The 113905-nt window shown below is 44.0% G+C and overlaps 2 protein-coding genes across 8 annotated transcripts; both read right to left on the bottom strand.

The window, feature by feature from the left end:
- Positions 1-8628: 8628 nt before the first annotated feature.
- CFL2 (cofilin 2) lies at positions 8629-13104 on the bottom strand. Of its 3 annotated transcripts, none has more exons than XM_053287167.1 (4): positions 12907-13104; positions 9963-10270; positions 9800-9876; positions 8629-9575 (listed from the first exon to the last, which is right to left on the bottom strand). In XM_053287167.1, exons 1-4 carry the CDS (start codon positions 12907-12909, stop codon positions 9463-9465), a joined length of 501 nt encoding a protein of 166 aa, XP_053143142.1. In that variant the 5' UTR covers positions 12910-13104; the 3' UTR covers positions 8629-9462. The 3 variants fall into 3 exon arrangements, with proteins under 3 accessions (XP_053143142.1, XP_053143144.1, XP_053143143.1); XM_053287169.1 differs by lacking the exon at positions 12907-13104 and adding an exon at positions 12673-12774; XM_053287168.1 differs by lacking the exon at positions 12907-13104 and adding an exon at positions 12147-12248.
- Positions 13105-35539: 22435 nt separating this feature from the next.
- On the bottom strand, positions 35540-110296 carry BAZ1A (bromodomain adjacent to zinc finger domain 1A). Of its 5 annotated transcripts, XM_053287159.1 has the most exons (28): positions 110140-110296; positions 109315-109443; positions 96166-96444; positions 92306-92449; positions 91822-91923; positions 90719-90806; positions 83706-83840; positions 83126-83219; positions 81873-82027; positions 81380-81475; positions 73900-74038; positions 71996-72142; positions 68977-69072; positions 68635-68859; positions 67808-67973; positions 67241-67357; positions 64344-64465; positions 61952-62560; positions 57640-57803; positions 57307-57461; positions 42314-42462; positions 41813-41890; positions 40222-40469; positions 39903-40135; positions 38701-39179; positions 37483-37625; positions 36836-36923; positions 35540-35863 (listed from the first exon to the last, which is right to left on the bottom strand). In XM_053287159.1, the coding sequence occupies exons 2-28, from the start codon at positions 109425-109427 to the stop codon at positions 35673-35675; spliced, it is 4755 nt and encodes a 1584-aa protein (XP_053143134.1). In that variant the 5' UTR covers positions 109428-109443; positions 110140-110296; the 3' UTR covers positions 35540-35672. The 5 variants fall into 5 exon arrangements, with proteins under 5 accessions (XP_053143134.1, XP_053143135.1, XP_053143131.1 ...); XM_053287160.1 differs by lacking the exon at positions 41813-41890; XM_053287156.1 differs by lacking the exons at positions 109315-109443; positions 110140-110296 and adding an exon at positions 108929-109083.
- Positions 110297-113905: the final 3609 nt, after the last annotated feature.

Here is a 113905-nt window from a genome sequence, read left to right as displayed (position 1 = left end):
ACTTCCAAAAAGCTTTTGACAAAGTTCCTCATCAAAGACTCCTGAGGAAACTTAACGGTCATGGGATAAGGGGACAAGTACATGTGTGGATTGCTAACTGGTTGAAAGACAGGAAACAGAGGGTAGGTGTAAAGTGTAAAGTGATGCACATTGGGACGAAGAACCCCAACTTCAAGTATATGCTGATGGGATCTGAGCTGTCGGTGACTGACCAGGAGAGAGATCTTGGGTTCGTGGTGGACAGCTCATTGAAAGTGTCGACTCAATGTACGGCAGCTGTTAAAAAGGCCAATTCCATTATAGGGATCATTAGGAAGGGGATTGAAAATAAAACTGCTAATATTATAATGCCCTTATACAAAACTATGGTGCAGCCACACTTGGAAATTCTGGTCACCAAATCCAGGACATTGTAGAACTGGAAAAGGTGCAGAAGAGGGCAACCAAGATGATCAAGGGCCTAGAGCACCTTTCTTTTGAGGCTAGGCTACAACACCTGGGGCTATTTAGTTTAGAAAAACGATGACTGTGGGGAGACATGATAGAGGTCTATAAAATCATGCATGGTGTGGAGAAAATGGATAGAGAGAAATTCTTCTCCCTCTCCCATAACACTAGAACCAGGGGTCATCCCATGAAATTGATTGCCAGGAAATCTAGGACAAGCAAACGGAAGTAGTTTTTCACACAATGCATAATCAACTTGTGGAATTCTCTGCCATGAGATGTGGTGACAGCCAACAACCTGGATGGCTTTAAGAGGGGTTTGGATAACTTCATGGAGGAGAGGTCTATTGACAGCTACTAGTTGGAGGGCTGTAGGCCACCTCCAGCCTCAGAGGTGGGGTGCCTCTGGGTACCAGTTGTGGAGGACTAACAGCAGGAGAGAGGGCATGCCCTCAACTCCTGCCTGTGGCTTCCAGCAGCATCTGGTGGGCCACTGTGCGAAACGGGATGCTGGACTAGATGGGCCTTGGGCCTGATCCAGCAGGACTGTTCTTATGTTCTTAATCCTTTTAGAAAACATGGATTAGTGCATTACAAGAAATTGTCATATTCACTGCTTTGTTTAACTTTTTTCGCTAAAGCACACTTAGGTTCTTTATTCAGTCTTCAAACATTCTCTAAAGCAGGTTGGTACTCACAGAATCATATAAGGATATGAAGTTGCCTGAGGAATAAACCAGCATTAAAGTGTTGTCTCCATACAACAATACCATCAATGGCCATTTGAGTTAATTCAGTGATTTCTCCCAAGATTCATGTTTTTGGCTTCAAGGGAGCAAAATAAATTATTAAAAAATTGGGGGGGGGGAGAGTAAACTTTAATGTCAATTCACATTGCTAAATATCTCCACACTATGCACATAAACACCTGGATATAGACTGTGTGAATAGGTTGTACACACACAGTGAGCTAGCAGCTACCTCCTTGATCCATCACTGTATTTTTTCCCACCACTTTTTTCAGGCTAAACATTTGCTCCTACTACTATCTCTTTCCCCAATCCAGAATGATTTTCACCAATATATGCTTGTAAAATTATGGAACACACTAACATGACATGAGTGTAGCAGTTGGTATACTTCACCTAGAGCTAGTATTTAAATCTCAAACTTCACCTAGACTGAAATGGTGTACAGCCATGGTTTTTGTTCTTTTATATAAATTAGTGCAGACAGTAGCTTAGGAAATACTTTGTTACTGTGTAAAAACTTGCCTGGTTAAGATAGTAGATGGATTGCTGCCTATCAATGAGCTCTGCAAGCACACAGAACTAGAGTTGGATTATTTATTTATTTATATTATTATTATTATTATTATTATTATTATTATTATTATTATTATTATTACATTTATATCCTGCTCTTCCTCCAAGGAGCCCAGAGCGGTGTACTACATACTTTAGTTTCTCCTCACAACAACCCTGTGAAGTAGGTTAGGCTGAAAGAGAAGTGACTGGCCCAGAGTCACCCAGCTAGTTTCATGCATTTCTAAAGTTTAACTATACTAACAGAGGAAAGACATTCACTTTCTTCCTACTCTGAGGCATATTAAGAGATTTAAGTTTGAAGTCCCTTCATCTTCAAGAGTGGGAAACTAAGAACATGTTCACAATTGTACTTAGCACTTTAGAACAGAGGTTGGTATTAATCGTATTAGCATATTGGTCATCCAGCAAAGCGGATGAAGTAGAACCACTCTGAAAAAAACTGGGGCTATTCACACAACTGCACAGGCAGGTGGGGGGAGGATTCAACCTACCTTCCCCCAGATGACCGCTCTCAGCCCCTGCTGCGTGCAAGCCACACACCCACAACACCCGCGCTGCCCGGAGCAATGGCAGTGTGGAGCAACAGGGGCTGGGACTCATCCCGGCCTCTGAGCATCCCACAGTGTGCCGCGCACCAAGCGCAGTGCAGTGGGGGAATTCCCCAAGGAGACAGGCACTAGGTTCCTGTGTCTGAGTCAGCATGAGCTGCTTGACACACAATCCTGGCAGCCAGGTTACGGGCACATTTGCTAAGAGTCGGGCTTTGCTGCTGGGTTTGGGGCCACCGGAATCCATGTGGATCCCAGGCGTTCTCATGGGCAGCCAAGCCCGGACTTGGCTGCTCATGAGAACAGCATCACTGCCCCCCCCCCCAGTGTTTCCTGCACACTTTTGTTCTGGCATTTTATTGATATTGAGATGATATTCTCAATATTTAGGCACAAAAACAAAAATTAACACAGCAATTCTTCTATAGCAAGCTTTAAGAAATAAAGCTTATCTTGGGATTTCCCTTGGCATGCTTCACTTCTCTTGCTGCTGTTCAGAACGGTGCTGCCAAAGTCGTTCTTGGTTTCACATCCACGTCAAGTACAAACACTGGCTGACATCCTGCTGAAGTATGTTTAAGTAGGGTGTGCAGGCACGCAGCAGCACCATCCTGTGTTCAACTCTCCATGCTCCCGCTGTTGGGAAAGAGAGCCAAGCGTCCGAAGCACTTCGACAGAAAGACATTGCAGAGGGTCAGCATTGTGTTTCTAATCTTACTAGATGTTTTCAGACCATGGGGAATGTTCCGGACTCTTAGCCCTCTTGCACAACAGCATGAAGACAGGGGGGTTGTGTGTGTGTGGGGGGGGGTACTGCTGCATGTCTGCATGCCCTACTTACATGCATGCTTCATCGGGATGTCAGCCAGAGGGAGTTGTGTGAGGGGTGCTACTGTTTGCCCACACCCCCTACTTACATATGCACTTTGCTAGTCAGAAGTCAACCTTTTTGACTCCATACCTTTAAAGTTCTCCATGGTCTTGCCTCCCCCTCATCTTTCTGCTCTTATTTCAAGGTGCATCTTTGCCTTTCTGCCTGCAAGTTTCTCTCACCCACAGACTCCTTCACTCTAAAAACACTGCAGTCGCCCAGAGACTTGCCTTTTGGGTGGTATACAAATATGACAAATAAATAAATAAACAAACTGGGCAAAGATGCATCTTTTTAATATGGTGATTCTCTTTATTTAGCAGTGGGAGAGTAACTGGCCCTGTCCACCCCCAGCACAGTACTTCCAGTGACTGTTGCTGGTGTCTATGTTTCTTTTTAGATTATGAGCCCTTTGGGGACAGGGACCCAGAGTGGTGTAGTGGTTAGAGTGCTGGACTAGGACCGGGGAGACCTGAGTTCAAATCCCCATTCAGCCATGATACTAGCTGGGTGACTCTGGGCCAGTCACTTCTCTCTCAGCCTAACCGAATTCACAGGGGTTTTATGCGGAGAAACTTAAGTATGTAGTACACTGTTCTGGGCTCCTTGGAGGAGGAGTGGGATATAAAATATAAATAAATAATTTTTAAAATATATATATTATTTATCTGTGTAAACTGCTTTGGAAACTTCTGTTTGAAAAGTGGTATATAAATATTTATTGTTGTTGTCTCTTCTCCCATATTGCCTATTAAGCACAAACTCCCTTTCAGAACTCCTATGTGGTGCCACCTTTCCCCCCAAAACCCTCTTAGGGAAGAACTACACAGTACACGAAGCAGTTTGGCCCTGCATTTCGGATATTACCTAAATAGTCATAGGTGCAGGTAGGAATCAGAGCCACAGCACACACACCATATTTAACTTTCTGCTTTGCCATGGTCCTGATGAAAATTGTACCCCAAAAACCATTAGCCTCAGCAAGGAAGCTTCCCTCCTGGACTAATAGCTTGTGGGGGGCAAATGGTTTTAGAAAGCCATGGACACACAAACATACACACACACCTTTTTAAAAAATGTACTGCAGTCCCAATGTAGATAGACTCCCTGAGTCCCACATTCCCAATGTGGATAGGCTAGTAGGTGTAATTTGGCCTTCAAACTTCCACTTTTCCAAAGCCTTTTGAATAATTTCTTTGTTGTTATTCCCCAACACCCACAGTTTAAAGTACCCACAGCTGAATTTACTCACAGGCCTCCTTAGTTATCATTGCCTTGCCTTCCCATTCCTCCCCTCTATCATATTCTATCACTGCTGAAATTTAATTCTAAACTCCTTGGGACAGGAACCTGTATTTTTTATATTCCTCTGTAAAGCACCATGAAGATCGATGACACTAGTAATAATAAATGGGTAAATAAAACCACACTAGTCACTAAAAACCTAAGTTAAACTGATTCAGAGCCAGAATTCTATGGCAGCTTCAGATGTCGTGTGGAGCCTCTGTTAATGCTCAGCTCTGCATGACATCCCTGTCTTGGCAGCATGTGCTTCCCCCATCCCATCTCCACACAAGCATCTACCTCCTTTCTAGGTTAGGAAAAGCTGAGACTGATGGGTTCCGATGTCATGATCAATCTGAGCTTATTCCAACCTATTCACTCACTTCAACCTGCAAGTTGAAGTGAGTTTCAGAGCTCAGGTTTTCTGAAACCAATAGGTTAGAATTAGCCAAGATTGGTCACAACATCTGAACTCACCAATCTTTTCCTAACCTAGGAGGTAGATATTTTACAGAGGTGCACCTAGGTAATTTTGGATCTGGACCTAAAGGCTTTTGGAAGTGCCACTCCCAGTATTTAAAACAGTTTTAATGTGACCACACCACCCTGGACAGACTAAAAAGGATTTGGGGGGCCCCAGGGGGTGTGGATACCCTGGACTTCAGCCCCAAAGTCCAGGGGTAACAGCACCTCTGCATGGTTGTGTGGGGAGGGAATGCATGCTTCCAAGGCTGAGTGATGTCACACAGAGCTCTGTGTTAGCAGATGTTCCGTGCAACATCCAAAGCCACCCTATATATTGAAGAAAAAGCCAGATGTATGAACATAACAGTAACTTATAATCCTGTCACTATGTAACACAGGAAGCTGCCATATACTTAGTCAGACCATTGGTCCATCTCGCTCAGTATTGTCTACAACACAGACTGGCAGTGGCTTCTCCACAGTTGCTGGAAGAAATCTCTCTCAGCCCTGTCTTGGGAATGCCAGGGAAGGAACTTAGAATCTTCTGCTCTTCCCAGAGCGGCTCCATCCCCGAAGGGGAATATCTTACAGTGCTCACACATCAAGTCTCCCATTCAAACACAACCAGGGAGAACCCTGCTTAGCTAAGGGGACAAAGTCATGCTTGCTACAACAAGACCAGCTCTCCTCTCTGCTGTCTTAGAAACTTCACATATGAAAAATTCAAGATTAAGTATTAACAAGTTACCTTAAGAACTGGTATGCTGAGAAATTGCATTCCAAGCACTTTTATGCTAACATCTACATTATATACATCACCATAGTCCAACATTTCAGGTCTCAATAGCTAAAGCTTGGTTATTCTTAAGTTCTTATAGACAAATGTATGGAGGAAAGGACAATCAGTGGCCCCTATACTTGATGGCTATTGGCTACCTCCTGGCAAGATGCTTCTGAATACCAGTTTCAGGGGAGCAACATCAGGAAAGGGAGCATTATTTGCTTCATAACTTGCTTGTGGACTTTCCAGAAGCATCTGGAGGTCCGCTGTGGGAAACGGGATACTGGACTGGATGGGCCTTGGACTGATCCTGTAGGACTGTTCTTATGTTTGCAAAATAGATTCACCAGTGAATGTCACTACAATTTTATTGTGATCTTCTATAACCAGAATCATACCACTAGCTACTTTAATCCAGTTGCTAGATTATTAAAACTTGTTTGCTTTGGTGGGTAACTGGTAAGGGAACTACATCTGATGAAACCTGACATGAGACTTAAATTAAGGCAGCAGGCTTTTTAGACAAACTGCATCTGAAAACAACACTATTCAAGGTTAGTTACTTCTCGTCTCAATAGTACTTACTTCACTAGAATCAACTCATGTTGCATGTTTTCAGTATTTTGATAAGCTTTATCACAATGAATTTTAAAAAGTGCAGTATCTGCAAAGACTTTCCAGTACTGTCATGAAAACATTTATTTAACATTTCTTTATCAATAAGGTAACTGAAGCAGACACCCAATGTCACATCTGCGATGGGAGATACACAAGATGCTCCGTTTGTGAAATTCTCCTTCAATCTTGTAAGTCACAATGAGGCCTTCATCATTTTTCATGACAGAAAACAACAGCTGACAGCCCATTTAGAACACATGCCAGCTGTCTCTCATTTGTTTTATTGTCCGACCAGTAAGGGTTTTGTAGCAGCATTTCCAAAAGCAAGTTACAGTGTACTGGACTGGATCTCAGTCAATACTCTTTTCAGCAGTAAACAGGTTTTAAAACTTCTGGATCAAAGCTATTATGTAGTATTCTCTACTTTATCAACATTTTACGGAAATCCATGTAGGGTTTTGACTGACTACCATAACTAGACAAAAATGTATTGTCCAGTATTCTGTTCTAAAGCCTCAGACATCTGTTCAATACAATTTGCAAACACCGATGTCACTACTAACAGGATTACAGGAACTGAAAACAGTGCCTTACACGGCAGAGGGGCTAAAAATGATTCTGTACAGATTTAACATTTGTTTTAAAGCATTTGAGTTTTCTCCAATAAAGCAGTCAGCACATTATAATTTTAGAAAAGGTACACTGCAGTCCTAGATAAAGTCACTGAGCAAGAAGTAGGGATTCATAGGTATGCATGGCAGAATATGTTCAAGACAAGGGACAATATAACCACTACCCAATTAATTGTTTTTATCTCCTGTAAATCATCTTAAGCTTCTCTTTTTTTCCTCCTACAAGCTCACAACATCTAGCAAGTCAATAGTCTGCATGACTTGAATTCTGTTAGAGTTTAGTCAGATTCTAAAAGATATACATTTCACTTCTGGTAAGACAGAGACAGCTGAAAGCCTGAAATAGTTAAAGTTCTATGGGGCAACAACATGAAAATTCGTACTCATCCAGTTGACAAACATTTACTATTGTTGTCTTTCTTCCCCCACACATGAGTAAAACACCAGCAAATGGACAACAAACTTTACTTCACTGCCACCTTCTTTTAAGAAACCATAATAGTTTTCAATTTCTGTCCTTTGATGAAAGCATTCCTCCTAGTGGTATGTACAGTTCAGCAGCTATTGGCTGCCTAACAGAGTTCCTTTATGCATACCAGTAGAATCATGTCCAGTTTTGCCATTTGTGGAGAACTGATGACAAGATACAAAAGCATGTGTTTGCCATAAATAGCTCTGGCTAACGGAGGACTGCTCGCACAGAGCAGATCAAATTCTCTATAAGGAGAGCAGTGTTTGGCTTTTAGCCAAATCATGTCCCTGATGCAAGACCTAGTAGCTGCAAAAGCTTTCCAGTCCTATTAGCACAAATTTTAACCGGAGAACAGTTGCCCTGTGACTAGACAAAAGAAAATGGTATGTACAATATTACTCTAACAATTAGAACTGAAGAGTATTCAGTAACAATGTACTATGTGGCTAATAATTTCCCTTAATCAGTTCTAGATTACTGCCCTGCTTGCCCTCTAACAAGAGCCCTCTTCAGGCGTTATTTAAGACAATACTGTACATCAGTACAAGCATCCAAAGCGCACTGGAAGTCCCACCCCAGCACTGTCACTCACCATTCCCCACTGCACCACTCACGGTTACAACAGTGTTTGTCTGAAGCAAACGCCATAACTGTGATGGCAGGTGTTTCTGTGATTGGCAGCCTGGATTGCCCCAGCCTGCCAATCACAGAGGTGCCAGCGGACACCGTTACAGCATTTGCCACTTCAGACAAATGCTGCTGTAACCGTGAGTGGTGAGGGGGTAAGTGACATGCTGGACTTTGACCCACTCTCGACGCTTTACTTGTGTAGAGCAGGGATTCTCAACGTTGGGTCCCCAGATGTTTTTGGACTTCAACTCCCATAATCCTCAGTCCCAGTGGCCTTTGGTTGGGGATTATGGGAGCTGAAGTCCAAAAACATCTGGGGACCCAACGTAGAGAATCCCTGGTGTAGAGCATCATTTTATGGAACACCTGAATAGGGCTAATGGCAATATACTGAGAAGAGTAGTGGTTTGGGTTCAATCCAATCAAACAGGATGAGGAATCATCAGCAGCAGCAGCAAATGTTGAATATCTCTGAAAGGTATTGTTGAAAAAAGCAGTGCAAGTTGTTTAAACATACTTCAATCTATACTTTTCAATGAAAACAAGGCAACATTCCATAATAAGCCACAAGTTTTATTGCAACGTGGCCAATATATTTGATCTCAAAAACAGCATTCCATTTAAGGCTCTTTTTATACAGAAATTGCCATTATGACTGATGTTTTACAAAACATCTTTAGTGTTGCAAGACTTGCATGGTAAACAGATAGTTCCTTCTCCTGTTCAGTAGTGTACATTCAATGGAAAAACAAAAAGGCATTAACAGCTACTTCATTTATAAAGATATGCAGGTAACAGGAATGAAGACGTAAGATACTACAACAGTTGGATGACCATTACAGAAACTTAATTGGCATTCCTGGGGGATAGAAGGGAGAATCAGACATATTACCAAAAAAAAAAAGTGCTTTAAATGCATAGTGTTGTGTGTTGCCATGTCACAAAAAATAGGCTTGTCAAGGCAGGTGAGGTTTATGAAATGCAGAAGAGCCTCATGGAACTGCAACCAAGTGCAACTGTAAGTAATACTGAATAAAGTCTATCATCTGACCATTGGACAATACCTTAAAGGCAGTCAATTAGCTTAAACCTTTTGTTGCTTGGCTAGACTATCCACATCAACTATCACATTCATTGTACACATTTGCAAGAAATGCCCACATCATTAGTTTTGGCTAAGACTATGATATGAAGACATTCCTTGGGTTCTACATAAAACTATTGGGTTTAAAAACAGTCTAATGGTGGTCATTTGTAGGCTGCTTAATTTAATGACATCTCCTTCAGGTTTGTGGGGTCCAGGAAGGTGGGGCAAAAGGGGCTAATGCTATTCCAATTGAATGAGCTGCAGAAATGGAAGCTCCAGATGGCACTTGTCTGTCCTTTTTATAAGGGTTTTCCTTCAAGTGAAACTACCACGTTGCCTCCTAGTTTATCTCCCAATGTTGAACGATCTTTAATATCATCCAAACCGTTTACTTGCCACTCATGTTTAATACCTGAAAAATACAAATGAACATACACTTGTTCAATGTGAGTACCTAGAAGAAAACATTGTGTACTCTAAGATTTACCAAATATACACCCAACCCACTTGCCCACTTCAACAATTTAAACAAGCTACTTGTCCAAAAAGAATTGCTATACACACTGAGCAAGTGACTAAATGAATTCAGGCTTGAGGACAACTAAAGTTGTCCTGTACAGTATTTTCTTCACATACCTGTGAATTTCTTTTTAATGGCATCTTTAGAGCTTGCGTAGATCATCTTGCTTTTTAAAGGGGCACTTTCTGGAGCCCTACAGATAAGGGGGGAAAGTTGTTATTTGATCCATGGAAGTTTGGAAGCTAAATTCTGTTTCAACAATAATCCTTTTTTACACACCAGAATATAAATACCAGATCTTCTTTTTTAGATTCCTTTGTTTCATATGTTGCATCATACAAAGCATATCTGCAATCATTCAGAGGTAACAGCTTCACAAAGGATGTATAGGGGTCCTCCACTGTGTCACCAATGTCACCAACTAATATCTGCTTTGCTGCTTCTACAATTATTTGTCTTTTGTCATCACTTAAGCAGAAGAGAACTGCTTTCTTTCTTTTTTTAATCTCTTCTGGCGTTGAAGATTTCCGTACTTTCATGTCATTAAAAACCTTGATAACTTCATCATTCACTGTTACTCCAGAAGCCTAAAAAAACAAAATGAAACAGCATTCACTATAATAAGCTTATTCCACATGTAATAGGAGGTCTATTGAGGACTGAATATTATCTGTATATCAAATTTAGGAGATAAAGATTTGGTCCCCACCCAACTATTACTCTCTTATTACAGTTATAGAAAGTATTTCTATTTTAACATGAGTAATGTGACTCATTTAAGGAATTTCCCTCTGAAAATGCAGCAGCAGTAGCTCAAGTCCAGCTCTGTCATTATTCTAGTTTTGTTCAGTGATGTAAGCCTCTAGGAGCAGAAGAAATGCTTTCTGCATTGTGTCAGGTTTAATATTATTTAAAAGTCCTAGATTTTATTTAATACTGCCCTATAAATACTCTAGTGAAGTTACTACATGAGGAAAGAATCAAGGACAGAATGTACAATTCCTCCCAGCAGCCTAACAGAAGCTGAGCCTACATCCCAACTGGACAAGGGTGCTCTTTACATATTAAAACTGTGCCATGGGATCTACTTTGACTAATAACACAACACCGCTATAATATTTATAAGCCCCAAACCAAAGATGCCAATTCTGTGGGAAAGACCCATGCAATCAGCCTACCCATATTTGTGGGTCTTTAAGCATTAAAGCAGTGTCATGAGGTGAAACCATGGAAAAGCAGCTCCTTGGCACTGCTGTAATGTGTAAAAGAACACCAAAGGTTGGTTTTAATTCAAAACTGTAAATAACTATACTTGTACATGGTCTTGCTTTCAGTTAAGCAAACTCTTTGAGGGTGGGGGGTGTGTGTGTGTGTGTGTGTGTGTGTGTGTGTGTGTGTGTGTGTGAGAGAGAGAGAGAGAGAGATCATTTTAAAGCTTTTATTGCACCATCAGGGATTTCACATGCATGAACTACTGTTGAAGGAACCAACAGGCAGAAGCTGAAGGCAATGGTTGTACATTTCTGATTTGTTCTTTAAACACAACACAGAAATTTCATTTTGTATAAAATACCTTTTGCACTACTAACTAATTCTCATACAAATTCATTTTGTAAATCAGATTTTTATTCAAAAGGCTCAGAAGTTGTTCTCTTCTATATAAACCAAGTAGAACTGGCACATTTATACTGTTTATTTACAAGGGTAGGGGAAATGCTATCGCTCATTTACCCTTCCCCCCATAAAAAGGCACCCTTTTTTGTACCAATGGCTTTTTTGTACCAATGACATAGCGATGACTGTTGCCCAAATACAGCCTGGACATTCCTGCCCTTCTGCTGGATTTCCAGCAACCTATTCCTAGGATACTGGGCAGACTCCTGTCTACTGCAGCCAAAGGAACAACCTTCTCTATAGGCACGAGCAAAGATGTCCCCTCAAACGTTTGTGTAACACACATTAAATTCCGGCCATAAGCCGGACACTATCCATACACAATGAATCGCAAATGTCTCGCCGCTTCACCCTTTCCAGCTGAACAGTGCTCAGCCTACTCCTTATGATTAACGCGCTCCAACAAAGGGAAACAGCCATCTCTGCTCGGCGCTTTCCCCAGTCGTCTTGACACCGAAGGGATACAAGCCACAATGGAAGGGAGCAAATCAAACTATGCGTCATCCCCTTCCCCGCTTCCATCATAATCTCAAGAAAAGCATAAGGCCACTATAGCTTTCAGCATACAATGAGACAGCGCTATGCTTCGCCCCGAAATTAAAGGGAGGCCCCCGCCACTTCAGATCATGCACATACAACCGAGGAGCGACCCTCCCTCCTTCACAAAGGGAGAGCATGAAGGAGGCAAAGCCTGCTGCGCGCCCCTCTCCATTTCTAAGCACAGAAGCGGGGGGGGGGGGGCAAGAGAGAGCCCAAACCTTGCTCTATAATCTGAGCGCCGTCATTTACCCATAGCTGAGGAATATTGCTATTCCTCGGTTAGCAATAACTTGCCCGCCTCCTCCAAGAAAAGCGACATAAAACTGCAACCCCTCTTCCCCGCATACATGTCATGAAAAACGAGGGTCAACTGCGCTCGCTCGCTCGCTCTCTCTCACACACACACATTAAGCCATTTCCATACAAAGGAGGAGATTCTGTTACATCCCTCCCCTGACCCCAAGTCTTCTCTACAGTCAGAACAGCAGGCGAGGGAGGGAAGAGGGCGATCCAGAAGTCCGCTATCTGGCCCCTGCTTGCCAAGTGCCACATACTGGGGGAAATCAAACCCCGCCACATCCTCTTATAAAGACACGGGTCCTTCCCCACGACAGGCAGCACCCCTTCGCGCCCCCCCCCCCAGTCCTGGGGATGTAAACCATGGAAATAACAATAAGCGAAGGGGAGGAGGAAGACCCCCTCCGTCTCAGCCCTGGGCGTCAACACTTCTAGGGACATTTCCACCGTCTTCAGCCCTTCCTAGGCGGACAGTCACCTGCGCCCAGTCTCTTCGCTTCCCCAAGTTGGGGGGGGGCACTCCCACTACCCCTCCCCAAAGGGAAGCTAAAATTAGACTAAAATGGCCGCCAGAGGCCGCAGGGCCCACCGAGCCCCTCTCTCCCTGGGGCGGAGGAGGACTGCCTGGCCGGGTCTCACCGCCCTCGCATGGTCCGGCAGAAGGGAAGCCGATCCAACCCCGTTAAGCCAAGCGAGGCCGTCCCACCCTTACCATAGTGCTGGGTCCCTGTCGCTGCAGCGGCGGTGGCAGTGAGAAGGAGAAGGAGGAGGGGGCGGCGGCGGCAGCAGCGGCCGCTATTGCCTGCAGAGCTGAATCTGCCTAACGGTGCTACTACACGCACGATGAGGCACAGGCAGGCTGGACTGAGCAGAGGAGATGGGCAAGTGCTGCTGGGGCGGGGGGGGGTGGAGGAGGAGGAGGAGGAGGAGGAGGGAGGACCGCTCACGTTGGCGCCGCCTCCTGCCTCCCCTCACCACGTGCTGCGGCCCCGCCCAGCCCTGCAGAGGGAAAAAGGGGTGACTGAGTCTGAGTCTGGCGATGGAGCGCTTCTCGCGCCTAGGCTGGAAGCCTCGCTGGCGGGCAGGGTTATAGCGGAGGAGGAAGCGCCGGTACTTCTCGGCTGCTCTGCCTGCTGGGGCGGGCATGGCCACGGGGGCTGCGTGGAGAGCGCCTGCCCTTCTGCATCTGCAACCGCATCACTGCTGGCGGCGCTTCACGGGCGAAACCAGCCCACTAAACAAAGGCTTTGACGCTCGCCCGCCCGCCCGCTCTTGGCCCGGCTCGCTCTTTGGCGGTAGGTGGGGATATCAGCGGCGTGCCCTGCCTCGGTGTTCCCCGGCGGACCCAGTTCCCCTGCTGCCGGCGGAGAAGGCAAGTGAGTGGAGAGAGGGACAAGAGGCAGCTCCCTCTGTTCTCCCTCTCTCTCTGGGCGGGAAAGGTCGGGCTCGAACCTAGCGGGCTGAATCCTTCTCTGCGCGGAGCGAGGCTAAGCCAGTGGTGGAGGCGGCGACGGCAGGTGCTCCATGGAGTTGCCTCCGGTCACTTGCCCAGCCCAGCAGAGGACGGGGCAGCGGCGGCGCCGCGGCAGCTCTGAGAACCCCGCCGACACTTCCTCTCTCGGTCTCTCTCTTTCTCTCTGGGTGTGCCGAAGGCTGCCCACCCTGCGCCTTCCCGAGGCAGAGAGCAAGCGCGGAGGCGCGGCTGGGCTCCTTGCAGCTGCCCCTACAGTTTGCTCTCCAGAGTGGAAGGTGGATTGCAGGGGCGTAGCCAGCTAGGGGAGAGGGGGCCGTGTTCGCCCCTCTCCCCGCGGCCTCTAAGCGTGAATGAAGGAGATAAGGCAGAAAATAGGGAGGGGTGGAGGGAGCTGGCGGGCCAGGTTCCTTTGAGCCCTACCCCGCTGGTGGTGGTGGGTCCTAAGGCGCAGCAGCGCAGCTCTGCCTCTGTCCCTTGACCCCTGCTGAGCAGAGAGGCACCTTTTAAATTGTTGACTGTTTTAATTTAGCAGGCGAAGAGCAACTGACCCTAGCCATCCACAGCAACACAGCTTTCCTCTGGTGGTGCTGGTTGTTCTGGGGTTGGTGGGTTTTTTCAAGATTGTGAGCCCTTTTTCGACAGGGATCCATCTTATTTATTACTTCTTGTGTAAACCACTTTGGGGGCTTTTGTTGAAAAGCACTTTATCAATATTCATAGTAGTAGTGAAGCCGGCTTCTCAGGCAGCAGATTTGGGGCAGGGGATTGCCTACTTACTAGTATGTGGACTTGTTTAGTATTCTGATGAGGGATAACAAAATGAGACTGAATCCAAACAAGGAGGTACTTATTGTGCAAGGCACAGGTTGGTGGACGAAGCCAGCCGGCGGCCTGTGTTCCTCCTGCGGGCAGCCCCCCACCACATCCCCTGCGTCTGAAGTCAGATGCGGGGGGGGGCTTGGCTCCCAGTATTTGCTCTCAAACAGGGCCATGCAGCCACATCAGATGCAGGAGGTGAGGCTGGGGTGCCAGGCACGGCCACTAATTGACAGCAGCCTAGGTTCTTTGAACCCGTCCGCTCAACAGTGACTCCGCCTCTGGTGCAAGGTTGAAGAGAAAATTTTGAGCTGCTGGTTCTGGATGGAGAGATCATACTTCCCCAGAAGGAACAGGTATGCATTCTGGAGGTGCTTCTGGATCAAAGCATGAGGGATGTGCCCAAATCATTTGGCACCTCTTTGAGGCGGCACCAAAATATTTTGGCATGCTCTACCCGAAACGTTTTGGCACAGGGTGCCTTTAAAAGGAGGCAGGCAAGACCTACCTGCCCCTCATGGAAGCCTGCGATGCCCCATTGTAGTGCTGAAAACCAGCCCTGTGTAAGTGGGAGCCTATGCTGCTGTCTCCTTTAAACCGCCCACTGCGGCGACAGGATGCATTCCTTGTGTGGCGCTGGCACCATTTGCATGCCAACGCTACACGAGGGATGCTGGGGCAAGCATCCTGTCACCATGGCGGGCAGTTCAAAGGAAACAGTGGCACGGGCTGCTGCTTTCATGGGGTTGGTTTTTGGAGAACAGTGCTGCGATGGGGCGGCGCAGGATGGCAGAAGCTTCGAGGAGGGGCAGGTAGGGCTGACCTGCCACATAAGAACAGCCCTGCTGGATCCGGCCCAAGGCCCATCTAGTCCAGCATCCTGTTTCATACAGTGGCCCACCAGATGCCGCTGGAAGCTAACAGGCAGGAGTTGAGGACATGCCCTCTCTCCTGCTGTTACTCTCCCCTGCAACTGGTACTCAGAGACATCCCGACTTTGAGGCTGGAGATGGCCTATAGCACTCCAACTAGTAGCCGATGATAGACCTCTCCTCCATGAAGTTACCCAAACCCCTCTTAAAGCCATCCAGGTTGTTGGCTGTCACCACATCTTGTGGCAGAGAATTACACAAGTTGATTATGTGTTGTGTGAAAAATACTTCCATTTGCTGGTCCTAAATTTCCTGGCCATCAATTTCATGGGATGACCCTTGGTTCTAGTGTTCTGGGAGAGGGAGAAGAATTTTTCTTTATCCACTTTATCCACACCATGCATGATTTTATAGACCTCTATCATGTCTCCCCACAGTCATTATTTTTCTAAACTAAAAAGCCCCAGGTGTTGTAGCCTTGCCTCATAAAAAAGGTGCTCTAGGTCCCTGATAATCTTGGTTGCCCCCTTCTGCACCTTTTCCAGTTCTACAATGTCCTATTTTAGATGTGGTGACCAGAATTGTACACAGTACTCAAGGTGTTGTCGCACCATAGTTTTCTATAACGACATGATAATATTGGCAGTTTTATTTTCAATCCCCTTCCTAATGATCCCTAGCATGGAATTGGCCTTTTTCACAGCTGCTGCACATGGAGTTGACACTTTCAATGAGCTGTCCACAACAACGCCAAGATCCCTCTCCTGGTAAGTCACCGAGTGCTCAGATCCCATCAGCATATACGTGAAGTTGGGGGTTTTCATCCCAATGTGCACCACTTTACACTTGCCAACATTGAACCGCATTTGCCACTTTGTCGTTCACTCCCCCAGTTTGGAGAGAGCCTTTTGGAGCTCCTCACAATTCCTTTCCTTTTAAAGTAACCCCTTGCTGCCCTTGGGATTGTACCAAAGTAATCTTCCTCGTTTCTCAAGTTGAAGCAGTGGCCGGAGATGCTTTCTATCAGCTTCAGCTGATATACCAGTTGTGTCCATTTTTTAAGATACACATCCTCAGAACAGTAGTACATATGCTGGTAACCTCCAGTGTTGATGACTGCAATGCATTCTATGTGGGGCTGCCTTTGTACATAGTCCAGAAACTGCAGTTGGTAAAGAATGCAGCAGAATGTGATCATCTTGAAGAGATCCTATTACTACTATATTAAAAGAACTGCACTGGCTATCAGTAAGTTTCCAGGCAAAATACAAGGTGCTGGTTATAACCTATAAAGCCCTAGGCAGCTTAGGTTCAGGGTATTTAAGATAATGTCATCTTCACTATGATCCCCATTGCCCATTGAGAATGAGATCATCTGGAGAGGTTCATCTGCAGTTGCCACCAGCTCATCTGGTGGCTACACAAAGACAGGGCTTCTCTGTTGCCCAAGACTCTGGAATGAGCTTCCTACTGAAATAAGAGCCTCCCCATCTCTGACAACTTTGCTTTGCAGTGGTTCCGCTCCTACCTCTCAGGCAGGTTCAAGATGGTGTCCCTCGGAGACTGCTTTTCTTCAAAATCTGAACTTTTGTATGGTGTGCCTCAGGGCTCCATATTGTCTCTGAAAAACTGCTGGGAAAGATCATCAGGAAATTTGGTGCAGAGTGCTATCAGTATGCTGATGACACTGAAATCTATTTCTCCATGTCAGCATCATCAGCTGCATCCATTCCTAGAGGAGGATAACCTCAGAACAGTGGTGCACCAGCTGGTAACCTCCAGGCTTGACTTCTGTAATGTACTCTCTGTGGGGCTGCCTTTGTACGTAGTTCGGAAACTTCAGTTAGTTCAAAATGCGGCAGCAAGGCTGGTCTCCAGGGCAACCCGGAGAGACCATATTATGCCTGTTTTGAAACAGCTGCACTGGCTGCCAATATGTTTCCGAGCAAAATACAAAGTGCTAGTTATTAGCTTTAAAGCCCTAAATGGCTTAGGTCTAGGTTACCTTAGAGAGTGCCTTCTTTGGTCTGATCCCCACCGCACGCTAAGATCATCTGAGGAGGTCCGGCTCAAGTTGCCACCAGCTCGTCTGGTGGCGACCCAGAGGCGGGCCTTCTCTGTAGCCGCTCCTGGACTGTAGAATGCGCTCCCTGCAGACATCTGTAATTTGAATTCTTTATTGGAATTTAGGAGATCCCTAAAGACCTACCTGTTCGGCCTGGCCTTCCAGTGCTCTTAAATTGTTTTAAAGGGTCTTTGATGTTTGTGAACCGCCCTGAGCTATTTTGTAAGGGCAGTCTAAAAATTGAACAAATAAATATAAATAAATCAGGAGAGAGCATAACCTCTCTAAATGCCTGCCTGGAGTCAGTGATGGACTGGATGAGGGATAACAAACAGACTGAATCCAGATAAGATGGAGGTACTCATTGTGCAGGGTCAGAACTCGAGAGACCATTTTGATCTGCCTGTCCTGGATGGGGTCACACTTCCCCAGAAGGAACAGGTATGCAGTCTACGGGTGCTTCTGGATCCAAGGCTCTCACTGGTGTCCTAGGTTGAGGCAGTAGCCAGAAGTGCCTTCTATCAGCTTTGGCTGATACACCAACTGCGTCCGTTTCTTGAGATGAACGACCGCAAACATCTTCTTCGTCATGAACCCCACTGCCCACTGAGATCATCTGGAGAGGTCCATCTACTTTTGCCACCGGCTCATCTGGTGGCTATTCAGGGACGGGCCTTCTCCGCTGCTGCCTCAAGGCTTTGGAATGAGCTCCCTAGTGAAATAAGAACCTCCCCATCTCTGACAGCTTTTTAAAAGTCTTTAAAGATGCATCTGTTCACCCAGGCTTTTATTTAATATGGTTTTAATGCTGTTTTAAAATATTGTTTTAAAAATTTTAAATTGTGGTGTTTTAAACTTTTTGTTTCTGTTTTAACTGTTTTACTTTCTGTTTTTATTTTGTTGTAAACTGCCCAGAGACATAAGTTCTGGGCAGTATAAAAATATTTTAAATAAATTAAAAGTCTTTTAAAACACATTTATTCACCCAAGGTTTTAACTAGACTTGTGGTTTTAAATTGTTTTAAGGTTTTAATTCTTGTTTTAATTTTTGTTTTGTATTGACGTAAGCTGCCCAGAGATGGAAGTTTGTGGTGGTGTACAAATATAATAAAGAGGGGAGATATTTGAAAGGAGGAAGTGGGGATTATAAATTAAAATGGAGATCACCTCCATTCTTGCTGCTCTTCTTTGAGCAGAAAAATGCTTTGGGCTGGTTTTGCACACTCTTTCGTTAGTCAGTGTAGCCCAAGCTTCCCCATTATGCCACCCAGGGGTAGAAGGTGAGCAGAGGCAGTGACCCCTGCATGAAGCTGCCACCCCCTGCAACTGAGCAGCAGAGATGAGATGGTGACAACCACTGTTGCTTTAAGGCGTGCACACGTGCAAGCGCTCACAAGTTTTCTGATATTCTCTCAGTTAATTTTAGATCCCGCTCAGGTTGAATTAGGAAGGCCCCACTCTGAATGCATGTGTGCACACAGTGCCTTGATACTGCCGCCCAGAATAAAACTCATTCCACACGGAGATGAAAAAAATTAGAGGGACCACTGGTGACAACAAGTATAAGTCAAGAGTAAATCCTGATTTAAACTAAATTGCCTACTGACCCACATTTATTAAACAATGGTGCAGATCTGACCACAAAAACATGTTAATTTGAAACTCAATAGAGCAGCCATTTACTACACTGAGGAGAGCATATTTTGTGTAAGTTTTGAGCACTTGGTCTTTGTTTATTTAGGAAATAGTATAAAATACCTTATTATGCAATGGATACTTTTACCCATGTCAAGCTGCAGATGCAGTGCACTGAGAATAGTAAAAAATAATACACTCAATCAGACAAAAATTGTAGATACCATATTTACCTGAATCCAAGACTAGGTTTTTTCCTTATTTAATTGAAATTGAAGGGTCATCTTAAATTGAATCCTTTTTGGGTGAAAACTGGTTTAACCTGTTTTTTTTTTTAAAGGGGTCATCTTAAATTCTGGCATCTGCTTGGTTTTTGTATTTTATTGTATTTTATTTCACTAAATCTTAAATGTTACATATATGTCTTGTATTTGCAATTGCAGAAGTCTGCTGAGTTCCCTAGGTTGTCCTTAAAACTCCTAATTTGTTTTAGTGTTCCTTTGTACTTTGCCTCCTTTCCTATATTGTGTCTCTGTCTTGATTAAACTCCTCTGACTTGGCCCAGCCCTACCACAAACAACAATTCTACTGTCCATCCTGGATCTTTGTGTATGTAACTTTAGTCTGCTTAAAGGCATAAAGTAGAAGCCAGGAAATTTCCAAAAGCATGAACTGATCTTTATCGGGCAGCACTGAGCAGACTAGAACCATTTTAATGAGAGGAAACTAAAATGAATGCCCAAGTTTGATTGGTAGTTAATGCAATATGTGTAAGAGAGCCACTGATTCATTAAGTGTAGATGTAGCATGTTTGTGATAAGTTTTATTTTTTACGTTAGAAATTGTGCTTTATTTGAATTTTTTAAATCTTGTTGCTATCCGTTCTGGTTGCTGCTTTTTCCTCGGTATTGCTTTATGGTGCATTGGTGGGGATTGGGCTTATACAGCTTGGAGGGAAAGGGTCTTGTGCACTCAAGTGGTATAAGGAGCAGCTGCCTGAGTTTCTGATCTTTCTCTGGGCAACCCAGAAGTTAGAACTGGGCCTGCTGTGCCATCCAGAGAGACAGAGTGAGGACAGACTGTGGGTTGCTAACATTCCATTGGCTGAATAAAGGACACCAGGTGGGGTGGGGTGGGTAGGCATCCATACAAACCAAGTGCAGCAGAGAGCATTTTTTTGGGGGGGGGAAGAGGGGTTTACACCACACACCTTCTCGACCATTCACACGTGAAGTGCAGCACAGAGCATTTCCAGGGAAATAACTGCACAACCCCCAATGGATCCACACACCTTTGTGATCATTCACCTTAGCCTTTTACTGAGTCAGGCCAATGGTCCATCGAGCTCAGCAACTCTCCAAGGTTTAGGGCAGAAGACTTTTCCAGCCCTACCTAGAGATGTCAGAGATTGAACCTGGGCCCTTCTCCAGGCAGGGCAGAGGCACTGAGCTACAGCCCTGTCCGCCAAGGTCAGTTCAAAAGCATTCTGGTCACTTGCAATATACAAATACTATGGTTAAGCATGAAAGAGAAAAATCCCAAAGCATATGCAAAAGAAGCTTTAGCAGAGATTCCAGGCAGCAACTGCCTCCTAGATAGATAGCTTTATTTTGGTCATTGACCAGCAATAATAAACAAACAACAGCCAACAATAATCCGATAGTGGAGTTCCTTATGGGTTTTACAGACTACATAGCCAAACTTGGCCACATTCCAAGACACTGTGTCTTTAAAGTAGTTTAAATAGAACTCATCAGTGTGGCCAGGAAATTCTATTAAAAACGAGGAAATAAAATTGATTTGAATATCCTTGTAAAATGTGCAGCAACTGCCTCTTTACATCCCTTTCCTCGCTGCTGGCGAGCGAAGGGGCCAAGGAAGGAAAGGAAAGACACACTAACCTTCACCTTTCTGCAGGCATCAGGCTCATTAGAAACACTGAGAGGATGGTGCGGGGGGGTGGGGGGAGAGCCACCCAGCCACCTACACTTCTTTGAAGGAACTACTAGAGGAAATGTGATTCACGCCTGGCAACATCCCTTGCCACAGGAGCTGCAGGCTTCCATGCAAGCCCCACTCACCCACTGAACAGCTAATTGTTGGGTGGGTGGAGGAGCAGCTCAGCAGCAGTACTGTCACCTCCAAAGAGAGCGAGTGAGCAGGGAAAGAGCTATTGCAGTCAGAGGCATTGTGGAGCTGCTCGAAGCTCACACTGGCAGCTGCTGCCACCCGCAAATACAGGGGAAAGCGTGTCCCAGATGGGATGCCCACTTTCCCCTGGAATTGCCAGGCATCCCGACCAATTTGGAACAGTTGGCAACACTAGGCAGCCCCAAGTAATTGCCTCCACTACTAGTTCACCTGAACAGACAATTGAACAGTACAGTGGCTATAAGAAGCAGCTGCTTCCTCCCTGGGTGGTGTAGTGGTTAGGATTGGGCTCAACAGGTTGAATCAGGGGTGTAGCTATAATTGAGTGGATGGCTTCTAAGAAGCCGGGGGTCCCAGTTCCACCTCTCCCTATTTTCTTCATTATCTCCCTCACTTCAAGGGGCCGCCAGGGAGAGTGGTGACGATGAGCCCCCTCTCCCCTCGCTACGGCCCTGGGTTGAATCCTGCAGGAGTTCTATCCAGAGGAAGAGTGAAGGGAGGAAACAGCTGCCTCTTGAGGTCACATCGGCCACTTGCTTGGTTGAGCAGGTAGCCAAGTGCCAAAGGTGGCTGCATGGCGCAGGACCTAATTCTCTGTAGCACCTGGAGACAAATAGCAAACAAGTGGAGGAATGGCAACTGACCATAACTGCTCACCTACCTGCCCAAGGACCAGCTACCTCTGCTCACCTGCCTGCTTTCTCTAAGTGGCAGTGCTGGGCTCAGCCTCTACTGACACAAGAAAGGGGCAGGTGAATGAGTAGCAGTAAAGTGTCATTCACTTGCTTTGGTTAGGAGGAGGAGGAGGAAGTGTTGCTGCTGCCGCCGCCGCCGCCACCACCACCACCACCAGTAATGGTGTGGCACCAAGAAAGGGGATCCTGCCACATAAGGGGGTCCAGAGCTACCTTTCCTCTGGACCCCTTTCTGTTAGAGGGACAGATGGAAGTGGAAGCCTGCATGAATAGCCAAACTTCAAACCAAGTATCCCGTTCATAACTGGAAACCCTGCTCAGAGTAACAAATGCACAGGCACGTGCATTCCAAGAAGTCCCCAATCACTGACCACACCTTTTAATCAACTTTACTAATGGGTAACCTATTGGCTGCAAAAATTGAAACTGTCTTTTTCTGTATCACTGATTTATGTGAGGAGAGCCAAATCCACACATTTACCACAAAGTTGTATTAATCCCTGCTAACTGAACAAAGAGGCACTGCAACTCTCATGGTTAGCAGAAGGACAGCAACTATCCTGCTCCAACCCCAGCACAGCATCCTTCCCAGTGGCTGTTGCCTCCCTTGTTTCTTTTTAGACTGGGGTGCCCTTTGGACTAAGAAACCATCTTATTCCTTTTTTTCTGTGTAAATCACTAATATTTTGTTGAAAAGCATTATGTAAATATTTTTAATATTAGATCCCATCTACTCTTCAGTATCATACACACCTCTACTTCTGCGGTACTTACATCTATCAACTGCCAGTAGGTTATTTTGTGAAAGCAAAGAGTGTATGGCTCTCTGTTACAGTGCCCAATGACACGGTTACACTCCCATAATTCTGACTTTTGGCACCTTTCATAACACCTCTATTTTAACATCCAACCAGTCCTGGACTTGGGTGGAGCCACCATTGTGCGGACAAGTTCAAAGAACCCGGGGTCATGCCCCAGCCACGCCTCTGCATCTGATGTCAGACGTATTTCACTGCATCTGATGTCACATGTATTGCACTCACAAATGGGGCAGCATGGCCCTGTGTGCGAGTGAAATCAGCGCCACGTTCACAGCATGGCAGGGAGAGCCGTTCCAGCTGTGCTGCGAACACGGCGCTAGTCGGAATTTGCTCGTCAGTGGGGCCAGGCAGCCCCATTTCCGAGCTAAGCTACACCCCCTGCATCTGATATCAGACATCTCTGACGCAAGAGGCGGGGCTAGGGCTCCACCCTGAGCTGGACTCCCAGTCCATGGAGAAGACAATTAGTTTTTCTGACATGGGTACATTCCTGATGCCTCAGAACAATAGCCTCTCAGTGGATCAGGAACTAACCATTTGCAATTTTACAGCTTCCTGCAAAGCTGGCTGGTAAGACGTCGTTTCTTAGGATAGACCCATTTCCCCTACATTAGATCTGGAGTAGTTTTAAAGAGAGCACACTCTGATTTGCCAAGAATTGTTCAAAGTGTGTGCTCTTTTGATAAGAGCCCCTGACACAGCTCTGATGAATCATCCTGAGAACTACTGCACCTATTTCTCAAAGCACCCTTGCAAGACAGAAACCTGCATTGGCCCTTTGACTTTTGGGACAACTGAAAAGGGTTGAAACTTTAGCAGTTCCAAGACCCACCAAACCTTTTTGTTTAGAGCAATCAAGGACTGTTACCCCAGTTTTTGGCTATGAGAAGAACTTGGTTGCCAACACCATCTGTGCTTTCCCTCCCATTCCTTGGGCATGCTGTTCCCAAAAATCCCTTGCTTTCCCTTTTGAGGGTATCCCTTGCTTTTGCTACACATGCACATAGAGAGCCTCTCCTTCTCTTGCATGGGTAGAGTTCATTTTGCGTTTCTCCTGTTCCTCTGGCTACCCCCAGAGTACTCCTACTCAGCAGACTCTGGCAGCTGGAAGTTCCAACAGGCATGCTTAGAGGTGCAGCTAGGTAATTTTGGGCCCTGGATCTAATTAGCTTAGTCTCTGCCCCCCCCCCCATCAATAAAAAATAAGCATCCTCTCTCATACGCAGACCTTTTGGATCAAAACCGAACTTGAGAATAGTGGATTTGTTTTTTTTAAAAAAATGTTTATTCAGATGTAACAGTTCAACTTTCACTAGATGTAAATTACTTTATGGATGGAGAACTTTATAGCAGCTTTACTGCAGTGGGGAAAACATTCATTAATAATCACAGGATTGCCAAATTTCCTTGAAATAAAAATATGCAGTCCTGCCATCTTGGGCCCAGTTTCAGAACTCTAAGCCCAGCCAGTGTGGAAATGTAAAGGGTTGGGCAAAGTATGTGTGGAGCAGGGGGGAGGGGCAGGTTGCTTAAAAAGACAAAGGGCAGGTTCCTTCACATGAGGGTGAAATTATGGTCTGGGCGGGTGGCGAGGAGGCTTCAGTTTCAGGAGTTTTTGTAATTTTCTGCCATGAAACAAGCCACTAAAAAAAAAGTCCTAAAAATCAAAAAGTCATTTAAAAAAAAAAAAAAAAGGACTGCCAATCCACTTCAAAATCAGTACACAGATTCCTGCTAACCTGTGATAATTTATTATTATTATTATTATTACTACATTTATATCCTGCTCTTCCTCCAAGCAGCCCACAGCGGTGTACTACATACTTAAGTTTCTCTTTCACAACAACCCTGTGAAGTAGGCTAGACTAAGAGAAGTGACTTGCCTCACCAACCTTTTGGACTTCTTTGAGAGTGTCGAGTGTGTGGATCAAGGTGATCCAGTTGACATAGTCTACCTGGACTTCCAAAAAGCTTTTGACAAAGTTCCTCATCAAAGACTCCTGAGGAAACTTAGCAGTCATGGGATAAGGGGACAGGTACATGTGTGGATTGCTAACTGGCTGAAAGACAGGAAACAGGGGGTAGGTATAAATGGAGAGTTTTCACAATGGAGGGAAGTAAGAAATGGGGTCCCCCAAGGATCTGTACTGAGACCGGTGCTTTTTAATTTATTCATTAATTATCTAGAAGCAGGGGTAAGCAGCGAGGTGGCCAGATTTGCAGATGATACCAAACTCTTCCGGGTAGTGAAATCCAAAACGGATTGTGAGCAGCTCCAAAAGGATCTCTCCAAACTGGGGGAGTGGGCGACAAAATGGCAAATGCGGTTCAATGTTAGCAAGTGTAAAGTGATGCACATTGGGCCGAAAAACCCCAACTTCAAGTATATGCTGATGGATCCGAGCTGTCGGTGACAGACCAGGAGAGGGATCTTGGGGTTGTGGTGGACAGCTCGTTGAAAGTGTCGACTCAATGTGCGGCAGCTGTGAAAAAGGCAAATTCCATGCTAGTGATCATTAGAAAGGGGATTGAAAATAAAATGGCTAACATTATAATGCCCTTATACAAAACTATGGTGCAACCACACTTGGAGTACTGCGTACAATTCTGATCACCACATCTTAAAAAGGACATTGTTGAACTGGAGAAGGTACAGAAGAGGGCAACCAAGATGATCAAGGGCCTAGAGCACCTTGCTTATGAGGCAAGACTACAACACCTGGGGCTTTTTAGTTTAGAAAAAAAGACGACTGCGGGGAGACATGATAGAGGTCTATAAGGTCATGCATGGTGTGGAGAAAGTGGAGAGAGAGAGATTCTTTTCCCTCTCACACAACACTAGAACCAGGGGTCACTCCATGAAATGGATTGCCAGGAGGTCTAGGACCAACAGACGGAAGTACTTTTTCACACAATGTGTGATCCACTTGTGGAACTCTCTGCCACAGGATGTGGTGACAGCCAACAACCTGGATGGCTTTAAGAGAGGTTTGGATGACTTCATGGAGAAGAGGTCTATCAATGGCTACTAGTCAGAGGGCTGTGGGCCACCTCCAGCCTCGAGGGCAGGGTGCCTCTGAGTACCAGTTGCAGGAGAGAGGGCACGCCCTCAACTCCTGTCTGTGGCTTCCAGCGGCATCTGGTGGGCCACTGTGCGAAACAGGATGCTGGAATAGGTGGGCCTTGGGCCTGATCCAGCAGGGCTGTTCTTATTTTCTTATATACCTTTAAAATAAAGGGTATGAGGCAAACTAATTAGGAATTCAGAATAAATAGATGCATTGGCAAACAGTCCTATTAGATAAAAAAATTAGGAATTCTTAAATGGTTGCTGTTAAATCATTAGCTGGTTGAGTAACTACAGGTTGCTTACCTGTAACTTTGGTTCTTCTAGTGGTCATCTGTCCTTTTACATGAATGGGCTATGCACCTGCGCAAAGATCTCGTCGGAACCTTACAAGCTCAATTCTCCTGATTTAGGCAGGAACACCACCACCCAGCTGCGCCACTCCACATTCCCTCAGTCATGGAGTCTGCCTTCAGTAGACCCAGCGGGGAAGATGGTAGGGTGTGTAAAAGGAAAGATGACTACTAGAAGAACCAAAGTTACAGGTAAGCAACTTGTAGTTCTTTGACATGGTCTCTTGTCTTTTACACCAATGGGTGCATAACAAGTTAGCACCCTAGGAGAAGGGAACAAACAGAAACAAGGAAGCACTCTGCAAGAAGAATTTATTTCATATAAACGAGGATCATCAATTGAAAATAGACTGCAGGACAGTCCTGCCAAACCTAGCATCATTCCATGCCCTAGCATCAATGGCATAATGATGAATAAAGGAAGGGGGCAAAGCCCAAGTAGCTGCTTGACAGATAGTGTCCAAAGGGACCGCATGATTAAAGGCAACAGAGGGCCCAACTGAGTGCACCTTAATGGTCTCAGACAATTGTTTATGTGCTAAATTGTAACAAAGTTCAATAAACAATCCACCTAGACAGGGACTGAGAAGAAACTTGCAAGCCTTTGCGTGGCCCATCATACAGAACAAACAGATGAGTGTTCCTCCAACCTGCCAAACTCTGAACATAGAAGGGCAATGTCCTTTGAACATCCAAACAGTGCAACCTGCATTCTGCATCAGATGAAGGGTTTTGAAAAAATACAGGCAAGGTGAGTGCTAGGGAGGAATCAAAGGCAGAAACTACCTTTGCAAAGAATTGAACATCAGGCCAGAGCACAACCTTATCTTTATGAAACTGCAGGTATGGTAGATCAACCCTCAGGGTCTACAGTTCATTCACCCTCCTAGCAGAGGTGATCGCCACTGAGAAGGCAAACTTCCACATAAGGAGACAAGAATCAATGGAAGCTGAAGGCTCAAAAGGCGGTTGCAGCAAACCAGCCAGAACCACAGACAAATCCCAAGCCAGTGACATGACAGGGTCATCCGGCAAAATGTGATAAACCCTTCAGAAAATTCTTTATCAGCAGGTCCTTGAATCAGGAAACCTGAGAGGTGGGCAAATGCGCCACAATGGCCACCAAATGTACTCAGAGAGGAGAGCTTCAAACCAGACTCTTTGAAATATAAAAGACAGGTACAAACATTTTGAACAGATGGATTAAGAACATCAAACCCATTCTGAGTAGAAAATGTACAGAAATGAGTCAATGAGTCAACTTCCTCATTGAGGGCTTTCTAGCCACCAGCAAAATGTCCCTGAGTCTCATCGGGAAGTTGGTAGGATCTTCCAGGCAGTCAGGTGCAGGGACCGGATGTCAGGATGGAGCACCTGACCCTTCTCCTGTGACAGCAGGTAAGGTAGAGTGGGAAAGCACACACAAGTCACTGCTAGCTGCCTCAGAGCTACAAACCAAGGCCTCCTGGGCCACCAAGGGCCTGTCAGGATGGCCCTGGAGCCATCCCCCCTAAGCTTGCAAAGAACCTTTCGTTTGAAGGGAAGTGGTGGAAACAGGTAAAGAAAGGAGCCTTTCCAGGACAGGACGAAAGCATGGCCCGAGAGCCCTCCCCTTCCCCTGCCCTGGAATAACATAGGCCACACTGCGCATTGTCCTGAGATGCAAAGACATCCATATTCGGAGCACCCCATGTTGCGAATATGTCCTGAAGTACACTCCGGTCCAAGGTCCACTCGTGGGAAACAGTTTTTAGTCTGCTCAGCATCTCCACCTGGACATTCAGGTTCCCCGGGATGACATGAGGCATCACCGCATGTGCTACACATCAAAGCCACAGGTCGACTGAAAGAAACAGGAGGCTCCTGGAGATCGTGCCTCCCTGCCGATTTATGTAGGCTTTTGCTGTCGTATTGTCCGTCTGAATTGTCACCGAACAACCCACAATTACAGGTAAGAAGCCCTTTAGGGCATGGAATATGGCCAACAACTCCAAGTAGTTAATGTGCTGACCGTTCTCTGTTGACGTCCAATGGCTGCTCAGGCGATAATCGCCCAAATGAGTGCTCCAACCTAGCTCCAACAAATCGGTCGTAATCACCCAGCATGGAGGAGAGACCTGGAAGGGAGAGCCGAGGTCCAAATCACGAGGCTTCCCACACCAGTCAAGGAGGCATGCGCTCCAACTGAGCAGAGTCCCGAAGGTGGTCAAATATATCCAAGAAACACCTCTGAATGATGCACATCTGAAGGCACGCATGTGGAAGCACATACATGGTGGCAGCCATATGGCCTAACAGGCACTGCACCGAATGCATGGTCTGTGGCCCTCCGGCTAAGAAAGCAGATGCCAGCTGTACGAGTGTCTCTATGCGGGTCTCCGAGAGGAAGATTTTCTTCAAGCTGGTGTCAAAGATCAGCCCTATAAATTGTATCCTATCGACAGGATCCAGCTGGGACTTCTCAAAGTTGATTTGCAAGCCCAGGCTCTGCAGAGTATCTATGACTGCAGTGAGAGAGCTCAAAGCAGCCTGCTTCGAACCCACCGGGATGAGCCAATCGTCCAGTTATGGCAGGATTTTTATCCCTTGCTCTTGTAGAACTCCACCACAGGGGCCAGACATTTTGTAGAGACCCTCAGGGCCATTGTCAGGCTGAATGGTAAGACCTTGAACTGATAGGTGATTCCCCTTATCTGGAAACACAGGAGACAGTGATCTTGAGGGCGTATGGAGATATGATAGTATGCATCTCTCAGGTCCAAGGAGATCATCCACATGTCCCTCTCCAACAGGACCAAAATAGTCAGTACCAACAACATCCAAAAGCACTTGTAAACAATGTGTTTGTTTAGGTCTCTGAGGTCCAATATAGGGCAATGACCTGCATCTGGTTTTGGAACAACAAAATAACAGGAATAAAACCCAGGGCTCGTCACGTTGGCGACCCTCTCGATCGCATCCTTCAAGAGGCGAGCAGAGACCTCCTGATCCAATGCTGGGGTCAACGGAGTAGTCACAACCCCAGACAATGGTGATGTCTGGTGAAATCCGAGAGCATAACCCATGCGCATGACTGGGAGGACCCACTAATCCACAGTCACCTTGTCCCAATTCACTGAAAATGGAGCTAGGTGGGTCCAAAAGGCCCAATAGCCATTGCTTTTTCTGAAAGGTATGCGGACGCAGCTTCTGAAAGGAAAGTTCATTGGACTGGAACCCGGACCTGTATCTGGGTTGGAACTTGTTAACCCAAAAGGAACACTCTGATGAGGATTGTTGCTGTGAAGGGGCTTTAGGCTGTTTGTAAGGGGAACACCTGGGTTGCCTTTGCGGCTTAGGAGCAAAGGAAGAGTAAGACACAGATTTTGTCGTAATCCTCAGCTTCTGCACCTTCTGTAAGGTGTTACCAGTCTGTTCCGCAAAGAGGCTAGAACCCTTGAAGGGGAGATCCTCAATCCTAGCGCAGGCCTCGTAGGTCAGCCCAGAGGAACACAGCCAAGCATGTCTCCTGGGAGCCATGGACGTGGCCATCACCTTCGCTGTGCACTCCACAGAGTGTCTGGCTGAGTAAAGTTCTTGCTTTGCCACCTGGAGAGCCTTGCTCAGGAAGGCTTTCGCCAGATCGCGCTTATCCTGGGACAGGAGGTCCAAAAAAGGGGCTACCTTTTCTCACAAAAAATGGTTATACCTGGTGTTATAGGCCTGGTTATTGGCAACCCGCAAATTTAGAGCTGATGCTGAGTAGAATCTCCTCCCAAGGGAGTCCAACTTTCTGCCCTCATCACCCGGTGCAGAATGACTGTGAACTTTAGACTTCTGCACAGATGCCTCCACCACAATGGAATTAGGGGTAGGATGATTCTTCAAGAAGGTCATATCCTCCTGCATCTGCACCCTATAGAAGTTCTCCAAATGCCTACTGGGTTGCGAAAGAGTTGCTGGCCTTTCCCAGTGTCCACGCATGACTCCCAATAAGGCAGTTTTAAGTGGCAGAGAGGCTGGTACCTTAGCCTCAACATCAACGAGACCGAATAAAGAGTCCAATTCTGTTGCGTATTAAGCCTCACACCAAGGGCCAAGGCCATGTGGGACACATAGGCCCAGTATTGCTTCAGACCTACCGCTGGAGATACGGGCTTAGAGTCTGATTGATTGTCCAAAGGGGATGACCCCACGGAGAATACGTCCGAGTCTGGAGAGCCAGGTTCACTTGCACTTTCTGTCTCAGGAGGCACCACCGAATCTGGGGCCAAGACCAGAGAGACAGCGGGAAGCATTCTCTGGTTTCCCAATGGTTCCGGTACCCACCCATCTGCCGCCACAGACAGTACTGAGAAAGGTTGCGGCATCAAAGACCCAACTGGAACTTCTGAAGGCGATCCGTGCCCCCTAGTGCTATCCCAAAGGTCTCATCGAGAAGAGCGAGGCCTCCCTTCTGAATGCGAAGGGGCCTTATGGCAATCACAAATAGTTCTGGCTTCTCCATAAACAGAACCCTCTCGGTACCGAGATCCATACTGGGGCTTCCCATAGTTGGAACAGTCCAAACGATAGAGGGATACTGTCTATAAACAACAGTGTCCCGGCAACAATCTCCGTAGAAGGAGGGTTCGTACTCTACATACGTGGAACCTCAAGCAGAGACACGGTATCGATCAGCATACTAAAGCCCAGCCTAGCATACTATCTAGACCCATTTCAAACTGGCTTTAGAATGGGCTATGGAGTTGAGACAGCCTTGGTCGGCCTGATGGATGACCTTTACCGGGGAATCGACAGAGGGAGTGTGACTCTGCTGGTTTTTCTGGATCTCTCGGCGGCATTCGATACCATCGACCATGGTATCCTTCTGGATCGCCTGGGGGAGTTGGGGATAGGGGGCACTGCTTTGCAGTGGTTCCGTTCCTATCTCTCGGGTAGATTCCAGATGGTGGAGCTTGGTGACAGTTGCTCCTCAAAACGGGAGCTGTTATATGGAGTCCCTCAGGGCTCCATTCTGTCACCAATGCTTTTTAACATCTACATAAAACCGCTGGGTGAGGTCATCAGGAGGTTTGGTGCTGGGTGTTATCAGTATGCTGATGACACTCAAATCTACTTCTCCTTTTCATCCCCAGGAAATGGCACTCATTCTCTAAATGCCTGCCTACAGGCAGTAATGGGCTGGATGAGGGAGAACAAATTGAAGCTGAATCCAAGCAAGACGGAGGTGCTCATTGGGGGGGCTCAGAATCTGAGGGGTGAGTTAGATCTTCTTTGTGCTGGATGGGGTTACTCTCCCCCAGAAGGAGCAGGTGCGTAGCTTGGGAGTACTCCTGGACCCAGGCCTCACCCTGGTATCTCAGGTGGAGGCCATGGCCAGGAGTGCTTTCTATCAGCTCCGGCTGATTCGACAGCTGCGCCCATTCCTCGAAGAGGATGACCTCAAAACAGTGGTGCATCAGCTGGTAACCTCCCGGCTTGACTATTGCAATGCGCTCTACGTGGGGCTGCCTTTGTACGTAGTCCGGAAACTTGTTAGTTCAGAATGCGACTGTCAAGGTCTGGCCCAAGGCCAGCGAAGTACACGGCTCGGCTGCTTGCTGTGGGTGAATGACAATTGTTGAAACTCAGCAATGAGTGGGAGTCAGAGGCTCCAATTTATGGAGCCAGTCGAAAGCTCCCAGGTGTCAGGATTTACGGCTTGTCAGCCTTCGATAACAGGCGCTTGCTCCTCCGCACCGCCTCCAATTGTGACCTGCGTTTGAAACACCTGCGTTGCCGTGGCGTTGGTGGAGCTCCAATGCCTAAATCATCCCCCGATTGGTCGCTGACATTTTCTGCTGGTTCAGGCTGTTGAGTCTGTTCTGAACCGTCAGCTAATTCCACTGCAGTCGGGCTCTGCCCTTCAGACATTCCAGACTCGGCTGGAATGCCGACAGCTTCCCTTTCTTCCTCGCTGTCAGAGCTAGGGGACATGACAGCGGCAGCCAGATTATTCTCTGGGGCAACCCAGAGAGACCATATGATGCCTGTTTTAAAACAGTTACACTGGCTGCCAATATGTTTCCAGGCAAAATACAAAGTGCTGGTTATTATCTTTAAAGCCCTGAATGGCTTGGGTCCAAGATATCTTAGAGAGCGCCTTCTTTTACATGATCCCCACCGCACGTTAAGGTCATCTGGGGAGGTCCGTCTCCAGTTGTCACCGGTTCGTTTGGTGACAACTCAGAGGCGGGCGTTCTCTGTAGCTGCTCCTGGACTGTGGAATGCACTCCCGGCGGAAATTCGTAATCTTGATTCTTTACTTTCCTTCAGGAGAGCCCTTAAAACCTATCTGTTTGGCCTGGCCTTTCAGGGTTTTTAATCAGTTTTAATACCTGGTTTTCAGGGTTTTAATTGTTTTGATAGTTTGTTTTTTAAGTTGTTTTAAATTGGTATTTATATTTGTATCTCTGTTTTAATTGTTTTTAATGTTTTCTGTTTTAATTGTAAACCGCCCTGAGCCATTTTGGAAGGGTGGTATATAAATCAAATAAATAAATAAATAAATTCCCAGTCTCTCCCGTATCTGTACTTAGAAGAGCGCTCTCCTATCCCCAGGTGGGGGCTACTCCACGTGGTGAATGGGAGGCGAACAATGTCAAGGCAGCCACAACGCATTCACAGTGGGTTTGTCCAGTGAATAGGGTTCATAGTCCAACGTAGCATAGTCCTGTTCATCTGCCGCTACCCAGAGTTTCTGACCCGCAAAGGCATGGTCAGGCATCTTACTGGGAGACATCGAGGCCACCGGAGAACTAGTAGGAAGGCGAGTCTCAGTAGAACCCTGTACTGGAGGAGCCAGTGCCCCAAAGACGCCAATTTCGGCTTCTTAACCAGTGGAGCATCCAGAGAAGAGAATAGCGGGGGCTTCTTCTTTTGGGGGATAGGCGGAAGGTGTTGCCTTGCCAGCAGATGCAGAACCAGCATCAGCTTCTTCTTTTGCGGTACCGAAGGGAGGTCTGGTACTGGAGGTAAAGTTCACTTGGGCAAGTCCTCTAGTGGCAAAGAAGGGCCGAAACCACAGATAAGTCAGAGGCAGGTGTCGACGACACAGGTACCAAGGCCAGGAGTTCTGGCGCCGGAGGAGTGGAGTCCGAGCGCTCTGATTGCATCGAAGAAGCCATTTTAAACTATTGCTTCAACGACAAAGCCTCTGAAGAACTGAGGGCCAAGTCCCACAGGGCAGCACACAAGTGAAATGCCCTATTCTTTTGATCCTGCTTTGTAAACCTCTGGTAATGAATACAGGTCTCAACAATGTAGGATTCCCCCAGGCAGTGAAGACACTCAGTATGAGTATCGAGGGAAGGGACCTTAGATCCACAGCTAACACATTTCTTGGTGCCTGGCATAGAAAACTTTCAGACGGCTTTGGCGGCAGTGCCAAAGATGATGTTGGAGGTATCCTCAGTGTCGAAGCCAAAGGGCGGGATGTGCCTGGCATCGACGGGCTTAACACCTCATCATAAATTGCCGCTCTGAGGCGAAGCACCCAATTTTTTCGAGTTTGCTTGGAAAATGACTGGCATATCTTGCACGAGGTAATGTTGTGTTCCTCTCCCAAACAAATCAGGCACAAGTTGTGAAGATCTTTTGAGGGGAGCTTGGCTTTACAGCCCTCACACCTCTTAAACAACTTATTCTCACCAGACATTATCACAGAAATTAGTTAAGTCCGTTCTGGGGCCAGTTGCAATCCGTCAGCTGATCCGAGATAAGGAGAGTAGGTTGTCAGCCAGAAATGGGTCAGAACGATGTAATCAGTCCGTCCTCTTTTTTAGAAACACTAAAGAAGAACTCACAAGGGACTTTTTCCAACAAGCAGGCGGCAGACTGAGGTCCAAATGCTAAGGTGGTCGGAAAAGAACTGAGGGATGTCATGTCTTAAATAGCAAGCTCTGGGGCGGGGCTTGGACACCTCGGCAAGCTAAGGCATGGCTACCGTGGGTTTCCTGCGCAGGCGCAGAACCCATTCTTATGGCTGTTGACGGATCTTGATCCAGATCAAGTGAAGTCAAGAACAGTCCTACTCGTTGCTGAGCCAAAGATTCCACTACGTCTAAAGCGCGAATGACAAAGACTAAGGGGATGTGGAGTGGCACAGCCTTGTATAGCGGCTGGGGGTGGGGTTCCCGCCTAAATCAGGAGAATTAAGTTTGTTAGGTTCCGACAAGGTCTCTGCGCAGGCACATAGCGCATTGGCTTAAAAGACAGAGACCACGTCGAAGAAACTGTTTTGACCGTGCCTATAATGACTACAGTAATAAAGAGATGAGAATTGATAAATACTGCAGTGTGACTCTTTCATAGAAATCTCTCTTTAACCTGACAAGTTATGATCAGTCCAGCCATTCTGTGAGCCAAAATGAGTATATAAATCACTCTCAATGAGTAAGAGATCTACTGAGGTAATTGTGGGGATTTTTATTATTAAATAGAGAATTGGAAAATGGTCACTGATGATTACTGAAGTGTTACTTTTATAGGTAGCTACTATTATACCCTCTCTATTTCCCCAAGTAGTATGGGGCAGCACTTCAGAGTTTTACTGCCTCTGGATGGAAAGAGTACTGGAGATTTATTGTGTCTTTTATTATTTACAAATAGATAAGCAGAGCAGTGTAAGCAAACTCCTAGGAGCAGGCAGCAAAGGGTTGCCAGAAAGAGCCTTTGTACCCCAAGGGGCTTACCTACAACTGTACTCAAGAATGGGATATCTATCAAAACAGGGAAGCCAAATCATATGTTGAAAAACATTTCAGTTTATTTTTACACTCAAATTTTACAAATAAACTTATACAGTTCTGTAAGTTACATTTTTCCTGGAAGAACTGCCCTGTTGAGAAGGGGCAATTAATTGATCAGAGGAACAAACAAAACACACAGAAAACAGGAAGAGAAGCAACTTCTTATCCTCAAAGTAAAAATTTTATAAATACAAAAACAAATTCACAAATTATTTGAATGCTAAATAAATATCTACTTAATAAAGTCAGACTGAATCTCTCCAACCAGAACTGGCACAGTAATTTAAAGGATATAAAAATTGTTCTTATTCACGTGTAGTGTCAAAACGTTGTGCTCAAGTGACTTCAAACATTTCATTTGGCCACGGTGTTGCAGTTGATTTTATCCTAGTTTAGCCCTCACAATGCAATGCCACAGTTCCTACAAAATCTAAAGAATATGACAATATCATCTGGTGCTGAAGAAAAATATTTCTGGAAGGTATTTGGACACAAAAATGGTCTTCAAAAGTACAAAAGCTACTGTAAACCAGTACTGTATTCAATAGACATCTCTCAAAGTTACTAGATGCTGAACAAAACTGTAGCAAAGGTAATCTTTCCTACATTCTCCTGAGTGCTTAATAAATTGAGAACATAGTGCAGGCCACACTTCCAAGATGTGGCAGATGTTATTGCTTTCTATGGCTGCATGATTTAAGTATTCATTTTCCATGAAAATAGAGAGAACTACTCTCAAGTCCTTTAGAAGAAAAAAGTTAGATTCGGGATTTCTTGGCTGCTGGTGCAGTGTGGTCCATGTTACCAAATACAATAGGAAGTCCAAGCTTTTGAGCCTGAACATGGAAAAATGCTTGAAGTCTTGTTCCAGCCTTTGCTTCACTTGTATTGCGTGGATTGTACTCAAAGCAGTTTGAAAACATCAGCTCAATGTCTGCAATGAATTCCGCTAGAAGGAAAAATGTAAATAAAATGTTAAGTGCATGATGTTAAAAATATATAGCTACAGTCCAAAACGAATGCTTAGATCTCTAGATCCAACTGCAAGTAGTGCGCTGTTTATGAAATGAAGCTTTCCCACCCTCTCCTCCCCTTCACAGATAGGGATGTGCATGGCTCCGAACCTGTTCGGACGGGCATGGGGGTGGTACTTACCCCCCCCCCCCCCGCCACTCTTCCCCCTCTGGCACTGTGATTTTAGATTAAGATTCTGGGGCGGCAGCGTTCCTCCCTGCCGCCCCTGCCCCCGTCGTTAGCCTGCAAGTGCCAAAGTAAGGATCACGCATGCGCCCGTTCTGCCACGCGTGTGCTCCGCTGACGTCACAATCTTCATCTAAAATCACAGCGCCGGAGGGGGAAGAGCGGCGGCGGGGGGGTAAGTACCACCCCCCCGCCCTTAAAGCTACAACCCCCCTCCATGCCAGACCGGCTCGGATCCGGACCGGTTCGGAGGCCTCCAGCATGGCCTCCAAACCGATCCGGGCACATCCCTATTCACAGAAGGCCTATCTTGAGGTTCAGGGGGTCCCCAGGTGTGGCATGGGGGGCTAACAGTGAATTGGGGAGTAAGGAAAAATCCCATCCTTCCCTTTCACAAGCTTTCTATTCACACAAACACTAGCTGAGATTCAGCCCATTGGTTCCTAAATCTTTTGCTAAAGAAGCTACCAGTGAATTTCTGTCTGTGTTTGGAACCCAGTTGTGTGTTCACCTAAAAGGAAACTATGTTCAGTTGCATGTTGTGCAGCATTCTGAGCACCCATTGCTGATAGCCTAGCTCCAATGTTCTTGCAATGCACTGGAGATTTCTCCTCTATTGTGTGGGAGTAAGGTCTACTACTCTATAGACAGTAAGATGCCATGTGAATTAAACTATCCATAAAAGAATGAGTATATGATTATTTTAGTAAATCTTACTTACATGCTAGCTTGTATTCACATTTGTTCACTTTTTCACGGATTATGTTTAAGGCGATAGGTTTTTTAATGATATCATAGTAGTCTGGTACCTGAATTTTGGTTTTTAAAAGTACAAAATATAGTTAATCATTCCACACAACTATTGTAAAAAGGAGCACAAAAGACCATTTTATACAAATCAAGAGAAATTATCTTAATTAATTGGAGGTTTTCAAACTGGCTCAGCAGCCAACTGCTAAGGATGTTGTAGCCGTCCCTCCAAGGTCCCCTCCCCCAACCTAAAAATTCTATCCAATTTACTGAACCAATCCAATTAATTTTGAAATAAAATTTCTACTTCATTAAATAAAAATATTACAATTTGTGTGTCATTCCTCCATTATCCCTATGAAAAAGATCAGCACCTTTGTATTAGCATTAGTTACAGGTGTTCTACAACTTCTGTTTCCTAGCATCTTTTCTGAGCAGACATACTTTACACCACTGCTGTGTACAAGGCATATCCTATTATAGTAATGGGTCAAATCAACAAGCTAATGACTCCATTGTAGAGAATGAATGTCAGCTGCATTCAGCTATTCTACCCATTTGTGACTATTCTTGGGTTCAGTAAGTCCACTTTTTGCCACACTGCACCCAGCTGGTTACCTGGATTTTGGACACTAGCTTCATGAAAGGCCAGCTGTCATCATGACGCACTAGTTCCACAACAAGCTGCTCAAAAGCAGACAGTTCATGGACTCCACCCTGACGACCTGAACTCCTCCTATTCAGTGGCATTTGAGGGGACTCTGGAAAGAAAAAGAAAAAACAGGATTACAGAACTACTTAATACATGATCCTGATGTTAAACAGGATACAGGAACATACTAAAGACAGTTAATAGCTGAAGTGGCAAAGAAACTATTTTATTCCATGATCTCACTCTCTCCCCGGTACTGCAGTCAAGGATCAGAAAGGTGAGAAGAGGCTTGCTTTCTCATTCAGTGTCCCCGAGAGGAAGGCATCACCTCATAAGCCATTCATTCAGACACAATTGATTATAGAACTAGACACTTTGTGCAACGACAATGGTGGGGGCGGGGGGAAGGTGGAGGAAGAGAGAAGAAAGGCTTTCTACAAATGATTTTTTTCATTTTCAGGACAAAGAACTACTTCCTGATCAGAAAACAGAATGCGGTATTGATAGTATTAATATTATGCTATTGTGGCATAAGCAACTAATTCCTACCAAACAGTTCACCAAAGCAGATAGCAAATACAGCTCTTTCATCCAGAGAAAATGTACTTATCAGTGTACCACAGCTTCTTTAGGCATTACCACTATTTATGGCTATTCAAATCATGTATAGATCCTAGTTTCAAAGTAAGCTTCTATCCTGGTTATCCACTAAGAGTCAGGGAGAGTAGAGCTGCAAAGTAATCTCAAACTGCAATCCAACTGCACCCATCTACTCTGGTTTTCCACAAAGACTAAGTCAGTCATCTAGTATACTGGCATGGGCCATTCAGCTTTTGTTCTCCAGCTAGCTCCCTTCTCTAGAGACCCCTTAATCACTGGAGATGGGCATGAAGAAAAATGAGAAGAAAGGTTCTCCTGACTCATCACATTACAGGCTTGTCATCCAATGGGTTTTTACTATGCTGGATATTCCCAATTGTAAATATCTGAAAAGTCAGTAACACATTATATTAACAAATACTAACACTCCTTAATATTCATCATGCCATGCATTAGAGCCAACCCACTTTAACTTAAATGCAACAGCAGACACTATCTGACCTTTTCTCCAACACCTCTGGCATCCCAAAATAAGCTGAATTCATTTCTATAGTTACTTATTTTAACTGAAGGATTCAATTTACCTGCAGATTGTCGTTTCCTACCCCTCTTTTTAAGCTCAGTATCTTGTGAATTTTTTCCTATAGAAATTGAAGTGCTTTTTGATTCATTTGAGTCTGTTGCATTAACAATTCTGAAGCCAAGAAAACTGGAAGAGCTGCTCTCTGGACTATTATCTGCTGTCTTCCTTCCTCTACGCCGTCTTCGGGGACTGGTCAACTCTATAAAGGCATCCGCGTGCAACAAGCCTCGATTCTGACGAGTAGTGCGGCTGTTCAGTCTTGATTTTGTTACTGATGGAGGTGCAGACTTTGTCTTTCTTATACTTTTCCCAGTAGCTTTACATGAAGATCCAGTTTGCTTTGGGGTATTCTGCTGACTACGTGAACAGTATCTTCCAGTGGCCTGCCGCTGGTTGTACTGACCTGAGATGGTAGTGGTAAGTTTTGCTCCTCTGGTTCTTAAGGAAAGTTTTACCTGAGGTTTCCCCGATTTGGATGAGCTGAAAGGAGTTATGCAAGGATCAATGGATGTGATACAACTAACACCTTCACCCCGACCCCTTTCTTCTTCAAAGCTACCAATTCAGCACTCAATTTAATACAATATGAACATATCTGAATAAATTCAGCTAGCCCTCCTAAACATCAGCTACCATCAGACAATTGCAACAGGAGTTTCTGCAACAATCTTGTTCAGTTTATTTGGTGTATATGTAGTATTACTACTTGCTAGTTAAAGATACGTATACATGCAAAAAAGCTAAGTGAGTATAGGTGACCAGGTCACCAATTCTACCACACAAATGTGTCCCTACAAGATGAGAATGAAAAACTCTCCATAGGATAAGATGCTCCTATGCAACTCAGTAAGACTTGTTTATGAGACAGTATGCACAGAAGCAGGCTTTTTGCCTGTTTCACATTCCTATAATAGAAATGAAGTCAACATTTGGAGAAATATCAGATCACAAGTAGGTTAGGGCATCAAACACAGAATACACTTTAAATTAAGTGTGCTCAAGATTTTTTTAATGTAAGGTTGTATACCAAACTAAATGGAGTAAGTATGCATGTAGGCCGAAGCTGAAGTCTGAAGAAGCTCTATGCATGTGATAAGATGCACAGAGAGAACTGCACCCAATACTGAGGTCAATGGGGAAGCCCTTTAGGGTGTGTAATCTATACTTAGTCTCTGGATAGCATGGACTTGGTTTGTAATTTACCTTTTTTCATCATCATATTGAGAATCAGAGTCATCATCATCCTCTTCTTCCTCTTCATAATCTTCCTCCTCACTTTGTCCCACTTCCTCATAAATTGTTTCATCTTCTTCCTCTTCAATCTGTTCTTCAGCTTCTTCATCACTTTCCACAGAAGGTCTCTGTCGGGATGAGAGATGCCTAGAACGCTGCTTTGGTCGACATTCTGGACAGAACCAGTCTCCATCAGGAACAGCCTAACAAATGATAAGCATGAATTAGAAAAAAGTCTCCATTTAAGGTCAAAATTTAATTGACACATAGCATACCACATCCTAATTACCTTGAGCTTTGGTCTAATACAGTAGATATGATAGCCTCGGTCACAGCTATCACACAGCACCATGCTTTCAGCATCTCCCTTTTTTCTGCACATTTTACAGCGAGCATTTAAGATGGATTTAGACCAGATTACACTTCGCTCCAACGTTGAGAGGTGAAGGAAGATTTGGGACAGGCTACCTGAAGAAATAAGTGATTCTCTCCAGCGGTCCAAGACCGTTTTATGCAAACGACCACCATCACTGGCATCTTGCAACAAAGGAAAGAAACAAAAGAATGGTTACACTAAATACAACACAGATATCAAATTCCATTATACAGTGAAACATCTAGCATTATGTGGAAATTATACAGAAAATTATACAGAAAAACCATCTTGTGGAAAGGTATCAAATTGGCTTCTACAATGGTAATTCCTCCCTCAGCCTTTTAAAATTCTTTGAAAATGTCTCACACACACATAAATGGGGTGCTCTAGGAGACATGGTATACTTCTAAGGATTGGCACTCTCTTCTTCACATATGTTCTGGAGCCATATGAGCAGTGAGGAGACAAGTTTGTGAATGACAAATTGTCCAGGATGGTAAAAGCAAGGGGACTGACAGTGCAATCCTACGCATGTTTACTCCTGAGTAAATGTCACTGTGACCAATGGTATTTACTCCATATAAGTGTGCATAGGATTGCAGCCAGAAGAGTTTTAAAAGAACCATGCCAAACTGGGTGAATTCACTGCCACAAAACGTGGTGATCCGGCCACTAATTTAGATAGCTTTTTGTGGCTTTAGATCAGGGATTCTATCAGCAGTAAACATATGAATATCAGTTGCAAAGGTGCAACATCAGGGAAAGAGATATGAATCTCATGTTTGCGGGCTTCTCAGAGGTATCTGGTTGGCCACTGTGGGAAACAGGATGCTGGACTATTGGCCCTGATTTGATCCAGTAGGGCTGCTCTTAGATTCTTATGGCAACAAAACGGCAAATGAGGCTCAATGTAGTTAATAGTAAAGTGATTCACACTGGGTTATAAAACCCTACTTTCACATAGAGGCTGATGGGACCTGAACTGAATGAATTTCTGGAAAACAGGAACAGCAAAAATGTTCACCAAATTTGCTGCCGAAGTGAACTCTTGTGGTTGGAATATGTTGGCCCAGTTGTAATTTTAGTATTCCATTTGAATATTTTAGGGTACAATTTTGGTTTTGTTATGAGCAACCAAACTGTTTGGAACAACAAATCCCATGACCTGTTAGTAGATTTTATGTATTTTGTGACCACATACGGATTGATTTAATAAGTTTATACTATACTCCTTTACTCCGACTTGATATATACAGCCAATGTGATGTAGTACTTAAGATACTGGGGCTATGATCTTTGCTTCAATCCCTGCTCAGCCATGAAACTGACTGGGTGACCTTGGGCCGATCAATCACTCACTCAGTCTGTCTCTCTTTCTCACCTACCCTCACAGGGTTGCTGCAAGAATAAAATTTTAGAAATAAATAAAGGGAGAGGGGACATGTGCACTGCTCTGAACTCCTTGAAAGGATAAAAATGTTGATGATAATAAATAATTATTTACCATCTTTCTGACTAGACTGATCTTCTCTTGTCCTCCTTTTATTCCCTTTTTGGTCTCTTTTATTTTCTTCTGCATCACCTAGTATTGAATGTGTATAGTTATTCCAAACATGATTCTGAAATGCTGGGGAATTGCCACTAGCATGGTGACACTATTTCCCCAAAACTAAGCAGATTATAATATTTGATGAGAGAGGGAAGATAAAACAGGGTGGGGGAAGAACAGTGCCCTTGGCTTCACTCCAGCTGCATCTAAATTTCCATTCATCTTTTGGGGGGGCAGACAGATTGCTCCAATGCTCCAGGTCACCTGACCCTAGAGCAGCAATTCTAGAGGGCAGCTCAAACATGAGTATTGTCATTTCTACAGATCTCTAGCCGTGACAAATTGTTTAGTACAGTAACGAGATAATTTGCAGCATATCCTTTGGACCTGCCGTAATTTCCCCTTCCTACATCCGATTCAGTGAAGTGAATGTACAGTTCTAGCAGTAATACTTACCAAGTGGGGCTTTGAGGAATTTGCGCTCAATGCCTTGCTGTATTTGAAACAGCGCTGATGCCAAGTAACGGACCACATTATTCACAGGCTGAGGAGTGCTGGTATTAGTTGAAGCAGTACTTGCAGGTTCAGATTTTAACCCAAGCAATCTGAAAACACACACACAACACATTTTTAGAGACCTAAAATCAAATGTAGTAGATGACATCTTAATTGGACAAGTCATTATTAACTTGTCCAATTTCAATGGGGCTACTTATGAGTAATTTCATCTAGAAATGTATTGGGGGAGGGCAGGACAAGAATTCACATACTCATTCCATTCACTAAGTTACAATCTACTTGCTAAATAAGCACTTCATGAGAACAAAACCACACACAAACACCAACCAATATAAAGCTGATAAATAATACAATTTATGACCTTTCATCGACTTCTGCACTGAGCACAGAGCAATGCATTCTCCTGCATACATTTCACCAAAACAAACTACAATGTCTGCTTCAGGTAGTGATAGTTCTGCAAGGGCTATTCTCACTGCACAGTGCTCTGAGAAAGGCTTTTCAAGAATGTGCCACAGAGGTATATATTGCAAGACTAATATCTGTGCACTTGTTTCATGCAATACTGAAGCATATCTGTGTGGGAAATTAGTTTTGAGTGAAATAGCACTCAGCAGGGCAACTCAGTTCCCAGTGATAATCATCTGAAATCTAGTCTGATATGCCTTCAGCACTTACATTAACGCAAAATTTTCACAATACATCAAAGTGACAAGGTTTAACATAAAGACCCAACCTGGATGTCTAGCTGAGATAGCCGACAAGTGTGCTTTGATTGAAATATTGGACAAGCCTGCCGATTTTAGACAAGTTAGGTATAACATGACTTGTCTGACTGATGCTTTCAGAGGGTGGAACCCCTTCGAAGAAGTGTAACATCTAAAATGCTTCCAATTGCTAGCGTAGTTTTTTCTAGTGGAAGGCTTTATCTGGTTTAATAAGATGTCATCTAGTAGCCTATCCTCTAGGCTGTCAACTTCAGAGTGGCTAAGTCTGGGTGTAGCACTTGGCTGTCTTCTTGGGTTAGGAGATCTGGGAACTGAGGAAATCTTCTGCAAGTGTGTCTTGACAGTCTAAGAAGCAGTGGAAGCCAAGACAGCCTTGGCCACCACGGGGTTATCAGGATGCATCATGTTTGACAGAGCAGAAGCTTTGCCACCACCCTCCCTATGAGAGGTAGAGAAGGGTACATGTATAGAAGCTCGAGTCCAGTCTATCTGAAATGCATCTTCCAGGGACAGGTGGTTGTGACCCGGCCTTGAGCAGAACTTCTTGCACTCTGTGTTCAGCAAAGCAGCAAAAAAAAAAAAAAATCTATCTTGGGTCGGCCCCAGGCCTGGAAGATCGGGATTAGGTACTCTTTAATTCCTACTCGTGTTGACTCACCTGGGTGAATGACTGACTCAGATCGTCCGCTAGTATATTGTCCACCCCTTTGAGGTGTATGGCTTGGGGGTGGATGTGATTTTGAATGCACCAGTGCCAAATTTGGATGCTTAAGGCACAGAGAGATCTGGACACATTCCCACCCTTGCTGGTTCAGATAAGCAACCACAGTGGTGTTTTCTAGTTGGAGCTGCACTGTGGTGCCCTGGAGCATAGGTAGGAAAGCTTTCATTGCTTGTAAAAATGCTAGGAGTTCTAGGAATTTGATGTGTAGGGTCCTATGGTGAGCATTCCACTGGTCCTGGACCTTCTTCCTGTTGCAATGCTCCTTCCCGCCCCCCGGCAACCAGATATGGAAGCATCTGTCATCACTCATACTGCAGTGAGAGGAGAATGAAATGGAACCCCTTGCAGGTGGTTTTCTGGACATGTCCAATTCAGAGAGCAAATGAATGGGGGGCAGGATGAGATGCCTTTGCATAGGTTTGTCCAAGTTCAAAACGGAAGACTGAGAGCAACCATAATTGGAGTTTCCTCATCTTTAAAACGGGTGTAATGTACTGCTGCATTGCAAGATGTCATGAGACCAAGGAGATGTTGGATTTGCCTTGCAGGCTATAACAGCTGAGACACAAATAGATGGGCTGTTGGAGACAGCCTGGAATCTCTCTTGTGGCAAGTAAGCTCTGCCCGTCTCGGTGTCCAGGATCACCACATGTAGGGAATCGCTCTCACCGGCTCTAAGTGAGATTTCTTCCAGTTCACCTCTATTCCAAGGTCTTGAAGCAGTTGCAACAGATACTCTGATAAAATAATTCTCTTCTTTTTTGAAGCCAGCAGCCAATAATCTAGATATGGGTAAACTGCCATCCCTCTGGTACTGAGGTGCACCAATATCACTGCCGTGCATTTGGTGAAAACACGGGGGGGGGGCATGCACAGACCAAAGGGTAGTACTTTGTATTGGTAAATCAAGCCCCCCACCATGAATCTGAGGAACTTTCTGTGGGTCTCTCGAACGCTAATGTGAAAATAAGACAACAGCGTTGCCAGCCACTGCTCTTGATGCAAGAGAGGCAGGATGTCTTGCAACGCTGTCAGATGATACTTTTTCCACTTAAGACAAACTTGTTTATGTGTCTTAGATCCATTACTGGCCTTATTCTGCCATCCCTCGGGGATCTGGAAGTAGTGTGAGTAGAAGCCCTCCCATCTTTGTGCCCACCTTATAGGGACTATGGCCCCTTTTTCCAGCAAGTTCTTCACCTCCTCTAGAAGAGCAGGCATCGCTTTCATGTAGCGTATAGCTTTCAACATAGGTCAGGTCCTGAATTCTATGGCATATCCTACAGAAATTATCTTTAGAATCCAACGATCTCATGTTATCTGATGCCATGCTGAGGCATGACCTGCCAGTTTGATGTTGTTGGCAGTTGATTGTGTTACCGTTGAAGCTGATAAGATGGGATCAGCTGACAGCTGCCGTGTTGTGCAGGGTTAAGAACTCAGAGCCCAGGTGTTCAAGGGGCTCCACTACATTGGTAAGTAAGGTAGGCGGGCATAAGCTTCTAATATGCTGTTTTTGGCCATCCATCGGCTTCTGACGTTGTCCTTGGTTGTTCTTATTTTTGGCAGCGTAGTTACATTTGTTATAAGGCTGGTAAGGCCTTCTGTAGTCTCTGGATCTTGAGACTTGTATCTGGTTTTAGGTTTATTGAAAGGTTGGTAACTTTGACTATATGATGTAGAGGAAGCTGTGGTGAAAGTTTTGGCTGTAAATTTGGACTTCTTTAGTTTTTCCATAGTGGAATCAGTTTGCTCAGAGAAGAGACCCTTTCCATCGAATGGAAGGCCTTTGACTTTGTCTTCCATGTCCCATTGTAGGGAAGCTGATCTAAGCCAAGCATGTCATCCAAGTGTCACTGGCCCTGAATTCTGATTCAGCCAGATGTTTGGCTGTGCTTAACAGATGACGTGTCAACACTGTAGATTTTGCTAAGGTCTTTTAAAAACGTGCCTTGAGATCTGCTGGGGACATGTTGTCCCAATCCTGATCTAACTGTCCCATAAAGAATGGTTGAACTTCACCATGCATGTGCATTAGTTAGTGATTTTAACTGAAAGTCATGATATGGAGTATATTTTCCATCCTAACATGTCTAATTTTCTGCCTTCCTTGCTTGCAGGGGTCATGACGTCTTCCCAACTTGGAGGTGGTCATGCAGTCTATAACTAGTGAGTTGGGAACAAGATGCTTTAACAGGTAAGTGTTCTCCATTTCCCGGACCCTGTACAGACCCTTCCAGTCTTTTGGAGGTCAGGGTTGAAGTGTACACCACCTCCCAGGCACTCTGTGAAGCCCTCATGATGACGGGCAACATTGGAAGGGCCACTGGTTGGGACAAGAGCGACTTTGCTATGAAGTTGTAGACTGGATTGTCAGTTGTGCTCATTTGAGATTTTAAATCCAAGCCTAGGGCTTCGGCCATTTCTTTTATCTAAATGTGGTATGCCTACATCTCCTCCCCATTGGTGACACGTGTGCAGGAGTAGCCACATCTGGTGACGGGTCGTGCTCTGTCTCAGGATCAGACTCAAAATGGGATGACCTGTGGTGGCTATCAGATCTTGCAGGGGATGAATCAGGAATAGGATCATAGAGAGAAGGTGACTAAGGATGAGGAGAGGCCAGTAATAAAAGAAGTGTTTGTGTCTCCATAGAGTCAACAGAAGACTGGTTTGAGTTTGCTTTGAGCCCATTGCAGGTTTATTTACTTGTGGCTGTGGTAATGGCGGAGTTTGTGTTTCTGCGTGGCAGAAGTGGCATCACCATCGGCCAAAGTAGAAACAGACTTATCCCTGGTGTAAGTGATAGCTAACTAATTTTGCCTTTCATGAAAAGCAGGCCTCCATGGCTTTTCCTCCTGATAATTGTAGGAGAAACCTGGGGAATCTTGGCCTAACCCACTTAGCTGAATAGAAGTCACTGCATGGTGAGAGAAGCCACAGGTGTGCAAGCTGGTTGATGTAGCCAAGTGTGCAGTCGTGAAGGCATAGCAAGCCGATGTCCTCTTCTGTAGAGTAGTGACTTGAGTGATTATCCGAATTCACAGGCCGCCTGTATCTGAAAATCCCTGAAAGATAGCAGCCGAGAAGGTGCTAGAATTGGGAGACCAATATGGCTAGCTATGATTGCTCAGTAGAGAGATCCAGAGCTCTTTCACCTTCCTCTGCATCATTATCATCCACCTCAAAAGTAATTGGCTCTTGGCGTTGAGGAGTAACTCGTCTCAACTTCGATAAGACCGGGGTATTCCATGCCAAGGCATACCTGGAGCTATTGCAGTTGAAGGAGATTGAATTGGTGTAGTGGCCGGGGAAATGGAAGCAACCCTCGATGCAGAGGCTTGTGTAGGCAACACCGCAGACATATTCACTGTTGATGTCTTAGCTGACAGCACCAGTGTCTGAGCACTCTGTGTCAGGGGCTTCATGCACTCCAGGTCCAATGCCAAAGCTGAACCGGTCAATGTCAGTCTTGATGGCGATCTTGTCAGTGACCAATGGAGTTCCGTCAATGTCGAAAGAAGTCTCAACAACTACATGCATTATTGCACCAAGAGAAAAATTTGTGCCAGCGATCTCAGGGTTGGAGAATCTTGAAATATTATGGCCCTACCCATGGCAAATTAAGTAGAGATCGTGCCCATCCTGAGAGGGCAATTTCACCTTACATTTCTTACAGTGAAGATTTTTTGGTCTTTTAAGGAGAATCCATAGCTGTTGTGAAGTCAATCCGAAAAGTCGAAATACTGGATAACCAAGCAGTAAATATTCTTTTGTTTTCTACGCAGAACTCACAGGAAAAGGAACCAGATTGACGAGCCGTAGCTATCGAGCGACCAATCATTATGGAAGTTGAAAAGGAACTGGAATGCTGGCATTCTTCCCACCTTAAATAGTGACCACACAGTCTCGTGGGGTGGGGCAGAAACACTATGAGGAGCTGTGGTACTCCACACCAAAAGGCTTCTGCGCAGGCCCCGAACCCATTCTAATAGAGCTCAATGGATCACGCCCCAGATCTCCCCCATCTAACAGCTTACCTCACTCCCTCAGTCTGAGCAACCGCCACCTACCCGAAGCACCAAAGGATATCATTATCATGCTGCAGCAGGGAGGCTGGGTGGGTCGTGTGAATGCACAGGAGACCACTCAAAGAACTACTGTTACAGGCAAGAAACCTGCCTCTCTTCTTTGTGGTCCCTGTGCATCACACTTGCGATAATAGTTAGTGTCCTTACCTGGACAGCAGGTGCAGGCTTAGTGGAGAGTAGAACACATGAGAGAAACACCAAAAGGAAGTCTGAGATTTCAAATGCAAGTCCAAAGCATAGTGGCGAATAAACATGGCCTGACAGGAACATGTGGAAGCCTTGCAAATGTCTGTCAGAGAAACACCTCTGTAGAAAGCTGTAGAGGTGCCATAGCCCTTGCAGAGTGTACTCAGATAGGTGTAGGCAGAGGTTCCAAGGTAAGTTGGTAGGAGAGGGATATAATTTCCTTGACCAAAGTGACAATCCTCTGTGCCAAGATCAGCAAGCCGTTCGAAGATTCAGCATAAGAAAATGAACAAAGACTGCAATTTGTGGAAAGTCTTTGTTCTCTCCAGATAAAATGCCAATGCCCTCCTCACATCCAGGGAGTGGCAAGTATGTTCAGAATCCATGGTTGGCATGGTGGGGGGGGGGGAGAAGGTGGGCAAGGCCTGTGCCAAATGATAAACTGACAACTTTCAGTAGGAAAGGTAATAATACCACCCTTTATGAAAAACTACATAACAGGTGTCAGAACACAAGGCTCTCAATTCACTTACTCTCCTGGCAGAAGTAATTACAAGCTGAAAAACAGTTTTCAAAGACAAAAGTTTCAGATCACAAGTTACCAGGGGTTCAAATGGTGCTTTCATTAACCGTTTCAGGACTAACAATAGATGCCAAAGCAGAACACACTTAGGAACTGAAGGAAACATGTGAACTATTCCCTTAAGGAACTTTTAAATTATTTTATGGGGAAACAGATTGGGTGTTGAATGCTTGTCCACTATCGCTGCCAAGTGAACATGGAGGAAAGAAAGGGTCAGGCCACTTTCCTTCAAAGTCACAGGATATTTTCCAAAACTAATGATAAGGAAGTTGGGGGAAATCCCCTCATTTCCATATTACGGCTGAAGCGTTTCCACTTAGGATTGTACCTCTTTTACGTGGATAATTTCTTGGCAGCACTCAAAGACTGCTTGCACTTGAGCATGAAGGCAAGGTCACTCACATTCTTATCCAAGCAGTGAGATGCAGCGATGTGACTTTTGAGTGGAGGCGACTACCCTGGTCCCCCGGTCAGCAAGTGTGGGACCGGTGGTAAGTGAAGTGCACTGGGACAGTTGCAGGAGAGTTGCGAACCGGGGCCGCCTTGGCCACCATGGCACAACCAGGATGCAGTTGGCCCTGTCCATGATTCTTTTCTGTAGAGAATGCAGGATAAGAAGAATTGGCAGAAAGATGTATAGCAGCTCCAGACCCCAGCTCCGGAGGAAGGCACCACCCTCAGACTTTGGATCTGTCCCTGCTCTGCTGTAGAACCCAACATATTGAGTGTTCTTGGATGTTGAGAAGAGGTCCAGGTGAGGTGTTTCCCACTTCTGGAAGACCATTTGCAGATCCCTGGGGTCCAACTTCCATTCATAGGTGAATGAGTTCTGGTGACTCAAGTTATCCGCCAGAGTCAGTTTCCCTTTGGATGTGTGTTGTTAACAGCCAGATTCTCCACTGTAGGCACCAGGACTATAGGTGTAGTGTAAGATGAAGCAGTGATCATAAGGCTGTGCCCCTTTGGTGGTTTACATAGGTTCGAGCCATACTATTATTGTCCATAAGGAGAACAGATGTTCTGGCTATCCAATGGTGAAAGGCTTTGAGGGCCTTGAGCATTGCCAGTAATTCTAGGTAATTGATATGCCGCCTCTGTTCCTTCAGGGACCAAGTAACACCGATTTTCAAAAAGGGATCCAGGGGCGATCCGGGAAATTACAGGCCGGTCAGCCTAACGTCCGTTCCAGGCAAATTGATGGAAAGCATCCTCAAGGATAAAATTGTAAAGCACCTAGAAGAACAGGCCCTGCTGGGAGTGAGCCAGCATGGCTTCCGCAAAGGTAAATCTTGCCTCACCAACCTTTTGGACTTCTTTGAAAGTGTCAACAAGTATGTGGATAAAGGTGATCCAGTTGACATAGTCTACCTGGACTTCCAAAAAGCTTTTGACAAAGTTCCTCATCAAAGACTCCTGAGGAAACTTAGCTGTCATGGGATAAGGGGACAAGTACATGTGTGGATTGCTAACTGGTTGAAAGACAGGAAACAGAGGGTAGGTATAAATGGAGAGTTTTCACAATGGAGGGAAGTAAGAAGTGGGGTCCCCCAGGGATCTGTACTGGGACCGGTGCTTTTTAATTTATTCATTAATGATCTAGAAGCAGGGGTAAGCAGCGATGTGGCCAAATTTGCAGATGATACCAAACTCTTCCGGGTAGTGAAATCCAAAACGGATTGTGAGCAGCTCCAAAAGGATCTCTCCAAACTGGGGGAGTGGGCGACAAAATGGCAAATGCGGTTCAATGTTAGCAAGTGTAAAGTGATGCACATTGGGACGAAAACCCCCAACTTCACGTATATGCTGATGGGATCCGAGCTGTCGGTGACGGACCAGGAGAGGGATCTTGGGGTTGTGGTGGACAGCTCGTTGAAAGTGTCGACTCAATGTGCGGCAGCTGTGAAAAAGGCAAATTCCATGCTAGTGATCATTAGAAAGGGGATTGAAAATAAAACGGCTAACATTATAATGCCCTTATACAAAACTATGGTGCAACCACACTTGGAGTACTGCATACAATTCTGGTCACCACATCTTAAAAAGGACATTGTTGAACTGGAAAAGGTACAGAAGACGGCAACCAAGATGATCAGGGGCCTAGAGCACCTTTCTTATGAGGCAAGACTACAACACCTGGGGCTTTTTAGTTTAGAAAAAAGACGACTGTGGGGAGACATGATAGAGGTCTATAAAATCATGCATGGCGTGGAGAAAGTGGAGAGAGAGAGATTATTTTCCCTCTCACACAACACTAGAACCAGGGTTCACTCCATGAAATTGATTGCCAGGAGCTCTAGGACCAACAGATGGAAGTACTTTTTCACACAACGCGTGATCCACTTGTGGAACTCTCTGCCACAGGATGTGGTGACAGCCAACAACCTGGATGGCTTTAAGAGGGGTTTGGATGACTTCATGGAGGAGAGGTCTATCAATGGCTACTAGTCGGAGGGCTGTGGGCCACCTCCAGCCTCAAAGGCAGGGTGCCTCTGAGTACCAGTTGCGGGGGGAGTAATGGCAGGAGAGAGGGCACGCCCTCATCTCCTGTCTGTGGCTTCCAGCGGCATCTGGTGGGCCACTGTGCAAAACAGGATGCTGGACTAGATGGGCCTTGGGCCTGATCCAGCAGGGCTGTTCTTATGACCAGCAGGTCTCTGAAGTGTGCACACCCCACACAACCTTTGTTGGAGACATTGGTGGGGATAGATAGGCTTGGTGAGCATCTGTGAAAGGGTGTACCCTGGGAGAGGTTTGGGATTCTTGTTCACTAACATACAGCAGCCTGGATTCTGTGAGGTATTAGTAGGATCCTGTGCTGGGAGTACTTTTGGGGCTTGAAATTGTTGAGAAACCAAGGAAAGTGTGCCCTTCCTTTGGGGAATAAGATCTGTCCCGTGAACAGTGCCTGCATTTCTTGTGCCCCGATTTGTCTGTTCTGGGTAAGTGGCTGTGGCTTCTGCTGCATGATTTCCTGGAGCACATGCTCCCTGAGGAGTCCAGTGGGTCAGCACCTAAAGCAAATGAGTCTGAAGGCATGTATGAACCCTCATACAGGTTCCCTTCTGAATGCCGGGGCAAGGTTGGTGCTGGTGGTTGAAGAAGAGGTACCTCAAGGATTGCTGGCACCATGTTTCTTTTTCTTATGCTTGAGTCAGCTGGAAGACACTGCTTGGGTGCCTTAGGCTTCTTCTTCTGCTTAGATACCAAAGTCACAGGCACTGTGGATGGCCCAGTCGCTTTGAGAGATCCCTGAGAGAAGATGGCTCCATCCTCCGACTAGTGACGGGCTGAGCGAGCAAAACCATGCTGGGTATATCTGTAGCACTGGTGGAGCATTAAGGCCCGACGGCTCTAGCGGGGCTGCTGTGTCGAAGTGGAGGGCGTGTCACGTGTCACTGGGATGACATGCTGAAGCCTGTGCTGGTAGTGCTGCCAAGCCCGATGGTGTGTTGCCCATTGACTGCATTTCAGACCCAGTATGAGAGGCGTTCAGAACAGGCGTGCCGGCCACAGAGGAGCTCGCTAACAGAGCCCTCTCCCACAAGAGAGTGCGTAGGCACACTGCCAGATTATGACAGGTTTGTTCGGTGAATCCACTGCAGGAGTCGGTGCGGAGTGATTCCCCTAAGCAGGACAGGCAAAGGGGATGACCATCTGAGGAAGGTATTTTCACCAGGCACTGTTCACACTGTTTAAAAAGCACTCGTGGCCATAAGAAGCTAAAGGGGGAAGTGGGAGGGTGGGGTGAGGAGGACACGAAACAAAATCAATACACACAAAAAAAACTGTCAGAAGGAAAACATGAGAAGATAGAGAAGCTGAAGAAAGAAAGAAATAATATGAGAGGGGCTAGAAGAAAGTACTCGCTAATTAATAATGATAATTTTGTCGACAGGCAGACAGCAAAGCAGAGAAAATCACTGAGGTGCAGCTACTGCGGCGGTCAGCAAAAGACTGAGGGAGTGAGGTAAGCTGTCAGATAGGGGGAGCTTTTTCCTTACATGGCAAAGCTTTAGAATAGTCCAGGGGGTGGCTCTGCACAGGTACAAACCCAAGTGTGATGCACGGAGAACACAAAGAAGAACAAAAAGTTAAAAGTGAACAACAAAATGAATAAGAAGTTAGTTCACTGACCCAAAAGGGTCTTCAATCTAAAAAGAGACAAGGCAGAAACCAGCAACAGCCACTGGAGGAATGCTGTACTGGACTGAAAATGGCCCTCAATGTATATTTATCCAACTTACAGAGCATACCAGAATGTCTGCATAGGGCTTTTAATGGCATCCAGAGATTATATTATACATTTTGAAGAACTGTTTGGAGAGAAATAAGGTCATACTTCCCCGATGACCTACAGATACCAAATTTTGCATATACAACCCTGCCACTGAAATTAGGTGAATGCAATATGTTTTACTCCAGAATATGCTTGGTGAAAATGTAAAGAATTTGGTGTGTGTTTTTAAAAGATGAAATTCTGATCATCATACTTCCCTGTTACTTACTGATAGCAAATCTTTCAAGAGCAATCTTACCACTTAAATTAGCTGAATGCACTATTTTTTTTACACCAGATATTCTGGGGGGGAGTTTAAATTTTTTTTTTTAATGTTTTAGAAGAAATTCTTAATAAATCCTAACTGCTACTGTTCAACAGATTAACAATCAGATCAAGAATTCCAAAATGACATCATCGCCAAGAGAAGCAGAAGAGCTTTCTCAGATGCAAATTTACTATTATTCAAAGTTACCATCTATGGTAATTATTCAATAAAATTGAAAGTCTGAGGTTGAAATCATACAAATTTCAAAAACTGTTCTTTTACGTCCCTTTTACAAGCACATTAATAAGAAATTCTGTGACATACACAGGTGGCCCTCAAATAGCAGTTTTGTCCATTCGCAGGGCACCTTCCTGTATACCAATTTAGTCACAAGTGGGAGGGATAGTTTCAGTTGTTTGCTGTTTTCTACCCTGCACCCAACTAATTCGGCAGCCAGTTTAAGTAGTCACTCTCCTCAGTATACCAATTTAGTCACAAGTGGGAGGGATAGTTTCAGTTGTTTGCATTTCCTTCTCTATTTGTTTTCAGGAAGACCCTCAAAACTCACCTGTTCTCACAGGCTTTTAATTAGAATTTTAATTTGTTTTAATAGTTTTATGCTACTGTTTTAATTGCTTGTTATTATTTAATCGGAGCTGATTTTTAAATGTTTTAAATTTTGTACACCACCTGACTGATTGATTAAGTGACGTCAAGTTGGTGTCAACTCTTAGTGATCAGATAGATTCTCTCCAGGATGATCTGTCTTCAACTTGGCCTTTAAGGTCTCTCAGTGGTGCTTTCATTATTTCAAGTCCATCCACCTTACCGCTGGTTGTCCTCTTCTCTTTCCTTCAACTTTTCTCAGCATTATGGGCTTCTCAAGGGAGCTGGGTCTTCACATAATGTGTCCAAAGTATGATAGTTTGAGCCTGGTCATTTGTGCCTCAAGTGAAAATTCTGAATTGATTTGTTCTATGATCCATTTGTTTGTTTTCCTGGCTGTCCATGGTATCCTCAAAAGACTTCTCCAGCACCAAAGTTCAGAAGCGTCAATACTTTTTCCATCTTGCTTCTTCAGCTTTTTCATCCATAGAGTGTCACGGGGAAAAACACTGTCCGAACTATTCTAATCTTTGTAGGTATAGACACGTCACGGCATCCAAATATCCTTTCCAAGGCTTTCATTGCATTCAGGCAGTATAAAAAATATGATAAATAAATGGTGCAAGGGGATTGTTTAGCTAAAGCATCTAACCTCATTTTGGGGGTTAGGTCAAGCATTTTGTGTTGTATTGCTGTTTGTGCTGTTACTCCACAATTCTAGCGGGCCTCCTGGATTTCATTTCTTGAGTTTTCCTAGCAGTGTAATCTATGCAAAATTGGTCAACAATGGGCCTCACCTACTGCTATACGTAAAAGTCAGTCAAGCAAGCTATTAACACCTAAGAACAATCTTTTGGCTAAATTAGTCCTAAAAAAGCAGCTTTAGCTGCCACCCACAAACTGCTTCAGCTAGAATACTTGAATACTTCCCACCCCCGCCCCATCCACAGATTGACTCTGGAATTTTCACAAACTTAGTCTACAGTCCAGAAAACTGAGCTTGGAGTCTACTATGTAGTTTGGTTTATGGTGAAAACCTCCAAGATACACAGTACAATAGCCCCATGCTCCAGGCTTTCAAAACATGCCAAAATCATACCTGTATTTCTTAAGAGACTGGCTGATATCCAGACTCATTTTCTGCTCATTTGCTAAGGTTTTCCATTGTGTAAGGGGTGATTTTCAGCAATCCCCTTCCCTCTGCATCTGAAGGTGCCTCCTAAAACTATATCTCTGAGGGTTGGAGGACCCTCAGGGAGTTAATTTTGGGAGGCATAGGGGGCTACATTGTTACTAGTTTGATCTGGATATCAACCACTAATTTTGAATTTTTTTCCTTTATTTCCTCAATGCACTAATATAGTAGCTTAACACACTTCTATTGCAGAGTATAATTTTCAGAGATAAAAGAACTCTGCACTAGGAATTTAACAAATTCATTTAGGAAATCAAAAATCCAGATGTATCTGTGGTCTATTTGAGTGCAGCAAATTAAAAGTGCAGATGTTGCACACACTTGGTACTTGTAAGCTGCAGTCATTACTGCAGGCAAAAACATATTTATTATTTTATTGCCCTGAAGAACTGAAAACTTGAAATGGAGAACTAAGTATATATGTATTTTAATTGTTTTTATCTCATTGTTAACTGCCCAGAGACTAAAGTTTGGGTGGTCTATAAATTTGATAGATAAACAAACAAGTATTGTCCTTTGATAGCATAATTAGGAACTCTTATTCTCAACAAGGCATCATTTGCTTAGCAATATGCACAGTCCAACATCAAACTTATCATAAAGTACAACTCCAACTTCACTATTAGGGCTGCACTTCTCAAGCATCTTCAAGGCAAAAGCAGTGTGTTTGGGGGACTCTCCCCTGCCCCCGACAAGGCTGTTCACAGCCAGAACTCTCCGTTTTGGCATTGCTTTGGCACTATTCCCCCCACCCCTTGATTTTATCCTTTCTAGAGGGATTCTAGTAAACAAACCATCATGTAATGAACATGACAACATTAAGGAGCCACACAGTCAATGAGATTTAGGTGTGGATGTCAAGTGAGGCTCAAGAAAGCCAATTGCGCTGATCTCCCCTCAGTGTGTTGAGTTAACTGGGTTGACATTCCCCATTTTGCTGAGTGGAGGCAATTTCAAGCAAAACAAACCACACCTGCCTGGTTACCTTGGCAATAAATCGTGAGCAGTTGATGCCCCTTTGAGCATCACCTGCTCCAAAATCAATAGCAAAAGTGCATCTGTGCCTTTCTTGGAGGGGCACACTAATGTCTGCAAAAAAACCCACTCCTGTTTAAGCTTCAGCAATAATCAGTGGCTTACATACTGCAGAGCCACCTGCTGACGTGAGTGGCGTGTGTGCTCCTCCATCCTTCCTGAAGTTGCGTTGGCATGCCTCATGACAGCATGGGAGGCTCCATCACAACGGTGTGTTGCAACAGAGCAGCTCTGCCCGACTCACACTGGGAATGCTGGGATTTGGGCAGAGCCACTTTGTTGCAGGGCACCATTTGGATGGAGCTTCCGATGCCGTCGTGGTTTCTAGACAGATGGTGGCACACACACCACCTGCTTCCATCAGCGGTGACTGTGCAGCATATAAGCCAGTACAGTATGTGCATTACAGTGAGCAGTCTTAAAACGAGTGACAAAACCACAAACCAAACCTTCAATTAAACAAGTCAAAAGCTTTTCCAGCTATTTAGAGCAACAAATAATGTAACAGTTCTGAGTGACTATCATGTTGCAAATGAATATCAAGCTTCCTCAGAACTGATCTCATGTAAAATATGAGATCCTTTCTAAGGAAGCTTGATATTCATTTGCAATATCAGGTTCTGGGCATATTTTCATTAGATTAAATCCATTTAAAAACAAGGGCCCTTTTGCCACGCCTTCCTATAAATTATACATATTACTTCAACTGCTGATAAGAATGCTATTCTGCTAATCTATACAATGATGAATAATTGTGTATGGTGGCCAACATCCAGACTGATGTGTGCACCAGAAAACATTTCACATGCGCAAGAGGAGCAATTTTTGTCAATCTCCCCTACCCTCTACAGTCCATTGTGCCTCTTAAAAATATGACCAAGGATTACAAGACTCTCAGAGACACACATTTGTAGAAAGTACAGAAGGCTGCAGAACAAAGGAGGCTGGCAGAAAATTACGTGTGTGTGTGTGTGCGCGCGTGCATGCACTAGCTGAGTCTGGATCTCAGCTATTGTTCACTTGGTACAATGTGAAAAGGAAACCACCAATTAACTTTCCTCTATTAACACTTTCTATATGTAGTCATGACTTCCACTCTTAATAAAACTTATTTGTGTTTCTGTAAAAATATATCTAACAATTACTAACATACGGAGAAAATGTTTGTTAATAAAAAAGAAACTAGGTGCTACAATATTAGCAGGAAAATAATATGTCTTAGAAGTTGAAGATATTACTTGTCTTTTACAATAACTCTGGTTTGATCATCTGTTTCCATCTCTTCAACATCTTCAGTCACTGTTTTGATTATACCATTTTCTTTGTTTTCTTCATTTAGCAGCTCATATTGCCCATTTTCTAAGGCCGTTCTCCAAGTTTGCCTGTCTGTTACCTGAAAGCAAAATACATTTATTGATAGGTCCAATACACATAAAAACTTGAAGGCAATTTTTCATTTGCCATTTCAGGCAAAAGAAAAACATCTTGTCCAGAGATTTTGTTAAGCCAATAAGCTTAAATTCAGCAGTTTGCAGGCACCATTCCCCATAAAAATACAATTAGTAAAATACCTTAATGGAACCCAAAGTGCCTTGGTAGATTCTGTCTTCAATGTCCAAAAGGAAGTCTCTGAGTCTTAATTCAAGCTGTTTTTCTGCAGACATTAGAGCTGCATCATATGCATTTTGTGTCCTTCCTCGCCCTGAATGTGGCTTGCTGTCATTCTGAGGTTTCTCTGTAACAGGAGCCAATACTATAATAGTTTACACTTGAACATTCAGAGAGAACAGAAGATGCATCTCTTTCAAATCAAGGCAAGAAATTAAGATTGCCAAGAAATTTAGGTCCAATCAAGGGAAGTTCTTTTTCACACAATGCATAATCAACTTGTAGAATTCTCTACCACAAGATCTGGTATTGGCTACTAGTTTGGATGGCTTTAAGAGGAGTTTGGATAACTTCATGGAGGAGAGGTCTATCAACGGCTACTAGTCTGAGGGCTACAGGCCACCTCCACAGTCTGAGGCAAGATGCCTCTGAATACCAGTTGCAGGGGAGTATCAGGAGAGAGGGCATGCCCTCAGCTCCTGCCTGTAGGCTTTCAGTGGCATCTGGTGGGCCACTATGTGACACAGGATGCTGGACTAGATGGGCCTTGGGCCTGATCCAGCAGGGCTGTTCTTATGTTCTTAAGACAAGAAGTACACTTTCTAAATACATTTCCTAATCTGCATATCAATTTCAGCATTAACTGAATGGCTTTGTTCACAAGCACAGGCTTTGTTCACAAGCACAGACCTGTCAACAAGACCTAATACTCATTCCTCTTCAAAGAGAAATAGACCAATACCAGAAATATGGTATGACTATGGAGAACAGAAGTGTAAAAATTAAGCAAGTGAATTAGAAATGGTTTCTTTGAATATGGTAGCAGTTTACTTGCTATTGTAGCAAACAACATCCATAAAACACCATTATTTTATTTTCTGATTTAGTAATATAGACCAGAGTTTCTCCAATATATTTCCCCCCACAAGTATGACATCAGCAAATACTAGCTTCGTATCACTTTTGCAAGTAGCATTGTCAGAGGTAGCTGCTATGCACAAGAGTGGTCAATTTGGTGCTCAGTTGTCCCTGCAATGAGGGAGAGGTCTCTCCAGCTGCTACCGCCTCCTGATCTATCCTTCACTGTACATCCTTGTTCTCTGGCCCATGCCTCTCTTGAAGGACTGGATCACTGCATAGCCACACCTTTGTCACTGACGCAGCACTGCTCCAGCCATTTCAATTTCTACCAGGACTGGGCCAGGCAAAGCAATGCCAGGTGGTCAGCAAAGCAATGCCAGGTGGGCCAGGCAAAGCAATGCCAGGCAAAGCAATGCCAGTGGGGACAAACACTACCTGCCACCAGAGGTACTCATGCCATGGTTGAAGCAGCACAGAAAAATAAAGCTAGATTAGGATTTAATGGCAAGTGAATACTTGAAGGTAGCAATGAGGAGTAAATTCAGCAGTGCCCATTTCAATTGCTATATCAGATAAAATCTACAATTCACAAAAGGTGTTTTGTTTTCTTAAACAGCCCTATGATTTAAATGAGTCATATGAACTTATGAAGCTGCCTTCTACTTAGTCAAACCACTGGTTCACTTAGCTGAATATTATTTTCAGGAAATAAGAACTGAATCTGACAGTCCCCCAGGGCAGGAACTCACATTTGCCTTGACCATACACTGCCATAAGTTGTATACTCTTCCTCAGGAAGCAATGTAAGCTCTAGTAGATACCCCAACTGACTGGGGATACTGTTTCTTAAAAATGGGAATAGTCATCTTACTACAAACAACACCTCCATCAGACCCACAGGGTTTCAGCCCTAACCCAAAGAGCTTCAATTTGCTGGAAAGCTACAAGATGGAAGATTTGGGGATGGGGGGAAATTAATATGTTCTTAGAGATAAATGGTATAGATGCAACCCCTTTAACAGAGGGAGATAGTGCCCCAAGCTGAAAAGTTTGGAAAAGGAATTTGGTGAGGAGGTGTCACTTGACCATTCACCTTCCTCCTTTAAATGCAGAACAAGAGATCCCACTACAGACCTGAAAGAGGAGGAGGAAGGATGAGTCCTAGTGAGAGTACTGGCAGGCCCAGAAGCCCCTGCTGGCAGAACATTTGTAAGGAGATGCCTACCTGATGCAATGGGGAAAGATCTAGTGCCTCCCTTTTTAAAATCTATTTTATTTATTTAAAATATTTATACCCCACCCCTCCAGTACACTAATAGGGATGTGCATGGAACCAGTTCGGAGGCCTTTTATGGGCCTCCGAACCCGTTCGATGGCGGGGTGTGTGCAGCTGTAAGGGCCGAGGAGGATGCACTCGCTCCCCACAACCGCTGTGTTTCCCTCGCCGGCGCTCAGTTTCTGAAACATCCATCGGGGCAGCAGCGTGCCGCCCTGCCGCCCACTTCGCTACATTTTTCGGAAGTACCCGGAAGTAACAGATGTGCCTGCACACATCACACAATATGCAGGGTGCACGCAGGCTTCCGGGCACTACCGGAAAACGTAGCAAAGGGACCAGCAGGGAGCTATGCTGCCACCCTGATGGACGTTTCAGAAACCAAATGCTGGTGGGGGAAACACGGGAGGGTGGGGGGGAGTGCATCCTCCCCCACCCTTAAAAGCTGCACACACACCCTGCTGAACCAGCCCCTCCGGTTCCGTGCACATCCCTACACACTACTGCTCGGGGCAGCTCACAATAAAATAGATACAATATACAATAAAAGTAATAAGATTAACCAAATTAAATAAACAAGTTAAAAGTCAGGTTGAAAACCACAATCAGTATTCAGGTCAAATTAAAAGTTATTTTTAAAAAGCTAAAAACTAAGAATTAAAAAAAACCCCTAAAAACTAAAGAACCTACCAGATATAACCAAAGATGGAGCATTAAAAACTCTCCTTTAAAAGGTGTGTTTTTAGTTGTTGTTTTTAAAAACACTGAGGGAGGGAGCATGGCAAAGCTCTTCAGGGAGGGCATTCTAAATTTGAGGGGCTGCAACCAAAAAGGTCCCGTCCCTAGTCCTCGCCAACAGGATCTCTGTTAGTGGCAGGGCCATGAAAAGGACCTGAGACGATGAATGGAGGGCCTTGGCAGTTTCATATGAGTGAATGTGGTCCGACAGGTACCCCGGCCCCAAGCAATGTAGACCTTTAAAGGTCTAGACCAGTACCTTGCATCTAGCCCAGAAGTGGACCAGTAACCAACGGAGCAGCCGCAGGATGGGTGTAACACTCAAGAAATGACTTGCACCCATGGGCATCCTTGCAGCAGCACTCTGGACTAGCTGAAGCTTCTGAACTGTCTTCAAGGGCAGCCCCACATTGAGCACATTGCAGTAGTCCAATCTGGATGTAGAATGGAGCTAAATATTTTGTCAAATTTAGTTATTCTGGTGCCTTGAATGGTAGTGTTTGTAGCTTGTACGCTTAGAGTGTTTGGAGCACTCTCTTGCTTTTGTTCCCAAGCGATACTCCTAGAGGGTGGCGAGTTGGGGCAAGCACCCGAGCCCCATACCAATCCCCTGAGCCAGACCAGCCCTCCTTAATGACCTTCTTCATCCACTCCACAAAGTCTGGGTGAAGGAACTGCCCATCCACAATGGTGGAGTGAGGTGTGGAGGAACAGCACTTGCTTTCTGTTGAGTCTGCACAGCAGTAGAGGGCAAGACGCAGTGTTCCCTCTAAGGCGTGTGAGCCTCTAAGGCTCAAACTTTTTTTGAGGTCTTCTCAGTCAATTTTAGATCCTGCTCAGGTTGAATCAGGAAAGCCCTACTCTGAATTAACATGCGCACAGACTGCTGCCCAGAACAAACTTATTCCACACAGAGATGAAAAATAGAGAGAGAGAACACTGGCAAGGAGAATAGAGGGATGTGCTGGAGCATATGCTGTCTTAGGCCGAATCTGGAGAGGCTGGGGCTGCTGCATTGCTATTAGGAAGGCACCATCCACACTAACTCAGATCAAGTAATTTTATTATGGTCTCTGACTAGCTATATCACAGAACACTGCTCAACACACTGTAGCTAAATTCTTCCAAAAAGAACTGGGGGGAGCAGGAAGGTAGGAGCCGTTTGTGGCATGTGGAGCCTGAGAGCTAGGCTGTACTGTGGTTACTAGGCCGGACAGATCCAGTCTCTAACAGGAGCTCCTCCCTTCCTTGATTTTTGTTGCCATTGCTCAAGGTGGAAAGATCTAGCATGGCATAAGAACACAATTGTTTACTGCCTGTGCAGGAGAGAAAGTTGAGGAAGAAAACTCATGACAGACAAGGTTAACTTAAAGGCACTTAGGAATACCTAGCATATTTACCTGAAATATGGAATGTTTCTACAGGAAAACTTATCAGCTGTTCACATATTCTGTTTTTTTCCTGCAAAAGAATGTCCTTTAAGGCACTCTCCCTGTATCCTCGAGAATTGAGAGCCGCTATGAGTTGTTCCAGTTGTTCCTGAGAACTGTAAAAGCACCACCGGTTGGGCTTATGTATTGGCTGTGAGACCTGTACAGTAGCACCAGCATGCAAGTCTTGGTGAATGTTCGAGGTAGATTCTGTCTTCAAAGGTTCACCAGTTTTGGAAGCAGTCTGAGATTTATCTGCAATATGGCACTGTCCATTATTTTGGAAGGATGATGGTAAAGGCAATAACATATCTTCTGTAAGACCAGAGTAGTCTTCTTCTACAAATAATCCAGGAACAGAGGGGAAAAGCCAGTAGCGCCTGTATAGGCGGTCACGGCCTAAAGGAGCAATATTGGTACAGGCTGTGGCTTTCTGAATCTTCTCTGTAAGCTCCCTTTCTTTAATTTGCTGCTCCTGTTTTAAAGCTTCCTCCTCCTCTGGAGTAAGTGGCTCACACTTTTCATCAGCAGTCTCTACTTGCCTTGCAATGTCTTTAAAGCCATATTGTCCTCTTCTTCCTACAAGAGGCAGGGGGAGAGAGAGAGACACCCTCATAGTACCATGTTATGCAGATAGTTTTGAAGTTCATTAAAATGAACTTCCTTTGTCCAAACAGAGGTAAATATTTGGTCAGGAATACACAATATAATTTCATGCAAATAACAGTACATATCTATTAATCAATCCATCCATCCAAAATTGATCTTTATCTAGCACAGGCAATTAACTGTTTTGCATTGCAACCTGTGACTGTATTTAAGATGATCAGATGTACAGGTGAAACTCAGAAAATTAGAATATCGTGCAAAAGTCCATTAATTTCAGTAATGCAAATTAAAAGGTGAAACTGATATATGAGACAGACGCATTACATGCAAAGCGAGATAAGTCAAGCCTTAATTTGTTATAATTGTGATGATCATGGCGTACAGCTCATGAAAACCCCAAATCCACAATCTCAGAAAATTAGAATATTACATGGAACCAAGAAGACAAGGATTGAAGATTAGAACAATATCGGACCTCTGAAAAGTATACAGTGTACTGTGCTTGATTGGCCAGCAAACTCGCCTGACCTGACCCCATAGAGAATCTATGGGGCATTGCCAAGAGAAGGATGAGAGACATGAGACCAAACAATGCAGAATTGGTGAAGGCCGCTAATGAAGCATCCTGGTCTTCCATAATACCTCATCAGTGCCACAGGCTGATAGCATCCATGCCACGCTGCATTGAGGCAGTAATTGCTGCAAAAGGGGCTCAAACCAAGTACTGAATACATATGCATGCTTATACTTTTCAGAGGTCTGATATTGTTCTGTTCTTCAATCCTTGTCTTCTTGGTTCCATGTAATATTCTAATTTTCTGGGATTGTGGATTTGGGGTTTTCATGAGCTGTACGCCATGATCATCACAATTATAACAAATTAAGGCTTGACTTATCTCGCTTTGCATGTAATGCGTCTGTCTCATATATCAGTTTCACCTTTTAATTTGCATTACTGAAATTAATGGACTTCTGCACGATATTCTAATTTTCCAAGTTTCACCTGTAGATTCTTTCTTCTGCATGTTTTTGAACCAATACCAGTTTACTAGATGGTACCATCCATTTTAAATCCCAAGTAAGCCTAGTTTGTAGTCACCTGTACTTTAACTATCAGGCACTGCTGGTCAGAATAGAAGTATCCTTCCAGAAGAAAAATGCAGGGCAAGGTTCAGCTGGTCACTGACACACTGAGGATAACCAAGCCCTAGAGGTTCTTGAAATCGAATGTGAGTTCTGAGGATAGGGATAACTTCTCCTATCACTGCAACTTTGATAAACCTTCTTCTAATCACACAGTATTCCAGCTTGGTCTGAGAAACAAGATTGTCTGCCCACAGGCAATCAAGAGGAAAGAAAAACACACTAATATTGCAGGCAAATAAGCACGGACCATAAAGCTAGATTACTTCACAAACTGCTCTTTTGACACACCAAGTAATCAAAAGTGTTTACAAAAACATATGAAAGATCATAATCAATGTTTTCTGTTGTAGATACAGCCACCAGAAAGCTAACAAAAATTCATCTCCATGATGGAAAAATAATGAATGAAGCAACCCTAAGAACAGGGTCAAACTAGATCAAATTGAATTAAACCATCTGAAGCTTTTTCTCACAGGATAAAATCTTGTAGTGCAAGCAATGTTGAAGCTTCATCTCTAAAATAAGGCAAGAGTAAAGACCCTAGAAACAGGAATTTATACCAATGTCAGTCACCTTTAGCAATGAACATACATTTAAATGCATTTACCTCTTCTCTTTTTGTTTGGTCCTATGTCATCTTCATCATCTGTCACAGCATCTAGATCCTGCTCCTTAGTTTCAGCGTCTTTACTCTCTGTACTCGTATCAAGCTCTTCCCGCTCTTCTTCCCTAAAATAATACACAACAGAAAATGAGGACACAAACCCTCCATGATAAACAGGTTGCTTACTTGTAACAGATGATCTGGTAGTTGTTTCATGATATTCATAATGAGTGGGTTCTGCGCCTGCTCAGGCCAGCTTTGGATAGAATTCTATAGCTCTTCGCGACGCCTGCAACTGCTGGCTGCATGTAACTGCAGTACCCTCTAGCGGCGGTTAGGCATCCCTTTGCTCAGTTTCTTGATGGCCGACGAGCCAGACTGGCACTTGGCATAGCAAAAGTGATTTTCTATATCAAATTATTAGCTGATTCTGTTGATGTTTCAGTAGCTTGTCCCTTTATGCAGCAGGGATGGACAGGCGGGTTTTATGAATGTCATGGAACACTACCAGATCATCTGTTACGAGTAAGCAACCTGTTTATCTGGATAGTGGTTCCAGACATTCATAATGAGTGGGTAAATTACGAGCTTCCTAGTTGGTGGTGGGTGCCGCAAGCTACTGCAACACTCTTTTTAAGGACCGCCCATCCAAATTCTGCAGCCACCGCTGTGCGTAGGTCTGAGGCGTAACGTTTGATGAAATATTGATGTGATGCCCACATGGCAGCTGTGCAGATATCTTGGAGTTAAATGCCTGCCAGGTGCGCGGCTGAAGTGGCATATGTCCTAGTGGAGTGAGCTCGTATCAAGGCTGGTGGAGTGACCTGTTGTCGGTCATTCGCCATTTTTATGAGTACAACTAACCAGTAGGACAGCTTTTGCCATGTTGATGACTGTCCCTTGTGTCTACCCTTCTAACATACAAGCAGATGCTTCGTTCTCTGAATGCGTTGGGCTGCTTTGAGAACGTGGACTAGCGCCCTTCAGACATCCCGAGAATGCATTGCCCAGTTCAGCGGCGTCGATGGATTACAGAAGGTGGTAGGTAGTACACTATCTGCATTCAAATCTGAATATAATCTGAAATAACCTTTGGTCTGAAGTCTGAGTCTAAGCGCATGATGATCCGATGCAGACAGAACTTAGTGTAGGGTTCATCAATACGGAGTGCTCGGAGCTCACTGACCGGTTTTTCTGTGGTTATAGCCACCAGGAATAGCCTTTTCAGAGTTACCAGCTTTAATGTTGAAGTAGCCATGGGCTCAAATGGCCCTTTCAATAGTGCCGCGAGCACCACAGACAGATTCCACTTTTCCATAAGTGGTTTCACAGGTGGATAAAGATTATTAATACCTCTTAGGAAGTCCTTACACCTCGGGTAGGTGAAAGCCATCTTGCCATCCCACCCAGTATGGTGTGAAGATATTGCCACCATGTGTACCTTTATGGACACATTAGCTAGGCCGTCCCTCTTTAGGGAGGTGAGGTATAGGAGCACATACTTCAGGCTCGCCTCTTTGAGCTCGAACTGTCGGGTGGTAGCATACGCACAGCATCTGCGCCATTTAGCCTTATAGTTGTGCCTGGTGGATACCGTCTGAGTGTTGAGGAGGATCTTCTTTAGAAGTCTATCCTCTATGCGGAGAGATTCAGCACCAACAAGTTCAGGTGCAGTATCCACCCTTGGTCCTGAGAGACCTTTTTTTTTTTTGCCAGCGGGGCATTGGAAATACTGTCAACGGTGGTTGAGGAGCCGAATTGCCCAGTCTGTGGGGGAAACTGAAAGTAGAGTCGTAGTCATTTCTGAGGTCAGAAGACAAAAGGAGTTTCAAATATTGCCAAAACCAAAGGGAAATACAAAAAGAAGTCCAAGTCCGTGCCAGTAGTCATTTTGAATAAATCGATAAAGCAAAGATCAAGTTATCGGAGGAGCAAACTGTTTCTGAAAGTCTGATCGCTTTGGCAGTCAGCAAGAAACTGAGCAAAGGGATGCCTAAGCGCCACTAGATGGTACTGCAGTCACGTGCAGCCGGTAGTTGCAGGCGTCGCAAGGAGTTATAGAATACTATCCGAAGCTGGTCTGCGCAGGCGCAGAACCCAGTCATCATGAATGTCTGGAACCACTATCCAGATGAAAGAGTTATATGGAACACCACATTGTGACATGTTATACAGCAGGGATGGGCAGACTTCAGGCTTGGAAGATCTATTTGGTTTTTAAACAGAATCCTCTCTTCCCCAAAGGCCCATCAACCAGTACCAGGTGCAAAACAGTGGCTCAAAAGGATGGAAAATACTCATAGAATTAAGGATCTGGCACCCCTGAGCACATGGTCAGCTTAAGAATTTGTTTTCAGTATCAGAATGAAGCTCTTAGTCCTTTCATACAACAACCAATTCCCAGTTCTCCCCTGTCCCCCAGCTTCCTTGGTTTCAACAACCTGACTGGGGGTGGGTCCTTTGTTTTTAGGATTGTGCCCATCTATGCATCACTTCATCTGTTCACACAGAAATGGTGCTACTCCACAATGCTAAAACTTCAAGGGAAAGGGAGTTTTGTAATGCTGCTAAAGCTTGCATATTTACTATGGAAGTAATCAGTCTGTTTGGGCTGGTTTTAGGTCAGTTGCTGTCTAATGTGTTCTCATTTGTATGCTACAAATACATCCATGTATTATCCCATCTACAGCACATAATAAGATACACATCAGTGTGTATCTCTTAGTGCATTACCTTCCTTTCAATAAACATCGCACACAATTTATCTAAGTAATTTGAGTCAATGATCCAGCAATATAGTCAGTTTACACTGGCCCTTTGTATATTTACACCAGCATGCAAAGGCAACCAATACAACACTAGCACAACTACAGATGTGAACCTTAAGTAACAACTCATACCCAACAGAGACTTCAACTTCAGCAACTTTGTGCTCCTCTTCTTCCTTCAGTTTCTCCTGCTTCTCTTTCATCTTTTGTTCTTGCCCCTTTAACCTTTCTTCTTTTCTCTTGCGAATTCTGAAGTTAAATAGTATGATTACTCTACTGATTTCAGTATATTCAATAACCATCAGTCATTTCCTCTGATTACATCATTCTAATGGGGGTGGGGTGGGGTTTGAAGGACCCAGGGGATTCTGATGTGCATCTGAGTGCATAGAGACCTCTGAATCAGGACCATAGTACATAACCTATACCACTACAAAAAGAAAGAAGTAGCTTATTTTCAAGGGCCACCCATCAGTTCAAGGCTGCATTTTCGTATTGAAGTGATTTAAGAAACATTGTAAAAGTTTTTTGAAATAAAGTGATCAAATTAATCAAATATATGTTTGTTTTTCAAAGGTAGATTGTGATAGAAGAGTCTTGACATAATATGCTATTTCTAATAGATTACTTTTTCAACATTAGAAGCTATGCTTCTGACAAGAGTTCCAATGTAGCTATCAGATTTGGTTTTCTATTCACCTTGCTGCTGCAGCTTCTCTTTCTTTGCGATGCTGTTCTGCTTTTAACTCTCTGAATTCCTGTTTTGCCTGTCGCAATACATCAACAGAGTCCTCAATAAAGTCGCGAGTAGAAACAAGAGTGAGAAGCTTGCCACAGAGCGCATGAAGAATCTTCATCTTCTCCCCTAATAAGAGTCATGTAAAGGTTGGTGCTTCTTTAAGCAAGTCAAAGAGCTATTATTTGCATTGCCAGTCAATCTAATTTTTGAGCCACCATCACTTTCCTTGATAGGGAAGCAACATTTTGATAACTGGATTAGACAGACATTACATGCTTAGGCTAAGAGGAAACATTTTTATGTGGACTATGATGCCATTTCAGAGCTTAGCCATCTCACATTACAAACAATCTCTATGCTGTTTAACTGTGTGCAAGCAAACTTCCTATAATAGGGGTGGCAAACCTGGCCCTCCAACTACAAATTGCATGGGAGTTGTAGTCCAAAAACAGTTGGAAGACCAGGTTTGCCCATCCCTGCCTGATAAGGTACTTTCCTATCTACAATAAGGGTGGGATTCAATGAACTGTGCGAATGTTCTGCACCCCAAGAGGCGTCAGTTCTTTAAATAGCAACCAATGCCACACCACTCCTAGAGTGGAGGAGATTTACAAAACTAGTTTGAGATATGGTCTGGATGTTGCACTGTTCAAAGGTGGGTGGGGTGGGGGAGAGTCAAAGACCTCCCTGGGCATGCCCAAGCACATCTGAAGGCAAACAAGAAATGGTGCCATTTTTATTCCTCATGGAAAGAAGTTTATTACCCAGTTACCAGTTTGATTATTACCTGATGATAAGTCATACACTGAGGTACTGGAGAGTTTCTTCAACAACCCAGGATTACTTAATCTTAGCTCCATACAAGCATCATCCGTGGCATCAAATCCACCTCTCTTCTGGTAACGGTATTTGGCATTAGCTGATGTTACATCTGCACCTGATGCCAGGATATGGAGTCGAAGAATCTCAGAAAGAGTGCAGCTATCAAGATCCAGGTTTTTCAAATTGCAGCCTACAGTTAACAATAAAATGAGGTTAGATTATTTAGATAACAGTAGTATCTAGCAAACAATATGAAATGTACTTTTTGTAAAATAGAACAAAACAAAAAAGTGAAACCCACACATACCCTGATGTAACTGGGGCCATGCAGCTGCCAAAGTTGCAACTGCAGATAGTGCAGATTTTGTGGGGTCTGCATCTTCATCCAAAGCCTCTGTTAAATCTTTAAGGAAATAAAGACTTTATTCTAGTGTAAATTAACACTTGCATTTGGGAGGCAAAGCAAGCAAGCCTTTAAGCAATGCAGAGACAACATATAAGCTCAACTTAAAATTGAGACTACCTAAATGCCAGGGAAAAACATGCAACACTCACGATAAGCTTCTTGCACACAAGCCGGTTGCAAGAACACGAACACACACATGCAAAGAAGGGTAAAACCACAAATGCTCTTGTAAAAAGGTTAACACAAGCAGTCAAAACAGCATCTTTCAACAACATTTCTTCTAATTACTTCATTATGGATTATTATGTAGTGCAAGACCAACAGAAGCAAACACAGATGCCAGCAGACAATGCTGATCCACTGTCTTGCACAAGAGTTTCCATATTCTACAAATGTGATCAAAGACACAGACCAATAAGCCAGTTCCAAAGCAGCTTCAGGCAGTTTAGATGTAGCACTAGCAAGATCATCCAGCAGCAGAAAACAGTGTTTCCTCAACACACGTTTCCTTGTCTTTACCATCAGGGACAAATACTAATTACACTTGGTGCATATATACTCAACAACTAGAGCCTACAAACCTCCAAATCATTCTGGAGCATCAACAAGCAACTACAAACACTACATACACACACAGCTGTTTAACTCTAAACAAACCTTTAGTGCACTTTAACTACTGGATGTGGAGAAGAATTAAAGTGAGGGAGCAGCAAGAATAAGTCTCCTCTTCATACCCTTATTCCTGAAGTCTTTTCTCAAAAGACATTTCCAAATTGGAAGATCCACTTTTGCTCAGCCTAGAGAAAAACTACTTCATCTCTAGAAAGCAGAGCTGAACTATCCTTCTGTACCTTCATTGAGTAAAAGTCTCCTGCACAAAAGTTAATGTATTTTTTCCTTAATGGCTTCTAAGAAGTACCATGATACCTTGTGCTATGCATGTGGAGTACAGCATAACCAAACAGCAGGAGTTTAAAACTATGAGCATGCCTATGATGCAGCCATGAATTAGTTCAAAATATTGGGATTCCTAAACAGAAGATTTAAAATAAAACTGATTTTCTGATTAACTACATGAGTACTATCCCTGAACATTTACACTGGAGAATTCTTGCTTCTAAGAGAATTTTTTTTTAAAAGAATAAGCTCAAACTGGTGCAGTCATGAGGAGTATATGCTAAGAAGAATGTTACAGGTCATTAATCAAGAGTTGCCAATGACAGCCTATATTCTACTCCAATGAATACACTAGCTATGGGGTCAAGAAATCACACTTCCAATACTGACTGCAGACTGAGTGTTGGAAAAATGTGATGTCCTCCACATTTGCAAGCCAAGGGCCTACCCGCAACTGAGCAATGACTACACATTCCTTATACAATAAGAACAAGTCACATGCGAAGATTCTTTCCTTCTGGCTAAGAAATCCTGAAAGCCATAGGTGAGACCCAAAAGGTCCCTCCCATTCATGCAAGCCCCTCCCCCATTTCCAATTCCTTCCTTATGCTCCCCACTGCACACCATTCCAGAGACACTCCCAATCCTCAAGAACAGATTTTCAGGTGGCTTGCACTTCTGAATCCAACCTCATATTTCTAGGAGTGGGACACCAGATCTAACAAAATATACAAATCTGCAAAGCATTCCTGAACCACATTTGTGTGTGCGCAGGATGCTCCCACAAGCCCTTATTGCACCATACAGCCACAACTGGTTACAGAAAAGTGATATTAATTCTTTTAAAATAGGCGTGTGTGAGCATTAAGGTTACAATAAATGCTTCAAATACATTCGGGGGAAGAGGGGAGACGTTCAAGCCATTGTTGAGGGGAAACATGATTGTGAAGACAGAGGTCTCCAGTGTAGTTTTCAGAACAAATTACCCTGCCCCCGAAGCCGAAAATCATGAATAAATAGTAATGTCTTGCTCCTCCAAACTTGAGACATTTTTGGAGGGAAAGGATGAAAGAATATGACTTTTCCTGACTTAGTACTGTTACTGTGATGTAGAGTTAGCATATCCATATGCTGTTGTACATAAGAATAAAGTGGTAAAAACAGCAGGCAAGCTGGTATTACATTTTGTTCTGTGAACTTTTCCTCAAGTAAAAAATAAGAAAACTGAGCTACCACACACCTTGGAAGGAATCTGCAAATGCTATGATCTGTACTAATCTCCGACTCACATTTCATTTACCAAGATCTATATATTCTGGGAGCTAGAAGCAGTGCATTTCACAAGATCTATTAGTCTTAACTTATGCTGCATGTGAGAACACAAATATGAGGGGATACAGTGTGAAATCAACTCCTTCAAACTAAAAGCTGTCTCACAATTGCCAGCACCATCTCAAGAGTCTAATTATCAAAATATTAAAGCTGCTTCTTAGTGGATTTAACATTTTCCTAGAGGCTAGATTTTGCAGTCCTTAGGAACAATTCTAACTTTGAAGACTATGTATACAATATCTTGTACGATACAGTTTATCATTCACGTCGTAACCATATGTACTGAGATTAAGATGAATATACACTGTTCATCCTTTAACTGAAGAGCCAGAATGTGAACAACAGTAATACTTGCAACTGAAGAAAAGCAAAAGCAAAACCAAGTGCTGTTCTGACAACCGATTATTTAGCCAACGATGAAAAGCGTACACCTTCTAAATGGTTCAATAGAAGCACTTTGCAGACCTGAAGCCATTTAAAATTGCATAAATAAGACATGCCACTGTGAATATAATTGAAAGATTTGCCTTTTGTAAGACACAGGATCACCTCTGCATTTTGCACCTAATGCCCTTTCTTCTTCTATACCAGTTGTGCACACTGAAGCAAAGCAATGTTAACTGAAGACAGACTGCCATGCATGCTGGTTAGTGTGAAAGTTTTGCCTTGAGTAGCAGAGCTCAAATCTGACCTTTGGTCTCAGCATCAGTAATTTGGTCTTTGGCCACTTCTTCTTCTTCTTCAGTCATGGCTTGAAAAATGGCCGTCAGGAAGAAAAACAGCAGTTCACATAGTGGGCCTTCACTGTCATTTCCTACAAGAGCTTCTTCCAAAACTTCTGCAAATAATGATGAAAAAAGAAAGCCTATTTAATAATTGATACAAATACTGAAAGCAGCACCCCTCCCATATAATTGTCCAATTAGTGGACACCCCTTCAATATAATTGTCCAATTAGTAGACACCCCTCCCATGTAATTGTCCAAGTCATTGTATAGAGTATTTTCAAGCAGATACACAGGAGACACACTTGCCCTACTCAAACTATTTAATCCAAGAATGGAGATCCTCTATTTTCAAAGATGATTACACGCAATCCAATATGATAGTAGGGGTGTGCACAAAACCGGGTTTGCTGGTTCGGCTTGAATCCACACCAGATTCAAGCAGACCCAGCCCAGTTTTGCCCAGTCAACTGCATCCAGTTCAAGTTTGAACCAAGTCAGTTCAACTGACTCAGGTCTCTACTGGTAAAGGGGGAATCTGGAGAGAATCCCCCTTTACCAGTAAAGGGGGCTGTCCCAGGTGTTGAGGGAAGTCAGCGGGTACTCACAAGTGCTGCTGCCTGTGGCCGGAGGCTCCTGCACCCCATCCCACCAGCCCGGTTTGGGTCTCGGCACGTGTGGAGACCCAAAAACGGGCCAAGGAAGACCTGGGCTACCCTGGTGGAGGACGGCAGCGGCACTTGTGAGTTCCCTCCCACCCCCTCTACAATTAGGACAAATCCCTTTACTGGTAAAGAGGAATCCTCACCAGATTCTCCTTTACCAGTAGAGTTCCAAGCTGGCTTGCTTCAAATCAGGCCTGGTTCTGACTGGGGGGGTCCAACTCCGAATCCATTGAGCCGAGCTGGCTCGGCATCAAGCCAAGCTCGAACCAAGCTGGCTCACACACCCCTGTATGTGCAGGTCTACTCCAAAACAGGTAAGAATATGGACCCATGGATACATGAAAGATCTACAGTGTCTACGCACATATAGATCTCAAGATCAGGTACTAAACTGTTGACAAACATGTACATACCAGGAAGAGCATGATGCACTAACAAGGTATGCATGTTTACTCGGAATAAGAACCATAAGTCCAATGGGACTTATGCTCAAGTAAGGGTACATAAGACTGCAGCCTAAAAATTAAATCAATTGAAAGTCCTGAAGCCAAATAAGGTAACAATCGTCCTTCAAACTGGCCCATTTCCAGTCTCCTCTCAGGGCTGGGAGAGAAAGAGTACAAACACTACACCCATGATTGACACACAAGATGTACCACTCTATGTACTGCAGAATCACTTTTCAGCTTAACAGGAACCACAGAGAGATCAGAGGCTTTTGACCACAGCAAATTGTATGTTGGTAGAAGTAATATATTCCAGGACATGAGAGAGACAGAAGAGGGCAGTCTACATGCTAACTACTGTTAACTACGCATTCAGACACACTTGACTGGAGGAGGCTTCACATTATCAAAAATAAATGTTATGGCCAGATGCCATATATGAACCAGTTGCATGTACAGGACTACACAGAAAAGCCTTTACATGAAATATGCTGTACACAACCTGAAGACATACCAATTATCACGCTGACACTTTTTACAGCTGTGAGTTTGTGCTATTTCCACATACAGCCATGTTCACAGAGAGGCTTCTTCAGGTAATCCCAAGTCAAATGTTTTTTTTAGCCAGTTCATGCATGTGAACCAACTCAAAATTTAAGTGAAATCCTGATATTTAAAAAAAAAATGAATCCAAAACTCACATCAGAAGCATGCAGGAATTCATAGCTTAAAGCAAAAAGGGCAAGAATTAAAACTTGCCTAAAGTCACTCCATCAGGAAACTCGTCTTGAAGATCAAAGAGTTCCCCAAAGGCATGAAGGAACTCTAAGACCATGACAGCATCACCAAAGATCTCAGGAGGTAGTCTGGTTTTCACTGGAGTTGGAAGTGGAAGTTCCTGTGATACAAGGTAAGCAACTGGATATTTATTGTATGTCTCATACACACATATCACTAACAGTATCAGCTAGATAGACAACACATAAGCTAAAACTATTCTTGAGATAGATATAGCTGTACATCTTAAAACAAAGAATTCTAAAAACAGAAGTCAGTGATGATGTAAGACACCAAAGAGAAGCCTTGAAGTGATGAGAAACCCAGATGCTTATCAGTTCACATATATCAATCAAGTGAGATTTTGCACCCTGTTCTCTATAGAAAATAACTAACACAGAATGTGAACTGGAGGCAATACATGGTTTTCCTAAATTTAATTTAGTCCTTTAGTTGAGGAAGCCATGCTTCATTGAAGTGTGAACAATAATATTGTGAAATTGTTTTTTGACACACAACTTTTACACATCTCAAAGAGCTGTCGGCTAACTAGCTAAGTGGTAGCATGGCTTTTGGTCTGCTGCAGAAGAGATTCTAGAAATACACATATCAGGTGGTATATAAACACAATAAATAAATCTAATTATTATGTTTGATAATCAAATATTGTATTTGAAAAACTGTTTTGAGAACAAAGATCTGAAACTCAGCCTTTTTAGTCAAGCTAAAAAATAAAAACGAAACCATAGGCATCTATCTTGTGAAGATGTATAATCTCCACCCCCCCCCCCAATTCAGTAAATAATGAGCATTCCAATAAGTCCAGAGAGTGAGAAGAATCGCTACAGAGTACACAGCTTAAGAAGCCACCTAATGGTGCAGTGGGGAAATGACCTGATTAGCAAGCCAGAAGTTGCCAGTTCGAATCCCCGCTGGTACGTTTTCCAGACTATGGGAACCACCTATATTGGGCAGCAGTGATACAGGAAAATGCTAAAAGGCATCATCTCATAATGCGCAGGAGGCGGCAATGGTAAACCCCTCCTGTATTCTACCAAAGACAACCACAGGGCTCTGTGGTCGCCAGGAGTCGATACCAACTCGACGGCACACGTTACTTTACACAGCTTAAAGATGAATTTATCTCAAGAACTGCCAGTTCATGATTTTAATGTAATTTCAAATGGAAGCATTTGTTTATGTAACTTCAATATTGCACAAAACCTGAAAGGTTTCCATTTAAAAGAACAAAATCAGGATATTCCAAATTCTTTCTTCTTGATGAAGCATAGGCATTTCAGTACCAAACTACTTATCACATCAGCCAAAACCAAGCAAACCAAATACTTGCTAAATTCCTGAAATCTGTTTTCATGATTTTTAAATTAAGTTTTTAATTCTAGTGTGGTTGATGAAAGTTCTGACAGCAAGATGATATGTGCATTGACCTGTATTTTACAAAGACTGCCACTGGGAATGCATGCAATCTTTATATATTGCACTTACAACTACAATTTTTTAATCTGCCTCAACAGGTTTTGTTTTAAAGTGGAGACAGCATATAAAGATATTCCCTCAAACAACTTCATCTTAATACCTCAAAAGGTCCATAAGATATAAGAGATACAGACTATAGAATATCCATATAAACAGGTTGCTCCGCTGTAACTATTGATCTGAAAGTGATCCATTGCAGTCATAAGAGTGGGTTCTGCGCCTGCGCGGGGCTATTTGGGCAGAATTGTCTAGCTCCTCAAAGCGCTTAGCCCTGCTCCCTGCATGTAGTGCACTTCCTTACTTGGGGCGGGCTAGCACTATCTCCTCAGCTCCTGAAGGACCAACATTTGGATTTAACCATCATATGGAACCAGTCCACAGTTCAAGGTAAGTAGCATTCCACATTCTAGAAACATACGTTTTGTCACTTCACATACTGCAGCAGGGCCAACAGGAGGGTCTTATGACTGCAACAGATCACTTCCAGATCAATAGTTACAGGTGAGCAACCTGTTTATCTGGATTGTGATCTGTTGCACTCATACAAGTGGATGACTAATGAGCTATCAGTCTGGAGGAAGGTGAAGTACGCTAAGGTAGGACCCTTTTAAAGTACACCCCTCCCAAAGTTGGCCTGAGCAGCAGAGCAAAAGTCCAAGGTATAGTGTTTAACAAAGGTATGCTCAGAAGACCAAACTGCTGCAGCACAGATGGCCTCTTGAGCTTAATGCCAGGCAAATGGGCGGTAGAGGCAGCATGGAGAGCCAGTGTGGTGTAGTGGTTAGTGCGCTGGACTAGGACCGGGGAGACCCGAGTTCAAATCCCAATTCAGCCATGATACTTGCTGGGTGACTCTGGGCCAGTCATTTCTCTTTCAGCCTGACCTACTTCACAGGGTTGTTGTGAGGAGAAACTTAAGTATGTAGTACACCACTCTGGGCTCCTTGGAGGTAGAGCAGGATATAAAATGTAAAATGATGATGATGATGATAATGATAATATTAATAATAATAACAACAACAATAATAATAATAAGAAGAAGAATCAGCAGCAGCAGCCCAGGTAGAGTGATCCCGTATGGACTTTGGGGGCTCCACCTTTGGATGTTTATAGGCCAGGGCTCAAAAGGTGGCTCTGTTAGAAGGACAAGCTCCATTGTTCAGTAGGCCATCGCATAGGCAAGTAGAGGTTGTTCAGACCTTTTAGGAATCTCTTCGAGTCTGGATGCAAGAAAACTGTCTTTCTGTCCCATTGGGGATGGCGAGCAGAAAGAGTGGCCAGATGAACTTTGATGGAAACGTCGGCCAGCCTCTGCTGCTTCAAGTTCGTGAGGTATAGCAAGACTTGGCAAGATTTAGCAGAATGAGGCAGAAAACCGTGCCTTGGAGTATACAGCCTAAATCATTTCCACTTGCTGTCAAGATAAAGAGTTTTCAGGTCGTGATGGCGGAGTCTTCTGCCCTCCTGTATTAGAAGATCTTCGTGTTGAGGCAGACATCTGTGGCGACCCTTCGACAATCTGAGTGCCTGTTGCAACCATGGCTGTTGGGGCAATCACGAATAAATCAATATATAATCTGCAGACTTCTGCAGGATTTTCGCCAGAACTCTGTTCAACAGGGGTTAAGGAGAAAAGATTTAAAACAACTCTTGACACCAGCTGAATTGGAAGGCATCCCCCTTCAAGCTGCGACCAATGCCGGCCCTCAAGCAATATTGGGGGAACTTCCTGTTAAGGGATGTAGCGAACGAGTTGGTTTCTGGGGACCCCCAGGTCCGGAACAATGGCTGGAGGTATCGGAAATTGATCTCCCATTTGTGTTGTAGAAAAAGTTGTGATCTGCTGAGATGATCTACTTAAGTGTTCTCCGCTCCACTGATGTAGATAGCAGTGAGGGTTATCCATTGTGCTATGGCCCTATTCCAAATTTGCAAGCTTAGCATGCAAAGGGAGTGAGAGACTGTCCCTCTCTGGCAGTTTAGATAAGCAATCCCTGTGGTATTGTCCAGGCCTATGTAGTCTATCTATGTAGTTTCACTGGCTGGAGCTTGGACTTTGACCAATTCACTTGGATGCCCAAGTCCTCGAGCAAGCTTAGGACTGTTGAGACCTGTGAAGCTAATCTTTTATCCTTCCTGCCAGTTGTCAAGGAAGAAGGAAATTGTCAACCCTTGCGGCCAGAGGTGCGCTATGATCATGGCCATGCATTTTGTAAAAACACGGAGAGCCATCACCAGACCAAATGGGAGCACATTGTACTGGTAGATCTGGTGCCCCTCAGTGAACAGGAAATATTGCCTGTGGTTGTGTTGGATCCTGTATGGAGGTGTCTCGGAGATCTAATGTTGTGAACCACTGCTCTCTGTGGAGGAGAGGAAGGATGCTCTGCAACATCACCATGTGAAACTTGCGCATGTCCACATGATGGTTCAGCCACCGTAGGTCTATGATTGGCCGTAGACCCCCCACTTCTGCCACTTAAGATGGGACAAGTCAGAGGGCGGTTTCAGCACCTTCAGCGTGTCAGAGGCAAACCTTCTGGCAGTTCATGTCGAGGTTTCAGGCTGTGCAATGGCAGATCCCAACACCGACTTCAACACCAAGCTTCGTGACGAACTTGATACCATACCAGATGTCAAAGGTATGGGAGCGCCAACCGAAGACCTGGGTAACAGCGTGCCGCGGCACAGCGCAATGTCATAAAGGGCAGCCATCATACAATGGGCTCTATTTTTCTAGTTGGTGGAAGAATAAAAGACAAACCTTACAAGTGGAGGAGTTATGTTCCTCCCCCGAAACAAAGCAGATTGCAACAGAGACGTTTAAAGGGTCTTTTTCTTATCCATAGTTAAAAGGAAACAACAAGAATACTCAATAGTGTAGCAGAGAGTCTAAGCAGAGTAAAGCCATCCAATAGTCCATTTGATTTGAATAAAATGTAAATGTTGAGAGAAAGAATGGTCAGGTCCAATCCAAGTCAGTGAATAAAGCAATAATAGACATAATTTCCATTTTGTTTCCACAAAAACAGTTCAAATCAAAAGAGCTCAATGTCCAAGGTGCCAACAAAATAGCAGTCTGAAAGGAACTGAAGTGAAAATGCTAGCCCACCCCAAACTAAGAAAGTGGACCATGGGCGGGGCTAAGTGCTTCGAGATGCTAGTCAATTCTGCCCAAATGGTTCTGCACAGGGGCAGAACCCACTCCTATTTTTATTTTATTTATTAAATTTATACCCCGCCCAAACTTACGTCTCTGGCACTCTCTTATGAGTGCAATGGATCATGATCCAGATCATTTTGTTATACAGAAGACCACTGTCTAAAGACTGCAACATAGAGCACATTTAAAGATCTATGCTCAGGCAACACGTGCGGCAAAGAGGCAGTTCTTTTCTGCCCGTATTGCCGCTGCAAGTTCACGTCCAGCGGAGTTGTTCAGGGTTATGAGGGTATTAGTATCTGCCCCCGCTCCCTTGAACCAGAATTTGGAGACATCAGTTACCCGCTGTGATGTGTTTAAAGAGTTTTTCGCAGATAAAATATCTCTGATTTGGGCTGACCTAGAAGGAAACTCAACAATTAATTTGATGTCTGAGCTGGAGGTGCCCAGTAACTCCTTATGTGATTCAACTGGATCGGTTTCAGCTTGTGACTCCTGAGGATGTGGACAAGATGCTTGGAGAAGAGAGGCCTACCACTTGTTCTCTTGACCCTTGTCCAACATGGCTTGTTCGATCTAGCAGGGAGGCTGTTGTAGACTGCCTGGTAGAAATCATAAATGCTTCTCTGAGGGAGGGCAGAATGCCTCCTTGTCTCAAGGAAGCAATTGTTAAACCTCTTTTAAAGAAGCCTGCATTAGATCCATCCGAGTTGAGCAATTATAGGCCTGTTTCCAACCTCTCATGGCTGGGCAAGATAATTGAGAGGGTGGTGACCTCTCAGCTCCAGGTGGTCTTGGAGGAAACTGATTATCTAGACCCATTTCAAACTGGTTTTCCGGCAGGCTATGGGGTGGAGACTGCCTTGGTCGGCCTGATGGATGATCTCCAATTGGGAATTGACAGAGGAAGTCTGCCTCTGTTGGTCCTTTTGGCTCTCTCAGCGGCTTTCAATACTATCGACCATAGTATCCTTCTGGAACGCCTGAGGGTGTTGGGGGTGAGAGGCACTGTTTTGCAGTAGTTCTGCTCCTACCTCTTGGACAGATTCCAGATGGTGTCGATTGGAGATTGTTGCTCTTCGAAATCTGAGCTTAAGTATGGTGTACCTCAAAGCTCTGTACTTTCTCCAGTGCTATTCAATATCTACATGAAACCGCTGGGAGAGATCATCAGGGGATTTGGAGCCGGGTGTTACCAGTACGCTGATGACACCCAGATCTACTTTTCCATGTCAACTTCTTCAGGAGCTGGCATATCCTCCCTAAATGCCTGCCTGGAAGCAGTAATGGGCTGGATGAGGGAGAATAAACTGAAGCTGAATCCAGATAAGACAAGAGGTACTTATTGTGTAGGGTCAGAACTCTGCAGACGATTTTGACCTACCTGTTCTAGATGGGGTCACACTTCCCCAAAAGGAACAGGTTTGCAGTCTGGGAGTACTTCTGGAGTCACACCTCTCCCTGGTTTCTCAGGTTGAGGCGGTGGCCAGGGTGCTTTCTATCAGTTCCGGCTGATACACCAGCTGCACCCGTTTTTCAAGATCAATGACCTCAAAACAGTGGTACATCTGTTGGTAACCTCCAAACTTGACTTCTGTAATGAGCTCTACGTGGGGCTGCCTTTATATGTAATCCAGAAACTTCAGTTGGTTCAGAATGCGGCAGCCAGGTTGGTCTCTGGGTCATCTCAGAGAGACCACATTACTCCTTTGCTGATGGAGCCACACTGGCTGCCAATAGGTTTCTGGGCAAAATAAAAGTGCTAGTTATAACTTATAAAGCCCTAAATGGCTTAGGCCCTGGGTATTTAAAAGTCCGTCTTCTTCACTACGAGCCCCACCGCCCACTGAGGTCATCTGAGGAGGTAGGAACATAGGAAACTGCCATATACTGACCATTGGTCTATCTAGGTCACTATTGTCTTCACAGACTGGCAGTGGCTTCTCAAAGGTTGCAGGCAGGAATCTCTCTCAGCCCTATCTTGGAGAAGCCCGGGAGGGAACTTGAAACCTTCTGCTCTTCCTAGAGCGGCTTCATCCCGAGGGGAATATCTTGCAGTGCTCACACATCAAGTCTCCCATTCATATGCAACCAGGGCAGACCCTGCTTAGCTATGGGGACAAGTCATGCTTACTACCACAAGACCAGCTCTCCTCTCCTAACAACTACAAGGAGGTCTGTCTCCAGTTACCGCCAACTCGTTTGGTAGCTACACAGAGAGGTAAGCCTTCTCGGTCGCTGCCCTGAGATTGTGGAATGCGCTTCCTGCTGAGATACAATCCTCCCCATCTCTGGTATTTTTCAAAAAACACCTGAAAACCCATCTTTTCACCCAAGCTTAATCAGCTTCCTAAATTGTTTAGGTTTTAATCTCTGGTTTATTTTTAAATTGTTAAATTGTTTTAAGTTTTTGTAAAAAAAATTAACTTATTTTATGCTATTGTAAACTGCCCCAAAATTTCATCTCTGGGCAGTTAACAAATTAAATAAATAAATAGGATGATGGCAAGGAAGTGGACATACCTTTCAAAATTATGCATGATAACCTACATAATCTACTGCTTTTTCTAAGTGTTTCTCAAACATGCCAAACCCAAGCAAAGTGACTCAGCGGGGCTTCGGGGCCTTGAAAGGTCAGACACACAACACACCTACCTCTCCTAGAGAGGCATTTTTACGCACAAGTCACACAATTTTCAATGGTGCTTACCTTGCACTAAGTCTATTCAGGATTGCAGCCATAGGCTCTGTATTCCACAGGCAACCTGCATTATATACCACCCATCTATAAAATCATATTACCTTGAGATCATCACATTCCATGTCTTCTCTACGCTTACTCCATTGTTTTAGATGTTCCAGATATTTCCTTTTCTCCTCACGTAGTTTCTCTCTTTCCTAAAATCAAATGGACAGTAACTATAGTTCTGTTTAACTGATATGATAGTCTTATTCATCTACAGAAAGCTACCGTTAGAAATATTATCCTTTATATTTCAATCAGTCTGAGAACAATCTGTACTCTCAAATCACAACACTGTTCATGTTAAAATAAAATTACAGTAATATATATTATGCAGTGGTTTGTGGAAATAATTGCTTGTAATCAATCAAAACATTGTGCTTTACCACACATGCCCATCTGAAGAGAGAGACATATCACTGCTGCCTACTTTCCCCTTGTGTCAGAATAAAATCCTTATCTACTGGGAATCTCTAAACGCAGCCAAAGAACAGGACTGTCACTGCCATTTCAGATCCAAGTTAAATAGGAACCAGGATGGGACTACCCGACCTTCTCTTTTTCAATTTTGAGTCGCTCCCTCTCTTCTTTCTTCTTCAGCCTCTCTTCTTCCACAATCTTCTTTAATTCTTCCCTCTTTTTCTCCTTATCTTCTCTTTCTTTTTTCTTGGATTCTACAGCATTTGCCTTCTCCCTTTTTAATTTTTCTTTTTCAGAAGGTGTACACAAGAGAACTAGAGTTAGATCATTGTTACAGCAATTATCTTATGTAGACCACACATCAAGACCAAAGATTTCATTTTTTAAATCCAATTCAGACATGGGTATAAATTTTTAAGCAGTTAAGAAAACCAAGATGTAAGCAGTTACCAAAAATATTTTTATCAAGAACAAACAGAAATACAAAGTTTACAATTTGCCATTTGCCTAGTGAACAAGAACTACCTGCAGGTGACCAGAGAAATCCCCATTCTTGCTTTTAGCCTAAAAGAGTAACCAGCTGTTTATGTTAAAAAGCAGCCTCATAAACAAGTCTGCATTCTGCTGTGTAATACAGGGCAGGATTCTAGAGGCTACAATAGGGTTCTGTTCTTTCGTTCTAAAAATTTGACACAGCCTCCCACATATACAGCCATCAGAATACAGCCATGTGTTTAAAGGGGCTTTGTTTGGGAGGCTGAATACAAAACAGAATGGCTGCCATAAGAACTGCATTGTAGGAATACAGCACTACGGGTAGCTGACTCCATTTCTATTTTCTGGGAGAACAGGGAGGAAAAGAATGAGTAGTTGAAGTGGGGAACCAACCTATCAACTTCAATTTAATAGACTAATCACTTACTCAATAAGCTGCAATGTTTTGGGATAAATCAAAACTCTAGGTTCAACATGGTGCACATTGGCCCTGCCTGCAGTTTAATAATCAAAATTAGATGGGCACTAAAACACCTGGGAAGTTTCAATCTCTGATTGCACGATAGCAACAAAGTAAAATATCTGTACAGAAATCTTATCAAGCAATATAAAATTAACCAAGAGTACGACAAGTGTAACCTGACCAGCAGTAACTGCTGCTGTTATTGCCAGATAAACAGCTCTCTCCCCCTCTTCCTCCCACGCAGAGCCCAACTATAAGTATTTGGAAGCATTTCCAGTTTCCATGTTACTATACCAGTTTTTCTCTTTGAAGGAAAGCACACTAAACACTGCTTATGGCACTTTGGTTGGCATCTGCCAAGTAAACTGACAAGATATATGCTTTTACATTTAGGTAAAATGTATACATCATACCAGACTGAACTTACCCATTTCTTCTTTTTCTTTTTGGAGTCTTGCCCTTTCTTTCACAGCACTGGTCACATTTCTAGGACTAAGCTGCTCTTCTGCAACACTGTCCTCCTGGGTGGGAAAAAGAGTACAAGATCACAAACAGGCAAATAATTGATAAAATGAACCTTTCAACTAATTTATCAAGTGAAAGACACATTCTAATTTAATTCACAGTAAAGCTTATCAAGTTAGCTAGTATATAGCAAGTGTAGAGAACTGTAAAATATGTTTCCAAGTTTTCTGTAGCAACAGCAAGCTTTGATTAGCTTTTGCTTCCAATATGAGCAACCAGTTCAGCCCAGTGTACCAGTTTCAATCTGGGAGACCTGCTTTCCTACCTCTGCCCATAAACCATAACAAGTTACTATCTCTCAGTATTATATTCCTTCTGTAAAGGGGGAACCACCATGACCAACCTTGGATGGTCATTATATAAAAGATAGCACAACACTTTGCACATCTGAAATGCTATACAAATTAGGAGGTTGATGGTACAGAATGCAATCCACTTAACTATTCACTGGGAAGCAGGGAGATATGTACTCTGTTACTTACATGATAATCCGATGCCAACTTGGGAGGCCTCCTTCGTCGTCTACTTGAAGGACTGACGATAAAAGTGGGTGGATCATCAGGAAAGAGGTAGGAAAAATTCTGTTCTGCTATCTTGTATTTTGCAATTGATATTGCCTTAATAGAGAAAGATAAAAACACAGTTTGTTATAAAGTTTGCCAGATCATTCATGTGCAAACTGGCTAATATATCCCATATTTTAGAAGGAGCAACTACTCCTGTTGTCATTGTTCCCTAATCCACACCACAAGTATCAAGAACCCATACTGAATAAAGTCACCCTTCAAGTGGTGAAGCTCCGAGATAAATGGCTTAAATAATTGGCTTATAAATGCATTTAGCATTGGATCATTGTCTTATAAAAGGACATAATGCAACACTGCAATGAAAAAGTACAACACTGGTACCTCAAACCAGATTCCAACTGATACTAAATATTGTACTGTACACAAGCTGGAACACAATTTTTGGCTAATCAAGAAAAAGCACCAACATATACCATCACTAGAGATGTTGAAACATTTGTTTCATCACCTGCTTAATGTGGCATGCACAAACCAGCCTTCATCAGGTCCAAGCCTTGGGTGCTCTATCCTGCTTTCTCCCTCTTGTGTGTTTAGCTTCCCTCCCTAACTTCCAGTTTCAAGGGAAAAACAGGTTGCTTACTGTAACAAGTAATCTCTCTGGTCATCCATTTTTACTTACAACTGGATCTTCTGTGACTGTGCAGTAGTCCCATGGAGAAATATCTAACTCCAAGAAGTGCTCTCTGGAATTCTGAGGTGCGTGGGAGGCGTACATTGAAATCGGCAGGAGAGCGCCTTCACTCTCAGTTCCTGAAGCAGCTGCTGCGATGCGAGAAGAAATGAAGACCAGTAGAGTCCAGGTGAGTGAACATGGATTACCAGAGGGATCACCTGTTACAGGTAGGAAACCCGTTTATCTCTGAGGTGATCCATGTTCCCTCACAACTGGGGGATTGACTAGCTCCGGAGATGGAAGACTGAGACGGAGGTGGATACGGAGGTGCGTGCTAGCGCGTTCACAGCACCCTTTTTAAAAAGAAAAGAAAGAAATGCCTGACCAAAGTTGGCCTCAGCACCGAGTAGAGATCCATGGCATAGTGTCTTACAAAAGGTAAATCCAAAGACCCGGTGGCAGCTTTGCTGATATCAGCCATGCTAATACCGGACATATGGGCAGCAGAAGTTGCCATGGTCTTGGTGGAATGGGCTTGGACTCTAGTCAGAAGTTGGACCCCTTGCTGCCTGTAGCATGAGAAGACGAGATCGACAAGCCAGTTAGAGAGTCTCTGACGGGAGACAGGGCACCCTTTGTTGGATCCAGAATAGGAGATAAACAACTTCTTGGACTTGCGAAAGGATTTCGTGCAGCCCAGACAGAAGGAGCTGGCACCACCTACAGACATCTAAGGAGTGCATCAACCGTTCAAAGGTTGTAGAAGGGTTTACAAAGCAAGTAGGCAAAATTGTGCCCGAGTTGAGGTGAAAGTCAGAGATCACCTTGGGGTGAAATGAGAGATCAGGATGAAGAATCACACTGTCAGGGTAGAATTTTGTATACAAGTCAGCTCTTGAAGCAGAAAGTTCACTGACCCACCTAACCAAGGTGATGGCTTTAAGGAAGGAGATCTTGAAGGAGAGATATCTCAAGGAAAAGGAGAGAAGGGGCTCAAAGGGCGACTCGGTGAGTGAGAAGAGAACAAGAGACAGGCTCCATGGTTCAATACGTTCTGTGTAGGAGGATATTAAGCCCCTTTAGAAACCTCTTAGAGTCTGGGTGGATGAAGACTGAGCATCTATCCCACCCCAGGTGATGGGTGGGGACAACTTCCAGGTGACCCTTGAGTGGGGTATTGGAAAGAACTGCTCTCCTTAGAGATGTCAGGTACTGGCAAATCCGCCAAATAGAGGCAGAAAACAGGTTGAAGTGGTTCATGTTTGCATAAAGTGAGATAAAGCTTTTCCACTTACACATGTAATTTCTCCTGGTAGACACTTTTTGCTCATTTAGGAGGATCTGATCTAACAGTTTATCCTCCAAGCTATAAGATTAAGGGTGCCTAGAGCATGGTCGAGAATCTAGAGGGTACCTAGAGCATGGTGGAGAATGGCCCAGATTCCTGAGACAGCGAATCTCACCTGTGGGGAAGAAGATGTTGACCCTTAGACAACAGTAGCAAGGTGGGAAACCAGGGTTGTCTGGGCCACCACGGAGAGAGAAGGATGCAATGGGCCCTTTCTTGCAGAATCTTGCTCAGGACCCTCAAGTGTAGTGGAAATGGTGAAAATGGATAGAAGAGATGTTCCTTCCAAAGAATCTGGAACACGTCCCCATGAACTTTGTTCCTGTCCCCGCTCTCAAACAGAAAAACTTGCATTTGGTGTTGGTGGTGATCTAGTCCACTAGAGCTGTATCCCAAAGATGAAAAAGGTTTTGGAAAACTAAGTCATTCAATTCCCACTCGTACTGAGTGGAAAAAGCCAGGTCCCTGCTCAGTGAGTCTACCAGAGTGTTGTTGAACCCTTTGATGTGGAGAGCAACCAGATGGATGCAATTGCTCCAACACCATTCCCACAGTTGAATCACTAGGTTGTTCAGAGACCTCGAGATGGTACCACCTTGGTGGTTTATGTAGGCTATTGAGATTTCATTATCCAAGTGGATCTGTATCACACATCCCTTCAGGACAGGTAGGAATGCCTTGAGGATTAGGAACACAGTTAGGAGCTTGAGGAGGTTTATGTGGAGAGCCTGCTATTGAGCGTTCCAGTGGTCTTGCATGTGCAGACCGTAACAGTGGGCTCCCAAACCCCAAAGAGAGGCATCTGTGATGAGGGTGACCTGCAGGGATTGGAGATGGAAGGGAACTTGAGAGAGGAGGATTGAGGTACAGTCCACCAGTCAAGGAAGTGCAGGACATGGGATGGTACTGTCAGACATTTTATCAGTTTGTCCAGGTATGGCCAAAGAAAATGGAGAGGAACCTATTCTGTAACCTGCACATCTTCAGATGAGCATGGAAGACAGCCGTTGTGCAGGAGGCCATCAACCCCAAGAGGAGCTGAATGGTGTGAGCGCTCCGTTTTGGATTGGCCTAAAAGACAGTGATCAGTTTGGTAATAGATGCTTTCCATTTGTCTGGGAGATAGGTACATTTGGAAAACACATCTAGGACACCACTGATAAAATGGGAGACAACGCTGCAGTGTTAGGTTCTATTTCTTCAAGTTGACCAATAACCCCAGATCTGTGAGGAGAGACAGAGTGTATTGAACAACAGAGGAAAGGGAATATTTGCATCTCCCTGTTATGAGCCAGTCATCTAGTTAAAGGTAGATGGAAATACCCTGTGCACACAGGTGGACTATTATTGCACATGCACGTGGAGTGTTGTGGACAAGCCAAAGGGCAAGACCATATATTGATAAGCCCTGGAGTCTAAGCAAAAAAGCAAGTACTGCCGATTATGTGGAAATATGCATCCTTAAGATCTAATGCCACAAACCACTCATCCTCTAATAGGAGAGGAAGGATGGTCTGTAAGGAGATCATCTGGAACTTTTGAAGGTGCACAAACCTATTAAGCTTTCTTAAGTCCATAATAGGGTGGAGTTCCCCATCTCTTTTAGAAACCTGAAAGTACCTAAAATAGAAACCACTGTGCATAGCCTCAGGTGGAAAAGGCTCTATTGCACCCTTTTCAAGTAGGCAAAGACCTTCTTCCTCTAAGGTAGGAGTTTAGTGGGTGTTTTTAATATCTGTATAAACAAGTAGAGTGTTAAATTCGATAGCATAGCCCGAAAAGACAATGCCCAATATCCAGGTATCAGATGTTTTGCACTGATGGAGGAAAGCTTAGGGGTGATGCAGTTAGGTGACGTGGGGGGCGGGGGGGCTTGAAGAGGTACTTCAAGGACATTAGCATTAAAACTGCTGTTTGGTCCCATCGCCCTATGGAGCAGATGTCGGTTGAAAAGGTTTTTTTAAATACAATTTGGAGGAACATCTGAAGTCTCAGGAGGCTTCTACTGGAACCTCTGCTTGTTGTAGGGACAGTAACTCTGGTGAAAGCAGCAAATGTCCTTGGCTATGAAACATGATTTTTTCCAGCTTCTCCATACTGATGTCAGTTTCAGAAGAGCAGAAGCCGTCACCATCAAACAGTAAGTTCTCAAATTTTGTCCTTCATATATGACTTTAGACACAGAGCCCACTATCACCCAAGACTGTTTGATTGATTTGATTGATTAAGTGCTATCAAGTCAATGTCAACTCTTAGCAACCACATAGACAGATTCTCTCCAGGATGATCCGTCTTCAACTTGGCCTTTAAGGTCTCTCAGTGGTACATTCATTGCTGTTGTAATCGGGTCCATGCACATTGCTGCTGGTCGTCATCTTCTTTTTCCTTCAACTTTCCCCAGCATTAAGGACTTCTCAAGGGAGCTGAATCTTCGCATAATGTGTCCAAAGTATAACAGTTTGAGCCTGGTCATTTGTGCCTCAGGTGAAAATTCTGGATTGATTTGTTTTATAATCCATTTGCTTGTTTTCCTGGCTGTCCATGGTATCCTCAAAAGCAGGGGTTCTCAACGTTGGGTCCCCAGATGTTATTGGACTTCAACTCCCATAATCCCCAGCCCAGTGGCCTTTCGTTGGGGATTATGCGAGATGAAGTCCAACAACATCTGGGGAACCAACATTGAGAACCCCTGCTCAAAAGTCTTCTCCAGCACCAAAGTTCAAAAGCGTCAATGCTTTTCCTATCTTGCTTCTTCAAAGTTCAGCTTTCGCATCCATAGAGTGTCATGGGGAAAACCACTGTCTGAATTATTCTACTATTTGTAGGTGTAGACACGTCACGGCTTCTAAATATCCCTTCCAAGACCTTTATTGAAACCCTACCAAGTGCTAGTCTGCAGCGTATTTCTTGACTGCTGGATCCTTTACTGTTGATGGTCAATCCTAAAAGGCAGAAGCTATCCACCACTTCAATGTCTTCATTGTCAATTCTGAGGCTGATTGTTGTACCTGTTGTCATTAGTTTAGTCTTCTTTACATTTAATTGTAGTCCCAGTTTTTCACTATGCTCCTTGACTTTTCACTGTGCTCCTTGACTGTCAAATTGCCTTCACTTCCTCCCAGATTGAATGGTGGAGTTTGGCCATGCAGACTATATAATTGGCATTCTTCAGAGATCGGCATGAAGCGGAATAGAATTTCTTGCCCACTGTGTCCAACTTTCGACCCTCCTTGTCAACAAGCACTGAGGTTTTGTGTTTTTGTACAGTTTTCAAACTGTAAGGCACATTCCACAACTAGGGAGTTTAGAGCAGTAAGCCTAAACCAAGGGCAGGACTCCTCTTGCACCCTGTAAAGACTCTCCAGCCGCTTAGTAGTGGTGGTGGACATAACTGAGTGGTCCAAGAAACCTTCAAAAGCCCCAACTAGGAGAGGCAGCATTAGTAGTGTAGCAGGCTGAGTTGCTGAAGATGTAGAAAGGAAGTCATAGACTGTGTATTTGATTTACTGGACTGATGCTTGAAGGGTGATCCGAAGGCATAGTCAAGAAAAACAGAGTAACAATCAATATAACCTTTCCCCACTAATTGAGAAAGAGAAACAGAAATGTTGCAATGCAACAAGAATGGCAGATGAGAAGGAACTGAGAGAAAAGGCGCTCTCCCACCTATTTTAACAGACGTTTCTTGTGTGCCTCAGAATGCCAGAGCATGTCTCTTGCAGCTAGATATTCCTCTGCAGGACTACTGCACAGGCGTAGAAGGTCCAGTTGTGAGGGAACATGGATAAACTCAGAGATCCATAGTTTGCTGATTTGAATACAAAAGCATAATTTGCCTACAACCACAGACTGAATTAGAGGATGCAAGATAGTGAGGAGAGAGAGCATACGAGTCCCAAAATGACCATGCCATAATTTGGTGTTACAGATAAACCAGTCCTTTGTCTTCTTGTCGAAGCTCAATAAATGCTTGGGCTATGATATATATGTTATGTTATGCAACAGCTTAACTATAAAATACGATATTGCACAAATTTTACTGCCAATTTTGATGAAAGCTGTGGATCAACATGAATGGTTGGACCTAGAGCTTACATACCTGCCATTAAATCAAGAGGCAAGTCCAGTGTTGAAATGATGCCGGGGTGGGAGGGGGTGGGGGCAGCTGGGAAACAGTTATGCACAGCATCCTTTCAGTGGTTGTTGCTGATGGCTACCTTGTATTTCCTTTTGATTTTTCTGGCCCCATGATTGAAGTTCGAGGATGAGGCATTTGGCACATCAAAATGGCCCCATGTATTGAAAGATCGGGGCATTGGCTGCAGCTGCCTAACATTACCCAGTAAACCTGCCAGAGAACAGGGCCCAATGTGGAGGTTTACCATGTGATAAGCAGCCACAAATGGCCCCCTCCTTCAGCACTGATGTTGAACTTGCAATGATACTGAAGGAGAAAGGATGCCAATCACCTGGATAACATTCTCCATGCCATGTGCCATCAGGAGGGAGCAGGAGAAATGCACTCCCACTAGTCCCCCACTCCTTGTCTGATGGCATCTGGCACCAAATAAGTTAACCAGACAGTGGACATTCTCTCCTCTTTCAGTATTGCTGAAGCAGAAGCACCCACTAGCCAGCTGAGTTTCCCAGGGCTGGGGACTATAGCAGCAGGGGGTGGGAGGACCTGGCAGGCACACCCAACACCCATTGGTCCTCTCTTACCCCCCGCCCAATAGGGCCTGGTGCTAATTGGGCATTATTGGGGGGGGGGCAGCATGCATGTCTGCATCTTGGGGCAGGGCCCCAGTTTACTGTTGATGGGGGCTGTGGCCAAAGGCCCCTTCACTATCTGGTGCCAGCTCTGAAGTTTTAGATCAATGTAATAAAATGAGACCATATTTTAGTTTTTCATCCCAAAATTCAAACTTGTTTTATCATTTTGATTACCTTAATTCTAACAATGCCATCATGGGATTCACAGTGTTGCTTCAAAAAAAGCTTAAGTCTGTCACGAGAAAAGAGATGTTTTCTCCGGCTATAGTACAAAGAAGAAAAAGGAATACCATGTTATTATAAGATCTTTGATAAATGTAAACTAGATCAGTGTACTGAAATTATTCAATTTCTAATTTTAAGCTTTTAAAAGCAATTTAAGGTTAAGATGAAGCATTAACTTACAATTGCCTGGAACTGTTCTTGTCTAAGATAATGCAAAGACCAAGTCACTCATAAAATTTAGATCCCAATTCAAGAGCTAAACCCATTCTGCAACTCTTATTATAACACAGAATAGAAACTGTTCAAGAAACTGAATTAACACTGGCCGACATCCTGACTGGCAACATGTGCGTGTAAGCAAGCTCTGTGGGAACATGCTGGGAACCTACATGCAACTCTTCCAGTCCTCCTGCACATGCACTGTTGCGCCACAGGACTAAGACTTCCAAGTGCTGCTCACACTCCAAAAACCCTCTGCAGGATCGGAAATATGTTGCTGACCATCAGTGACATGTTTCCAATCCTGCAGAGTGCTTCCAAGGTGTGCTAGCAGTACTTGGAAGTTGTAATCCAGTGGCGCAACAGTGCACGTGCAGGAGGACTGGAAGAGCTGCATGCAGGCTCCCAGCATGTTCCCGCAGAGCTTCCTTGCATGCATGCATTGTCAGTCAGGATGTCAGCCACGATATTAAAGTGAAGTAATCCTGTGTACTCAAAATCAAGCTTCCATGAGTGTCACTTTCCTTGGAAACATTTCTGTGTTTTTGATTAATATAGTTGGGGGTGGGAGGGGAGTCACGATTACAGAATTTTCTAAAACAGTGTTTTAAATTGCTCACATTACCAGAAGTCCATATCTTTATTTTTGAACTGTTATAATAGCTATGCCTGTATTTTAAGATGTCTGTATCCAAGTTTACTTTATTGAAATCCTATCTCCAGCACTCAAGCTCTATAGAACCACTTTAGTGAAATGGGTGACCAGTACGGCATGATTACCCCAGTCCTCTGGTACATACAAAAGCTGGGTAACCATGACCAATAGCGCTTACCATATCTGAGATGCTTTCACCGTTACAGATTCATACAGTTGTTTCCTTATAGGCTTCACTTTGTACTTGAACAAAGAAGGATCAGTTATGGCTTTTTCCTTCCTAAAAACAAAAGTCAATTATTTTCTTCCTTAAAAACAAAAACATCATTTGTTGCAAGTGAAGTTAAACTCTGAAGGGGACAGGGTAATTGAAAATGCAATCTCACAAGAAATTTTTTTACAGAGTAGTTTTAAAATCAGTCATCCTGAACATCACTACAAGAAAAAAATAATGCTGTTTATTTCCACACAAACACAGCGTACCTAGGGACATGTGCTGATATGTTCCAACATGATAAACTACATGATGCTGGTTACTCAGGACATTTTGGGACACTGCAATTATCTTGCTATCTAGAGAAAATGGCTGTAAAAAGTTATTTTTTGCCACAAGCATGAAGCCTTGAAGCATGAAGTTTCAAATGCGTACAACTAGTCTTTACCCATTTTGTGCAGGACTGGTATCTAAGTCTGAATCATCACTATCACTAATGACAATAGTGTCGCCATCTCTATTGTTGACATGGCCATTAGCCATTCCATTGTGATGTAATGGTGCTTTAACTTCCAAAATTTTACAGTGCAATCTGAAAGAAAGAAAACAAAATTATTTAGAATATTTATATACTGCCTTTCAACAAAAGTTCCCAAAGCAGTTTACACTACAAAACCAAATATTTTCCTCCATTCCCACCTCCTCAAAAGCTTTCAGAAGCATACAAATTGCTTGAGTGCCTATACAAATTGCTATCATGATCTGATGTGAGCAAAACTCTCATATTTCCAGTAGAAACTTCTAATGGCAAAGCTTCACTAAATGTTAGTAACCTTCACTAAATTTTAGTATCCTGTTTTTACTTTACTTTAATGCGTGTGACATTAAAGTAAGGTAATTAAAGCTGAATTTGAGATTGTCGAATGCCCTGGAATTAAAACTGGTGAGCATACTACTGTTGATACACTCTTGGCAATTTTTTAAGATAAAACTATATTGGATTGCAAGGTATGTATGTTAACAAAATCTTGCTGCATGATACATATTGAATGCTATATTGAATGATAACTGGGCAAAGAGGTGCCTTTATAAAGTGGTGGGTCTTATATTTAGCAAGGGAAGAGCAATTGGCTCTATTCCGCTCAGCATGGCATCCTTTCCAGTGACTGTTGCTGGTGTCTCCTTTATGTCTGTTTTTAGATTGTGATCCTTTTTTGGAACAGAAAGCCACTGTCTTGTTCATTTTGCTATATAACATAGGATTTAGTTTCACTTTTCTTATGCAATGAGAAAGCACAGTCCAAGGTTAACAATGGATCTAGCCTATAGAACTTGCAATGGTAGTCTAGTATGACATATACACAGTAATACGTTTAGACAATTAAGTGGTCTATTGTAGTAGTCAGACTTTCAAAACATTTGTAAAATCACTCTGGTTATTTTAGAGAATCCATTGTAGTTATTGCTTTTAAACCATACAACTGCTTTTCTTCCCCAACTGGTACATAAATAGCTTAAAATGAAAGAGTATTTAGTTACTTAGGCATTAAAAACATTTTAATACTAGGCATTAAAAACATTTTGCATTAGTTTTCATAGGACTGAGGAAATATACAGTACAAAGGATTTTATGCTGTTTGAGTTATCCAACACTAGCAAAAGATCATCCTTTATTATAGTTGATGACCCAAAAAACAAGGATGACATGACTGTTTATCTAATCTAGTCTCAATGGCCCATTTATTTCCTGACACTTTTTAAAGGTCCATCTGGTATATAAGTGCATGGATGTCACTCACACACAAGATACATGGTGAAGGACAAGCATAAAAACCACTCCATTCAAAATAAAGTTACATTTACATGGCCACTGCTGAATTATAGAACAGTTCTTGGCAACTAAAGCACAACAGAATTTGTATGGAATACTAGGGATCATTGTATTGAAACAGCTGTATCCATTAAATAGATTGGAGAGAGAACACATGATCAGTAATGGCTTTGCTTGTGATCATCTTATCTCCCATCTCCTGTAGTCACTCTAATACCTAAGGACAGCAGCTACAGAGTTCATTTAAATCAATCCCATGTGCTGAGTTAGCCAGTGAGCACAGACTGAACAGAAAGTAGTCAAGAATAGGTGGGTGACAGTCTAGTAATGAAGTTATTGGCCCCAGGTATGGGGAGGGGGAGGTAGGCTGCAAACGTGGGACAGGAGAGGAAATTGATGAAAACTACAAGTTAATGGAAAATTTTGAACAGAAGTGTTTGCTTTTAAGAAGCAGGGAGCAATTTATTTACATTCTTTACCTTTCTAAATGTATTTCTAGACCTATAGTTCTTCAATTCATGCTCAACAATTTTTAAGTGAATATTATACCACTCGAGAAGAGTGTCAAAAGAATTATCTTACACACCATGCTTTACCCAACAATAAGAAAAATTAGGGAATTGGGGCAGGGGAAGGTCAGCTTACAATAGCCTTCTCTCTCTTTTTTTGCCCGGGGGTGGGGACATTAAGCTCTCTACTATAGATTTTTTAAATGTTATCTTCTATGTTTAAAAAAAAAAAGCTTCAGGCTTTTGCAATTATATATAAGTTTCTAAAATCATGAATGATGTAAAGGGTATGAAGAGATTTCTCTCTCTGAGCATACTAGAACACTGGACCATACAATAAAATGGACATGCAGTAGGCTCATGACAAAGTAAAACTAAGTTTTTCCATCATGCAGCACATCTTATGGAATGCATTGCTACAAGATCTTGTGAAGGTCATGAACATGGCTTAAGGTTAGGGGTGGGGAGGGAAACTAGACAAATCCATGGGTAAATCTATGAGTGCTTTTAGCCAGTGTAGACACAACTGGAACTTCCATGTTTTCAAATGCTGGACGGACACACACACACACACGGGATCTTTCTCTCCATCATCTCCTGCTTGTGAACTTCAAGCGGTTCACCAATGGAGAAAGAACGCGCTATGTGGATTTTTAGCTTGATCCATCATTAATTCATATTTTGATTCTAAGTCTGCACTGAATAAATGTAATCTGAAGTGTCCAATTCCTTCACTGTGGTTAGGAGATCAAGAATGTGCAATAGCATCCATAATTCTCCATCCTATGTAAATTTCTCTTCCCTTCTGCAGTTTGCTTCAACAATGATATAAGCATTACATCTGCAATGGCACTGACCTGATAAACAGTAAACTGATTAATTTTCTTAACAAGAGTTTGAAACCAAGATTTGAAGTGAGTTTGTAAACCATAGTTAGAAGAGTTTGTGCCAACACAATAAGGCATAATTCAAGAAAATAATGGAAAGATGGGGGAAATGTGTGTGCAAGAGGAAGAACTGAGTCTGCGATTGTTGCATACTCCAACTCCCAATCACAGTTAGGAGACTGGAAAAAATCATACCTGTGCTGCAGTTTTGTTTTTTAAATACTAAGAACACATCACATATATGGAAGCATTATGCAGGACTTATAACTCACCCTTTCTAAGACAGAAAGAATGATGTTGTGTATTCTTCAATTAACAGGTAAATCTGCCAGGCAGTGGCTGACATACCGTGCAAGAATATATCAAGCCAGTAACGTAGCATGCACATAAACTGCACAAATGTTACATAAGTGTTAGTTCATTATTTTCAATGGGCTCCCTTGTGTGTGGTCATTGGCGCAGTTTACACACACATTACAATACATTTCTGGGCTGACATAACCTTGCACAGTATGACAGGCAGTGTCACAGATGAGTAAACAAAAAGCTAGGTCAAATAGTAGACTATATGCTAATACAGTGGTCCCTCTACTTACGAAATTAATCCGTTCCGAATGCACATTTGTAAGTCGAAAAATTCGTAAGTCGAAAAGCGGTTTCCCATAGAAATGCATTGGGAACGGATTAATGCGTTCCGGAGCCTAGAAAAAAGACCCAGACCCCCAGTAAGGCTTGCAAACTGCACAGGAACATTTCTTTTCAAGAATAAACAGGCAGTAAACAGGCAGGCAAGTCAAGGAAACCGCATGTAAAATTTGTAAGTCGAGGAAACCCCATCTAAAAATTTGTAAGTCAAAAAAACCGCATCTAAAACCGGATCTAAAACTGCTGTTTGTAACTCGAAAAATACTTATGTCGAGTAGTTTGTAAGTCGAGGGACCACTGTACAAAAATGCTACCAATGGGACCAGGCATAGCCTCTTAAAATTTAATTGTTTAGAAGTTAACCCAAGGTTTTTGTTCTCTTTTTTAAAGAACCATACATCTGTCAAAAAAAATAGCACATGTAGAAAATATTTACCTTTCACCATTATTCCTAAGTACTTCCACAACTTCACCAACAAAAAAACGGTCCTTGATATAAGCAAAGATGTCATCACAAACTTCATTAAGTCGAGTGCGTTGAGTGAGGGTAGCCAAGTACAGAACTGGAATAATAAGTGGCTCTGGAAAGTTTTGGAGATTTTGTCTGGCTTTCTTTTCCAATTCTAGTGCTTCCTGATATGTGAGTCCAGGTTTTCCTGTGACAGCACAACTCCACACGAGGCTATTACACAGGATGGTTCGTTCAAAAAAGTCACTGCAATAAAGAAAGTTAAAAGTAACTAAACTGAACTCTACACACCAACTATTGTTCACAAAGCGTGTGATTCAGGAAAGGTAAGCATTTAAAGTCCTGCTGATTTCAGTGCTTAACTCACACCAACATGAACGGGATTTTAAGTGCTTATATTTGGCTGGATTATACCCATGGGTGGTCATGTGCTCGTTTTTTAAGCAGACCAAGCAAATACTCCACAAGTATACTTGGATACTGAAATTGTTACTTGTTAGTTATCACACTATACCAGCAATATCTCCCCTCATAATCAAGTCATTTTTAGAATAATTATTGCCTCAGATATGCCATGATTATGAGAGGAGAGAGATACAGCAGGTAGTGGTGCACTGCAGTAACTGTCTATTGTCAGTAATGGGTTATGAGATTTATTTAGGAGCTAAGCTCTCACTGATGACAAAACTCTGATTAGTTATAATGACACCATCTCTCTCTCTCTCTCTCTCTCTCTCTCTCTCACACACACACACACACACAAATAAATACTTCTACATAAGGGACCAGACATGCATTTCACTGCTTGACAAGTAGCAGTAAAAAGAAAAAACACTTAACATTGCATAGTTACAAAATGAGTATTAAATAAAACTTCTGTTTCACCTTGCTAGCTGGCTATCTGTCAAATTTATATACCACCCAAACATTTGTCTCTGGGCAGTTCAGTTAGATAAAACAATTAAAACATATATAAAATGTAAAACAATTTAACAATTTAAAATCAGCCAGATAGTTAAAACCTACAAAATTTAAAAAGCTGAAAAAACTTGGGTGAAAAGATGGGTTTTCAGATGTTTTTTAAAAAATTGCCAGAGATGGGGAGGATCGTATCTTAATAGGGAGCGCATTCCACAATCTCAGGGCAGCAGCCGAGAAGGCCCGTCCCTGTGTAGCCACCAGACGAGCGGTAACTGGAGCGGTAACTGGAGACGGACCTCCTCAGATGACCTCAGTGGGCGGTAGGGCTCATAGTGAAGAAGACGCTCTCTTAAATACCCAGGGCCTAAGCCATTTAGGGCTTTATAACTAGCACTTTGTATTTTGCCCAGAAACCTATTGGCAGCCAGTGTGGCTCCATCAGCAAAGGAGTAATGTGGTCTCTCCGAGATGACCCAGAGACCAACCTGGCTGCCTGCCGCATTCTGAACCAACTGAAGTTTCCGGATTACATACAAAGGCAGCCCCACGTAGAGCTCATTATAGAAGACAAGTTTGGAGGTTACCAACAGATGTACCACTGTTTTGAGGTCATTGATCTCGAAAAACGGGTGCAGCTGGCGTATCAGCTGGAGCTGATAGAAAGCACCCTGGACACCGCCTCAACCTGAGAAACCAGGGAGAGGTGTGACTCCAGAAGTACTCCCAGACTGCAAACCTGTTCCTTTTGGGGAAGTGTGACCCCATCTAGAACAGGTAGGTCAAAATCGTCTGCAGAGTTCTGACCCTACACAATAAGTACCTCTTGTCTTATCTGGATTCAGCTTCAGTTTATTCTCCCTCATCCAGCCCATTACTGCTTCCAGGCAGGCATTTAGGGAGGATATGCCAGCTCTTGAAGAAGTTGACGTGGAAAAGTAGATCTGGGTGTCATCAGCATACTGGTAACACCCGGCTCCAAATCCCCTGATGATCTCTCCCAGCGGTTTCATGTAGATATTGAAAAGCACTGGAGTAAGTACAGAGCTTTGAGGTACACCAAACTTAAGCTCAGATTTCGAAGAGCAACAATCTCCAATCGACACCATCTGGAATCTATCCGAGAGGTAGGAGCAGAACTACTGCAAAACAGTGCTTCTCACCCCCCAACACCCTCAGGCGTTCCAGAAGGATACTATGGTCGATAGTATCGAAAGCCACTGAGAGAGCCAAAAAGACCAACAGCGTCACACTTCCTCTGTCAATTCCCAATCGGAAAACATCCATCAGGCCGACCAAGGCAGTCTCCAGCCCATAGCCTGCCGGAAAACCAGTTTGAAATGGGTCTAGATAATCAGTTTCGTCCAGGACCACCTGGAGCTGAGAGGCCACGACCCTCTCAATTACCTTGCCCAGCCATGGGAGGTTGGAAACAGGCCTATAATTGCTCAACTCGGATGGATCTAATGCAGGCTTCTTTAAAAGAGGTTTAACAATTGCTTCCTTGAGACAAGGAGGCATCCTGCCCTCCCTCAGAGAAGCATTTATGATTTCTACCAGGCAGTCTACAACAGCCTCTCTGATAGATCGAACAAGCCATGTTGGACAAGGGTCAAGAGAACAAGTGGTAGGTCTCACTGCTCCAAGTATCTTGTCCACATCCTCAGGAGTCACAAGCTGAAACCGATCCAGTTGAATCACATAAGAGGAGTTACTGGGCATCTCTAGATCAGACATCAAATTAATTGAGTCTCCATCTAGGTTGGCCCAAATCAGAGATTTTTTAATCTGCGAAAAACTCTTTAAACACATCATAGCGGGTAACTGATGTCTCCAAATTCTGGTTCAAGGGAGGGAGAGCAGATACTAGTCCCTCACAACCCTGAACAACTCCGCTGGACGTGAACTCACAGAGGCAATACAGGCAGAAAAGAACTGCCTCTTTGCTGCACGTATGGCCTGAGCATAGATCTTTAGGTGTTCTCTATGTCGTAATCTGTTGGATTCGAGTTGAGTCTCTCTCCACTTGCGCTCCAGTCGCCTACCTTTCCTCTTCAGCCCCCGCAGCTCTTCCTTATACCAAGGGGCCAGCATGGTGTAGTGGTTAGAGTGCTGGACTAGGACCGGGGAGACCCGAGTTCAAATCCCCATTCAGCCATGAAACTAGCTGGGTGACTCTGCGCCAGTCACTTCTCTCTCTCAGCTTAACCTACTTAGGAACATAGGAAACTGCCATATACTGAGTCAGACCATTGGTCTATCTAGCTCAGTATTGTCTTCACAGACTGGCAGCAGCTTCTCCAAGGTTGCAGGCAGGAATCTCTCTCAGCGCTATCTTGGAGAAGCAAGGGAGGGAACTTTAAACCTTATGCTCTTCCCAGAACGGCTTCATCCCCTGAGGGGAATATCTTGCAGTGCTTACATATCAAGTCTCCCATTCAGATGCAATCAAGGCAGACCCTGCTTAGCTATGGGGACAAGTCATCCTTGCTACCACAAGACCAGCTCTCCTCTCCTCAACCCAACTTCATAGGGTTGTTGTGAAAGAGAAACTCAAGTATGTAGTACACCGCTCTGGGCTCCTTGGAGAAAGAGCGAGATATAAATGTAAAATAATAATAATAATAATAATAATAATAAAGTGGGTCAGAAGGGACGCTTGGGAGCAATAATGTCTACTGCCCTGGTGAGCAAGTTGTTCCAATTCTCAACCAGGGCATCAACAGGATCACCAGCAAAGCCAACATTGAATCTCTCCAAGGCTTCTTGGAATCTTTCTGGATCCAATAACCTCCTCAGGTGGACCATTCTAATGGGCCCCTTGCCCCTGCGGAGGTGAGAAGTGGTCATAAATCCAACCTTAACCAGATGGTGGTCCGTCCATGACAATGGGGAAATCATAGGAGTCTCCACCCACGGAACACCACCCTGATCAGAGTGAAAGACAAAATCAAGCATGTGACCTGCAATATGCGTCGGTCCAGACACCACTTGGGATAGGCCCATAATTGTCATGGCCACTATGAACTCCTGAGCTACCCCAGATAAATTGGTCCCGAAATGAAGTCCCCCAGCACCAAGAGTCTGGAAGACTCCAACGCGAGTTCCGCGATCAAGTCAGTGAGCTCAGTAAGGGATTCCACTGGGCAGCGAGGCGATCAGTTCACCAACAGAAGTCCCAACCTATCCCTGGTCCCCAAACTCAAGTACACACATTCCAATATGGTCCGATACCCTAACAGGGACCCTGGTAAGGGAGATATCCTTATAGACCACAGCCACTCCACGTCCCCTCACCTGCTCCTCTATAGAATATCTTGGAGGAAGAAGCTGGGACCAAACTGGACCACTAGCCTCCCCAACCAAGTCTCGGTGATACATACCAGGTCAGCCCCTTCATCCATGATCAAATCATGGATGAGTTCAGATTTATTTTGGACCAACCTGGCATTACAGAGGAGCAGTGAAAGGCTATGTGGGTTGTTGGCAGTGTTCCCCGAGGTCAGAGAGCTGGCAGGACAGCCGGAAGGGGAGACAGCTATTAAACTTCTGACTACCCTTCCCCTGGAACAGTCTTCTGACCTGCCAACGTTACTTCTTCTTTTCCCCACCACCACCGGGATAGCTGCCCCATAGTCAACAAAGGCGTCCCCTGTCCCCCCATCTCCAGACGAATCCAAACACATTACAGCAACTTCAACCCAAGTCTAAAACAGCTTAAAACTAATTAAACAGAAGCCCTCTAGCCCTTGTTCTCCCCCAAAGTGGCTCCCACAAAGGGACGACCCCCTTTGGTGTCACCCCTTTGGTGACAGGGGGTGGTGACCCCGCCACCACAAGGAGCCTTCCTATAAAGCCCAAAACTGAGCAGGTGACCTGAGGAACAGCTGAGTCACTCAGGGGCTGGTCCCAATCCTGCCCACACTTCCCACAGATGTTAACCTGAGGCTGCAGCCCCACAGGGGAAGCAGAGGCAGGCAGGCAACAGCAGAAGGAACCCCAGCACCCACCTGGTCTCTCACTCCAGGCAGCACTGAGTGGGAAGTAGATGACTCTCCCTTTCCTTCTCTGCTGGGCTTCTAACACCCTGAAGTCACAAGGTGCCTTCCTATAAAGTCCAAAACTGAGCAGGTGACCTGAGGAACAGCTGAGTCACGCAGGGGCTGGTCCCAATCCTGCCCACACTTCCCACAGATGTTAACCTGAGGTTGCAGCCCCACAGGGGAAGCAGAGGCAGGCAGGCAACAGCAGAAGAAACCCCAACACCCACCTGGTCTCTCACTCCAGGGAGCACTGGGTGGGAAGTAGATGACTCTCTCTTTCCCTGTCTGCTGGGCTTCTAACACCTTACATATTTATGAGAATAATCACAAACTAACTCTTGCATTTCATTGTCTTTAGACCTCACAGTTCACATTTCCCCCTCCTTTTCCTCTACGCACAAACTTATGCTACAATCAAGGTTAGTCTTTGACCCCAAGACTGCAGTTTTTACTGCAAGATTAAGATGGCTACCCAGTTTGGAAATTGACTAGTATTTATCTGGGTATGGATGCTGAGCACCCTATTGTATCTGCTTACTGGGGAAGATACATTTTAAGTGTTCTCTAACTTCAGGACTTTAACTGTCTTCTGTTGCAGCATGGCAATAGGCCCCTACTAACCAGGCAAAGTGACATCTTTCAAAGTTGTGATGCTCTTCATATGAAGCAGGGGGAGGGCAACTACCCCTGTTCAACCCCAGCACAGCATCCCTCTAGTGGTTCTTGCCTCTCTCCCTGGTGCTTCTTTTTAGACGGTGAGCCCTTTGGGACAGGAAATAATTTTCTTTTCTTTTTTTTTAATATGTAAACTGTTTTAAGAAATTGTTGTTGAAAAGCTGTATATAAATAGCAGAAATAAATAAACTTAATGAAAGCATTTAGTTTCAAAATTTGGCCTGGCAGTCTACAGGGACTTGAAAGGACTTTCCTTCTTGTATTATCAGGGTTTTTTTGATAGAATGTATTGTTCAGCTTGTGTTATATATTACCTTATTACAGATAAAAACCAAATGAACTTAAAACTACTGGGGGACTGCACTGATACATGGGGCATTGATTTCAAACTACAACTGTGACCTGCAATGGAAAGCAACTTTGAATTCAGAATGACAACATCAATGGACCTCATACTTCTGATTCAAACAGAAAATGCTTTTCTTATATTGCTTGCTCCCTTTCTTAAACATAGCCTTGTCTGGGAGGACAGATGTTGGACACCACAAATGGGTGCTCTGTGTGTGCCCATCATCAGGTTACCAATTTTGCTTTGTTCTCATAGATCTCTTTAATAATTTAATTCTGGGATATATTCTGTCTTTATGGCTGCTTTCTACTAGCTTTGACTAGCTTCTTTCGTAGCAAATAAATTGGTATTTCTACCCTATAAGTCTTGCCACTTACCCTCAATGAAGCAGTAGACAGAGAGAGCACTAGAGTTTGATGTGCCAGGGGGAAAGTGTCTTTATAATAGGAGACTCCAGAAACATACTTTTATTTGGCAGGATTCTGTTGATTTGTACTGAAGCCGATATACTTCCTTTACGTCTGGATTGTCCTACCTTTCACCCCCATCCCCCTTCCAACTCCATCTTTGTACTAATTTGCCATTTCTTTGCTAAACTTTTTTCACTAGCTCTTGGGGAAGTTGCAGGATAGTATGGGCGAGATGAGATGTTCTTTTGTTCATATCGGCACACTTGAAAATAAGGCAATATAAGGTGCTAATAAGGTAGTAGGGATGTGCACGGAACCGGGCAGGGGTGGTTTGAAGGCGGGAGGTGCTGCTTTAAAGGGTGGGGGAGAGTGCACTTACCTTTCCCTCCGCTCTTCCCCTGCCGGAACTCCAGTTTTCTAAAGTCCCTCAGGGCAGCAGGGTACCTCCCTGCCACCCCATTGCCCCCATTTACCAGAACTATCTGGAAGTAGCCGACGTGCCAGCACGGTTGCTCACACATCACACACAAGCATGCCCAACGTGCATGCACCTGCAGGCGCATTGGCTACTTCCAGTAAACAGGGGCAATGGAGAGGCAGGGAGGTACACTGCCACCCCGAGGGACTTTAGAAAACCGGAGCGCCAGCAGGGGAAGAGCAGCGGGTGGGATAAGTATACCCTCCCCCGCCCTTAAAGCAGTAACCCCACCTGCCTTCGAACCGGCAGAACGAGCCACCGTTTGAAACTGTTTAGAGGCCCATAAAGGGCCTCCAAACCAGTTCCGTGCACATCCCTACAAGGTAGCTGTAAAACCTCAATACCCAGAGACCCAAGATTTCTGACTGCTTTCTGTGACTAGGTAGTCTCCAACACAGTAGTCCCTAAATCAAAGCTATTCAACCTCACTATAACATTTCCTCAGAGAGACCCTCAAGTTCCACAGGTGCAGTACAGTGGCTATAAACATAGAGGACCAATTCCAGTTCAATCAAGAAGTGAACTGGGTAAGGTATCCTTGGACGGTTCACTATCTAAGCCTAACATAGCTCCAAAGATTCTTTTAAATATGAAAGAAAATACATTTTGTAATTACTATGAACCATTGAGAGGCAATACATTAAATATGCAGTTTATTTATGTAAAATGTGGATGTGGTAATCAGAATACACTGAGGGGAAACCTTCAGTGATATAAATGACCATTAATAATACTCAATCACGCACTGTCAGATAATCTTGTAACAGAAATGCTTTAATAAAAATCAATATTTCATATTTAAGATACTGTTATATTCTCTTATGCCACTGTATAGATTAACAGTATGCAGCACAAGCTCTCTTTGACTTACAAGCTCTCAGCTGTGTCACAAAACCCTTGTTTCATTATGCCTCTTTGATATTGGAATGTCAGAAACACATTTGATAACACACAAGTGTATTTAACTTCCGGTGAATCATTTTGGAACCCTTGCTCCAGAAAACCTAGCTTTTTCAGGAAGCTAGCAGTATTTGTCAAGGAACAATGGAATTCAGTAGCATGAAATAAATATATTCCAGAGAGCTGGAACTTACTATGATAAAGCACTCTGAGCTAACTTCATCCTTTTAACAGTAGTTTACCTATGAAATGTTTGCAATTAACAGAACAAGTTATTTGGAAAACATTTCAGGACCAAACTCAGCAACATTAATACATTGTTGGCTCCATGTTTGTTCATTTGAAGTTCAATAGCAGCCACAACCTGATCAGAATCAAGACTGTGGCACGTGTTATTTAAGCTTTTCCCACTGCACCACAGTCCAGATTAAAGTCACACTCCTAAAGCTATTAGCAGTAGAAAGAAAGCTTCCATTGAACAGCACCATCTTTGGGGATGCAATTTTCATCAGGAATACAATGTGATGGGAAATAATACCCTTTTCCCTGAGGCCCATGATCTTAACCCTGATCTCAGCAGCTATTTAATTTTTTTTTAAAGACCACACAAAGCGCCCACAAGTTACTACACATGTAACTTTGACCCTCAGTCTCATGACCATGTTTGGTGCATCACCCAATTCAAGATAAATCCTTGCTCCACCATTCAGTTTGCTGGATGACAGTCAATCTCTGTTGCAAATATAAAATGGAATTACCATCTGTATGCCACTCTGAGTTCCCTGGAAGAAGAGTGGAATAAAAATGTGATGAATAAATGAGCAGAGAGCTTCATTTATCTCTTCCGAGTACACCAAGCCAGTGTGGTGTAGTGGTTAGAGTGCTGGACTAGGACCGGGGAGACCTGAGTTCAAATCCCCATTCAGCCATGATACTTGCTGGGTGAGTCTGGGCCAGTCACTTCTCTCTCAGCCTAACCTACTTCACAGGGTTGTTGTGAGGAGAAACCTAAGTATGTAGTACACCACTCTAGGCTCCTTGGAGAAAGAGCGGGATATGAAATGTAAAAAAAATACTGGTTTGAAATCACAAACGGTTAGATCAGTCCACATTTTAGGCTAGCTACCAAAGTGTCAGTTCTACTGATCCTTGTGGAAGTCTCTCAGTGACATCTGAGACACAGCCTCTATCAACAGACTGTAATTCTAATGTGTTCCATAGACAGTAACTGAAAAAAATGCATATGCTTTTCACCACTAAACTGTACTTTTAAAAACTAGTATATGCCAAGATGAAATATTTTTTAAAACACTGACAAATACAAGTAAACAAGAGTTAGGTGCAGATACTTGAACCTGATTCCTGCACTTCCCACTCCAACATTATACCTACCCCTACAGGTGAAACTCGGAAAATTAGAATATCGTGCAAAAGTCCATTAATTTCAGTAATGCAAATTAAAAGGTGAAACTGATATATGAGACAGACGCATTACATGCAAAGCGAGATAAGTCAAGCCTTAATTTGTTATAATTGTGATGATCATGGCGTACAGCTCATGAAAACCCCAAATCCACAATCTCTGAAAATTAGAATATTACATGGAACCAATAAGACAAGGATTGAAGAATAGAACAATATCGGACCTCTGAACAGTATACAGTGTACTGTGCTTGATTGGCAAGCAAACTCGCCTGACCTGACCCCATAGAGAATCTATGGGGCATTGCCAAGAGAAGGATGAGAGACATGAGACCAAACAATGCAGAATTGGTGAAGGCCGCTAATGAAGCATCCTGGTCTTCCATAATACCTCATTGGTGCCACAGGCTGATAGCATCCATGCCACGCCGCATTGAGGCAGTAATTGCTGCAAAAGGGGCCCAAACCAAGTACTGAATACATATGCATGCTTATACTTTTCAGAGGTCCGATATTGTTCTATTCTTCAATCCTTGTCTTCTTGGTTCCATGTAATATTCTAATTTTCTGAGATTGTGGGTTTGGGGTTTTCATGAGGTGTATGCCATGATCATCACAATTATAACAAATTAAGGCTTGACTTATCTCGCTTTGCATGTAATGCATCTGTCTCATATATCAGTTTCACCTTTTAATTTGCATTACTGAAATTAATGGACTTTTGCACGATATTCTAATTTTCCGAGTTTCACCTGTATTTCTGAATTCAGACCAATCTTTAAAAGGAATGTCTAAGTTTCATTCTCTTGCTGCTTCATTTCTGAAAAGGAGAAGCCAGTACTTGTCTTCTTAGAAACTACAACTCTTCTCTGAAAGCCTTTCTCCAACTCCGATAGGTGGAGTCTGGCAATGTTTCTCAGTAGTGAGGAAAAGATACTCACGTACTCCAAGGTGTTCTCTATAACCTTAACATGGAACAAATCATGGGGCCTCATTCACTTTAAACAGTGCTTTTAGAGAACTAATCAAACCAATTAAACATCAGCACTTCAGTACTTTATCAAAAAGGCAAAGAAAATATCAATACTCTCCAGTCCAACTCTTAGTGTTTTACTAAGTGAATTCTATCTGAGTAACAAAAACAGACTTGACTACTGCAATGCGCTCTGTGTGGGGCTGCCTTTGTATGTAGTCCAGAAGCTGCAGTTAGTCCATAATGTGGCAGCCAGGTTGGTCTCTGGGTCATCTCGGAGAGACCATATCACTCCTATCTTAAAAGATCTACACTGGCTGCCAATAATTTCCAGCCAAAGTACAAGGTTTTGGTTCTAACCTATAGAGCCCTAAACAGCTTGGGCCCTGGGTATTTAAGAGAACGTCTTCTTTGCTATGAACCACACCACCCATTAAAATCATCTCCATTGCTGCCCGGAGGCTTTGGAACACACTTCCTGCTGAAATAAGATTATTTCAGAGCCTCCCATCGCTTACTCTTACAACTTTTTAAAAGGCAGTCAAGATACATTTGTTCACCCAGGCTTTTAATTATTGTTTTAATTGTGTTTTAATAGTTTTAACGCTTTAAATTTTAATTGTTGAAATGTATCAATCTTTTTATTGGTTGTTTTTATTGTCTTGTAAACTACCCAGAGAACTTGTGTTTGGGGCAGTATAAAAATGTGTTAAATAAATAAATAAGTCTAAGCATGAGAAAAGCAAGGTATGCTCTAGTTTCACATGTTGCAAAAGAAAGCATTCAGATTAAATCTTAAAAAGGTATATATGTTAAACAATATGCAGGGGCACAATTCAGCCAATGCTAAACATTTTAATGCCCTACTGATACCAATGGGGACATGATACATATGTTTAACTTCCTTCCACTGAAAGCAATGAGACTTCAAAGTGCTTAACTGTGACTGTGAGCAAAGGCAATGAAGAAAAAACAACAGTAAGTATTCCTATTTCTTAGTCATTACAAAGCATTCAGGATCAGAATGTGTTTGCCCTGAAGACTTGTACCTCCCTCCCACTCCCTTCAAGTTTATCATGTACAGTTAGCATTCATCTTGTTTACTTCATGCTTACTCCAGTATTTAGGATTAATTTAGTGTAGCTTAAGCTGTGAATTTTCAGTCAAAGTTCACATTGTCCACTGTGGGAAATGGTCCTATTTACAATAAAGCTTTTACAGAAGGTATCCCCAGAGGAAAATTTTAAAATATACTTCTAAAAAATCTGTGTAATTTTAAATTAACTTGCATCTTTGTTGATTTTCATCAAAATATTTCCTATACTGAAATACAGATGATTGATTCATTAAATTTTAAGTAAAATGTCTTGCTTTTAATAGATTAATGTCTTTTAGATGCCAGGCAAAGACCTTTTTGTTCACACAGGCCTTTTAAATTCGGGTTTTCAGATTTGTTCTGATTTTTAGCTAGAGTTTTTAAGCTGTTTTGTATTGTATTTTGTATTTTCTTTTTTTGTTACAATTTAATGTGTTATGTGTTTTTATTTTATGTTTTAATCCTCTGTGGTGAGCCACCCAGAGAACAACTTTGTTATGGGGCAGCTAACAAATAAAAGTTTTATTATTAGTATTATTAGTTGACAGAGTGTACTTAAGAGGCAATATTTTCTAGACTAGCTGCTCCACTCTCCTCTCTTAGATCAGCAAGTGGGGAAATACACATTTTTTAAAGCCCAGAATAATTGACTGCCAAGTCACAATCGTAACTCTGGTACTTAATAAGTGCAATGGTGAAATTAAGTTATATCTTAGTCATTCATATTCAATTGTGCCATCGCTTCTCTTCAATAAACTCAACTATTTTATATCCCAGCCTCAGAATAACCCTGGAAGTGCAACAAGAACCTGCAAATAAAAGTTATTTGGGGCCGGACGATGCTCAAGAAATACAACTGGAAGGTTCGACAGACAGGTGCACGAGTAGAAGTCAGGCGACGGAACGTCGCGCAGGATGTCTAATGTGGCGGAAATCAGGCGGGCAAGCAGGGGGCAGGAGAAGAAGAGACTCGGAAGCGGGCGGTGGGTGCTTCACTTAGTGGACCACGCCGGGCGGCCGAACCACCTGCCCTGGCCAAGGGAGACCTTAAAGGGCGCTGCCAAGAGGCTGCACCCCAAGCCCAACGGAGGCGGATCTAAAGGCAGGGGGACAACCGCCGCGCCGGCTGCTAAGGAGGCGGCGCGTTTACTCTGGGTCTTTCCAGCTGCGGGCAAAACAATAGTGCGAGACGGTTGGCAGCCGTCAGAGAAGCGACTCCTCTCGCCAGCCTGGCCTAGGTGGCGGCGCGGGCAGCCGTTATTGCTGTGGCGGTTTCCGCGCCCTGGCTCGGCGGGGAGTTCTCGGAGTGCGCGCGGGCTCCGACACCCCCGCCCCGCACGGCGGCACAAGCACAGAGAGACACCAGCAGCAACAACAACAAGGCCTAGTTCACAGCCCCGCCGACATACGGCGGGGTCTCGGGACACGCGCAGGGCGAGGGCGGCAGCCCGACCCGGTGCACTCACGGCTGGCTACAAACTTTCGCTTCTCTCCGTCCCCCTCCCCGAAACGGCCACCGAGCTGGAAGAGGAAAAGGGGCCGAGAAAGAGGAAGCCCCGAAGGACACCAGCCCGCGCCGGGCGCGCGCGCGGGCAGCCCGCTCCATGCCCCTTCCCCCCCCCTCCCGCCTGCGGGGAGAGAGAGGGGCGGTCAGGGGCTTCCCCGGACCTCTCCGAGGGGATTCCCTTCCCTGGCCAGGTGTCAGCCGTTTGCCGCCGCGCTCTCCCTTTCAAACCAGCCCGCCAGAGACCACGAGGAGGTGAAAGGAGAGAAAGGGAGGAGGGGAGGAAGAGGTCAGAAGGAAAACGGGGGAGAGTGTGGAGGGGGGGGGAGAGAAAGTGGCGCCTCTTACTCGTAGTCCCTGAAGATCTCGTTGGTGACCCTGCAGTAGAAGACGTGCTCGTCGGGCCGCAGGTCGGCGGGGGGCTTCTCCCTGACGAAGGGCTTTCGGTGTAACAGGGGCATCGCTTGGGTCCCGCTTCTGGGGGTGCGGAGGAGAGAGGGAGGGCGTCAAGGCGAGTAGCCCGGGTCGCGGCGGTAGCAAGAGCAGAAGACGGCTCCTTTTGTGTGCGCCTGACACGCCGCTTTCTCGCCTGGGAGTGAGTGAGTGAGTGAGGATCCTTCTCTCTTCCTCCCCCGCTTCTCCTCCCCCCTCCCCTAGGCCGCCTCACAATGGGGCCATGACGCCGAACAGCAGGCGGCGGCGACTGCTCCCTTCTCCTCCTCCTTCCCCCCCCCCCCCGCTCCGCCACAACGTGCTCGACCGACCCGGGGATTCCCCCCCTCCCCCCGCACGGCGCTGAGGCCACGCTGGGGCTCTCCGCCTCCCGCCCACTGGGTCACTCTCTGACCTGCGCACGCTGGACCCGACACCTCCTCTCCCTCCCAGCCACCCAAATACTAAGTAAACATGGAGCGGGGGGTGGAGGGAGGGAGGAAGCGGCTCTTTGATCACTTATCTGCTTTCTTGTCCAGCAGCTTCTGTCGGGACTGTCTCTCCCACCTCCCCTCCTTCACCCCCACCGGTTTGATGTTTAATGAGGGATCCCCTCCAGCTGGAAGGCTGTTTGATGAGCCTCCTGTCAGGGTATACAGGCGGGAGTGCCTTTTTCTGTCTTCCCCGATGTCTGACCCTCTTTCAGACAGACGTAAAGGTTGCACCGCCGCCGCCTCCTACCTGATTTGTGACACGGTTGACCCTTCCGCCTGACTGGTATTTAATGAGGCTCCCCTCGTGTTTTTTCTTCCTTGGACCCTTCTTTTCTCTCCCCCCAGCTCCTCGGAAGTTTTTGATCTTCTAGTTCAGCTCTCAATGAGGAAGAGCTGTTGGGAGGAGCTTTCGACTTCTTTCCCCTACATCTTTATTGGCCGCTCACCGCCTTTCCAGCTTGTGACACACAGGAAGACAGAGCTACATTATTAATTAATGGATGAGGCGCTCATCCTCCATTTTTGAACAAACAGCCCAAGATCTGTGGCCTCTGTCGAAGCTCTTAAGAGGCCTAGCCAAGGCATGACCCCTTATCGTCGAGCCGAGTACCCAGGGAGCAGGTTGCCTTTTTGGTTTCCTAGTAAAATATGTTTGGCTGTTAGGGTATATGTGATGTGTGCATCAAAAAAGAAAATAAAAGTTTTGATCAAACGGGTTTTTAAAAATCTTTTTATAAGATATTGGGTCCTTATAAGAAAACTAGGAAGGACAGCTTCTGAGCAAGACTAAAGAAAGGATCAAGCCTAAGATAGTCAATATTAAGCAGCACTGAAATAAATTATCCAAGTTTGTTATGAGTAAGTAAGTCCAGAGGTGCACCTAGGTAATTTTGGAGCCTGGACCTAAAGGCCTTTGGAGGTCCCCCAACTGCAAATTTTAAGCATCATCATGCTCTGCCAGGTGACTACACCACCTGGGACTGACTAAAGAGGATTGGGGGGGGCAGGGGCTATGGAGTCCCTGGACCTTGGCCCAGAAGTCTAGGGGTAATAGCGCCTAATGAGTAAGTCCCATTAACTTCAGTTTCACTGCCAACTTAATTTGGATCCTGCCGTAGGGATTTAATGGAGGGGCTATATCCAGAATATTTTACATGGGTTTTATTTAATATTTTTGTTTTATAGAGACACACTAACTACTTCAGGTCATTCACAAGTATTTTTCAGGGGCATTACTGTATCAGTTTGAATGGTACATGGACACACTGTCAGAATTATTTCTGACAAATTCGTAACATTTTTATTATTTTCATCTTGAAAGGAGTTAAAATGGGTAAGCAATAAAACATACTTGATTGGAAAGAAGTGTGTACCCCCAATCTTAAACTGTTCATTCAAACCAAAAATGGTCTGCTCATCTTCATCTCAGGGTTCCTTTGCTCACCTTAGCACAGCTAATCTTATGTTCTGTGTGTGAACTCTTGTACATAAAGTGTGTGTGAACAGTTGAGTGAACAGTTCTTCCTAAATTACATAGTGTGAACAATTGAGACACTGTTCTCTTAGATAACACCAACATAGCCCATTTTACAGATGATTTCAAAACAGATTCTGACTGTAGTCCTAAGAATGTGTATCCGGTAGTAAGGTCCATTACATAACTATCATTTTACTATTCCAACAGGAGGATAACATGTCTTTATTCTGCTGGGTTTTGTTATGTTTTTATTAATGTACTCTCATTTTATTTGAATGTAAGCTGCCTTGGCAGTACTTCTGTGCAGAAAGATGGGGTATACATTAATAAACTGACATATTTCAGAACCAATGGGATTAGACTTGCCGTCTCTCAGATCAGTTATGATATGCAATAGTACTGTTTCAAGCTATGCACTTTCCAAAGTGAATCCCAGAAAACGTGGGTTTTTTTTCCCCATTTATATACACCATAAGCCATGTAGGTATAAAGATAAGGCAATACTGTACTAGCCCTAAAGTAGCGTTCCACCAAAACAAAAATAGCATACTTCCCACTGTTTCTATAGTCAGTTCCAGAACTTAGAACATAGGAACATAGAAAGCTGCCATATACTGAGTCAGACCATTGGTCTATCTAGCTCAGTATTGTCTTCACAGACTGGCAGCAGCTTCTCCAAGGTTACAGGCAGGAATCTCTCTCAGGACTACTTGAGAGATTTGTTATTCACACTTAAAAAATGGCAGGTTGAGCCGGATCTATTTAAAGGATCCTCCTCAGTTAAGCAGCTAAGGAAAACAGTTTATGGAGAGATTCTAGAAGTGGGTTTCTTAAAACCTGATTTAGAACGTAAATGCTACAAACACCGCACTTCACAATACTTGTTGCAACCCGATCACCCTATCGCTCTCTTTAAGGAGAAAAAAGTCCCTTTCCATTTATGGGAAACAAGGTGGCACTTATACCATCAAGTACTACCACTTAATGTGGCTAAGCCATGGCTCCCAGAGGACCAGCAAGAGTGTCCTAAAATCACCTGCAAACAGAAAGCTAGTGAGCTAGGTAAAACATTCAGGGAAACCCACTCACATTTCTTAAAAGAGTGTGTGGTAGACAAAAGAGTGTGGCAGGGAGTAAGCAAGCTGTTAGAGTGGCCTGATTTGGAAAAACAGACTTGGGAAGAACTAACCTCGGGTTTGAGCGATAGAACCTCCTTTTGAGGTCCCAGAAAGAAACCTTCAAGGAAACAGGACGGAACGGGTGCCCTCATACTAGAGAACTGGAACGTTCCCCTTCTCATAATCAGGTTAGTAAACCTGTATGTCATATGTGCAATGCTCCTGCATAGGAATAGGGAGGGAAGACGCGAGACCAAGAGGTTCACACAGATGAGACAGTAAATCTCTTCTGGAAAAGTTTGTATGGTTATGTGCAAAAAGACAAGAGTATCTCTTCTAAACAGCAATGGGACAAATTGTGGAAATGGACGTTGGACGTAACCCCCCCCCCATTACCTGATGTGCCTTGAAATCCCCCACCCCCGAGTTACAATACTGCCTGCATATATAACTTTGTGGGTTTCCAAATCCTTGTGTGTAAATCTTTGTAGATATATCATGTACAAACAACCACTTTGTATATAATTGTGCTTTGGCAACAATTATGCTTTGGTAGGTTGTTGGTTCAATAAAAAAATATTGTCCTATCTTGGAGAAGCCAGGGAGAGAACTTGAAACCTTCTGCTCTTCCCAGAGCAGCTCCATCCCCTGAGGGGAATATCTTACAGTGCTTACACTTCTAGTCTCCCATTCATATGCAACCAGGGCAGACCCTGTTTAGCTAAGGGGACAAGTCATGCTTGCTACCACAAGACCAGCTCTCTTCAGGATTTCTTCAAGAACGTTTTTCTCTTTTTCTGTCAACATTCAAAGCTGCAGAGAGGTACAACTTTATGTACCTTTCACAAAGGCATTTTAAATAAAGACTAACCGGGTGAGCCTTTAAAGAAGCACCTATTAGAAAGCTATACAAAAAAACTAGGAAGAGGGCTGTCTCTTCACTGGCACATTAGAACAACTCTTTGCAGTGTGTTACCTTCAGTAGTATTTAATAAGTGAACAGTTAACTTCCAAACAGTGGTGCATATGCATAAAAAGCACAGAACCGCTGTCCTCTCTCTGCCTGTCCCATTTAAATAATGGGAATAAAAGTAAGTGGGCTCCCAGTCAGGACACAATCCTAGACTTGTAGGTGTTTGTTTACACTATTCATCTTGCTATGTCTGTTCATTACACCTACACTGATTGGATATTGTATTCATTTTACCTCCTGCTATCTCCTGCATTGCTTGGCCTTTTGGCCTCACTTTGTTAAAAAAATAAAAGACACTCTTTGTCTGTGTTCTCATGATATATGTATCTGATTACTTCATGCACATGACAAAGTGGGCTCTACAAGCAGATGCCACTTTTTCTTTTTCTTTTTGTCTTTAAGGTGCTACGAGATACTTTTATTTTTGCTGCACCAGCCTAACACA

The sequence above is a fragment of the Hemicordylus capensis genome, chromosome 1, assembly GCF_027244095.1.
Source record: "Hemicordylus capensis ecotype Gifberg chromosome 1, rHemCap1.1.pri, whole genome shotgun sequence".
NCBI classification, from domain to species: domain Eukaryota; kingdom Metazoa; phylum Chordata; class Lepidosauria; order Squamata; family Cordylidae; genus Hemicordylus; species Hemicordylus capensis.
The sequence above is the reverse complement of the archived record's forward strand: the minus strand, read 5'-3'. Positions and strand labels throughout refer to the sequence as shown.

Coding starts and splice junctions, on each gene's coding strand:
- CFL2 (XM_053287167.1), bottom strand. Junction 9,877..9,962: donor GATCTGGTATTTATATTCTG/GTGTGTAAAAAA, acceptor CCTTATCTGTAG/GGCTCCAGAAAGTGCCCCTT. Junction 9,576..9,799: donor CATTAAAAAGAAATTCACAG/GTATGTGAAGAA, acceptor TGTATTTTTCAG/GTATTAAACATGAGTGGCAA.
- BAZ1A (XM_053287156.1), bottom strand. CDS start 109,068: ATGGAGCGGGCTGCCCGCGCGCGCGCCCGGCGCGGGCTGGTGTCCTTC. Junction 40,470..41,812: donor TCAGTCTAGTCAGAAAGATG/GTAAATAATTAT, acceptor CTTTGTTGCAAG/ATGCCAGTGATGGTGGTCGT. Junction 37,626..38,700: donor TAGGAAACGACAATCTGCAG/GTAAATTGAATC, acceptor TTTTCTTTCCAG/AGTCCCCTCAAATGCCACTG.